General features: G+C 29.8%; 10 protein-coding genes, 1 long non-coding RNA gene and 2 pseudogenes across 12 annotated transcripts in view; 1 reads left to right on the plus strand and 12 right to left on the minus strand.

Annotated features, from left to right (window-relative positions):
• Positions 1–1,492, plus strand: part of LOC112701041 (uncharacterized) — a 1,531-nt gene extending 39 nt beyond the window's left edge. Inside the window, exons 1-2 of the mRNA XM_025751842.1 lie at positions 1–278; positions 397–1,492. The exon at positions 1–278 is cut by the window's left edge and continues 39 nt beyond it. Of these exons, the coding sequence (XP_025607627.1) occupies positions 1–278; positions 397–1,492 (1,374 nt within the window). The remainder of the gene's footprint in view (positions 279–396) is intronic.
• Positions 1,493–9,711: 8,219 nt separating this feature from the next.
• On the minus strand, positions 9,712–13,250 carry LOC112702223 (receptor-like protein 6; annotated as a pseudogene).
• Positions 13,251–35,596: 22,346 nt separating this feature from the next.
• LOC112702225 (uncharacterized) lies at positions 35,597–37,019 on the minus strand. Its single transcript, XR_011863603.1, has 2 exons — positions 36,727–37,019; positions 35,597–36,041 (listed from the first exon to the last, which is right to left on the minus strand). It is a non-coding gene; the product is annotated as an uncharacterized lncRNA (long non-coding RNA).
• A 3,537-nt stretch (positions 37,020–40,556) lies between these two features.
• Positions 40,557–43,956, minus strand: LOC112702226 (receptor-like protein 7). Its single transcript, XM_025753178.3, has one exon. The coding sequence runs from the start codon at positions 43,611–43,613 to the stop codon at positions 40,794–40,796; it is 2,820 nt and encodes a 939-aa protein (XP_025608963.1). The 5' UTR covers positions 43,614–43,956; the 3' UTR covers positions 40,557–40,793.
• A 618-nt stretch (positions 43,957–44,574) lies between these two features.
• Positions 44,575–48,388, minus strand: LOC112702227 (uncharacterized). 2 transcript variants are annotated; one of them, XM_025753179.3, is made up of 3 exons: positions 48,001–48,388; positions 45,317–46,621; positions 44,575–45,143 (listed from the first exon to the last, which is right to left on the minus strand). In XM_025753179.3, the coding sequence occupies exons 1-3, from the start codon at positions 48,181–48,183 to the stop codon at positions 44,916–44,918; spliced, it is 1,716 nt and encodes a 571-aa protein (XP_025608964.1). In that variant the 5' UTR covers positions 48,184–48,388; the 3' UTR covers positions 44,575–44,915. The 2 variants fall into 2 exon arrangements, with proteins under 2 accessions (XP_025608964.1, XP_072055119.1); XM_072199018.1 differs by having other exon boundaries at positions 45,317–47,688; positions 48,001–48,284.
• A 2,451-nt stretch (positions 48,389–50,839) lies between these two features.
• LOC112702228 (UPF0481 protein At3g47200-like) lies at positions 50,840–53,961 on the minus strand. Its single transcript, XM_025753180.2, has 3 exons — positions 53,219–53,961; positions 52,034–52,444; positions 50,840–51,469 (listed from the first exon to the last, which is right to left on the minus strand). The coding sequence occupies exons 1-3, from the start codon at positions 53,792–53,794 to the stop codon at positions 51,032–51,034; spliced, it is 1,425 nt and encodes a 474-aa protein (XP_025608965.1). The 5' UTR covers positions 53,795–53,961; the 3' UTR covers positions 50,840–51,031.
• A 1,494-nt stretch (positions 53,962–55,455) lies between these two features.
• On the minus strand, positions 55,456–59,414 carry LOC112702229 (lysM domain receptor-like kinase 3). The gene is made up of 13 exons (XM_072199019.1): positions 58,694–59,414; positions 58,531–58,578; positions 58,190–58,223; positions 58,101–58,105; positions 57,829–57,984; positions 57,460–57,653; positions 57,254–57,343; positions 57,080–57,173; positions 56,795–56,946; positions 56,588–56,682; positions 56,317–56,458; positions 56,095–56,193; positions 55,456–55,771 (listed from the first exon to the last, which is right to left on the minus strand). Exons 1-13 carry the CDS (start codon positions 59,274–59,276, stop codon positions 55,577–55,579), a joined length of 1,887 nt encoding a protein of 628 aa, XP_072055120.1. The 5' UTR covers positions 59,277–59,414; the 3' UTR covers positions 55,456–55,576.
• Positions 59,415–60,693: 1,279 nt separating this feature from the next.
• On the minus strand, positions 60,694–64,220 carry LOC112702230 (chitin elicitor receptor kinase 1-like; annotated as a pseudogene).
• Positions 64,221–66,321: 2,101 nt separating this feature from the next.
• On the minus strand, positions 66,322–70,692 carry LOC112702231 (lysM domain receptor-like kinase 3). Its single transcript, XM_072199020.1, is given in 13 exon segments — positions 66,322–66,626; positions 66,771–66,869; positions 67,014–67,140; positions 67,263–67,357; positions 67,448–67,599; positions 67,701–67,794; positions 68,044–68,133; positions 68,296–68,450; positions 68,776–68,943; positions 68,946–69,005; positions 69,174–69,206; positions 69,813–70,169; positions 70,362–70,692. Coding segments are annotated over 13 exon segments (1,905 nt in total). The 5' UTR covers positions 70,672–70,692; the 3' UTR covers positions 66,322–66,461.
• A 13,768-nt stretch (positions 70,693–84,460) lies between these two features.
• On the minus strand, positions 84,461–86,549 carry LOC112701042 (chitin elicitor receptor kinase 1-like). Its single transcript, XM_072199022.1, has 9 exons — positions 86,369–86,549; positions 86,098–86,228; positions 85,930–86,019; positions 85,705–85,798; positions 85,479–85,630; positions 85,279–85,373; positions 85,063–85,189; positions 84,840–84,938; positions 84,461–84,761 (listed from the first exon to the last, which is right to left on the minus strand). Exons 1-9 carry the CDS (start codon positions 86,463–86,465, stop codon positions 84,633–84,635), a joined length of 1,014 nt encoding a protein of 337 aa, XP_072055123.1. The 5' UTR covers positions 86,466–86,549; the 3' UTR covers positions 84,461–84,632.
• Positions 86,550–86,678: 129 nt separating this feature from the next.
• LOC140173014 (lysM domain receptor-like kinase 3) lies at positions 86,679–87,646 on the minus strand. The gene is made up of 2 exons (XM_072199023.1): positions 86,972–87,646; positions 86,679–86,805 (listed from the first exon to the last, which is right to left on the minus strand). The coding sequence occupies exons 1-2, from the start codon at positions 87,630–87,632 to the stop codon at positions 86,753–86,755; spliced, it is 714 nt and encodes a 237-aa protein (XP_072055124.1). The 5' UTR covers positions 87,633–87,646; the 3' UTR covers positions 86,679–86,752.
• Positions 87,647–88,009: 363 nt separating this feature from the next.
• LOC112702233 (lysM domain receptor-like kinase 3) lies at positions 88,010–92,075 on the minus strand. The gene is made up of 12 exons (XM_072199021.1): positions 91,787–92,075; positions 91,350–91,706; positions 91,000–91,033; positions 90,597–90,754; positions 90,125–90,279; positions 89,871–89,960; positions 89,558–89,651; positions 89,297–89,448; positions 89,112–89,206; positions 88,865–88,991; positions 88,629–88,727; positions 88,010–88,322 (listed from the first exon to the last, which is right to left on the minus strand). The coding sequence occupies exons 1-12, from the start codon at positions 92,049–92,051 to the stop codon at positions 88,158–88,160; spliced, it is 1,791 nt and encodes a 596-aa protein (XP_072055122.1). The 5' UTR covers positions 92,052–92,075; the 3' UTR covers positions 88,010–88,157.
• Positions 92,076–94,567: 2,492 nt separating this feature from the next.
• LOC112702232 (lysM domain receptor-like kinase 3) lies at positions 94,568–98,587 on the minus strand. The gene is made up of 11 exons (XM_025753187.2): positions 97,763–98,587; positions 97,347–97,363; positions 96,957–97,152; positions 96,690–96,880; positions 96,369–96,458; positions 96,182–96,275; positions 95,934–96,085; positions 95,745–95,839; positions 95,351–95,489; positions 94,962–95,060; positions 94,568–94,854 (listed from the first exon to the last, which is right to left on the minus strand). The coding sequence occupies exons 1-11, from the start codon at positions 98,415–98,417 to the stop codon at positions 94,690–94,692; spliced, it is 1,893 nt and encodes a 630-aa protein (XP_025608972.1). The 5' UTR covers positions 98,418–98,587; the 3' UTR covers positions 94,568–94,689.
• Between the last annotated feature and the right edge of the window lie 33,822 nt (positions 98,588–132,409).

Genomic DNA, 132,409 nt, shown 5'->3' on the forward strand with positions numbered 1-132,409 from the left:
TACGTGCAAGAAGTTTTCATCAAATTTCACAATTTGAAACAAAAATCATTGACCGTGGAGGAATACACTATGGAGTTTGAAGAGCTTCTTATGAAGTGTGACATTCAAGAGCCTGAAGAACAAACTGTTGCTCGCTACCTCGGAGGGCTTAATGAGGACATTGCAAACATTGTCCAACTACAACCATTTTGGACGTTGGATGATGTTATAAGACTAGCGTTGAAGGTTGAAAGGCAAATAACACAGGAGAACAATCGCTTCTCAAAAGAGAGGGGGTGGTTAATCTTTTCCAAAGCAGAAGTGGACTCCTCAACAATCCTCTAAGGTGAGACATTTGAAAAGTTCACAAGCCAATAAGGAGCACAACTCTTCTTGCTCTACTGAATCCAACAAAAGGTGTTTCAAGTGCCAAGGATTTGGGCATATTGCTGCTGATTGCCCAAATCGAAGAGTTATCACTCTAATTGAAGAAGAAGACCATGAAGAGGCAAGTGAAGAGTTCAAGAAGGAGGATGATATTGACTATGATGCTGAAGAGGAGGTTCCCGCCGATTGTGGTGAAGCTTTGATGGTTTGCCGCATTTTGAACATTGCCATGCTAACTAAAGATGAAGGATGGATCCGCCATAACATTTTCCACACACGGTGCATTGCCCAAGGAAAAATATGCAAGGTCATCATTGACTCCAGAAGTTGTGAGAATGTTGTTGCGGCTTACATGGTGGAGAAGCTAAAGATTCCAACTGAGGAACATCCTAACCCTTATAAATTGCAGTGGCTGAAAAAAGGGAATGAAGTCAAAGTAACAAGGCGATGTTGCGTTCAATTCTCAATTGGGAGTAAATATACAGACGACGTATGGTGTGATGTCATCCCAATGCACGTATGTCACTTGTTGCTAGGACGTCCGTGGCAATATGATCGTTGTGCTATCCACGACGGATTCAAGAATACGTATTCCTTTTTCAAGGATGGAGTGAAGATTGTGTTGACTCCACTAAGACCTGATGAGTACGAGAAGAAAGTTGAGCCGTCCTTAATCACAAGGTCAGACCTTAACAAAACTCATCGAAAGTTCAACTTCATGTGTTTTTTACTGATTTGTGAGGAGAACAAAGAGACCTTGTCCGTGCATGAGGATGTCAAGCCTTTAATTGAAGAATTTTCTGATGTAGTCCCTGTGGAGATCCCTAACGGGTTACCACCAATGCGAGATATTCAACATGCCATTGATTTTGTCCCTGGTTCGGTGATCCCAAACAAGCCAGCATATCGTATGAGTCCTAAGGAGCATGGCGAGTTGCAACGCCAAGTAAAACATCTCCTAGACAAAGGCCTAGTCAGAAAAAGCTCTAGTCTTTGCGCTGTTCCTGCTCTGCTAGTTCCAAAGAAAGATGGTTCGTGGCGTATGTGCATTGACAGTCGTGCTGTGAACAAGATCACCATCAAGTATAGGTTCCCTATTCCCCAACTTGATGATCTGCTAGATTAATTACATGGTGCTGTTATCTTCTCTAAAATTGACTTAAGGAGTGGCTATCATCAAATCCGTATGAGGCATGGTGATGAATGGAAGACAGCTTTCAAGAAACGAGATAGATTGTACGAATGGACTGTTATGCCATTTGGCCTCTCTAATGCACCAAGCACCTTCATGCGCTTGATGAACCAAGTATTCCGACCTTTTATTGGAAAATTTGTTGTTGTTTACTTTGATGACATCTTAATATATAGTAAGGATCATGATGAACACCTAGTCCACCTAAGTCAAGTATTTGTAGTACTTCGAGAGCAAAAACTATATACTAATCTCAAGAAGTGTGACTTCTTGACGAATAGAGTCATAATTCTGGGATATGTTGTGAAAAGTTAAGGCATTGAGGTGGATCATAGCAAAATTGATGCTATTGTTAATTGGCCTACTCCAAAGACGTTGCATGATATAAGGAGCTTCCATGGATTAGCCTCATTCTATCGGTAATTCATCAAGAATTTTAGCTCCATTGCTGCTCCACTTATTGAATGTCTTAAGCATGATACCTTTACATGGAGTACTAAGGCACAACATAGTTTTGAGGCATTGAAGGAAAAGATTTCTACTGCTCCTGTACTTGCACTTCCAAACTTTGATTCCATGTTTGAGGTCGATTGTGACGCTTCAAATGTTAGTATCGGTGCTGTACTTTCTCAAGAAGGCCGACCAATTGCTTTCTTCAGTGTAAAGCTTAATGACACTAAGATGAAGTATTCCACTTATGACAAGGAGTTTTATGCGATCGTACGAGCATTAAGCCACTGGAGCCATTATCTATTGCCTAAGGAGTTCATCTTGTATACTGATCACGAGGCTCTTAAACATATTAACTCCCAACAAAAATTGAATCGACGCCATGCAACCTGGAGTGAGTTTCTACAATCTTTTCCATTTCTCCTTAAGCACAAATCTGGGACTCAAAATAAGGTTGCCGATGCCTTAAGCCGACAAGACACTTTCCTTGCCACTCTACAAATTAATGTTGTTGGCTTTGAGGTTGTAAGGGAGTTATATGAGAGAGATCAAGATTTCAGAGAAATCTGGACGTGCTGCTTGCAACAACCCTATCAACAATTCTTCATTCAAGAAAATTATCTTTTTAAGGGCAATCAGTTGTGCATTTTCCGTTGTTCACTACGCCAATCAATTATCTGGGAGACCCATAATGGAGGATTAGCAGGACACTTTGGAAGAGACAAAACGTTGGCTCTCATAAAAGAGAAATTTATTGGCCAAAACTTGAGCGGGATGTCATTCGACACATTCAGAGATGCCACATTTGTCACATTGCTAAAGGTAGGAATCAAAACACTGGTTTGTACAAGCTGTTGCCTGTTCCGAAGGCCCCATGGGAAGATGTTAGCATGGACTTCGTTGTGGGATTGCCTAGGACGCAGAGGCAAAGGGATTCTGTTATGGTGGTTGTTGACCAATTCTCGAAGATGGCTCATTTTACACCTTGTCATAAGATAGATGATGCCTCCTACATAGCAGATTTGTACTTTAAAGAAGTTGTGTGCTTGCATGGTATTCCTCAAATAGTAACTTCAGATCGAGACGTGAAGTTCATGAGTCACTTCTGGAGGACTTTATGGAGAAAAATAGGGACACACCTACAGTTTAGCTCTGCTAGTCATCCGCAAACGGGTGGTCAAACAGAAGTGGTCAACAGAAACCTGAGAAAATTGCTACGAAGTTTTGTGGGCAAACACCCTCGCCAGTGGGATCTTGTTTTGCCACAAGCCGATTCTCCTACAACAATTCCATTAGTCAAACAACAGGAAAGTGTACGTTCGAGGTGGTATATGGCAAGCAACCCATGAGTCCTTTAGACCTTCCGCCGCTACCAACTCCTCGAGAGTATAGTGCAAATGCCGATGAACGTGCTGAACAAATCAAGAAGCTCCACGAGGAGGTACGACAGAAGATATTGCGTGAGACTGCTCGATATGAAGCCCAAGCCAACAAACATAGGAGGCCAAATATTTTCAATGTCGAATATTTGGTATGGATTCATTTGAGAAAGGAACGATTTCCTAAGTCTCGTGGGAAATTATCTCCTCGAGCGGATGAACCATTCAGAGTCTTGGAGTGCATTAATGATAATGCTTACAAGATTGAGCTTCTAGGAGACTATGGAGTAACTGACACTTTTAACGTGGCTTATCTGTCACCTTACTATGATGAAGATGCAGAATCAATAGAAGATAAGACCGAGCCTCTTCCAACCCACAGAGAATGATGCCGGAGCATCTATTAGGTTATTAGAAATATTAATTAAGGTAGTCTAGTTTAGCATATATTATTATATTGTGTTATGAGTTAATCCCACATCGTCCGAGTAATGAAGGCTCTCCCTCCCCTATTAGTATAAATATGCGTATGTACCCCTTTTATTTATCAGAGTTGAATTGATTGAGTATATATTTAAATAAGCTGTGTGCTTATTTTCCTCTAAACTCTTTGAGAGTAAGAGGTGCATCTTTGGCTTAACCAATCAAGGTGGGTTCTTGGCTACTTTCACCATAATGAGGTTGTTAACCTTACTAAAATTGGTGGCCCAAGCGGACATCCCAGCGTCAAAGTTGGTATCGACTTTTATATATTATAAATAGAAAATAGATTTGGAGAGTGAGCAACAATTATCAGATAATGAAAACAAAATAAACTATAAACAACAATTGAATAAAAGTTTGAACAACATAAATATTCTTATTATAACAATAATAGAATGGTATAAATAATAATCTATGAAACACGGACACGTTGCTGAATTGTCGTGTTTGCGTGTCGGACACATTTTGGACATGATATCGTTCGATACGCGCGTTTGCTATGTCCAACCGTGTCTTAATAAAAAATTAAAAAAAAAAATTCCAGACACGCCTTGACACACTTAAATACCATCACGTGTCAGCGTGTCCAGTCTTATTCTTATCATATATTCTTAAAATAAATTTAGATATAGTATATACTATTATTTATTAAAACAAAAAATATTTTAAATATTTGATATAATTAAAATAAGATATTAAAAATAATAAAAAATTTCATTTATATTTTAATATCAATAAAATATCAAAATATCATTACAATTTATCTAAAAAATATTTTATATTTTATATTTTATATGTATGCGTGTCCTCGTGTCATGTAAAATTTTAAAATTCGTGTGTCATCGTATCCCATATCGTATCGTGTCCATGTCCATATCAGTGCCCGTGTATCATAGATGATAATTGAAACTTTTTTCTCCTTATCCTTTTAATCATAGACTGGCCTAACTATTTTCTTTATCACCTTATGCAATGTATGTACGTAGTATTTGATTTATGTGATCTGTTGTATTCTGCCATGTCCATATCTAACTACTTTATGAAGTTTGTATCCTCACGTTCTAATTATGTCAACAAGTATTAAAATCTTGATCCTTAAATTACTGCAGAAAGGATTCCTTCATATTTATTTATTTATTTATTTTTTAAGCTCACACCTTTTATTGGTCATCATCCTTCACTTTTCACATAAAACACTTATGGCAAGGTTGTCAAGATCAAGATCCTATTTAGGATCAAGTAGGAGGATAGACACAAAATGTGAGATGGTGAATTTGCATTCACAGCATGATAATCTCACAAACCCACGCATGCATGGAATTATTTTTATTTTTATGTTATAACAATAAAGAGAAAGAATATCAAGTATTTGGAATCATTCTCTAAAAGAAAATGAAAATAAAAAGGAAAAACAGATTCTCCTAAGATGAAACAATTAAAGAAGATTAAGAGACTTTGAGTTGAAATTAAAACATTTGTATTATTTTGATTCAAAGCACAATCAATCATGTAGTTAATCTTATGGTTAAAAATACTGACTTAAATGCAGAGAAATATGTGAATTGATTTTAGTCTTAGAATAAGCTTCAAAATTTCATATGTTTAAATAGAAACTAAGACAATTAATTTGACTTTTCTGTTTCTCTTTTTCTTCTGTTTCTTTTTCTTTTCGTAAACACCAAAAAAAATTAGTAAAATAAAAAAAATAAAAATTCCATTACCTTTGAATCAAAATACTATAATTCACACATTGTAAAAATTATAAAATTAATAATTATTAATCTTTTACTCTATCATTGTATTAATCCTCCTACTTTAGAAGTTTTTTTCATTCTTTCAATAGTGAAATTCAACATTTTGAATCCGTTTACAATCTCACATTAACAAAGGAAAAAAGGGGTTATAGAAATCATAATTATAAAAGTATATGAAAGATTCACACACATACATCTCACTTGTTTATTAACAATTTGTTTTTTATGGATAAGAATCATAACTACTACAAAGTTAACCAGAAAATATCTTGTTATCATCATCATAAAAGTTGGATATGAATGAAGTATGTTCTAGAGTTGCTATAGCCGTTCAAGATTTGTCTGACCAAAAAGAAAGTTGCCTAAAGATCTGGTATTTAATTTGGAGGGTAAAAGACTAAAGTGCAAGAAATAAATATTTTTCTAAGCATTATGCCATATGACATATGCCACAGACCCCAATACTCTTCACACGCCTATCATTTCAATTTGGACCAACAAAATAAAGTGATTAAAATCCGAAATATACTCATAACTCATAAGCACTTTCAACAATCATGTAAACAAAGTTGTTCGGACACTAGAAATTTAACACATCACCACCTTACTTATTTTGCTTTCCAAATTTATTATAATTCATCAATATATATATATGATTATTGTATACGTGTGGGTGGTTCATTCATACATGTTGTTGGACCATAATATTTGACTGTGATACCATTTTCAAATTTATAATTTTGATTATGCTATAGAGCAAGATGAAGATTTAACTTTGTTAACAAAAGACAAAAACATTGAGCATAATAAAGATTCTTTAACTCTGACTATGGAGGAGTAGCATATTTTAGAAGTATTTATACTTTTTTTTTCATTTATTTATATTCTTAGAAATTAGAATTGAAGTTGAAGCACTTTCTTTTTCATTTTTATCTTATGCATATTATTATTATTGGTCATTGGAGAATTTTGTTCTGCTGATTTAGAACTTGAATTATTAATATATAATTACTAATTGTTATTGAATTTTTTTTCCTCTCAGATTTACTAATTTAGAGTGTAAAGTTCTTTTCTTTATGTCATTATCATACTTTTTTTTAGTCATAATTTATGAATTTGATAATAACAAGGGAAAAAAAAAGGAAAGAGTAGATATATCTATCTCACCCCACCAACACTGTTCCATCACCAAACAGGACCTTCGATCTCTGTTCTCCAAGGTTACTGGGCACTTGAAAGAGTTTTATGAATTCAAGCTCCTCAATTAATCTGTAACTTTAAATGAGTTACATATGTATAGTTTAAACAAGCAACCGCTGACAACATAGCAGTAGTACATTGCAATATTGATTATTAGGCATCCCAATGCCGATAAAAATCAGAAAATCAGTAGTCAGATGGTTTGAAATGGCTTATACTATATTATTTTATGGCATTAATAATGTAACTCAAAATTCACATAATTTGAATACAAACTACTAGTGTTTTACTCAAATTTTGTTCTATGTTTATCAGAAAATGTAAGTATCTCAATGTCTCAATTGTTGTTTATAGGTCAAATATTCTTGTGATACCGCGTGTTAGATATTACGGATCTAATACTAGGAATTTGGAATACAAATAAAAATATTTCTGGAGTTCATGATTAGCATGTATGTGTGTCAATCGGTTGGAAGATAATATTTGTGTAAGGGTCAATCATAATAAGTTGACAATATGATGTTCTTCTTTAAGAATTTGCACAAGAAACATAATAGATCAACGTTCAAAGATCCATAATTTTATACGAGTAAAGCTGGTCCCATGTTGTTTGTTTTATGTAAATGTGTAGTTTTGTAATCAACGTAGTTAAAAATTCAATCTAACTCTTAATTTTTTTTTATATTACAATCTTAATAGATCGGCGGTTTCTAAAAATTTATATATAGATCGAATTAAAGAAGTTCACATTACAGAAAACTAAAAGGAGAAATAAAAGCAAAACATGAATCTAAAACCCAGCATATTCTTCTATGATTTGCATGGCTACATAGAAATCTTGTTGTGGCCAATGATTTTCCACAAAGCGCGTTGAATAACAAGTTAGTGTCATAGCCAGGTAAGTTGCATGACATGGACTATGGATAATGAGAAGAAGCAACAAGCTAATTAAGAGTGATAATCTCATAATCAATACACAAAATATTTTTATTTTTAATTTTCTTCAATTTCTTTTAATTTTCCTATCACACTTATCTTAATCAAACTAAAGTGACCAATCATTTTCGTTGTTGCTTAAATGAGGAGAGTTGGACTACTAAATAACATGCTAAATATGATAAGGTCTTCCACTTGGTGCTGCCAAGAGTTGAAGAAGTCTGAAGGCCGACTCTTCCTCACCATCTAATTAAAATTTAAAACATATTTTCTCTGATTAAAATTCTTACCATAAGAGAGGAGGAGAATCTTACTGTGTTTTTCATATCAAGTTTTGTAATTTATAATTATCAATTAGTCATTATTAGTATTTTTAATAATGTAAGATTAGATCTAATAATATAAGATTGCTTATTTTTTTTGCTAATTAAGTATTAGCCAAATTTTAATAAAACTGTTGGCTCAATAGATTTTCTCAAAATTATATATATCATATCAATTGAGAATTAGTTCTATATTTTCACAATCTAATATATATATATATATATATACACCAACTATAATAAGATGTAGACGAATATCTTTTTTCGAAGTATTTCGATTATTTTAGGTTAATTTTAAATTCAAAATATATTAAATAAAAACTTAAATTAGTTAACCATAATAACAGTTGAGAATATAATGTTTTTTATTAAGAATTTTCACATAAAACATAATATAATATGCGAGTAAAGTTTAAAGATCTATAATTTTGTGCAAGAAAAAATAGTCTTAAATTATATATGTTTTACATAAATTTGTAGTCTTATAATCAACATAGTTAAAATTTTAATTTAACTATTACATTTTTTTGATATTATAAATAGGGATAAATCGGTTGATTTTGAAGATTGATATTAGATCATATGATCTTATGATTTAAATTTTTTATTATTTTATATTTTACATATTTAATTAATGTTTTAGGTTTTATGTCAAATCTGAATTTTTAGTGTGTTTGTATAAAAAAAGGGAATTAAGTTATTTCTTGTACCATCTACATAAAATGAGCTTAATCGAAAACAACATTTTAGCTCATTTGGCAAATTTAAAATTCGTAAAAGGATCCTGTGTTGTACATTTTGGTATGATTGACATTTGAATATATGAGTATATATTCTCTAATACATTAGTAAGCTATATAAGAACTCAAGCAAGCTATGACAAATTATTTCAAATCAAAACAAAGCAACAGATCAATACATAATAATTTTCTTATCTTTAATTCATGAGAAGCTGAAATAATATATAGATGACTCATGTATAGTCTATTCATTAATAGAGATGGCATATTTTGGATGAGGGATCTTGCATTAGAATATTAGATAGTGCATGCTAAAAACATTTTTATAAAAAGCACACAAAATGAGTTATAAAAATTAAGCTGGCAATATATATGATGTATTCTATTAAGAATTTGGACATGAAAAATGATTTGGAACAGATTCTCCATAACCATAGAGTGCACATAATTTTATATATCCAAACTTCAGAGACCGTGAACACCATAGAAATGAATTAGCCGTTTTGATGAACAGCAATCTGTCTATAATTTTTTGTTTAAAAATTGAAATTACTTCAATTATAACTTTTTAAGGAATCATAAAAGATGGCATGATTTTTTTATATTAGAAAAAAAAAAATAAAAGCATCTGCAATGCACTTCACAATTTAACTCTAATATCTACATTTCACTCAATTCCACTGTTCATGAAGGAAATTTTCTTAGTTTTCATAGTCTTATTTTAGATTGATTTATAGTTTAAAGTATATTAATAAAAGCACAGAATGAGTTAATCATGAAAAACACTTTTATAAGTTAATTATCTTCAATATCAATATCACTCACATAAACCACTCATATAACATAATTATATATTTTTCTCTCACTCTCGGACACGGAGGAATTGAGTTTCTTTACTAAATAACTCAATGCATTTCATTCTTGGCATTCATACAAGACTTTTCATTTCATTGCAAGAGTGGTGGTACATCTTGATGAATCCACAATGATGTAAGCATGGATAAATTATAAGCTTGATATCCAACACACTTTATTCCACAAACAGAGAATTCACATGACAGCAAAAAAAAAAAAAAAGGAAAACACATGAAGCTTTGCATGGCCTCTAATCTCCTCTGGTTATTCTGTTAGGCATATCCACAAACAAGTCTCACAAGCCACAATGGTTTCCGAGTGAAGATAAACAACCTTCCAAGGAACATTCCAAATACCACTCCACATCCATATCCCACTGCTACTGCCTTCCACCCAAATAATGACTCTTTTGCCTCAGAAAATACTGAAGGTGGTTGTTCTTCATCATTGCTGCATGACTTTGACAGAGGGAATCCACAAAGCATTGGATTATCTTTGTAGGAATCATTTTGGAATGTATTGAATTGTTCTCCTGTTGGTATCATTCCCTCCAATTGATTTTTAGAAAGGTTCAAGACAGATAGAAAATTCAAATTTGTCAAAGCCATAGGAATCTCACCTTTCAATTGGTTCCATGAGAGGTCTAACCATTCCAAACTTGTCAAATTACCCAAAGTTTGTGGAATGATACCACTAATTTTGTTGTGTGAAAGATTAAGCCCTTTGAGAGAATTCAATTCTCCAAGAAGTTGTGCGATTTTTCCTTCAAACAAGTTATTTGACAAGTCTATGGTTGTGAAAATAGTTAATATCCTTGATATTTCTATCCTTTGACCTTTCATAATGATCACAACAGAGTCATTATATGGTACACTGGTCGTATTGGTACCCATATACTCCAAACCATCAATTTGAGTATTATCTTTCCGAGCCATCATTCCTTGAAACTCTTGAAAGTATTGCATTGGCAAAGGGCCACTAAACTTGTTATTAGACACATCAAAAATTCTCAACTTTGGAAATGGGTGCTTCGTACTCAAACAAGTGATGGTACCATGAAAATTGTTATTTCGTAAACTGAGTACCTGTAATTCCTGAAGAGCTTCTAGCCTATTGGGAAATACATCTTCTATGTTATTGTCACTCAGGTCTAGAACTTCCAGTTTTGTGCAATGAGCGAACGATTGTGGTACTGGTCCCTCTAATTGGTTGCCATTCAACTTTATAGTCTCAAAAGCATTCTTCTTGGAGAAGTTTCCAGGTATGCTTCCATAAAAGTTGTTGATTTGCAAATCCAAAACCAGGAGCCAAGGAAAGGATCCCAAACATTGTGGAATATTGCCGGTCAAATTGTTGTGAGACAGGATTAGCACATTGAGGGAGCTTGCATTGCATATTGTTGAAGAAATGCCTCCTGTGAAGTTGTTGTTTGAAACTGAAAAGTAATAGAAGCCATTTGGTGGAATTGGAAGATCTCCTTGCAGCTGGTTGAAACTGAGGTCAAGAAAGTCCATGATCTTCCATGTGTGCAAGAGATTATCACCAAACCAATTGGGAATCTTTCCATGGATTTAGAAAGATCTAAATTTATTAGATTTTGTAGTCTAGGTAGGAATGAAGGAAAAACAGTAACACTACAAAAAGATAAATCTAAATGTTTAAGTTTGGGTAAGGTATATTCAACACTACTATTACTATCAACAGAGAGAAGTATATTGTTAGAAAGATCAAGATAATTTAAACTTTCCAACTTTGAAAAATAAGAAAAGTCCACAAGACCACTCAAGTCATTTGATGACATATCTAAATCAGTGAGATTTTTTAGAAATTCAAAGATCGAATTTGGAAAATCACCTTGAAATTTGTTATGAGAGAGAAATAAATATTCCAATGAATAAGTGGAGAATTTGCTAATTGGCCCTGTGAGCTGATTCATGCTAAGATCTAGCATTATCAATGAATAAGTGGAGAATTTGCTAATTGGCCCTGTGAGCTGGTTCATGCTAAGATATAGCTCTTTCGATGAAGACAAAGAATAGCACCAGTCTGGGATTGTCCCATTTATATGGTTATTACGCAAATCTAGTGTTTCCAGTTTTGGAAGTGTGGCATTTTTGCTTGGAATTGGGCCGATTAATTGATTAGAAGACAGACTTAAGTCAGAAAGTTGAGTTAGATCAAGTAATGATGATGGCAGCTGACCTCCTAATTTATTATCTGACAAATCTAAAACAGAAAGTTGAGTTAGATCAAATAATGATGATGGCAGTTGGCCTCCTAGACGGTTAGAAGAAAGTCTCAAGGTATCTAATTTAGTGAAGTTGTTGAACACATCTGGGATGTTACCTCTGAATGTATTATAACTAAGATCTAAGTAGGTGAGATGTTTGAGGTTTGAAAACAAAGATGGAATCTCACCATGAAGTCTATTTCCTGAAAGGTCCAACTCTGTTAGTTGAGTGAGGTTCCACAAAGACACAGGAATTAATCCATCAAATTGGCAATCCTGTAGCCGTAGTTTGTTAAGAGACTTCAAATGGGAAATGGAATCAGTTATTATTTCTTCCGAGAAAGGTATCCCAGAGAGGTCCAAGATCCATAGAGGAGTGCTCCAATTGGACTTTGGAAGTTCAACCTTCAGCTCTTCATTGCCATACAAACTTAGTTCTTCAAGATTAATTAAACCAAGTATACGAGTTGGAAATTTTCCATGCAATCTAGTCTCATCAAGACTCAGGATCAACAAAGAGGATGAGAAATTCATGAGCAAAGACAATGAAGTTTCTCTGATAGAAGACATGTCTACGCCATCTAGAACCAGCTCTTCCAAGTTAGTGGTGTTACCAATGACTCTGCTCCATGTGGATTCATCAAGTCTCAGTTCAGGATAATAAGAGGACGAGAGATGAAGTGAGAGTAATTTAGACAAGTGTGAGATTGTGGACGGAATATGACTACCAAATGATGAGTATGATAGATTGAGATGGGTGAGACTCACAAGATTACCAATTCCTGGATATATTGGAGAGTTGGAGAAGTTATTGAAGGCAAGGTTGAGTTGTTGAAGATGCGTCACATGGAACAGTGTGCTGTTCGGATGAAACTCGCCTTCAAGCATGCTGCAACTGAGGTCAAGCCCAATCACGTGCCCTGATGTGGTGTCGCACGTGACCCCATCCCACTCGCAACAGTCAGTACCGTTTTTCCATGATGCTGTCTTGGAATAAGAGGAGCACGCCCAAACTCCGTTCAATGAGGTGTCAATGGCAAATGAGTTCTTGAATTGGAGCAGGTTTGAGTTGTCATGGTGGTTGCATAGTGGCAACACCGATGAACAAGTGGGAGATGAAGTATAAAGAGGAAGCAACAAGAGAGTATAACACCTCATCATCATGGCACAATGTATATGTGTGTGGTGCATGGCAAGTCATGAATGCAAATATATATATAGGTCATCCCGTGCGTCTCCAAACTCTGTTAATAGTGTGGTGTGTGCTACTATTTTTTCCACAACCTCACTGCATATTTGCATTATTGCATCTACTAATTAAAGTAACACGTCAACTTTATTGCTGTCATAATCGGCATTATTAGATACTTTTTAGATGGTTTCCTTATTTTTTTCAGCACTCAGTGCAAGTTGAATTTTATAAGATTGTAGTTAAATAATTATATGACTCTTCTAAACAAAATTTCCCTTCTTCCTCAAAGTTCAATATAATATTTTCTATCTTAATTATATATGCCTCTGTGTATAACTTAAGCTTAAATAAAAATAATAAGGTTAAACTATGTGTATTTATCTATGTATATACGATGATGTATACAAATAAAAAAGGTACCAGGTAGATAAACAATCTATCATTGTCAGTCTATCTTATTTTTGGGTATATGATTCTTATTTATCTATGTATTTATTAATTGTAAGGACTCAACTGATGTAACTTGGATCTTTAATGTACAGAATTCGGTTACTGTATATAGGTTGATAACTTTACATGGCCGAAATTGTAAATTTTGTTATGCATGATCTATGATGTATTTGTAAGCTAAAACACAGGTAATAATTATGACAAATTCCTTGAAATCAAAACGAAAGCAACTCTTTAATGAGTTTTATTATAAAATACTATGCTATATATTTATTTATTAAAATCAGTTATTAATATAAAATATATGTTAAAATATGAAATACACATGTATTTATATATAAGTATATGTGATGATTATCAGACTGATTTTAGTGACTAATTTTAGTATACAAATAATATTTTTGTTTATTATATTATACTATCTTCATGATAACTACTTGAAATAAATCACTGATCACTCACTCATATATATGCTGTTCGTTAACAAATTATATCATACACTTTTAGTCCATAAACAAAGAAGTTCACATTACAGAACATGAAGCTAATAAGTAATAAGTGATTATATTCTTCTATGATATGCATGGCTACATAGAAGTCTGGCAAGCCAGACCACAAGGGTTTCTTTAATTCCCAGTCAAGATAAGTCAAGATAATACTATGGTTTGAAATATTTGTTTGATTCGATAGTATATTATTCTGGGCACTGATTTTCCACAATGCGCGTTGAATAATAAGTTATGTCATAATCAGGGAAATAAAGTTGCATGATATGGACTACCGAGACTGAGAAGAAGCAACAATAAGCTAATTAAGAGAGATAACCAATGCAAAATAATATTTTTATTTTTAATTTTCTTCAATTCCTTTCAAATTTTCTATCACACTTGTCTTAATGAAAGTAACAAATCTTTTTCATGGATGCTCAACAAGTGAGAGTTGGACCACCAATAACATGCCAATTGAGCAAAGACTCTTCAGACTTAGTGCTAAGAAGAGTTGAACAAGTCCAACTCTTTCTCACCATCTAATTAAAATTTTTACATATTTTCTGTAACTAAAATTCTTACCACAAAGAAGAAGAATCATGCATATAGTGTCATATACAATAATCTTATGATGTTTTCAGTCAAAGTGTCATTCCTACTAAAAGTCTAAAATTATATATATATATATTGAGAATTAGTTCTATTTACAGTCCAATATCATTTCATATATATTACCAAATGCGATAAAATGTAGACGAATATCTTTCTTGGAAGTGCTCCGATTATTTTAGATTAATTTAAAATTCAAAATACATTAAATAAAAGCATAAACTTAGTTAACCATAATAAGTTGGCAACATGATACTTTTCATTAAGAATTTTCACACGAAACATGATATAACATGCTAGCAAAGTTTAAAGATCCATAATTTTTTGCGATTTGAATCGAAAATAACATAATATAATTTAAATTTAGTTTACATAAAATGAACCTAAGCTATGATAATTTCTTGAAAATTGAAAATAACATTCTAACCCATTTGGCACATTTTCTGGAAGTGCTTAGATTATTTTTGGATTCATTTAAATTTCAAAATAATATTAAATAGAAGCACAGAAATGTATTATAATAAGTTGACAATATATATGATGCATTCTATTAAGAATTTGCACATGAAAAATAATTGCACTACGCATGAAGTTCTGTAAAAGTGTCTTGTACAAGAATTTGGAACACATTCTCCATAACCATAGATATAGCTGAAATCATCATTCCGTACATTTGAGTGCAAACAATTTTATATATCCAGAGACCAAAGATTATGGCAACTAACCCATAGCAAAATAGAAAGTGATATGACAGTTATGAGTTATAGCTCGGCAGGCCTATTCATAACCGATGTATTAACGTCACCAATTTTATGGCATTAAACAATTTTGATCGGTTACAACAAAATAATCAATTCAGGAGAAAACGGTCGATCGTCTCCGAGTTATAAAAGAGAACAATCCGAGTTGAAAAGATAGATCATTGTTCCAAACTACAAAACTCTTCTGGTAATTCTCATTAACTGACTTGAGCGTCGGAGTACTTTTTGCAAGTGCTCCCCCTCTTGTTCCACTTGGTGGTCGAGACGCATCGTGATTCACTCACAAGGTCGTACAACTCCTTCTTCGGAACGAGGTGTAGCTCGGCCAACCCCTTCTCCGGGACGAAGTATAGCTCGGCCACAACCAGGCAGGAACAGAAAGTTTCCGAGTCACAATCTGAGTTACTGTTTCTTTCCATTTCTATTTAGATAATCCAAGTATGGCAGTTGGAAAATTCCCCTGCAACTCAGTCCCTTCAAGACTGAATTAAGGAGACCAGAGAGGATGACAAATTCATCAGCAAAGACAATGAGGTGTTAAGCCCAATCACGTGCCCTGATGTGATGTCGCACGTGACACCATCCCCGTTCTTTGGACAATAATGAAGTCTTGATGGCAAGTGAGTTCTTGAATTGGAGCAAGTTTGAGTTGTCATGGTGGTTGCACAGTGGCAACACCGATGAGCAACTGGAAGATGGATTATGAACAAGAAGAAGAAGCAACAAGAGACTAAAACAAAGCACAAAAAAACTCATCATCATCATGTTACACTGTTTAGATTTTTTATTTATTTGAAGTTGGGAATGAATTTATGCATGTGTGTGGTGCATGGCATCCAAAACTAAGTGATGAATGCAAATTCATAGAGAATATCCCATGGAATAATAATATGCTTCATTTTTCAACAAATTCATACACTTTGTTCCGTTGAGAATGAAAAGGCCTTAGTTTGATTTGAATGTTATTGTAGCTTCTGTAAACTGGCACAAACTAGATTTTCTACAAAGCGCATTGCATAACACGTTAATAATGATTGAGTAATGTCAGAAAATTAATTTTTTTAATCCATATCAATCAATTTTTTTAAAATGATTTTATTTATTTTAAATTTTAAATTATAATTTTTTAATTTTAAATTTTAAATTATAAACTTAAATTAAATTTTAAATTTGACAAATATTCACTAAATAAAAATTGGTTTCTTATGTTTTTGTAGTGGATATTATGATTTATGACACTAATGGAGTATTGGATATAATTAATTAAGTATCAGCAATAAAGAGGCAACAAGAATAAACAAATGCACTTATGCACCGTTTGATTAACAATGTTAATTTATAAAGACAATAAACTGTGACAACCCTTTTTGAATTTTACAAGGTTAATTTTTTTTTTTTTTTTGATATATTTATAATGAAAATATTTAGTAATAAAAAAATTACTTAAAAATAGTTAGAATTTGTCCTTTTTTGTTTTTAGTATATTTATAACAAAAATAGTTGAGTTTGAAAAATTAATCCTTAATTAAAATGATGAACAAATATTATTAGATAATTATCAATTATTTGTGTAATTTATTTGGTTTAGTGTGTAGAAAAATAAGTTAAACAAAAATTGTCCAAGAAACTTGAAATGCAATCCAAATCCAGCTTGGTCCATGGATGCACACAATATAACTCACACATTGATCATCCATTAAGCAAGCCTATATTAATACTCCAAATCTTGATACAAAATGAGAAAGGCTAAACCGAGAAAAACAAAAGAAGCCACATGTTATGCGTAAAAAATCAAACTTAGTCCAAATTACTCCAAGTAAAAAATCAAACTTGGTCCAAATTACTCCAAGCCTATTCGATGATCCCAAAGTCAAATCCTCGTAAATCACTAGGTCACCGACAGAGTAAACAAAATTCAGATTTATTTGATTTCATTTTCAATTTCACCGAGTACACTCTTTCTCTTCTCTCTCTGCTTTTTCTTCCTTTTATATCAAAAGTTCAGAATCAAGAAAGAAGAAAATGGAAAGTGCCAAAGCTAAGTTATGGTGAAAAACAAAAAGGTTTGTTTATAAACTCAAGCAAGAAAAAGAGTTACAACGAAAAAATTATTTTTATTTGGCTAAAATACATCAAAAAGCTTCTTTCTTCATTTGTGCTACACCTAAGAACTGCGAAGAAGTTCATTGAGCTACAAGCACCAATCTAGTAACAATGGAGAAAGTAAAGTCAAATAAGATCTATAACAAATTCATGATCCAAATCCAAACTTGGAGCTAAAGAAATTATATACGGTCAAAAGTGAAGCTAAGGAGCTTGATGAAAAAAGATGAGAGAGAACGGGTGAGCAATAGAATCGAAATCCTCTCTCTCTTCTGACCACTCTACTGTGATCTCTGATGTTGGAGAAAAAGATAGCAAAGGGGTTAAACTTGTTTCAACCTTGAAAGCTTCACTCTTCATAATAAGGGTGAACAGCCAAAGGTTGAAGTAAGAGAGAAAGAACAGAGCACTAAGTTCAGTTCTCATAGCTACCTAAATTATTTTAAGTTCTTCTCCTTCATGATTTTCATGTTGTATTTCTTTTTTTCAGTTTAGTCTGTCTAAGTCTCATTAAAAAAGGCAAACATGGTGATGCTTGTAAGAAAAAGTCTATGAAAGGTAAAAGACAGTGAGTTAAACTTGGAGAAAAAGTCATAAGATATCTCAGATTTTTTTTTGTACATCTTTCTGTTTTGTATCATGATCCTGTAAAAATTTCCTTACAAGTTGGGTTAGTACTTGGCTGTTGAAGGCTAGATTGAAGTTCTAATCAAATTTAGATTGGGTTAGAATATGGATTTGTCCCAGATAGGATTCGGTATATTTTAGGGATTGGAGAATTGGTGATTGTAATCCATTGAAAGATAATGAAATTCTGTCACAATTGTTATGGAGACTAGATGTAGACTACATTGTACTGAGTAACTGAACTAGGATATATTTGTGTGTAATTCTCTATTCTCTACTCTATCTCTATTTCTGTAATTTAAGAGACAAAAAGAAAGTAGTGTCTCGTATCTTGTTAGGAGACAAAAACAAATCCTCAAGTTCTCTTAGTGAAGCTAAATTAAAAGTCAGCAGAAAAAAGAGGTCAAGATTCCACTCTCTATTCTCTTAGTTACTGATAACCATTAGAAATATTTAACAACAAAAAAAAATTAGTAAGAAAAACTAAAATTTATCTTATTTAACATTTATTAATTATTATAACAATTAACAAATGTTAAATAAAGGAAGTTCTGACTTTTTTTTGTTTTCTTAGTATTATCGAAATTTATTTTACCAATCAAAATATATGGGATAAAAAAATAGTAAGAATTTATCTTGATGCAGTGGCTAAGAGAAGGGGGGTTGAATTTTAGCCCCCTTTTTGTTTGCTAACACTTGCTGGACTTAGAGTAGACTTTTCTGTTTTTAGCTCATCCCTAGCCACGAGACATTTTCATTTTGTCTCGTCACTTGGCACGAGACATTTTTGATTTTGCATCTGAATAGTAAAAAACTGAAGTGAAGTAGGAGAGAGAGAAGATTGCACTAAGATATATCTTGGTTCAGCTGCTAAGTGCAGTGCAGCCTACGTCCAGTCTCTACCACAACAATGATGGAATTTCACTGTAATCATCCAGATTACAAATTGTAAAGTGCTAACCCAACTTACAAGGGGATTCCCACAGAATCATGAAACACAACACAGATGCACAAAGGAACTCTAAGGACATCTATGGCTTTTTCTTTTAATTTTGCACTCTCTGCCTTTTTCCGCTCTATGGCTTTTTCATACAAACCTCACTGTTTGCCTTTTTTCCATGAGACTTAAGACATGACAAAATTAAACAGAAAAATTACAAAATAGAATACATTGAAGGAGAAGAGAAATCTGTTAGCTCAGGTAGCTCTGAGAACTCTGTGCCTTGCACTCTCAAATTTTCTCCTTGTTTCAAACCATGATTGTTCACCTCTTTTATAGAGAAGTGAAGCCTTCACAGTTTGAAAAACACACACACCCGAGCTTAGCTTCCTTTCCTTTAAAACAGAACCGGTTCGGCCACAGAGAGAGAAGAGGTAACTCATGCAAATACTTCTAGTCCTTCTTTGATCATCACTCTTCATCAATCCGAGCGCTCCATCCTTGGCTTCCTCTCCAAGATGGATTTCTGGCCCTTGATGCTTCATGATGATGATGGCTTCATCTGCTCCAATCTCTGCCTCTTCCATCACTTCGCCACTCTAGCTACTTCCTGTGGTGGTTGAGCAGAATCAGAGACAAGCCATGCCTCCAAGAATCTCACCTTGCTGGCCGAATCTTCTTCCTTCTTTTTGAGTATGAAGGATCCGAGATTACCTCACCAAATCTTACCACATTTGGTGATTATCTCAGCCACAACATACTTTTGGTTTTCTTTTTCTTGCCATCATTAACTTGATGGCCTTGATGCATGCAGCTTCTTCTTTTTCCTTTTGGTAGCTTAGTGTAGCTTCCATGGTTGTTGTGACATGACCGAAGAGAAGAGAGAAAGAGATGAGAGAGAATGTGAAGTTAAAGTAAAAGTAATTAAATGAAATGAAGCATATGATGGATAGCTTTTACTCCCTTTGCTTTGAGCAGCGTATAGCATTAATCATAATGATTCCCATCAAATCAAAGTCAAGTTCTCTCTCATGTTTCCAATGCTAGCATATTAAGTTTTAAAATCCAATCTTAGCAAGCAATGGAATCCGTTGGAAAGCATGAAGCCTATATGCTTTCTTGGTTTCGGACCAGGCTTGGAAGCATTAAAAAATTACTGTTGGGCTTGTTAATCACAACATTAAATCTGGCCCAATTAGTAACATTTGCTTTCCTAGTGAATTTTGGTTTCGGATCAAGCATAGGAGGCTTTCATCAAAATCAAATATGGGCTTAGTTGCAACAACATTGAGCTTGGCCCTTAATACAACAATTCAGCCACATGAAAGGAAACATGTAACAAGGCTGATTATTGGTTTTAATTTGGGCTAGCAACATTTTATTTTCCGGCCCAATTAAAAACCTGCATCACAAAATTATTAATTAACATATGTTTAATGAAGATTGAATTAATAATTTTGCAATTAAATATTTTAATAATGTTTGCTCATCACAAATATTAATTTGGAGTTTTCCAAACTCATCAATATCCCCCTTGATGACAAACATTATTGAAAATTGAAATGGAAAGAAATTAAAAGATTGAGTAAAGAATACTCCCTTTGAATTTGAATTTCTCCCCCTTTCTAAATGTCACATGGCTCCCCCTTAATGTATGCTATTTTACCAAGGGAGGCATAAACCTGTAACATTTTAATCAAGCCTCTAAATATCAATGTTATTTAGCATATTTATTCATGATGCCAAATGCTTGATTTATGAGCAAATTTTTGAGTGATAAACAAAACTCGTTTGTTATCAGTAATCTGATTTTCTACTCAATACTTTATACACATTAACTGAGCACCAAACAATGTTGTTCAAAAGTTATTTTCCAGTCAAAATATCAGAGTCATATCATTCAAGTAAGGAAAATATTTTTGAATCACCCATAATCAAAACATGGCGGCTGTTAGATATCACAGTTTAAAGGAACTGCCAAAAATAAATTTTTCAAACCAACATGTTTATCAAGATAAATCAACAACCAGACATTCATATTTTCAAACATCATCAATGCCATATACGTGATCAACAGCAGTAACCATAGTAAACAAATGCACTATCATAACCATAGTAAACAAATGCACTATCAACATGCATTTTCTAAACAAGGGTGATCATAAATTTTCAATTGAAAATTTCATCCCCTGTTTCATTAGTTTCAATTTCAATTTTGGAAACTAATTTTCCTCCCCCTTTTGTCATCAAGGGAAACCTGCACAAAATATGAGAAATACACCAAAATATCCATAAAGTAGCAAGATTGTATCAAGGTATCACAGAGCAGTGAGTATCAAGTCATGCTCATACAAAAAACAGATTGAGTCTAAAAGAGCCAATATCAAATAAAGGAAAAGAAACAGTCATTAATTATCAGAAAGATTGAACTATGAACCAGAATCATCTTCGCAATCCCCTGTTCCCATTTCATCATCAAAGCTCTTAATCATGAAGCCAACTCTGTCGTGACATTTCTTCCAAGCCCTTTCCTGTTCATATTCCAATTTTCGGGCAGTCTTGTGGGATTTGAACATCAACTTGGACATGTTGCGCAGTAACATTTGAGGGTTCAGGATGGCTCTCCAGATCACTGAGAGATGGTTCAGAGGGAACAGATTTCTTGCCTTTCTTGCCCAAAACTCCTCCTCCTTTAATCATTGAAACCTTGTTCTCAACAGATTCATTAGTCAAATCAACCTTAAAATACTCAAATATACATGTGAGGAACATGCCATATGGAAGATTAGCCTTTTTGGTACTTTTCACTGCTTCCCACATATGACGTATCATAATATAAGCAAATGAAATTTGGGAAGAAGTAAGAAGAGCAAATAAAATGATAGAATCAGAAACTGTTACTCTGTGGTGAGAGCCGCCTTGTGGAGTGAGAATGTGAGTGATGATACGGTGCTACAGAGAGTTCTCAGGGCTAAGTGCTCGATGAGTTGGGATTAGTCCATCCAAACCAGAGAGATTTGCACAGATGTGTTGCAAGACTGTTTGTTGTGCAATGCCAACTTGATCATCCCACTTATCAACCATGTAAACTTTTGGCCCTTCATCTTCATACCCAAGGGCAGCGCCTATGGTTTGAGGATTGAGAGTCATGTAAACACGCTTGACGTAGGAGTGGATTGAGCCATCAATCAATCGCATGTTTGCATAGAATTCCCGGACCAGCCCCGGGTAAACAAATTTCTGAATGTGAATCAGTGGAGTCCACTTCAGAGCATCAAACATGGAAGTAAAGTTGATTCCTTTGGTGACCAGTTTTTCAAGATTTACCAAGTAAGAGAGACAGAGAGGACGTTTCAGCAGAACCTCTTTATGAAATTCATAGAAAGCACATGAGTAGAACCGAGAGGGATCAAAATGGGAGTGAGTTTTGTGAAATTTGTTCTTGAAATCGAGTGACTCCAAATTTGCAGGTTCTCTTGTATCATGCAGTACAAAGCTTTTTGGCTTTTTCTAAGAGCTTTTTGTATGTGGAGTACTTCCAATACTAATGTAAAAAGGTATAGACTTAAGGATGATCCTTGGTGTAATCCTATACTAATAAGAAATTCTTCTGTCACACCACCTTGAGTCTTCACACTAGTTGTGACCCTATCATACATGTCTTTAATTGCACGAATATATGTGATCCTTACCATCCTCTTTTCTAAAACCTTCCATAAGACCTCCCTTGGTACCCTATCATACGCTTTTTCCAAATCAATAAACACCATATATAGATCCCTTTTATTACTACGATACCTCTCTATCATCCTTCTTAAAAGGTATACCGCTTCAGTGGTAGATCTGCCTGACATGAATCCAAATTGGTTCTCTGATACTTGTGCCTCTTTTCTCAACCTCCGTTCTATCACCATTTCTCATAACTTCATGGTATGACTAATAAGTTTGATCCCTCTATAGTTTTCGCAACTTTGTATATCCCCCTTATTCTTGTAGATGGGTACCAAGGTGCTTTTTCTCCACTCATCAGACATCTTCTTTGACCGTAAAATCTCATTAAAAAGCTTGGTTAACCAATTGATACCTTTTTCTTCAAGACCCTTCCAAACCTCAATCGGGATATTATCAGGTCCTACTGCCCTGCCATTTTTCATCTGCTTTAGAGCATCTTTTACCTCGAAGTCTTGAATTCTTCGATAATAGTCAAAGTTTTGATCTTCTTCCCTTGTGCATAATCGACCAAGGCTCGGAAGAGTCTTCTGTCCCTCATTAAATAACTCGTAGAAGTAGCTCTTCCACCGTTCCTTAATCTTCTCCTCTTGAGGCAACACCTCTCCATCCTTATCCTTTATATACTTAACCTGATCCAAATCTCTCGTTCTTCTTTCACGGCTCTTTGTGATTCTATATATACCTTTTTCTCTTTCTTTTCTACCCAAAGACTGGTAGAGACCCTCATATGCTCTAGTTCTTGCTTCACTTACTGCCACTTTTGTCTCTTTTTTAGCCGTCTTATATTTTTCTCAGTTATCTGCGTTGCGGCATAAAGACCACTCTTTAAAGCACTCTCTTTTTATCTTTATCTTTTCTTATACACTGGCATTCCACCACCAGGACTCCTTGTCTCTTGGTCCTATTTCTTTAGATTCACCAAAGCTTTCTTTTGCTGTTCTTCTAATAACTTCTGCCATTTCCCTCCACATCTCTTCCGCACTTCCATTTCCATCCCACTTTGCCTCTTCTCCTACCCATCTTAGGAAGCTTCTTTATTCCTCACCTTTCATCTGCCACAACCTCGTCCTTGGGTTCTTCGTATAATGTCTTTTCCTCAACTTTTGCTCAACGCGGAAATCCATGACGAGCATCCTATGTTGTGTTGTCAAACTCTCTCCCGGGATAATTTTACAATTAATGCAAAATTTCCGATCAACTCTCCTCAACAGGAAGAAGTCGATTTGAGAGCTTGTCATGCCACTCTTATAGGTTATAATATGTTTATCTCTCTTTTTAAAACATGTATTTGCGATGAAAAGATCAAAGGTTGAGGAAAAGTCCAAAATAGTTTTACCCTCGGCGTTGATCACCCTGAAACCATGACCTCCGTGAATACTTTCATATCCAGTCACTTCTCTACTAACATGGCCATTTAAATCTCCTCATAAGAAAATCTTATCTCCCAAAGGTATGTCTTAAACCAAACTCTTTAGGTCCTCCCAAAATCTTATCTTGTGTTGTTCATCTGAACCCACTTGCGGTGCATAGGCACTAATCACATGGAAAGCACTCCCTCCACCACAAGTTTGATAGAGATGATCCGATCTCCCACCCTCTTGACATCCACTACGTTCTTCTTCCACTACTTATCCACAATTATTCCAACATCATTCCTATTATTCACCTTTCCTGTATACCAAAGTTTGAAACCAGAAGTATCCAACTCTCTAGCCTTCGTACCAACCCATTTTGTTTCTTGTAAGCACATAATGTTAATCTTCCTCCTTGTCATGGTGTCCACTACCTCCATGGACTTTCCTGTTAGAGTGCCTATGTTCCATGTCCCAAATCTCAACCTTCTGTCGCTCCGACCTTTACCTTTTACTTTGTGAACTAGCTTATTTACCCTCGTCTGTTCACGAAAACGCGAGAATCCTTGCTCATTTAACACTACATCTGGACACCGATGCAGCGGCTCTTCCTCATTTGACACCGTACTCGAGCCATACAGCGCGTTACTTCCGGGCAACGACCTAGCTTTAGTGCAATAATGTCTTTAATTCATGTCATGGGGTTCGACTATATTTTTATGTTGATTGTCGAAGGCCTAATACAACCCTCCTCCTTTATCCAGATTTGGGACCGGCTATGTACCACAAGTGTAACATAGGTAGAGTTATCTTATTTAACAATAATAATTAATAAATATTAAATAAGATAAATTTTATGTATTTTTTGTTAATTTATTTTGAATACCACATATTTTCGTAAGATTAAATCATATCTCTCTATAATTATTGTGCTAAGTTTAATTTATCAGTCAAAACTTTTCAATAAAATTTCACCTCTTTTATATTCACTTTCTAAATTTAGATTTATGCCCACCATTTTCCTTTCTTCTTTATGCTTTAGAATTTAACTGGAACGTTTTTATACAGGGTGATAACCATAGCTAGAATTTAATTTTTATACAAAGGATTACTTATCCTTTCATAAATAAAACTTCAGTTATCTTTTACGACATATTTAATTGTTATTGAAGGAATTACATTAAGTAAGAAAAACTAAATGATTTAACTATGATAAAACCATTTCAGAAAATTATAATAATTTTTGAAAACTTTAAATTTTACAATTTGTTCTATTTTTTAATTCTCCAAATTTTTTAATCCATTCAGTCAAAGAATACAACATAAAAAATTGAAAACAAATGATAAAAAAAAAAGACGTGGTATGATCTTATCAGAAGAAAATTATGTCAGTAGAAAATTAAATATTTTGGTTCAAGTATTAAATTTCTATTATATAATTTTACAAAGAATTAATATTTTTTTGTCTTTCTTCTGTAATAATTAATTTAGGGTGATGTGTATATCCAAGCTAGGAAAGTTGAATATAGTCATTCATTTTTCACCTTTCATATGAAGTCACCGGAATGAGAAATTAGAATTTTTGTTTTCACTCTTGAATTGTTTGGACATTTTTTTAACACTTATTTTTTTTTGGAAATAGTAGATTTAGGAATGAGGTGGCACTACAATAATATAAATTATTTTTTAGGATTATAATATATAAAAGAAAATTAAAATTTGTCAACAAAACAAATTTTAATACTATTTTAACTATGAAAATATATTAATAAAAATTTTGTCAAAAATAGTATTTTTAACATATAAGTGATTGTGAAAAAAATTTAAATCTTATTTTGATAAATATTGGCTGTCAAAAATAATTTATTAAAAAATTTTGAGAATATATTTTCTGTGATACTTATTAATTGTCAAAAATACTATTTATTTTGACACTTATAGACTATAAAATATTCTCAACAAAAAATTTTAACAAAGAATGAGATGAGATCTTGAAACTAAAGAATAAATTGAGATTTTGAAGATAAAGAATGAGTAGTATAATCCTAAATTGAGAGTAGTGTGATGTCAAAATTAACAGAGCCCAAAGAAGAAGAAAAATAGTGGAATAAATTGAAAATAAACGAGTCTCAAAATTGAGGAGTAATTTTCTATGGTCAAATTATTTATCAAAAAACATAGAAAATTTGGCATTTATGATATTTGTCAAAAATATATATTAATTTTGACATTTAATTATGGTGTTAAAAAATAAAATGTTAAAATAACTCTATTTTTTGTAGTGTGATTTGGAAAAATAAAAAAAAATTCAAAATAGAATTGTTTTTAAAATTCTTGTAATTAATTCGTAAAAATAGTTTTAGCATTGCAATTAACTTATTTGTTTTTTTAAATTAAAGTTAAAGAAATAGTTAATATTAACTACAATGACTTAATGTAATTCTCCGATAATAATCAAACATGTCATAGAAGATAACTAATTTTTTATTTATGAAAGAATTGGCTAGAAAATTGCACCCGATTTTTTGAAATACTTATAAAAATAATATTCATTTTTTATAACGACAAAAATATTATAAACATGATAAAAATAATAAAAAAATACTTTTTATAAGTAGTAAACAATTTTTGGATTTGATAAATTATTTATGCATGTATTTAATTTAAAATTTTGTAAGAATATTTAGATAAATATCTAAAAAGTATATACAAAACTAAATAAAAATTCGATTTCTGATCTAAAATTTTTTAATTTTTTAAAAGTATTATTTGTCATTAATAAAAAAACAGTCTTCTTAGCGTAAAATTATTAATTTTTAAGAATAAAATTGTCTTATTTTTTTAATTGTACTTGTAAAAAAATTGTATTAAAATTTTATTTTTAAAATATTTTTTAAAATTATTTAGATATTTTTTCGTATTTTTAATATTTAAAAAAATTATAATTAGGATTATTTTTATCCGCGTTTCAAAAATTTATGCATTTTTTGTCGTTTGTCTTACACATTTTTGAGATCTAGAAAAGAAATGATATAATTTAAAAAAAAATTTAGGTGCAATTATTTTTATGTGAAGTTAGTAATTGAGAGCTGTTAAAGGATAATTTAGTCAAACTTGTCAAATTATTTAATAACTCTTAACTATCAACTTCACATGAAGTTAATTAGACTTGAGATTTCACCTATAATTTATTAGATGAAAAAGTCTAAGAGGTAGCACTTTTATTAAAATCTAGTTAGCATTTAAATGTATAATCTTATACCATTAAATATAATTTCGAAAAAAGGATAAATAGGTCCCTGACCTTTTGTTCTGCAGACATTTTCGTTCTTGACCATTAAAAAATATTTTTAAGTCCCTGACCTTCACAAAACTTGGACGGATCAGTCCCTCCGTCCAAATGCCTCCGTCACTGATCCGTCCAAATGCCTCCGTCAGGGACTAGTTCATCCAAATTTTGTGAATGTCAGAAACTTAAAAATATTTTTCAATGGTCAAAAACGAAAATGTCCGTAAGACAAAAGGTCAGAGACCTATTTGTTCTTTTTTCTATAATTTCACTTCATTTAAAATTAGTGGATTTCTCTTTCTCCTTTTTTATGTGACTAGAATCTGCTCCTAATAATAATTCATAGTATATCAAAAATTGTTGGATTTTGATTTTCTAAAATTTGAATTTTACTTTAAAGAGTAAAATGTAATCTCTTACAATTTATTTTATAGGTGAGACTAAGAATAAATATAAGAGAAATATCATTCAAAAATAAAAAATCGTATTTTATCTTCTAAAATACAAATTTAAAATGTAGAAGATCCAAATTCAAAATTTTCGTACGTCAAGAGGCTCGTATATACATGCAATGCAAGTAATAGCCAGTTAACCATAGTCATATCAGTAGAGCATGCATATACACGCTGGATTTATATTTTCATCGGGAACATATACATAACATTTTAAACGTCCTACCTACCTAGCTAGTTAGTTAGATAAAATTAGTAATCAACAAGCACTACTAGAAACACGGGTATTACTAACAGAAAGATATCCACGAATAAAAAATAGTGACAAATTATATGATCGTGATAATCACTTGCAACGTCTTGTATCTCCATGACTAAATTTTGTGAATTTTTTCGATAGTTTTGTTTGTTCGTGGCCAACTTGAGATGATTTTTCTCATTTACCATAGACCTAATGATCACCGTGGCGAATTCAAACGATTTTCACTTCAAAATTTCGCCCTTAATTTAGCGTTTTCCTCCATCCCTTTTAAAATATTTTTATGCGGTTTATATTTTTTTCCAATTTTTATGCAGGCTTCTCCAATTTCCCAATTGTTAATTTTTTTCCCTTCTTCTTTTCTAGTGCTGCCGCTGAAAAATTATACTCTACCATATTTTCGATTTTTTTTTACTTACTACTAATTATGCACTGATTTGGTTAATTTTTCTTTCTTGATTTAAAAGTAATTTTTTTGTGTGGTTGTGTTGTTCATTACTTTATAAAAATCATATTGTAATATAATAAAAAAAGACTAATTCATATACATACAATTTTATTATTTATATTTTTTAGTTGTCACTTTTTTTTATTCGTATTCTTTCTGGCTAAATACAGTTTCAGTGTTCAATTCCACAATATACATTAATTTAGAGACTTTAGTAATGAAATAAAATGATTCAATTAAAAATGAATGTTAAAATTATAAAAAGAGTACCAAAAGAGTTAAAAAAATATATTTATCTTTAACAAAATAACTCTAACTAATTCTAAAGAATAAAAAATAAAAAATACTAACTATGATTGATTGGAATAATAACTAATTTAATTACCCATTATTAATTTACGGCAATATTAATGAACAAAGTTCTAACTCTTAAAATTCAGAATATTAATTTTATATCTACATTTTATTATTCTATCTATTTATTAACATTTTATTAATTTAATAAAAAAATAAAATAAAATAAACTTTATGGAAGTTCATTTTTTAATTATGTACAAAATTTTTATTTTTTTTTAATCCAAAAGTATCAAATCCTTAAGTTTTAAGTTTATTTATTTTAATTTTTATTGATGCTTTTTTTTAATTCAACGGGTCAAAATTCTAAATTTTAATTTGTATGTAAAATTTTTGAAATATAATTTAAAGTTATAAAATTTACAATTTAATATTTTTTATTAAAATTAAATTTTATTTTAAATTAAAAATAATAGCTACTTCACTAAATAAAATTCAAATTAACATTTATAACAAGATAAATGAAATTTTTAGCGGTAATGTTAAATGTAACTTTTATTTAGTAGTCCACTCACCCAGTTTTTACGATAACTCTCTCACATTATTCTTTTTTCCCAAATTCTCTATTTATTAGCTCCTGCAATTGATTCAAGTTTGATAACATGCAGCCAACCCCTCTCGCTAATAACATTCTCTTCAGTTTCTCCAAATCTGTCATTTCTTAACTCCTGCACTCAGGTCAAGCTAACTAACCTTCAAAGTAAATCCGTTTTTCTCAATCCATTCATATTTAAGTTCTAAGTACGATCGCATTAGACATTTTGTGGAAGAGAAGGGACCATGATTTGCAGTTCGAGTGCCGTCAGTTCAAGTCGCGAAGAAGTAAGCAAAATCGGCGGAATCCGATTCTACGGCAAATCGCGAAAAAGACTTGAAGGAACCCTAGGTTACTTCATTACACCTCCTTCACCGTCACTCTTTCTGGAGGTGGTGCTCTAAATCTTGCCTCTCTAAAACATTGGTCGATTTAAATTTTCTCTTCTTGTTGTTGGTGGAGATGAGTGCACTGTCTTGGGTTTTCATGTTTTATTCATTTATCCTTTTGATGGTATAGAGAATAAACTCTTGGTATAAAGTATAATTTAAATGCATAAATATAATTATCTACTTAGTAGTACGTACTAATGTGATTAATTATATTCCTAATTAACTTTAGTTCTCTTTTATATGCTGAAATTTCTAAAATCAACATTATTTTGGTAATGCTCATAGCCATAGCAAGGTAGTAAACAAGAGTTATTATTTACATTCCTTATCATTTTTTATGTTTTTTAGTTTTGAGTCTAACTTTATGTATTTAGTTCTGTATATTCTAAACCACTTCAGAAGAAGAAGTTTTACCATTTAAATTACTATGGTAGCATCCATTCTTCAAACATGTAATTTTCTATATACTTAACTTTTTTAAGAGCCTAGTCTTTGTGAATATTTCTTTTTACATGAGTGTTATTTTGTGATCATAATAATGTTAGTCAATGTAGATCAAACTATCTCAATGAGAGATTTTAGTTTGATGTATGAAGAAGAATGAAGTTTCAAAAAGGGTAAGAAGCATTCTATATATTGATTAATAGAAATGAGGTGGCAGTAAAAAAAACTTCTTAAAAAATTGTAAGGATACTTTATTTGATTTGCTTCTTTTAACCTTTCTTTCATTATAACACTAAATAGAAGTTGAGACTATTGATTCTGTCAATTATTAAAGTGAAGTTGCTGTTGTGTGATTGAAATTTGAAATTATTTAATAGAAAACAAGAAAAGAGAATTCATAATTGAAGTGGAGGTTATAGGTCATGTTAGACATAAACATCTTATGTGCTTGCTTGGAGGGAGTTAACAGATATTTGTTTTTAGCAAAGCAAATCATTTTAAGTTATTATCTATGCTCTCACAACTCCTGAGTACATAGTATCTATTTCTTTGTATTATCAATAGCATTTTTGTTTGTGTTTGTTTCAATATTTAAGCTACTAATGGATGAATATGTGAACAATGGTAACTTAGAGTAATGGATGCATATTGCCATGGAACAATGGACACTTACTTGGGAGATCCGCATGCTCAATATGCTCGATAGTTACCTAGTAAGTTCAATTTTCTACTCTAAAATATTAATCTTGGTAATTACTAACACATTTCTATTTTTACTTTTAAATTCTGTCTCTAAATAATTTTGATTGCAATCTGATATCTTATTTACTTATATGAAGCAATTGAATTGAAAGTTGTTTATCAGGATATAAGTCTAGCAATATATAATATATTGATTAATGAGATATTTTATGTTGTGAAAATGAAAACTCAGCCTTATTGGGTATGCATTCTTACTTTTTTTATATTAAACTATTATTTTAAATAATGTCTTTGAACATTTTTTTTCATGAATTAAGAGATAACTCAATCTTATTTAAATGTTTTCGCAGGTACTCCAATGAAGATGTTAGAGATCTAATAATGATGCATTCTGATACTTGATTTTGTAATAGTTTAAACTCATTTAGTTCAGGATATTTGCTTTTCAACATTATTACTTAATTTTGTACGATATAATTTTGTACTAAGTAGCATCTTTATTATATATATATATATATATATATATATATATATATATATATATATATATATTTTCAATTTATCTTTTATGATTAGTCACGGAAAAAACCATGGTTAAATAACCCACTAACATTAGCCACGGAAAAAAACCCAGCCCGCCAATATTAGCCACGAAAAAAATTGTGGCAAAATTATATTTGTTGATTATATTGTTGTCATTTAGCCACGGTTTAGAACGTGGCTAAAATAGTAAAAACCGTGGCTATTCAAATGTCTCCACGGGTCCCAAAATCATAGCTAACAGACCAAAAATCGTGGCTAACTGAAAATGCGTCGCCCTTGTTAACTACAGATACCCATTCGTTGCTAACGCTTCATCGCCACGGTTTTTTTTATTTTAGCCACAGTTTTTTCCGTGGCTAATCACCGTATTTCTGGTAGTGAAAATACATATATAAGCCAATTGATATAATGCTTCTTTTTATTCGATAAACATTACAAAACTTGCATCAATTTCTATTTGAAATTGCTGAAACTCAGAAATAATACATTATTGAAAATAAGAGACCAAATTTATTCATTAATTAATCATAATAATCAAGGCTAGGCTCTTTCCCTCCATCCATGGAACCCTATTATTATTAAGGTTACTATTTAATGTATTGAAAACTTCAACAAGTGGCTTAATTAGTTTCTCGTGGGAGCTTAATTATTGTGTGGTGGCCTGGCCGGAGATCAAGGTTTGTTTAAGGGTTCAAATTAAAGTATCACATCCAATATTGTACGTACTTAGCATTTATACCTACGCTTATTAATTAACAACGCTTCTTCCACTCACACCTGCATATAATACATACTTAGCATATATATCATATATATCATAATATTTTTTTTTTAATTTTCACATCAAATAAAGAAATATTAGTTAAAGTATTTATTTAAAAAACTAAGATATTATTAGATAACTATATATAAGTAATTATACATCTAATAGAAACTCTTACGCTGATTGTGTGCTAGTATTCGAGTAGCTAGAGTTGAAGAAGGAAGGAAGATTAGGGAAGCCAAAAGCAAAAGTGCAACAAAAAAGGGCTTCATCATCTTATGATTATTAGGAATATAATTAATCAGTGAATGATAATACAATATAATAGAACAGTATTAGTGTCATAATATTATTTTTTTTTTAAAAATTGATAAAAAATATATAAATAGTTATATTTCAAACAATTAAAAAATACTTAAAGAATACACTTTTATCTTGGACTGCTAGCAGTTCACGGGTTGCTAGAGTTGAAGAGGGTAGGACTCTAGCAGAGGGTAGGAAGGTCATGGAAGCCAAAAGTAAGAATGAAGTGAAAATGGCCTTCACGGTGATTAATGGAAACTACTATTGTAGTGTATTTTTTTTTGTGACTACTACTATTGTAGTGTATATGTTGTCATTTATATTCTCTATTCAATTTCTTTTTGTATAAATAGGGTGAACGCGCATTGATATCGAATTGGATACGATTAAAATTTCGTTTTGATCCGCACTAAAATTATTAGATTGCGTTAAATGGGATCTAATATTCACAATTTTTTAACTTGAATTTGCAGATTGCAATCGAATTGAATATCGGATATATCTACAAAATATATAAATATTTTAAAAAGTTTATTTTTGTTAAAAATTAACAAAATACTGTTCTTCTATTCTTTTAAATATGTTTACTCTTAAAATATTATTAAATATATTTTTTAAATAACAAAAATAAAATAAAATAATATATATAATAATTATTAGTTGAAATAAAATATAAAAAAATATTTATTTATTTATTTATTTATGTGAATTCACAAATATGCAAATACTTACATAAAATTTATAATTCAATTCTATTCGTGTGCAGATTAAATTTAATTCGATAATTTTATAGATAAAATTAATATCCATAATTTTCAAATCGAATTTAAATACTGCAGATATACGAATTGGATCAATTAAAAAACACTCATGTTGATGGCTATACATGCAATGCTGTTGTGTATTTATATTGTCCGAAAACCGTGTATGAAGAGGGAAGGGAAGAGATTCAGTTATCCAGCCATGTAGATGTTAAAGTCTAAATAAACATAATAAATAAAGAAAAAGTATAAATAAATAATTTTTAATTAGTTAATATCAAATAATTATAATTAATAATTATTTATTTTGTAATTTAAAAAAAAAATTAAATAATTATTAATTAATAACAATTTAAAAAATTAGAATTATTAATTGTTGATAAATTAAGGCTCTATTTGGTTGATGTATATGATGAGACATAGACATAAAGACACAGACGTTAAAAATATTGACATAAAATATTTGTGTCTATATATTGAGTTTGGCAAAAATTAAGGAACAAGACACACATATTTAAAAAAAAAACTGAGTTATCCTTTATTTAACGACAAATTTTACTACCATTACTGTATATCTATTATTCCAATTCCAAACACTACATATCGTTACCATTAATTGAATTTTTATTTCTTCTAATATTTTTTATTTTTTTTAATATCATCTTAAATTATCATTCAAAAATTAAATATATAATTTTTTTAAAAAAATAAAAAATTAAAACTCAGAATTTATCAAAGATTGATCAAAATTAAAATAAATAAAAAATTAAATGTACAATGTTTTTTTAAAAAATAAAAAGATAAATTTGATTGTAGAATCTAAAAGAAGAAGAGAAAAAAGAAAGGTTTGGAAAGATAAGAGGACAAATTTTAAAAATTTAATAAAAATAAAAGAATAAAAAATTAATATCTCACAAATTGTGTCTCAGTATCTCACAAAATTAAAAGTACATAAATTTAATGTCTTCTGTGTCTCACCAAATCAAACAGACATATGTCATCGTATCTATATCTCTTCAACCAAACACTACCTGACTGATAATTAAATGATTGGGTATTGATTATCTAACTTGAATTCATAAATAAATTAGAACTTAGAAGACTTGTTCAGTAACATACGTGATAGTAGTGAATGATGACATTTTAAGGATAGTGTAGGCTTGGGATTGGACGAAATTTAAACTATATTAATTATTTGAATAATTTTAGAGACATTCACATTATTATTGCTTGCCAACACTGAAATTCTTATACTAATAATCAAACTTTTTCTTTCCATTCAGAAATTGAAGTTTCTCTTATTTCCTAGTGATGGTTAAATGGCTGTGATTATTCTCCGGAGTTTTATACTGTACAATAATAATCATTTCTTATTTTTGTGAATCACCATATACGAAACAAAATGATGAGTCGCTTTTATAGAAAAAAATATTATTTATATATTAAAAATAACCACTAAAATTAGTTACTAATATATTTTTATATAAATATATATAATTTAATTTATTTTTAATATTTATTTATATTACAACATATATATATTTTATACAAATAGTTAATTTTAATGTATACATAATATAGTTGTTTATAAAAACATGATATTCCATGATTTACTTTAATTTTCACCAGATCTGGGTGATTTAATATTTTCGTAATACTAATAACTAAATCACACTACTCACATAATTTTATTATGTTAGGGTGCGACAGAACTATATATATATAATTGAAACTCAGTGAAAGTCTTTTTTTAATATTATATTATTTTATATTTATACCGTGTGGAATTTGAAGGTATGATACATATCTGTTACGACAATATTTTATATTTATATTAAAAAGTATATTGACATTGAAATATATATATATATATATATATATATATATATATATATATATATATATGCTATTTTTAGTAATTTCATATATAGAAGAAGAAAGAATTATTGCAATAATGTAAATGGGACTACCCGGACTAGCTAGCATCAATTTTCTACGACAATTATTCCTTTTTAAGTGATCATCATTTAAGAATTGAAATCTAGCTAGCTAGTTGCAGAAAGTAATGCTCTTGGTTTTACGTACCAATTTAAAAGTAAAATTTTGGAACAAATGTAATTTTATTTTATGAATATTTGATGATGACGTAGTTATATATGCTCCAAAGAAAAAAGGAAATCTAATATAAGTAGCAGAAAGTAGCGGTTTTATTTCACAAGCCCTGAAAATTGAAGCAGGCCAATATATGGTTTTATTTCATAAGCACTATTACAACAAACTCAAAGCTGAACGCATATATCAGCACTCTTCCACAGAAATAAAAAACGTACATTGAGTTCGATTATTCTACTGGCTAGTAAAACAAAAACATATGCTTCTTCTTTGACCTCAATTAATTAATGAAGTGTTAGATAATGCTTAATTATTTGGTGGCTGGGGGGCGGCAAGGTTCACCCTGGTATGGATTATTAGCGCTGCATCGTTTATAGGAAGGAACAGGAGTAGGGTTTACAAAAGGACTAGAATGTCCTCCTCCACCTCCTCTTCCCATTCCTTCTGGATAAGCATGTCCTCTTCCATTTGGATTAAGAGCTGTTCTTCCTCCTATTCTATATGCTTCTTTCTCATCACCACCTGCATATTATATATAAGTAATTAACAAAAATTATAAGCGATTAACAATTTTTTTCTCTTTTTTTTTATTTTTTTTATAATAGAAGCGTTCATTCTCTAGTATTTTCTAATAACATCATTAATAATTTTTGTTTCGGGCATATTAAGTTTTAATAAAATAAATTAATAAATTGATTTTTGGTTATTTTAGAATATTAGATAAATTATTTTTATTTGTTAAAATTTTATTTGTTACTTTTTAAAAAATGTTAAAAATTAATTTAAGCATATAATACATACTTAGCATATCATATATATATATATATATATATATAATCATAAGCATTTTTTAGATTTTCACATCAAATAAAAACGTATTAATTAAATTATTTATTTACAAATTTAAGATAGAAAAAAAGAAAAATAGATCTCTGACATCTTGTTCTGCGAACATTTTCGTCTCTGACCATTGAAAAATACTTTTAAGTCCCTAACCTTCACAAAACTTGGACAAATCAGTTCCTCCGTCCAAATGCCTCCGTCAGGGACTGATCCGTCCAAATTTTATGAAAGTCAGAAACTTAAAAGTATTTTTCAATGGTTAGAGACGAAAATGTCCGCGGAGCAAAATGTCAGGGACCTATTTGTCCTTTTTTCCTTAAGATATATATATATATATAATTGTACATCTAATAGAAACTCTTACGCTGATTGTGTGCTAGTATTCGAGCAGCTAAAGTTGAAGAAGGAAGGAAGATTAGGGAAGCCAAAAGCAAAAATGCAACAAAAATGGGCTTCATCATCTTATGATTATTAGGAATATAATCAGTGAATGAGAGTATAATATGATAGAACAGTTTTGGTTTTGCATAGAGCCACACAATAATCATGTATTTATAGTCACAAAGGTTTGAAGAGTCAAGTAAGACGCCTAGCAAATTAAAAGAAAAAGGTTTTCAAGATATGGGTTGGAAAAGTAGATAATGTCCCTAAGAAACTAAAGCAGCAGCACATGCGTCCTACTCAAATTATTGTATCTTTTGATGAAATTATTAAGTGGCAAGTTGACTTGACTAAAGACATACTTTAGTTAATTTATTTACCTTTTAGTATAATTGGACTCTCCAATTGGGATATTAATAGAGTGACCACAATAACTAACAGAATATTATAAAATTGTTTTTAACTCTTTTTTTTAATTTACAGTTCAAAATTAGAATTTAAAATTTAGAAAATGAGTTTAGAATTTAAAATAAAAATAATTTACTGAATTTACAAAACATTTAATTTCTTAGTTTAACTCTTGCCCTTAGTTATTTAGGAACGAATAGAGGAAATTATTATTTCCGTCCAAATGAAATTTTAATCCCAAATTGTTAGATAAAATCATTAATTAAGGATATTTGATTTTTGTCCTGTATTGGCTTGTGATTGAATGATATCATTTGAAGAATTTTCTTAGCTGCTTCTTATGTCATTTTTCTACTTGTGGAATGTTTTTAGCAAGATTTTAAGATAATAATTTTTGATAAAGTAATAATAATATTTTTTAATAAAAATAATATTTTTAAATTATATTATATATAAAAAATTTAATATATAATAAGTTATTTAATAGACAAAATTAAATATCTATATTTAAAAATATTTTAAATGTCTTTATCTAAGTCACGTAATTTAATTTATACCAAATTTAGATAATTTAATTTTTGTAATACTAATAACTAAGTCACACTACTCACAGAATTTTATTATGTTAGAGTGCGACAAGGTAATACAACACAACACTATAAATTAAAATTCAATGAAAGATTTTTTAATCTTATATTATTTTATATTTATACCTTGTGGAATTTGATGGTACGATACAAATATGTTACGACAAAGTGGTCAAATTTGATGGCAAAATGTAGCAGGACTACTATCAATATCAAAGCATAGACTCGTATGTATATAGAAGACTTGATAAAGTACAGCAACATTTATATTAAAAAGTGTATTAACAAATACCAATTAATATAACTAAATTAAATTAATTTAATAATTAATTTATTAGTCTGTTTAAATAAATATAAAAAATTTAAATTATTTTAGTATACTGTATATGAAATGAAAAAAATGAATATTACAAAAGGAATATGACAAAAAAAAAAAAAACAAAACAGAAAGAAAGAAAGAAAAGAAAAACAAGGGAAACGACAAGACTGTGTTCTCATTGATCGGCCATTGGCTTATAAATAAAATGCCAAAGGCGAAGGCTTGAAATAAGACCACTAATTATTTGCTTTAGCTATTATATTATGAATTTTTTTTTTACTTTAAATGAAATTCACGTGTCATCTCTTGCTAAAACATAAAATCCAAAAGGAAATTCATTGACTCATTATTTAAAGAATTTTCTTCTTCTTATGTCATTTTTCTGCTATATTTTGAAATCTGACATACACTGACAGCAAAATACATTAGTCAATAAGACACAGATAAACTGTGTAACATGAACATTTAATTAAACTCATCGTCAAGAGAGTTTTATTATTGACATATTACTATATAAATTAATAATGAAAGCTGCTTCATCACTCCGATCCACCACGAGTGATAAAAGCCAATTTATTTGTCTTCATAGATATGTGTACGTAGTAAATACTCATGTAGAGATACTTTTATGTAAAATTAATAATTGTTAAACGATAATTTAATTAAATTTGTTAAATTATTTAATAATTTTTATTATCAATTTTATATTAAAACAACTCCACGTGAATAATCATTTTATATCAAATGACAACCATATCTTCAAATTAAATGTCACAGCACAATTATGTTGATTAATTCAACAAAAAGAACTTCTTAAGTGCTTCGAGATCAAAATAAATTATAATGCGTGACATCATTTATAAGACATATTTTCTGTTATAATTCATGAGTTACATCTTAATCAGAATTACTGTTAATTTTCTTATTAAAATGAGCTTAATCGAAAATAACATTCTAGCTCATTTGGCAAATTTAAAATTCGTAAAAGGATCCTGTGTGTACATTCTATCAACTTCAGTTTCGATTTCTTTTTAAAATTGTAAATTTTGGTATGAAATTGCTGGTGAGGGTAATGAAATCATCTGTCAGGCGAGCTAATGGAGTCCTCAATTAGTTAGGAGCTCTTTCTTTTTTTCTCCATGTCGTCGTTGGGAGGCAAAACAAAAAGAAAGAAAGAGAAGGATGGAATTTTTTTACTTTTGGCATAATACCCCATAGGCTGAGGAGCAAAAGGAGGAATCCGCCGGAGGAAGGGCTCGCGTCTGATTAGCTAGTTGGTGAGGCAATAGTTTACCAAGACAATGATCAATTGTTGGAATGGCCTTACCTTACTATTTTCTTAAAAAATAAACAATTTTCGTAAATAGTAGATATTTCTAAATAAAAAAAATATGTCTTAAGATTTAACTTTTAATCCGCATATTTTTATCCTTTGTAATTCTTCCTCAGCCAGGTGACATTTGAATATATGAGTATATATTATCTAATACATTAATAAGCTATATAATAACTCAAGCAAGCAATGACAAATTATTTTAAATCAAACAAAAGCAACAAATCAATATATAATAGGTTTTCTTATATTTAATTCACAAGAAGTTGAAATAATAGATGACTCATGCATAGTCTATTCATTAATAGAGATGGCACATTTTTGGATGAGGGATCTTGCATTAGATAGTGCATGCTAAAAACATATTTCTATAAAAAGCACACAAAATGAGTTATAAAAATTAACATGATAATATGTGTGAACAAAAGCACGCAAAATGAGTTATAAAAATCAAGTTGATAATATATATGATGCATTCTATTAAGAATTTGCACATGAAAAATAATTTGGAACAGAAAACAGTTTCTCCATAACCATAGGGATAACTCAAATCATCATTCCGTACATATTTTATATATCCAGAGTCCAAACTCCAGAGACCAAAGATCATGGCAACCGTAGCAAAACAGAAAGTTTATGATTCACAATCTGAATTACTATTTCTTTGCATTTTTATTTTGTCACTCCTATGAAATTCCTCTCAAATTCAAATTCACCATGAACACCATGAAAATGAATGAGCCGTTTTGATGAACAACAATCTGTATATAAAAATTGAGATTACTTTAATGATAATTAATGTTATGGTGCATAACACCTTTTAACTAAGAATAAAGAATGTGTATGATTTTTGTACAATAGATTCGACAATATAAAATACATGTTAGAATATAAATATACATCGAAAATAAACTAAACCACACATGTATTTATATCGAAATACATTGGTAGCTGATTTTAGTGTATAAATTACATTTTTGTAGAAAAAAATAATAGCATCTGCAATGCACTTCACAAATTTAACTATAATATTTACATTTCATGAATCATGAAAAACACACTTTCATGAGTTAATTATCTTCAATATCAATATCACTCGCATATAACATAATTATACATTTTTCTCTCACTCTCAGGACACTCGCTACAAAAACAGAGAAATAGAGTTTCTTTAGTAAATAACTCAATTCATTTCATTCTTGGCATTCATTTCATTGCAAGAGTGGTGGTACATTTAATTCTTGGCATTGATGAAGCTATAATGATGTAAGCATGGATAAATCACAAAGTTTTGATATCTAACACATTTTATTTCACAAACAGAAAAATTCACATGATAGAAAAAAAAAAGAAGGAAAAAACATGATGCTTTGCATGGCCTCTGATCTTCTGTGCATGTTTTGTTAAGTATAGCCACAAATAAGTCTGGCAAGCCACAATGGTTTCGCAGTCTTGATAAACAAGCTTCCAAGGAAGATCCCAAACACCACTCCACATGCATATCCCACTACTACTGACTTCCACCCAAATAATGAATCTTTGGCTTCAGGAAATACTGAAGGTGGTTGTTCTTCATCATTACCGCATGACTTTGACAAAGGGAATCCACAAAGCATTGGGTTTCCTCTGTAGGAATCATTTTGAAATGTATTGAACTGTTTTCCTCTAGGTATCACTCCCTCCAACTGGTTTTTCGAAAGGTTCAAGACAGATAGAAAATTCAAATTTGTCAAAGACAGAGGTATTTCACCTTTCAGTTGGTTCCATGAGAGGTCTAACCATTCTAAACTCGTCAAATTACCTAAAGTTTGTGGAATGTTACCACTGATTTTATTGTGAGAAAGGTTAAGCCCTTTGAGAAAATTCAATTCTCCTAGAATTTGTGGAATTTTTCCTTCAAACAAGTTATTTGACAAGTCTATAGTTGTGAAAATAGTTAATATCCTTGACATTTCTCTCTCTTGACCTTTCATAATGATCACAACAGAGTCATTATATGGTACACTGGTCGCATTAGCATGCGCGCTCATATACTCCAAACTATCAGCTTGAGTATTTTCATTCAGAGTCGTCATCATTCCTTGAAACTCTTGAAAGTATTGCATTGGCAAAGGGCCACTAAATTTGTTATTAGACACATCAAAAATTTTCAACTTTGGAAATGGATGCTTCATACTCAAACTAGTGATGGTACCATGAAATTTGTTATTTCGCAAACTGAGTACCTGTAGTTCCTGAAGAGCTTCTAGCTGACTGGGAAATACATCTTCTATGTTATTGTCACCAAGGTCTAGAACTTGCAGTTTTGTGCAATGAGCCAACGATTGTGGTACTGGTCCCTCTAATTGGTTGCCATTCAACTTTATAGTCTCAAAAGCATTATTCTTGGAGAAGTTTCCAGGTATGCTTCCATAAAAGTTGTTGATTTGCAAATCCAAAACCAGGAGTGAAGGAAAGGATCCCAAACATTGTGGAATATTGACAGTCAAATTGTTGCGAGACAGGATTAGCATATTGAGGAAGCTTGCATTGCATATTGTTGAGGAAATGCCTCCTGTGAAGTTGTTCTTTGAGACTGAAAAATAATAGGTGCCATATGATGGAATTGGAATATTTCCTTGCAGCCTGTTGAGACTGAGATCAATGAACTGCATGTTCTTCCATTTGTACAAGAGCTTGTCATTAAACCATTTGGGAATCACCCCTTCAATTTGGTTATCAGAAAGGTCTAGTACATATAGATCTTCAATGCTTTCTAGGAACTTAGGAAATTTTGTAATCTTACACGAAGATAAACCTACTACAGTAAGGTTAGGTAAAAGATAGTCAACATTGTCTTCTAGGTTAATAGAGAGAAAAGCATTGTGAGATAGATCAAGAAAATTTAAAGATTTGAGCTTTGAAAATTGGTGAAAATCTATATGACCACTCAAATTAGCTGAAGATAAATCTAAAGTGGTAAGATTTATAAAATTAAATATTGAATTTGGAAAACTACCTTGAAATTTATTATTCGACAAAACCAAATAATTCATAGAATAAGTCGAGAATTCTCCTATCGGTCCTACTAGGTGGTTGTGCCCAAGATCTAGAAATATCAATGAAGGCAAAGAATAACACCAATTTGGAATTGTCCCATTTAATGAATTATTATACAAAATCAGGGACGTTATTTCTGAGAGTTTTGTATCCTTACTTGGAATTGGGCCTTCTAAGCTATTCAATGACAAATCTAGAACATTAAGTTGGGATAGACGAAAAAGTGATGGTGGCAATTGGCCTCCTAGATTGTTAGAAGAAAGTTGCAAGGTATCTAATTTAGTGAAGTTGTCGAACACGTCTGGGATGTGACCACTGAAACTATTAGAACTAAGATCTAAGTAGGTGAGATGTTTGAGGTTTGAAAGCAAAGATGGAATTTCACCATGAAGTCTGTTTCCTAAAAGTTCCAAATGAGTTAGTTGAGTGAGATTCCAAAAAGACACGGGAATTAATCCATCAATTTGGCAATTCCGTAGCCGTAGTTGGTTAAGAGAATTCAAGTGGCCTATGGAATCTGGTATTTTTCTGATAGAAGACATATCTACGCCATCTAGAACCAGCACTTCCAAGTTAGTGGTGTTACCCATGAGTTTACTCCATGTTGATTCATCAAGTCTCAGTTCATGATTACACGACGAGAGATCAAGTGAGAGTAATTTAGACAAGCGAGAGATCGTGGAGGGAATATGATTGCCAAATGATGAACATGATAGATTGAGATGCGTGAGACTCACAAGATCACCAATTCCGGGATATATTGGAGAGTCGGAGAAGTCATTGGCGGCAAGGTTGAGTTGTTGAAGATGCGTGAGTTGGAACAGAGTGTTGTTGGGATGAAACTCGCCTTGGAGCATGCTGCAACTGAGGTCAAGGCCAATCACGTGCCCTGACGTGGTGTCGCATGTGACACCATCCCACTCGCAACAATCCGTACCATTGTTCCACGACGCTATCTTGTTGTAACAAGAGGAAAGCGCCGGCCAATCTTTGTACAATGAAGTGTTAATGGAAAATGAGTTCTTGAATTGGAGCAAGTTTGAGTTGTCATGGTGGTTACACAGTGGCAACACCGATGAGCAACTGGAAGATGGATTATGAACAAGAAGAAGAAGCAACAAGAGAGTATAACGCCTCATCATTATGTTTAGAAAACTATATTTGTGTATATGTGTGTGGCGCATGGCATTCAATGCAACTCATGAATGCAAATTTATATACATCAGCCAGCGCGTGGAATATTCTTCAAACTTAGTTTCTAGTGTAGTGTGTGATGCTTACTAGGTACTCGCAGTGTGAAGACACAAGATTTTTCCACAAAGCGCGTTGAATAACTTTTGTCATAATGGGGAAAAGTTGCATGATATGGACTAAGGAGAATGAAGACCCAACAAGCTAATAATTAAGGTGGCTATTCTAATAAAGATATTATTATATAAAAATATTTTATTTTGATCATGATGAATTGTAAGATTTAATTTTTATATGTGATAAAAGTATTATTTTTATTTAAAGTGTAGACAAACAAATAAGTTACACTTTTTAAACAAAGATTATCATAAAAAAATATTTTTAACATCTTCATTTTAATAGTTGTCAATAATTAAAAGTCATAATCAATGCAAAAAAATGTTTTTATTTTCAGTTTTCTTCAATTCTTTTCAAATTTTCTATCACACTTATCTTAATTAATCAAAGTAACAAATCTTTTTCGTGGATGCTCAACAAGTGAGAGTTGGACCACCAATAACATGCCAATTGAAAAAAGATTCTTCAGATTTAGTGCTAAGAAGTGTTAACACTTGAACAACTCCAACTCTTTCTCACCATCTAATTAAAATTTTAAAACATATTTTCTGTAACTAAAATTCTTACCACAAAGAACTAAAGAAGAAGAATCATGCATATAGTGTCATATACAATAATCTTACGATGTTTTCAGTCAAAGTGTCATTTCTACTAGAAGTCTAAAATTATATATATATCATATCAACTGAGAATATTTTTTCATAGGCCAATTCAATTTCATAATATTTCTTTATCAAATGAAATAAGATATAGACTAACATTTTTTTCTGGAAGTGCTTAGATTATTTTTTCATTCATTTAAATTTCAAAACAATATTTAATAAAAGCACAGAAATGTATTATAATAAGTTGACAATATATATGATGCATTCTATTAAGAATTTGCACATGAAAAATAATTGCACTACGCATGAGGTTCTGTAAAAGTGTCTTGTACAAGAATTTGGAACACATTCTCCATAACCATAGATATAGCTGAAATCATCATTTCGTACATATTGAGTGCAAACAATTTTATATATCCAGAGACCAAAAATTATGGCAACCCAAAGGCAAAATAGAAAGTTTGTGGGTCACAATCTGAGTTACTGTTTCTTTCCATTTCTATTTTGCCACTCAAATGATATCCCTCCCATGTTCAAATACAGTATCAGGACTCTGAACAACACAAGAATGAATTAGCCTTTTTGATGAACAGCAATCTGGTGTATGTCCATGTCCTTCAGCATCACTGCACGCCCACACGAGTCACAAGGGGCTGTCCTCGACCCACAAACACTCTCATGCTCAGACAATCCTCTTAATCTATCACGCGCATCAATGGCAGAACTTCCAGCTTGTACCATATCACCACAAAACCGACATGAAATTAACCGCAAGGGGCAAACTGAAGCTTGGTGCTCAACCTAACAAGAATGTAAAAACATATTTATCAGATAAATTTAAATAAGATGAAGGAATTTGTGATTTGGCACTGCTTTTATAAATAAACATCATATCTAAGCCAACTACAATAGTAATACATTCGTAAGGGCATCAAAAGAGAGCAATAAAAGAATGAAGATGGGAATTAACTTACCATTTGCTGTTTCTCAAGGATTATTCCACAAGGGCAGTGAAGTGGCTCATGAAAAACTTTCATGTGTTTTTCCAATTCTACCTGCTGGAAAGCTTGACCACACCTATCACAGTGAATATGGTTCTTGGACTCTTCCATTCTAAGAACAACTCCACAGCCTGCATGCTGACAGACAACATTGTGCCTGCTACAGTATGCTTCATGCAGCGCGATAGTTCTAGAAGGTATGTAATGTTTGCAATTCCTACATTGTTCGGTATCCGTCCCAGCAGATGACATGGAAGATGATGATGCTTGCTGACCCACTTTTTGATTGAAGTCGTCCTGAATTGTGACTGATATATTATACTTAGTCATCTCCTTAAAGCCATAAATACCGATGCTGTAACTCCCTGCTCCTAACTTTTTATCTTTTGAAGTAAGAATCAACGTTTTGGAACCAATATCATGGGAAGACCACTCATGTTGATGCCGTGTAGGGAATATGAGAGGATGTCTAGAAATGAATAGATCAGTATCTCCTCCATCTATTTCTGATTCCAATTTTATCTCTACACTAGAATTCCCACTAGAGATTTTCTCCCAGGTGCCATTGTCGATTGAGAATTTGTAATAGACAAACTTTCCTTCATCTACAGTTCCACTTTGTGATGACCCAATCGCAAGTGGCAGCAGAACATGCTGATCTATGTTGTCTGAGGTTGTAAAAGGATCAACTATGTCAACTTCAATATCTGTTTCTAACACAGATACACTTTTGGAAGGTTTCAACTCAAGCACCCTTAATGTGTATACAAGTTCTCCATAGTTAACGGTTAAAATGTCGCCTTGGGAAAGAGTTGCATGCTGCCGAAGACTCGTTTCAAGGATAGCCTTATGATTTGGCAAATCTGAAAATCCAACTCTTTCAGGTTGAAGTTTCGCATAAGTCCCTTTCGGAAGCCAAACATAGCGAACTTCAACTAATGGAGATTTTACCATGCCTTCAGAAAACAAATTACTCCATACATGAGGAGGAAGACCCACTGAACCTTCTTCTGCAGTGAACTCCAAAACTCCGGAATGGGTTGTCCCTTGCTTCTCTTTATTGATATCTTCAATGCTTGAAGAGTCTTCAGTGTGAACTAATGACAACTGGAAGTACATGGGCCCCTTGTCCAGAGCACCCTGATCAGACAATTCTGTGAAGCAAGACGGAGGCAGTTTTATCTTATCTCCATTACCTTGACAAGGCACAGCTTCCAGCAAACGGTAAAACACAATTCCCCTCCCAGCAATAAGGCTTTCTTGCATCTGTTGATCAGCCTGAATTAAGAAACACAAATGAAGAGAAATCACATATTCAGTATTTGATTACAGACGTAAAATAAACAGATATAAAAATAGCAACTGCAGGAAAAGAAAATATTGCACAAGGCATGGTAAACATTCCTATATCATAAGCTCATAACTTCTTAATGAACATAACTACATTATAACAATGAAATGTGAAATTGAATGTACACGAAAAGAAGTACAGAAGTAAAAAAGCACGGAACATTAAATTACATAGACATCGAAAAACAAACAATGAGGTTCCTTCACCACCAGTTTGTTCAGTCAGATAATATCATACTAGCGCAAGATCCAACATCCCCTGATCCTAGCAAAAGGGCGAGAAGAATAAACTTGAAAAGGCAACCACAAAAAAGAAACACTACGATCAAATTTCCATCATAGAGTTGAACCAAATTGTCACTAGTAACTAACTATTAAATATACTGGTACATTGCACTTCATGAATCATGATAACTCCATTCCTTGTAAAAAATAACACACAAAAGATAACACCCATCTCCAATGTCCTAAAGCCTAATTCTCCCATAACAGACCTGACCTGACCCGTCCGTCCGTTGGCTATAACTCGACTTAGGTAAAACTATTAATCGAAATCTGGTTAAAACTAAATACACACGTGCTATATCAGGAGTACGTGGAGAGCACGTGTTTTGCTCTCCTAACGGACTTATCCTATAAAAGCAAATAACTACGTGCCAACCCAAATGGGCACAGGAATCTCTCCGCAAATCTCTCTAAACAAGGTCACTAAAACACAATCACGATTAGCTAAAGCTCCGCAGAGCAGTTTTGGAAATTCTTGTAACTGTCCTAAATACAACTTTATAAATACAAGTGACTCGCTAGATCACAGGTACATTATTCATTAGGAGTAATTTGATATTTATCTTCTAATCATACTGAGCAATGGAGTGCCTTTGCAGGTGCCCACCGCCATAGTTCTTAGAAGAACCCACGTATATCTCACCCAATCCAAAGAGAAACGAGTCCAAGCATTGGGCACCACAAACTATACCTTGGAGTGGGCCACTCACCTAAAAACAAGACCCAAACTCGAAAACTTTAGCTCACCAAGGTGAGTGCAAAAGGGATACATAACATTAATTTCAAGATTCAATCAATCCATACAAGCCAGTATCTACCTTAAAAAAAAATAGCCTTTCTAGGGAACAACAAAAAATCATAAATCTCTAATCTTCAACTAGGCTATTCATTCTCAAGGTCAAGGGCACAATTATTGAAATTTAACTAAATTACAAAACTAAAGATAAAATTAAGCAACAACATAATTGGATACCAAAAGAAAATTAAAGGGAAAAAAAGGGGTTTTGGGGGAAAAGAGGTACCTTGAGTTGAGCTTCAGCTGCATCGATACGACGAGATCGCTGAGCGGCTTCGATGGCTTCCCTCTGCTTCTGTGCTTCTTCTTTGGCTTTCTTTTCCCTGAGAAGCTTCAACCTGGCTCTCTCTTTCCTCTCCTTCTGCTCTTTCTCGAGCTTCTCTCTGGCTCTTCGCAGCTCAAAATCCATCTCTGTGTTTCTAGTTGTTCTTGGTGAATGATGAATCCGTGTAGATGAAGAAACGAAGGAGCTTTTGGTGGTTTTTGTGAATCTAAGAATTTGTCATGCACGATCACGAAGCTGTGTTGTCTCTCCTTTATAGTGTTGTTGGTTTCGTTCAAAGTATTTGGGTGGTTTTTTTATTTATTTATTTTTATGTTATTATTTTTGCAGTGGTCGGTTGGTTGAATGGGTGGGTTTAATAAGAAGGGGGCTTGTATTCTAGAAGGATCTGGGCCTTTCACATGAGCCCAAGCCCACTGCTACTTTTGCTATAAGAGTTAAATTGTGATTTTGCTTCAGAGTTCACACCAAATAATTTCTTTTTCTTTTTCCTTTTTTTGAATGAATTTTGAGTGCTGGTTAATTTCTTGAATTCATTTTGCTGTTAAATAGGTAAACTTGTATATACTCAGAAAATATGATTAAGCGGGTAAGATTTAGATTATCTAAATTTTAAATTTTATTTTAGAAGGTAAAACATAATCTCTTACCATTTATTTTATAGGTGAGACTAATTAATAAGAAAAAATATGAAAGAAAAATAATTTAAATTATGTAAAAGATCATACTTTATCCTTTAAAATAAAAATTCAACAAACGGATAATAGTAAAACTCATCCTTCTTTAATTTAATCAAGTTCATTTTTATGTATGGTCTATAAAAGAATTAAAATTTTTAAAATAAAAAATTAAATATTTTATTATTATACTCTTAGTTAACATGTACGTGTCTTTAAAATACTTTTTAACTAAATACATATCTTAATCATGGAAAAAAATAGATTAAGTTGATTAAGCCGCTAGATGTGAACAATAAGTGATGATAATATATAGTTAGGGTAGTGCTAAGTAGCCAAAGAGTAATTATAATATAGAAATGTTACGAAAAAATTCTCATTCTCTTGATAAGCAAGTGATATACATTTTTTTATCACTCACGCTTTTTATCATTCACATTTATTCTACGTGGTTAGAGTCATTAATGTTCTTTCTAAAATTAGTTTCAGTTTCTCTCAAATCAAATCCCTAACATCCCTCAATCACATTATTACTCGTTAAAATATAATTTCTCTGTAGAAATTATGGAAATTAAATTAACAAATTTTAACAACTTTTACTATACAACTCATATTTTACATATAGACTATTAGAAAATAAAAAATAAAATATAAAATATAAACAAAAATTAAAAAATAAATTTTTAGAAATAATTATTAACTTGTTATATTAAAATCAATAAATAAGCATACATATGAATATTAAATAAAAAATATTAATAATTAAAATTATGACTTATTAGTGCACATGAGATAATTTGCAGAATAAAATAAGACACATAGTTTAAAATTTGGTAATATTAATTATAAAAATTTATTAATTATAGACATCATAAGTATGAAATTATGAATATTATGTGCACAAAATTATGGATGTTATGTGTATAAATTTATGGATGTTATGAGTAAATTTATCAATTAAATAAATTAATTTAAGAATTTGACATTTTTTAAATGTAATTATGATAAAATTTAAACATTTTGTAGTAATTTGATAGTTACTTATGCAATAACTAAAAAATGATGTGTATGGATGTAATGTCTAATAAACATGAATTTAATTGCCAATGAGTAATAGCTCAAATGGCATAATCTCTCCATACTCAATTAAGAGGTAGCGGGTTTGAGTCTCCTATCTTTGGTAAAAAAAAAACATAAATTTAATTTTTAGATGTTAGTTGTATGTAATTATAGATGTTATGTATATGAACTTATGAATGCTATGTGTATGAACTTATTTAGTATAGTATAATTATAAATGCACATAAAAAATTATTCTTTAGTTCCTTGTGACATAAGTACCGTGTTAAGGTCGATTATTTCAAATGTCATACTATTTGCAATGATAAAAGCAATTTTTTGTAAATTTCCTTGACCTATCCCAATTATGCTTGTAATTGAACTAGAATTATGTTTGTTAACTTCTAACCTATACGACCTACAATTCATGATCCTTATAACAATGATAAAGGTATTAAACAAGGCTTTTACGTTTTCTAATTCCTGAAATGGTAATAAATAAATTAAAAGAAATAAAAATTAAAGTCAATTGCAATTATTTAATGTAATTGATATTATAATTACCGTTCTTAAATATAATTATTATTAATTTTTATTATATTTTTATATATAAAAATCAAATTATAAAAAAGAATATTAAGTATTGATTATAATAGTGCCTAATAAAAAAGATATGATTTTATAATTAATATCATTAATAAGTAGATTTGATAAGAATGGTGATAAGTAGAATGATTAGAGAGTGAAATAAAAAATAAAATTGTTATTAAGTGATATAAATAAAGTAAAATATAAAAAGTTTTGGCTAATTATGGCTAAAAAATTTTGGTTATTTTTCCATATAGTTAATATGAGATTTTAAACTCAAATTTTTGGGGGAAATAATATTATTATTTATCTTTTAAGAAATCTTCTTAAACCATTAAATGTTTTTCTTAGGTAAGAAGTGGGTTTTATACTACTTCAAGATATTATTGTAAGTATCTGTTTATTTTATTTCATTTAATGAGATTAAGTAAATAAATTTTGAGATATACAAAATTATATACAATATAAACTTCCTTCCTTTCCTGTTCTTATTATTATTCCAAAAGAATAATGTTCATTAAAATAAAGTGCTCTACATGCATGACTACATTAATTAATGAAACAATATCACACAAGTAATAATAAGGAGAAAACATGAAAAAATAAAATAAAAAACAAGATGATTTACATTAATTAATGGAGAACATTCACTAGGGAGTAAAGTAGTAGTCTGGTGGATAAGAGCTTAGCCTTGGTAGCCTAGGCGGCTTAGTAGCTGGGGGGGAGCCATCACCATTGTTACTTTGGTAAAAATCAAGAATAGCATACACTGTTTGAACAATGGTGAGTGCAAATAGGAGCATGGCGGCAACAAGTGAGATCATAGCCCAGGGGTTTCGGAAGTAGGTGTGGATGAGATTGGCGCGCCATTTGTTCCATGGCTTCTTGCAGTAGTTGCTCAAGCTCATCTGCACCACGTCCAGAACCCCTTGGCGGTCCGCAGTGATGTCCTTGGACAGCGAGTTGAAGAGCTTGGCCACGTCCTTGTGACACCCTAAGGCATTCACTAGGATCCCTCTCCTGTGGAGCAAGGCAACGTCTATCTCATCGTCAATTATAGTGTCAATGAAGAACACATATGATGTTACCTGATGAATTTTAATATATAATTCAACCGTTAGATTCAGACATTTTATTACAAAATATCTAAAATATCTAAATGTACACTTATTTTTTTTAAAATTCAGATGAAGTCATTTACGTAAAATTGATAGTGGATAGTTATTAGATGAAAATTTAATCAAATCATTCAAATCATTTAACGACTCTTATCTATCAACTTCACGTGAAGTTGATTACACCTAAGTTTTTATTATTTTATTTAAGATCAAAATAAACTACTCTTTAATTATTAAAGAATATTTTCATCAAATAAATTAAAAAATAACTTATTTTAATCCTATAAAAAAATACTAAATAATAGGCAGATTATTAAAAATAATTTTTAGAATAATTGTCCTTAAAAAATCACATTTTTTAAATAAAAAAGAGAAAAAGTGTGATTTAAATATTCTTAAGGATAAAAAAGTGAGTTTTTTTATATATATCGCTCAATTATACAAAATTTAATTACTAATAAAAATTAATTTTATATTTAAATTTTAGGGTTTAATATAACTTGAAAATTTTAAAATAAATATAAAATATATTACCTCGTTGCCTGCTCCAACATGGAGTCGCTCGAACGCCATGAGATTAAGGAACATGGGTTCGGTGGTGTCGTCGACCACCATGGTCGGCAGTCGAAGTATGCCGCGGTCGAAAGAGACGTCTTGAAGGCTGTGACTGCTTGATTTCCTAAACCAAATGCCGGCTTCATGGAGCTCGGTGGCAGAGCGGATGATCTCATCGGTGGTGCTGTACTCGGAGTCCGCCGTGAACCACCTGTAGCAGCAGTTTCTATGGGTTGTGGATTTTACAATACGTGTTGGGTGGGTTGGTCCTTGCATGACAAGGCCCTTTCTGTATACGTCCAATGCATGCATGCATTTTCCCATTTTACCCCTTATAGTTGTCGTTGGAGACAGGAATCTTAGCATTTGCTTGTTCAATAATTCATCATCCTGTCACATGCATTATATATTATCAATGCTACCTAGTTAATTTAACTTATCATCAACTTTCTTGCAGAGAAGAAAAGGGATCATTCCTTTGGATATATTATATCATAATTTTTTTAACTTCATTTTTTAATTTAATTTTTATATATTATTATATTAAAAAAATTTAAAGTTATTACTTACAAAGTTATTTAAATGTATGAATCATGTAAAATTTTTTAACTATTAATATATCAAAATTAACTTTTTATTTTATTTAAAAAATGAAATTTAAAAGCATGCATGATTGTAAAAAATTACTTTTCTAATATTTCATTTATTTATTACTTAAGAATTATTACCGAAGCTAAAGAGATAGAAAATCAGCTTGAACAGCTACTTGATACTTTTCACGTGAATTACCAAAAAATAACCTTTGGTAAAAGTTTAATTTTTTTTATTTTTGTTGGGAGTAAAAATTAATTAATACGCCTATATAAGGTGGAAACTCAGATGCAGTCGACTTCACGTGAAGTTGATAGTTAAAAACTGTTAAATAATTTGACTGATTTAACTAAATTTTTATTTAACGGTTTTTACCCCTATATAATATACATAAAGAATAGTAATTCATTTGAGTTATACATGGCAAAAAGCAGAATCTAAATAAATTGAGAATTATATATATATATATATATATATATATATATATATATATATATATATATATATATATATATATATATATATATATATATATATATATATATATATATATATATGCTAAATATCAATTACCTGGGGTTGGCCATCACTCTCAATCTCAATCAAGGTATGAAGAACCAACATAGGCAATTGATTCTCAAGCATAAGCATGTCACGCTTGATATATGGCATGACATACAATTTCCCATGTCCACTAAACACAGGATCATTCTCAGCATAATCACTTGGAACACAATCACTAGCTCTAAGAATTTCCAACAAGAAACACCCATCAACAATCATCAATTGAAGGAACATGTTCTTGTCTTGATCCCATATTGGATCAAGTGGCCTATAAGAATCCTTCAACTCTTGCACAACTTGGTCCATTCTTTGGAACACCAATTCAATGGACTTGTTGCATCTCTTGAGGTAATGGATTAGGGCACGGTGCTTGTGGTCTTCCATGGCATGCAAATGATCCTTACCTTTGTGGTAAGGACCAAATGACACTGCTTGTGGCTCATAGGCCTTCTTGTTAAGCTCGGTTACACTTTGTGGAATTTTGTAAATTGATGGCCTCTTCCATTGTTCCTTCTCATCACATATTGAAGGACCATTGCCTTTGAGTTCTTCATTGATTTGCACCACCCATTTTGTTTCTTCCATGTTGGTGTGTATGTTTGTTAGATATGACAATAGAGGAACTAATGAATGACATATATACGTGATCTTATAATGATATTAAAGTGTACGTTGAATTATATATTTCGAAAAATATTGAAAGTGGAAAATTTACATGTATCAAATAAAGATCCAGAGGATATATTAATGGCGTTTTTTCTTAGAATAATTTGCTTAATAAAAAGAAGTTGTAGTTTATTAAATTATATTCCTTCCTTATTACAAGCTTCTTGTAAGTAGTTTACAAATCTACACTTCTCTATGGGAAGAAAAGAATATCAAAGCTTGTATCATCACTTGCCCCCTAAAGGTATGTAGTTGAGGTTATTAAAGTATTAATAATATTATTACTGAATTAGAAGAACAGTAATCATGGTTGCGACATTGATATAAAAGGAACATGGTTTTAGTACTGACGAAGTAAAGGGGCTTGAATGGTCACATGGTGAAACTTTCATAATGTGGTGCCCGTTGGATTCCGTTAATTGACACATGCATGTGACGTAAAAATTAAACAGAATTAAGGTAAAAACTTATAAAGTTGATAATTGACAATCGTTAGATAAAAATTTAATCAAATTATTCAAATCATTTAACGATCAATTATCAATTTTATGTGAAGTTGACTATACTTGAATTTTCACCCAAAATTAATTAGTTATTGAAACCTAAAAAGACTATTAGCAAAACCTAAAAGCAAATAACTTTGATGAGGGTTAAAAATATATATACAACTAGGTTTGGATTTTTAGCAATTTTTATACGTGGTATTATTATAGAAGACTACTTCGATAAAGACACTAAAAATATCTTTTTTAAAAAAAATATTTATGTGTCATAATATTATTGGATATCGATCTTTATTAAACTGGTTAATAATTTATTTTTTAATAAATCAAAACAAAATCGATTTATTATAGCAACAATAATAAACGTAATTATCTGTACTATAATTATTAGACGCGATTTGATCCGATCGATTTACACAATTTAAATCGAATCATATTTAAATTTTTTGATAAAAAGATAAATATATCTCTGATTTTTTTTTAAATGATGATCTAATAAATTATGTAAATTGGTCACAATTAAGTTTATTGTTATTGTTATAAAAAAATCGATTCTATTTTAATTTATTAAAAAATTTAAAAATAACCGATTCATTAATACGTTTAATAATAATATGACACATAAGTATTTTTACAAAAAGATATTTTGTGTGTCTTTACGAGAGCATCCTCCATTATTGTATTGGATTTACATTCATTTGTTGAAAACAAAATCAAATACGAATTATTTGCTAAATGGGGAATATATCATGGGATTTTTGTTTTTATTAATTTTAAAATGTTATTAATTAGGGATGTAATAATTTACATGCTTCGATCTACATTAATTGAGTTTGGGATTAAAAAATGTAACATCTTCAACTTACTTAATTATTGTTAGGACCTACCACTATATGGGCCTATTTTTTGTTTAAACTTATTGATTAATTACTTAGTAGAACGGTAAAAGTTTTCAGATTTATTTAAGATACTTAATACCATGATTTATTTAAAGCATGTGGCATTAATCAACCGAAGTATTTGTTTCAGTAAATTAGTAAACAAAAGTAGGCAATATAATTTAGGTACAAAACTCTAAAACAAATAGTTAATTAATTAAGAAATAAAAACGAAAAAGGTTTCTTCATCATTCTCATACACAAATCTTAGTTTTCTCCGAGTCCGCATACAACTCTAACTGTACACACCAAATCATGATTCATCTGACTGACAATTGATCTATGAGAGTTCGATTTTCATAGGAATTATCATCATCATCATCATCATCATTATCATCACAATCCTCAATGGATGTTGATGATGCGAGTAGTGTCATAAGAGCCACAACCACAGATCTCATACTAGGGCGTAGTAGTGGATTATCTCTTGTGCATGCTCTCCCAAGTTCCGCAACCTGCATGCAAATCAAACTCTCACTTAAACTCAACTTTCTATAATGTATTAGTCCTAACATTTGAATTAAAAATTAATTTTATCTTTAAAAACATCTTATTTTTAGTCTAAATATTTTACTTCGTCATATTAAATTTTAACCAAAATGTTAGGAACTAAAATAATATTTTATTTTTAAAAAAATAATTAACTTAATATTTAATTTCCATAAATAGTAACATTATACTTGTAGTAATAATTTCTCATGGACATGTAACTTAGGCAAAACTATTTAATTTTTAATATAGAAATTATTGTGTGAGAGAGAGAGAAGTGGTTCCACACCTTGAGAACTGAGTCAATTGGATAGTTCTCACCAAGCCTAGGATCCACCAATTTTCGAATGGCTTTTGAAGGATCATTCTTATTAAGTGCTTCCTCAAACTGCAAAAGGTAGTAACTTGGTTTAAGAGTATAGTTTAATTGCATTCTATACTTGCTTTGCTATAAAGTATGAACAAGTTTCAATTAAGGAGTATATGTATCTATTATATATTCTAAACTTACCAAAGTTACAAGGCCCTTTGATGATTCAGCAACGGTTTCACCTGTCTTCAGAACAGCATTCTTGGCTGAAATCAGTTCATAAAGTACAACTCCAAAAGCATATACATCTACTTTTGGAGAAACATCTCCATATTGTGCATATCTGTGAGAAAAGATGATATTTGAAAATTCTTAGATGATTTGACTAAATTACTTAATATAATACAATACATATTTGTATTTTCTAATATTTACTGTTATGTTCTAAGACAATTAACAAACAAGTTCTTACTCTGGAGGCATGTATCCAAATGTTCCCACAAGACGAGTATGAAGTGATAAAGAGCTTCCAACTTCCCTAAGTTTAGTTAGCCCAAAATCTGCAACCTAGTGAATTTCCAAAACCTTATTAGACAGTTTTAAAATATTAGTCTCATCAGAAGAAAGAAAAAAAATTGCAAAATAATGATTATTGCCAAGAATATTACAATAAACTAACCTTTCCACGAAAGTCTTTATCTATTAATATGTTAGCAGGTTTCACATCACGGTGAATATAAACAGGAACAGTGTGTTCATGTATATATTCAAGTCCTCTTGCTGAATCCAGAGCAATTTGCACCCTTGTTAACCATGCCAAAGGTTCTCTCCCTGAAATCATGTTACCAAAACATTGTCACTAGTATGATAACAAAGATTAAATGTTGAATTTGGATCATAAACATGCTTAACTTTGGTACATAATGTAATGTGTTATGACATGAAAATATGAATGTGATCTCACCTGTACCATGCAAATATTGGCCTAAGTTTCCGTTTTCAATGTATTCATACACAAGGAAAAGAGATCCCTCGACGCAATATCCAATCAAACGCACCTAAATTGTTCATAGAGTCAAGTTGAGATTCACTGAATGCCATGGAAAGTTGAACTTTTGATGTAGAAGAAAGTAGTTACCAGATTCAAGTGATGAACATGTGTTAAGACCTTCAACTCTGAAAGAAACTCTGTTGATGCTTGAACATCCATCTTCTTAATTGCTGCTTTCTGCATAGAATAAAATTATGCAGATAAAGAACTAAATGGTTAAAGATAATTTATTTTTCCTTTTAATTCTGGAAGATTATATAACATTGTTAAAGATATAATTGGCTTGTTCTTACTTGGCCTCTCAATTCTGCAAAATAGACAGCTCCGAATCCACCCTGACCAATTTTGTTATCAGAGCTGAAGTTATTTGTAGCCTTGGCTAGTTCTTGATAAGAGAATTCCATTGATTTTGCCGCCATAATCGCCGGAAGGCCAGAAGCACTAGCAGCTGTGGATCCTGAAGTTTCATATTCACCACTGCTAGATGCTTTACAAGGATAAGGAAGAAAGAAACAAAAAGTGTTATTATTATGAATTCATGATCACAACATAATTAATTCATTGAACATTTTAACATTGTGTCATAGTTAATATAACTTAATCAACTAGAAAGAAACAAATAGTAGATTAAGAAGCCTAGAATTTCAATAAAATGTAGTTACCATCTTGGGTTGAACTTGATATAAAATCTTCTGTTGGTAATTTAATTTTTTCTTCTTCCTTCTTCTGGAAATATCTAACACAAACACAAATTAATAATAGCAGAACCCCACTTGTTCCAGCTATAGATATTCCAACAGCAACATCCTTAGCTAGACCTGTTTATATATAAAAATGATAAAAAAAAAATTAATAATTTAAGCTCAGTGGCAATGATTTCTTCTGTTATAGTCATCAATATAGCCAACTTTCTTTGAAGTTCAGAGAGCTAGACCTGTTCTGCAAGAAGAAAAAGAAAAATGAGAGTTAAAAAGGATAGAATCCAAACATGAAGCAAGCAATTCAATGCTATAAGGCACCAACCTAGGATACAAGGGAACATAGACTCCATTTTGATCTGCAAAGTTGAGGAAGAATAAAATTTTAGGCAAATGAAATGCACACAAATTCATACCAACTACTTTAAATAAAATTAAGCAACTAATGAAAATAATCATTTTTATTTGAAGCACACAAAACATAAAGGATCCCCGATCCCCTATAAGAGGCACCATGATCCAAAATGTTAAGCCTATCGAATCGTCAAACTGACACAAATCAAATAAAACCAACATGTAGCATCTTAATTAAAACCTTACATAATTCAGTAATCCTTCAATTTCATCATAATTCACCAAATACTTTGAACTATATAAATAGCATACCTCTTCCTGGAATGAAAACTATCCCTCTAGTTTGGTTGAAGTTGACACCTGTGTTTGAAACAAAGAAATGGAAAGGCATATGAAACAAATGCAGATAAATTACAACTATGTGATTTCCCTAAATACATATTCTAATCACCAAGACTACAAGATTTATAGCTACCTGGATTATAACTCTGGAGCAACTTAGGATCAAGTTTAGTCTGATTTGCAATTTGCAGCAAAGTATTACCTTCACTAAGAGGGAATGTAACAAACAAACCATAATCCTTTGAAACATGGCTGTTCCCACAAGAACAATTGACTGTGACATTAACCTTAGCATTAACAGGTACATGATTAGGATCATAGTTGTTGAACCTTTGCAAAATTTCAACTGTGGTAAGATCAGAATATCTCATGTTTGCAATGAGATAATAGGTGTCACCTTCAATAGCTGAGTACTCAAACACATGCCCCAAGAACTCACCATTGATGCAATCACAAGGGAATGGAATATTGATTGTGGTGAAGGATACTGGTAGATTATTGGGCATTTTGTCCTTATTGTAGCTAATGATAACATTAGAATTTGGCACAACATTTGAATGCATAAAGGATGCAATGCTACCAAGCTTAACTCTAGGGTATACAAAGTATGAAGCTATAGCTAAATCACAACCCTTTAAACACTTTGATTCTAAATTGATGAAACAAGAACACTCCAATAACAAAAAGAACAAAAGAAAACTTTTCTTTAGCTTCATTTTGTTAAGGAGATTGATACCAATATAGAAAGAAAATAAAAAGTGTTGGATGATTCTTATAATTGGAAATCACAATTTGTTCAATTTTAGTTATTTCATTTCCTCTATTTGAAGAAAGTGATGTTACATTTTATTTTTCACTCCTAAGTTATAGCCAGTAGAATTTTATGCAGAGAGATACTCAAAAGTCAAACACATATTGGCTCTTAGGTGCATGCAAAAAGTATACTATTAATTCATAATTGGATTTTGTAGTTGAATACTTGAATTGCATATCCTTTATTGAGGCCATGTTTGGTAATATTGGAATAATTAGAAGAAGAGTGTATAGAACAAATTCTACTATGGAATCATGTAGATTGCAAATGTTGGATTATTCAAATGAAATGATCTGCATCCAAGATGCCAAACTTGTCGGGTAATGTGAAACTTCTTAGCATAATGTGTCCTTTCGTGGTTCTAACAAAAACCTACTTTAATTTTTGAGGCACACCTGTACTAATAATTAATGGCCTGGTGCTACTATATTTCATTGACTTCACCCTCTCATTATTATTATCAAAATAAATAAATAAAAATCTATGATATTTGGACATTTTAGTTTATTTCATTATTGACTTTAAATTATTTTATATACCTGATGAGTTTGATTGAATAAGCATGCTTAGAAGTTAGAAGACCAAAACTAAGTAAATAGAGATAAAAAAAAATGGCCCATGAATGGTGGTCTATGTCTCATGGAGATTTGATTTGGTAGCTTTATTGGGATCACAGTACAGTTGGCTGCTCATTGCTTTCAACTCTCATGTCTCAATCTAAAAGGGTAAAAACTCAGGTGCAGTTAATTTCACGTGAAGTTGATAGCTGAGAGTCGTTAGATGACAATTTAGTCAAACCTATTAAATCATTTCTTAGCTATCAACTTCACATGAAGTCAACTACACGTGAGTTTCCACAAACACAAACTTTTCAAATAATCTTTAAAATTTACTTTTCAAGTAATCATTAACTTATGAAGGTATTGATTGTGATTGCCACGATCAAATAATCCATTTTACAAATAAAACTAGCAATCATCTCTCTGCCAAGATGGAGCGACGATAAAATAATATAGCCAAAGTTTTCTTGCTAAATTATTTGTTGCATGATCAACTAAATTGATAGAAAATTGCAAATGAAATGTATGTATTAAGATTAGTTATTTGATTACTTTCTAACTTTTCATTTAATTTGACTAATTATTATTGAAGGATACTTTTGTAAAATGAAATAAAAAGTACCTTATTTTAATCTGGTAAAAAAAGGAAGTGTAGGTCATCTAAGTATCTCTTAAGATGAGCAATGTCTTTCAAAGTTGTGAGGAAAATAAAAAAGACTATCTGTTTATAAGTGTCATATCAAATTACCAAATGCAATATTTGAGAAGCTAACCATAGATGATGTATATAACTCTGTTTTGTGACATGGATTGTTTGTTCAACAAGACCATGAATAAATGAGACAATAATTGATAGATATATGAGAAATGCAACAGTTTGAGTGAATCTTCCCAAATTAGAATCTCTTTTGCAACAGAAAGAATCACAAACATCTTGCTAGATTCACAAATCACAAGAGCTGGATTTTCATAGAAGGAAATCCCAATTCTCAATAGCTGAACCTGAACTTAGTGTCCCAAGAGCAAGCACAACAGATCTCATCTTCGGACGCTGCTGCGGATCTGTCTCGGTACATGCCTTGGCAAGTTGTGCCAACTGGAAGCAGAACAATAGTCATAGCTGTTGAAATCAGAAACAGAATTAAAAAAAAAAGCGATGCTATAGCCATAACTAGTACCTTGAAAACTGAATCCATTGAGTAATTATCTCCAAGCCTAGGTTCCACCAGCTTTTTAAGACCTTCTGTTGGATCTGGCTGCTTAAAAACTTCATCAAACTGCAACACAAGTAATCAAAGAAATTAGAAAACAAGGAAACTATAGTTTGAATTGGTTATGTAAAATCACTAGGCTACCATTGGTAAATAATGAACAAAAGGGTGAGAAAAGAAATCACCAATGCCACAAGGCCTTTAATTTCATCACCATCCTTGATCACAGCTTCTTTTGCAGAAATAAGCTCATAAAGAACAACTCCAAAAGCATAGACATCTACTTTAGGAGAAACTTTGCCAAATATGTACCTGCGAAAAAGGAGAACGGTATAACTGAATTTAACTCCACAAAAGTAAGTTCATGTTCTGTTCGAACATGTATTGTGTGAATTTAGAGAGACCAAAATATGATTCATCATACTCCGGTGGCATGTAACCAAATGTGCCTGCCATTTTATCAGTGGGAACTGATGAACCTCCTACATCAATCAGCTTTGCTAGTCCAAAATCTGCCACCTGAAAACAAAGCAATACAGGATAGATCTCACAGAATTATTCCAGAGAAGATAAGACCAACAATTAAGCTAGCATAAGGTGAGCAAAAAAGTTTATTAATTCTTACCTTTCCATGGAAGTATTTGTCTATTAAAATATTTGCTGATTTGATGTCGCGATGGATATATACAGGCGTTGTATGTTCATGAATATATTCAATTCCCCTGGCAGAATCCAGGGCTATTTGAATCCGGTTAGACCATGACAAAGGTTTTCTATCTGGAGACAGTTTGATCTTATCATTAACTAATTAAGTTCTTATAAATTTCTATCTGAATATGTACTTATATCACCTGAATCTTGTAGATGTTGGCTCAAGTTTCCATTGTCAATGTATTCATAAACAAGGAAAAGAGAACCCTTAATGCAATATCCAATCAACCGCACCTACATAAGAAAATAAGAAGATGACATGAGAAAATACTGAAAACAAACCATGAAATATGGCAACTGTGATTCAGATATGTTCCTTATTTTATTCAAACTTACAAACACAAGGAATTAAGTGAGAAGCATTACCAGGTTTAAGTGATGAACACGGGTCATCACTTTCAGTTCTGCAAGAAACTCTTTTGATGCTTTCTTGTCCATCTTTTTTATTGCAGTTCTCTGTGTTATCAAAGAAAACTTCAGCCAAAGTGGAAAAAGAGAAACCAGTAACAAGTAACAAGTAACAAGTGCAAAGTTATCCAAACAGAATCATGAAGTAAAGTCTAAGAACATGGATTGCAAACCTCGCCATTCAGCTCTGCATAATATATTCCCCCAAAACCACCTTGACCAATTTTGTTTGCCAAATTGAAATTATTTGTGGCATTGGCTAGTTCTTGATAGGAAAACTCAGTTGATTTCTCTACACTGTAACCTATGATGCTACCATAGGCTGCATGAAATTGAATTGAATGAAACAAATCTTTAAGCAAAAGAGTAAATGACAGAATCAAACTCTTTTCTTCTTTCATATACCTTTCATAACCCGAACAGTTTTCCGACTTGTATGTTCTACTGGTAATTTTTTTTCCCACACCTTCTTCCTTCTGCAATATCTAACATAAGCACAAAATGCAAATAACAGAAGTGCTGCTACAACTCCTGCAGATATTCCGGCAATAACCCCGCCTCGCAGACCTGCTTGAAGATTAAAGATCAATATATCCTTACCCTGGATCTGGGTTGGTATCAAGCTCAAGTGTAATCACTATCAAATCTCAAAATAGTACTACTTTCTGCTTGGAGAAAATGGCATACCTCTAGTGCTGAAAAGTAAAAACAAAAACACACTCATCAAGATTGGTACTAGCAGATTATTAGAGATGAAAAAAAGTTATTCATCTTCCTGTTCAAATAGCATAGACAGCTAAGTTAAATAAATAAATAAATAAAATACCTTAGGTGAAAAGGCACATAGTTACCATTTACATCTGGAAAGTGAAAGGGAAAAAAATTATGAGATTCATTTCAAGGATTAAAGTTCTTCATAAACCAATTTGAAAGATACCATTATGAGCATGCAAACGATAAATTAAGGAGTGATACCCCAAATCAGTTCCTGTAGAGGCTAACAGAGCTCGCCTACATGAGGAACTGATCTGAGAATTTTTTAATCAACGATGGGACTGATATAATGAAACTCGTTAGCAGACTTAATTTGTGTATTACACTAAATTAAGCATACTCTAGAATGCATAATTCATTTCTTTGTACTGATGAAGATGCTAATAAAACAATAAACCAACACTAATTAAGTACCCTAGTACCCTTTAATCCATTAAACATCATGAATAAGAACTGATACCTTTCCCAGGAATATAGACCAAGCCACTCCCTTGGCTGAAATCGACACCAGGATTGAATCTCAGCAGCAACAAAGGATCAAGTTTTGTCCGGTTTGCAATTGACTCCAAAGAATCCTCAGGCCTAAGAGGGTATGTGATGAACAAACCATAATCCTTGCTAACATTAATATCCCCACAGGAACAGTTAACTGGGACGCTAACCTTTTCGTTATTATTAGGATAATATTCATCTGTAGGATAATATTCATCTGTAGGATCGACGAAGTTGATGGACATCAACCACTCAGCAGTGACCAAGTTGCTATAGTACACGGCAATGGATTCATAGGTGTCATAATTGGAAACTGAATATTGGAATGTGTAGCCAAGAAAGTCACCATTGATGCATTCACAAGGGAATGGAACATTCACCCTTGTGTAGTCTTTGCTATTTTTGTTGTAGTTAGCAATATCTTGTGGCCCTGTAACAAACCGTGATTTAAAAAGTGTTGCAATATATGTGAGGTTAGAACCTGGCCAAATATAGTAGGAAGCTAAAGCTAAGCCACAACTCTTTCTACACATTGATTCTGCATTGAATGGTATACAAGCCACCAACAACAAGAAGAGTGATAATAATAATAATCTGAATCTGGGTTCCATATTCAAATCAAACATGGAAAAGTATATTAACATGGTTTTGGTACAAAGTGTCTGTTTGTTAGATAAAAAAAAGTGTGTCTGTTTGTTTAACTTTCTAATCTTTAGAAGTTGACTTAGATACACTTCCAGCCTCACATATGATTGTCGTTGACCCGTGTCATTGGCTTCAATTAATTTTGACATGCACAACAAAACTTCAATCCACTTAGGTAGCGTTTGGTGGAGAGACAGAGACGGACTGAGACTAAGAGACAAAGATTGAAATAAATCTCAGTATTTTGTTTGATATAAAATGGGTGACAGAAATTAAAATAAAAATGAAACTCTAATTTAATTTGCACAAAGGAGAAAATTAGAATTAATTGATTGAAATGATGGTATAAAATGTTATTAAAGTTTCAGTCTCCATCTCTAAAAATTTTAGTTCTCTTTGTCTCTACTTTTTGGAGGTACTGAAATACTGAAATTTGAGAGACAGAGACAAAAATTTTAGTACCCATCTCTGAACCAACAAACATGACTGAGTCTCAGTCTCTCCGTCTCTGTCTTAGTACCTCAAAACAAACGCTAATTAATACATATTATTACTCAATCGAATTAAAAGTAATGTCTAAATATGCCAAGTAGTTATAGCTCAAATGACATAATTTTCCTATATTCACTTAGAGGTATTGGATTCGAGTTTCGTTTCTAACTTTGAAAAACAAAAGTAACATCTAAATAATTAAGATTTACATTAAAATTATAATAATAATAATTTTTAAGTATAAATATTCAAAATATATACTATTTAATGTACTTAAACATGTTCGATAGCACTCTTCCTACTATTACTCCATCTGATATTCTCTCAAATGAATTGCTCAAAACAATTCAACCATTACTATATATAAATTCCAATATATCAAGATTAATTAAGTTCATTTATAATTTTATATTGCATTTTTTTGTGTTTCCATTCTCAAGTTAGTATTTGAAAAAGATGCCAACTTGCAAATTTTGTTGTTATATATTTTTTCTTGGTAATTTTTTAAATAATTATATTGAATCATATATAAATTACTGAATGAATGTCTTGTACAAAGAAACCTTTAAATTTAATATTAATTTACATATTATTAACTAGTTCCTAAATAATATAGCACTTTTAAATTTATACTATGTGGTGCGAGTCTTATTTTAGTTAATATAATAAAAGATAAGGGTTTGGGGTAAGGAAGAGGAGGTAGCAGTCAGACGCCGCCATCTTGGGCCAACTGCTCCAACAGACACTCAGTAGCCGAGGCTAACTGTGGCCAACCCCAGCATTCGCGGCCAACATTCAGCATCCTCGGCCGACCGCGATTATTGATGGTGATGAAAAATTGTGCGGTAAATAAAGGGTAAAAATATAGAAACCAAATCATTATATCAATTTTAAATCAGATCAATTCATATTTTATATCTCCAAACACAATAATTCATTTCTAATTCAATTCATTTCAAACCAAATCAAATCAACTTCAAAAATATTTTGTTCCTAAACACACCCTTAACGTTTAATTAATTGACTCGTTTTCTCCATAAAGAATTGAATATTCCAATATGCACAAAGTGTTTGTTAATAAACCACAAAGAACCATGGAAGCTATATCTTGAGAGCATTGATTGTTTATCAATGCCATAATAAGTTGATAGACATTTCAAATGCATCAATAGAGTGGTTCTTCCCAAACTAGTTTTTGTTTTGCCAAAAAAGAAGACTAAATCCTCGTTTTGGTCCCTGAGATTCATGCGATTACTCATTTTGGTCCCCGAAATTCAAAATTACCTATACTGGTCCTCCAGATTTAAGTTTAGGCACCAATATGGTCCCTCAACTCTTTCCGGTGATGATTAAGCAAATGGAGTGCTGATATGACACCCTTCCTGTCACGTTGGACGCTGTAACGATTAGTTGATGTGGCAAGGATTGTATTTGTATCCAATTTAGTCCCCTTTTATTGAAACTTTGTTATTATAACTCAGATAAATAATAAGATAATTAGGGTTTCATGGACTAAATTGGATACAAATACAACCCTTGCCACATTAACTAGTCGTTACAGCGTCCAACGTGATAGGAAGGGTGTCATCTCAGCGTTCCATTTGCCTAATCATCACCGAAAAGAGTTGAGGGACCATATTGGTGCCAAAACTTAAATCTGGAGGACCAGTATAGGTAATTTTAAATTTCAGGGACCAAAATGAGCAATCGCGTGAATTTGAGGGACCAAAATGGGGATTTAGTCCAAAAAGAACTACAATGTAACATTTGTATCCCCCTCGTGCATGGTTACTTCTATCTACCAGATACTAGATTCACAAGAGCTGGATTTTCATAGAAGGAAGCAATGTCCCAATTCTCAGTGCTTGAACCAAGTGTCATAAGAGCAACCACCACCGATCTCATCTTTGGACGCCGCTTCGGATCTGCCTCTGTACATGCATTGGCAAGTTGTGCCATCTGCAACCAGAACAAAAAAATATCGACCAAAGCTGTTGAAATCACAAGCATAAAAATGCTTAAAATGCTTTATACATTACTAGTGGATATTAACATGCCTATATCCTATTTATATTTGGTAGATTTATATATAGTAGATAGTACCTTGAAAACTGAACCAATTGAGTAATTATCTCCAAGCCTAGGATCCACCAGTTCTTTAAGACCTTCTTTAGGGTCTGGTTGATCAAAAACTTCATGAAACTGCCTCAAAAATAACCAGAAAAATTGGAAAAGAAGGAACATAAATATAATCTGAATTACTTATGTAAAGCCACTAGGCCCTCTAATGTTATCAGTTATCACACACACAAAAGAAGTAATGCATAGTAGGGTATCAAAATTCACCAAAGCTACAAGACCCTTGATTTCAGCACCACCATTGATCACAGCTTCTTTAGCAGAAATAAGCTCATAAAGGACAACCCCAAAAGCAAAGACATCTAATTTAGGAGAAACTCTGCCATATACATACCTGCAAATAAGAGAACAAAATGATTCAATTGTATAATTGCATTTGATCCCTTAAACTAAGTCCATGTTCTGATATGCAATGTGAATGTGTCAATTTAAAGAGATAAACATGATTCATCATACTCTGGTGGCATGTAACCAAATGTGCCTGCCATATTAGCAGTGGGAGCTGAGGAACTTCCAGTATCAATCAGCTTTGCTAGTCCGAAATCTGCAACCTGCAGATTAACTAATACACAGTATCTCACAGAATTATAGCACAAAGAAAAGAGTAACAAGCTCACATAAGTCATCAAAATGTTTCATACCTTTCCATGGAAGGATTTGTCTAATAATATGTTTGCCGACTTTATATCGCGATGGATATATACAGGCTTTGTATGTTCATGAATATATTCAAGTCCCCTGGCTGAATCTAGAGCTATTTGAATCCGGGTAGACCACTGCAAAGGTTCTCTATCTGTAAAAATTCTTTCATTAACTAAGTCCTTACAAAGTACAATCACATTAATGCATCAGCATAAACATGGATATTTGTCTTTTGTCATGTACTCATATCACCTGAATTTCGTAGATGTTCGCTTAAGTTTCCATTGTCAATGTATTCATAAACAAGGAAAAGGAAGTCCTTAACACAATATCCAATCAAATGGACCTACAGGATACCAATAAGTAGAAACAGCATAAGAAAAATAACAAGGTAATATTGAGAAAAAATAAAATGTTGGAAGCAGTCTACACAATATGGGAACTGCGTCTGAAATTCTGTTTGGGTAGATTGACAAACAACAAATACTGACAGAACTGGTGAAGTTCAAATTTGTCCCCCGAAAAGTTCAATGCTTATTTTATATGAACTTGCAAGGAGAGAAAAGAAAACATGCATTAATATTTGAAAGATTACCAGGTTTAAGTGCTGAACATGTGTCAAAACTTTCAGTTCTGCGAGAAATTCTTTTGATGCTTTCATGTCCATCTTCTTTATTGCAACTTTCTGTGTTATTGGAGAGAATTTCAGTGAAAGTATAAAAGATGGAAAGAGTAACCAGTGACAATCTATCCTAATCCTTACAGGTTTATAGCAAATACATCTACAAAAAATATGTGACTTTTCTGTCAAATCTTGTAATAAAATATAATAACATAGATTATAAACCTTGCCATTGAGCTCTGCATAATAGATTTCTCCAAAACCACCTTGACCAATTTTGTTAGCCAAATTGAAGTTATTTGTGGCATGGGCCAGTTCTTCATATGAAAACTCTGCTGATTTTTCTGCACTTATGTTTGCGAAGCTATTAGAGGCTTTATCTGAAAGAGGGATGATAAGTAAGAGTTACACGAGTGTTCATGTTCACCATTCTTCTCTTGCATGATATGCAACATAAATTATACCGAAGCCATCAAGAAACTGGAAAGGGAACTTTCTCTAAGCAAAAGAGTTGTCAAATCATTCTTTTAATATTTTTGTTTCAGATGTAAAAACTAAGTATTTGACTCTCATTTCATATGGTAGCATCATTAAAAAGCAACCAAGTCATTAAAAATCTTAACTACCTCCCCATATTCAAATTAAAGGGTTCTGAGGGGTTTCAAACTTCAAACAAGTTGTATGAAATATGTCCAAAATCCATACCTTCCCTAGCTCGAGCAGTTTTCCAACCGGAATATTCTGCTCGCACTTTTTTCTTCCATACCTTCAAACACTTCATATAAACACAAAATGCTGATAACATAATTACTGCTACAACTCCAACAGATATTCCAGCAACAACCCTACCTGGTAGACCTGTTATACAAGAGCAAAATATGAGCAGAAAGTACTATTACATTTGTCTTTTAGGATATCCTTACCCTGGATTTGCTAGTGATGTTAAATTCAATTGCAAACAATTATCAATAAGACTACTTTCTTCTGAGTGAGAATTGACAAACCTCCAGAGCTGAAAAGGAAAATGAATGTATTCATAAATGTTAGCAGGTTATTAGAGAATAGCAGGAAACAATAAGGTTTAAACTTTAAAGAACAATACCTTTGGTGAAGAGGCGGATAGTTACCGTTTTCATCTGGAAAGCGAAATGAAAAGAAAATGTGAGGAATTTATCTCAAGTTTACAGTTCCTGATAAACTAATTTGAAATATACATTCATAAGCATGATGCTAATTTATTAGTTATACTCCTGAATGCATTTCTTACCAATGTAAAGATGCCTGTCAAGCAAGGCGAAAATTGATAGACTGTTGGACTGTTTATCATAGCTTTGGAATGACCTTGGTAAGATATATAAAGATTGCCAAATGCAAAATCACCTTGTTTCCGACTGATTAAGATTATACACTTTCAAAGTCCTACTAAATGTCTCGTAACAAACCATTAATCTATGGTCCCATGCCTATCATGGATTCATGGTGGCTTAAAGGGAAGCTATTTTTTCTTTTTTAAGTCTATGGAGGGCCTCTGCAAACTAAGCAATTTAAGGTTCAAGTTCAACTGCAAAAAGCCAAACTTCTTAGGAATTAACACAGATATTAGGGACTACTCTACTTTCAGTTCTATCTATAAATGCACCATATACAAAAGACTACTGTCGCAAATCATAACATGTACATAATCCTCATGAATATACATACATAAGAAGACCTAAGCATGGCATCGAAATCAGAAAGCGAACCTCTGCCGGGAATATAAACCAGACCACTCCCTTTGCTGAAATTTACACCGGGGTTGTATTTCATCAACAACTCAGGATCAAGCTTTGTCTGGGTTGCAATTGACTGCAAAGAATCCTCAGTCCTAAGAGGGTATGTGATGAACAGTCCATAATCTTTGCTAACATTACTGTCTCCACAAGAACAGTTAACGGTCACATTAACCGTTCCTCCAGCAAGAATAGCACCTTTTGGATAATTGTTAGTGTTCTGAAGCCACTCTGTAGTTACTAAGTTGGAAAAGCTCCCACTGGCAATGGCTGAGTAGTTGTCACCTAGAGGAACTGAGTACTGGAATGTGTGGCCCAGAAACTCTCCATCTATATTGCAAATGTTAGAATTGTCTATGTTAGAACTTCCAAAGTTAGGGTTTTATTAATAAAATTATAAAATCTTTGAATCAGTGGAAGCTCAAACACAAAATTCAAATAATATAGCAGACATTCAAAGATGGCAGATATATGCTGAAAAATCAAAGTTTTAATTTGTAAGAAGAGTGTGTGATAGCTCACCATTGATGCAATCACAAGGAATTGGAACGTTTATTCTGGTTTGTGATGGATATGAGTATGAGTATATGCCTTCGTTGTATCTAACAATATCTTCAACTTTGTAAAGAAATTTGGATTGCATGATGTATGAAATATATAGCAGGCTGGAATCATTGTTCCAAAGATAGTAAGAAGCTAAAGCCGAGTCACAGCTCTTGCTACACTTTGATTCTGCACTCAAAGGTAAAGTAATCAGCAACAACAACAACAATGAAAGCATGAAATTGTGTTCCATTGTTAGTGGAACCAAGCTTGTGCAAAGTATGCACATCACACATGCAAAGAGAAATAATAGTAATAATTTAAAACAAAAGGATTTGTACTCTACGATGTTGGGTCAACGCTGCCCTTGTTGATCTGGTCAAACCCCATCAACATCTATCATTGCTGTTACTGCGAAATCCTCATTTTATTTCAAAACTTCTTTATGGGAGTTGAAATTGAATATAAACTATTATTATTATTATTACAGCAAAGACTGTTAAATACAGTACAAAATTCTAAACTCGGATTAACATACAAATGGTTAAGATGCGAGTAACTTGTTGTAAAGGGTCATTTAGTAATCATTACACATCCAAATATTTTTAGCAACCAAGTTTAATCAAGTTGGCTAAAATCCAACAAAAACTGTTTTTATCATAAGTAGCGTGTACTACACACGCTTCATTAACGCAAACAAATCTCGCTTCACTTTGCGTTTGTTCTTGGTGTGCCTCCTCCTTCTCCTTTGTTTTTGTTTCTTTTTCTCCTCTTTTTTTCATGATATTGCAGTCATTTATTCTTTTTTTTTTTCTGTTTGATATTTTATTCTCTTTTTTTATTTTATTCCTCTCAATAGAGCAAATCAAGAAGAATTTTGAGAAAACGAAATAAAGAAGAAAAGATGAAGGAAAAAAATGAAAAAGAAGACGACGAAGTAAAAGTTCAGCAAATTCAAGCGAAACGAAACCAAATGAATCTCAATTAAATTAAGATATGAACCAAAATTATTTGAAGAATAAAAAATTTGGTCAATTCTTAGCAATAGCATCAAATGAATCTCAGTTAGTTAGTTCAGATTTAAACAAATAGTCAAAAAGACTCGATCATCAACAAAAAGTCAAAAACACATCGAATGTATATAGTTGACAAATATCATATAACTAACTAAACAAGCACATATGAACAAGTTCAGTAAATTCAAAAGAAACGAAACCAAATGAACCTAAATTAAACTAAGACATGAACCGAAATTTCTTAAGCAATAAAAAATTTGGTCAATACTTAACAGTAGCATCAAGTAAACCTTAATTAATTCACAAATGAATCGAAGTTAGTTTAAATTTGAACAAGCAATAAAAAAGGCTCAATTATCAACAAAAACACATCGAATGCATACAACTAACAAATATCAGAGTTATAACTAACTAAACAAGCACACATGAATAAGTTCAACTAAATTCAAGCGAAACGAAAACATACAAATGAATCTCAATTAAATTAAGAAATAAACCAAAATTTCTTAAGAAATAAAAAATTTGGTCAATACTTAACAATAACATCAAGTGAACTTCGGTTAATTCACAAATAAAACAAAATTAGTTCAGATTTAAAAAAGTAGTAAAAAAAAGACTCAATTATTATTAACAAAAACACATCGAGAAAAAAAAGAATGATAAAAAGAAATTCAAATGCAAAAAGAAGGAGAGGGAGGAGGAGGATGAGGTGGTGGTGGTGTTGGTGACAACGATAACGAAAGAGAAAAATAAAGAAAAAGGAAAATAAAAAGAAGAACCTGCATGCGTAAATTTGAAAGAAGAAGAAGAATGAAAAAGCAATAGCAGCAACGGTAAAATGTGCGCACATAAATACTTGGTTGAACTTAGTTAGGATTATAACTTGGATGTAGAGCTTTATTCTTTAGTAACGTAGTTGTAATAATATAAAAGGAAGTAAAAAAGGCCAACTTTTTTTGCCAATATTAATTAATTTTTTTAAAATTATTTTATTTATCTTAAATTATAAACTTTAAATTTTCCAATCCTCCAATCAATGAGAATTTGAAAAATAAAAAAAATCGACTAATTTTAACTAACTAAAAGTTTATTCGTTATACTTTCTTTTAATATAATTAACAAACATGCTACCCCTAGAGTATAGAGGCCATAATATAAAGTTTATCGTTTTTAAAGTTGCGTTTGTTTATATGTATAGAGAATACTAAAACAGAAAGACAAAAACATAAAATTATGTGTAAGATATTTTTTCTCTACCTATAAATAATAAGAATAAGTTCTGAAGCTTCAATGCATCAATCAAACACAAAACAAGAGAGAAGCAATGAAGCATTTCCTCAATGTTTTGTGTGTAATTTGTTTTGTATGTTAGTTTTCTTAAAAGATAATGAGTATAATAGTATAGTGTGCGTGATAAAATTATGAGTGATATGAATGATACATATTACAATTTAATTATATTTTTTAATACTCATTAGATAGTAGATACTACAGAGTGTAGTATAAGAATGTCTCACTGTTATACATTATATTGTAATTATCTTTAAATATAGAATATTTTTTTGGAGTGTTGGTGGTAGTTTTTTTCGTTCATCAAAAAAAAAAATTTACATTAAAATATTAGTGTTACTTTCTCTTTTTCTTAACATATTTTATTGATATATTAATTCTGTCACTCTTCACATAAATTATTTAGCTCACTTTCGTTCCAACTTTATCTTATTTCTAACAATTTTGACATCAATTGTACGGTGTTCATCAAAGCCATGCAAAAGAAAACCGTCACTTTATAAGTGTCCTAACTCCTATCCCAATTACTACTTACTAGCGGCTCAACAGGCACTAACGTGCCTGTTCAGCCGCTTTTCTATTATTTTTAAGAAATTAATTTTATTTTTTTATTAATATATTATTTACTTTTTAAATTTATTAGATTTTTTTATTTTAATATTGACGTGATCTTATTTATATTATATTTTGTTGAAACTAAAATTACTATAAGACACTTTAAAATATTAAATTATAAAACCACACAACAGAGAGGTAATATAAAATGGTCATAGTTTAAAATTCTAGGTAATATATGAGGTGAAATATTCGATAGAATAAATTTTTATTCTCAACTATTCTAAAATATACAAAAAGTATTTTCAGAATGATAATGCTTCTATTGTATTTCTTTAAAAGTTTTGAATGTCGTCTATTAATTTATAATATTTTTAACTTAATTTTTTAAATTTATTATAACAAAATAACGATATGATGAGGATTTTGTCTGCTAAAATTGCGAAAATATTTTTAAAAAATAGTTTATTCATCGTACTTTATTTTGTTTTTTTTTTTTTTTTGTGTTTATGTTATATTCCATACATTATTAAATTTCAATTTGATAAGTTTTTTTATAATCAAGGTCTTACTATTTAGTTACTGTAATTTAATTAAGATTTATTTTTTATCACTAAATGATGTTATGTGTATTACAGTTATTGCCATTAAATAATATTTGTAGTAGCATTTTTTTTAGTTTGTACTTAAATTAGTTATTTAATAAAAATTTGTCCGGTAACTCATAAAAATACATAGAATGTTATCTATGTTTTTAATTTGAGAATTTTTAATTTAGTTACCTATTGACTTGTAATATTTAATATAGTATTTTGATATTTTTTAAAAAATTAGAACATATTTTGCCATGACCAAATTTTGCTATCTATTAAATTTTTAGTTGGATAAAAATTCTATAATAAAAAGGATCCATATAATTTGTACAATACATTAATAAATACATGAGATAAAATAAGACATATTTTTGTACTATTTTTTAATAGTTCTTGTTTTGTGTTTAAGATAGATCTTTTCTAATTTTACTATTTAATTTTAAAAGATATATGTTGTTACCAAAATTTTATTACAAAGTTACTGTTATTATTAGTCTTATGAATATATTGCCTATTTAAAATTTATAGTATTTGTTAATTATTTGTTTTAATTTTTTTATTATAGAATTCATAATTTTGTTTGACATTAGGCATTTTATACAGTAGTGTACAATATCAAACCTCTTAATTTATTCAATACAAAAAATATTTTAAATGAATATTATGCAATGAAGATAAAATATTAAAAATATAAGTAAAGTAAGTGAGTACTAACTATTCATATTTGCATGACTTTTAGCATTGTTTGTAAATGGTTCATTATAAGAGATTGATTGAGACATTGAATTAGTATATTAAGATTATCTTGACCTACACTGATACAAAAAAAATACAAACTTAATATGTCGTAGATTATCTTAAAAGATTGTTAATCTTTTATATTAAGATTTAATGTGTTTATATGTTAACATTTCACATTAGAAATTTATTATATATTTGATATTATTAAATTAATATATTTTTTAATAATAAATAATGTTACGTGTCTCATGATTATTATCATTAGCTGATATAATAGCATTTTTTTATAATTGATATTTAAAATAGTTATTCAATAAAAAATGATTCAGTAACTCATATAAATATGTAAAGCATTATCTATATTTTTAATTTTAGAATTTGAAAATTATTTATTCAATCACTGTTTGTAATATTTAATATAGTATTTAGATTTTTTATAAAATTATGACCCATTTTACCGTGATCAAATTTTGGCATTTGTTAAATTTTTAAATGGACAATAATTTTATAGTAAGAAAGATTAATTTTTATTTATGCCATGCATTTAAATACATGAGATGAAATATCAATATTTTTGTATTCTTCTTCTATTATTATGTTTGTATTTAGGTCAGATTTTTTCTGGTTTTATTTTAAAATTATAAAAATATATATTATTACCAAATTTTAAAATATGAAAATGTAAATTAAAATAAAAACTAAAAAAATTAAATTAAAGTACATTAAAAATCATTATGTTACATTAATTTAACACAATATATAAATACTATTTTGATAATAAAATTATTATGTTTGACAACTTTTTGTAACTATCTTATAAGTAGTATTTTTATATACTAGCGGCTCAACAGGCCTGTTCAGCCGCTTTTTTATTATTTTTAAGAAATTAATTTTATTTTTTATTAATATATTATTTACTTTTTAAATTTATTAGATTTTTTTATTTTAATATTGACGTGATCTTATTTATATTATATTTTGTTGAAACTAAAATTACTATAAGACACTTTAAAATGTTAAATTATAAAACCACACAACAGAGAGGTAATATAAAATGGTCATAGTTTAAAATTCTAGGTAATATATGAGGTGAAATATTCGATAGAATAAATTTTTATTCTCAACTATTCTAAAATATACAAAAAGTATTTTCAGAATGATAATGCTTCTATTGTATTTCTTTAAAAGTTTTGAATGTCGTCTATTAATTTATAATATTTTTAACTTAATTTTTTAAATTTATTATAACAAAATAACGATATGATGAGGATTTTGTCTGCTAAAATTGCAAAAATATTTTTAAAAAATAGTTTATTCATCGTACTTTATTTTGTTTTTTTTTTTTGGTGTTTATGTTATATTCCATACATTATTAAATTTCAATTTGATAAGTTTTTTTATAATCAAGGTCTTACTATTTAGTTACTGTAATTTAATTAAGATTTATTTTTCATCACTAAATGATGTTATGTGTATTACAGTTATTGCCATTAAATAATATTTGTAGTAGCATTTTTTTTAGTTTGTACTTAAATTAGTTATTTAATAAAAATTTGTCCGGTAACTCATAAAAATACATAGAATGTTATCTATGTTTTTAATTTGAGAATTTTTAATTTAGTTACCTATTGACTTGTAATATTTAATATAGTATTTTGATATTTTTTAAAAAATTAGAACATATTTTGCCATGACCAAATTTTGCTATCTATTAAATTTTTAGTTGGATAAAAATTCTATAATAAAAAGGATCCATATAATTTGTACAATACATTAATAAATACATGAGATAAAATAAGACATATTTTTGTACTATTTTTTAATAGTTCTTGTTTTGTGTTTAAGATAGATCTTTTCTAATTTTACTATTTAATTTTAAAAGATATATGTTGTTACCAAAATTTTATTACAAAGTTACTGTTATTATTAGTCTTATGAATATATTGCCTATTTAAAATTTATAGTATTTGTTAATTATTTGTTTTAATTTTTTTATTATAGAATTCATAATTTTGTTTGACATTAGGCATTTTATATAGTAGTGTACAATATCAAACCTCTTAATTTATTCAATACAAAAAATATTTTAAATGAATATTATGCAATGAAGATAAAATATTAAAAATATAAGTAAAGTAAGTGAGTACTAACTATTCATATTTGCATGACTTTTAGCATTGTTTGTAAATGGTTCATTATAAGAGATTGATTGAGACATTGAATTAGTATATTAAGATTATCTTGACCTACACTGATACAAAAAAAAATACAAACTTAATATGTCGTAGATTATCTTAAAAGATTGTTAATCTTTTATATTAAGATTTAATGTGTTTATATGTTAACATTTCACATTAGAAATTTATTATATATTTAATATTATTAAATTAATATATTTTTTAATAATAAATAATGTTACGTGTCTCATGATTATTATCATTGGCTGATATAATAGCATTTTTTTATAATTGATATTTAAAATAGTTATTCAATAAAAAATGATTCAGTAACTCATATAAATATGTAAAGCATTATCTATATTTTTAATTTTAGAATTTGAAAATTATTTATTCAATCACTGTTTGTAATATTTAATATAGTATTTAGATTTTTTATAAAATTATGACCCATTTTACCGTGATCAAATTTTGGCATTTGTTAAATTTTTAAATGGACAATAATTTTATAGTAAGAAAGATTAATTTTTATTTATGCCATGCATTTAAATACATGAGATGAAATATCAATATTTTTGTATTCTTCTTCTATTATTATGTTTGTATTTAGGTCAGATTTTTCCTGGTTTTATTTTAAAATTATAAAAATATATATTATTACCCAATTTTTAAAATATGAAAATGTAAATTAAAATAAAAACTAAAAAAATTAAATTAAAGTATATTAAAAATCATTATGTTACATTAATTTAACACAATATATAAATACTATTTTGATAATAGAATTATTATGTTTGACAACTTTTTGTAACTATCTTATAAGTAGTATTTTTATATACTAGCGGCTCAACAGGCCTGTTCAGCCGCTTTTCTATTATTTTTAAGAAATTAATTTTATTTTTTTATTAATATATTATTTATTTTTTAAATTTATTAGATTTTTTTATTTTAATATTGACGTGATCTTATTTATATTATATTTTGTTGAAACTAAAATTACTATAAGACACTTTAAAATGTTAAATTATAAAACCACACAACAGAGAGGTAATATAAAATGGTCATAGTTTAAAATTCTAGGTAATATATGAGGTGAAATATTCGATAGAATAAATTTTTATTCTCAACTATTCTAAAATATACAAAAAGTATTTTCAGAATGATAATGCTTCTATTGTATTTCTTTAAAAGTTTTGAATGTCGTCTATTAATTTATAATATTTTTAACTTAATTTTTTAAATTTATTATAACAAAATAACGATATGATGAGGATTTTGTCTGCTAAAATTGCGAAAATATTTTTAAAAAATAGTTTATTCATCGTACTTTATTTTGTTTTTTTTTTGGTGTTTATGTTATATTCCATACATTATTAAATTTCAATTTGATAAGTTTTTTTATAATCAAGGTCTTACTATTTAGTTACTGTAATTTAATTAAGATTTATTTTTCATCACTAAATGATGTTATGTGTATTACAGTTATTGCCATTAAATAATATTTGTAGTAGCATTTTTTTTAGTTTGTACTTAAATTAGTTATTTAATAAAAATTTGTCCGGTAACTCATAAAAATACATAGAATGTTATCTATGTTTTTAATTTGAGAATTTTTAATTTAGTTACCTATTGACTTGTAATATTTAATATAGTATTTTGATATTTTTTAAAAAATTAGAACATATTTTGCCATGACCAAATTTTGCTATCTATTAAATTTTTAGTTGGATAAAAATTCTATAATAAAAAGGATCCATATAATTTGTACAATACATTAATAAATACATGAGATAAAATAAGACATATTTTTGTACTATTTTTTAATAGTTCTTGTTTTGTGTTTAAGATAGATCTTTTCTAATTTTACTATTTAATTTTAAAAGATATATGTTGTTACCAAAATTTTATTACAAAGTTACTGTTATTATTAGTCTTATGAATATATTGCCTATTTAAAATTTATAGTATTTGTTAATTATTTGTTTTAATTTTTTTATTATAGAATTCATAATTTTGTTTGACATTAGGCATTTTATATAGTAGTGTACAATATCAAACCTCTTAATTTATTCAATACAAAAAATATTTTAAATGAATATTATGCAATGAAGATAAAATATTAAAAATATAAGTAAAGTAAATGAGTACTAACTATTCATATTTGCATGACTTTTAGCATTGTTTGTAAATGGTTCATTATAAGAGATTGATTGAGACATTGAATTAGTATATTAAGATTATCTTGACCTACACTGATACAAAAAAAATACAAACTTAATATGTCGTAGATTATCTTAAAAGATTGTTAATCTTTTATATTAAGATTTAATGTGTTTATATGTTAACATTTCACATTAGAAATTTATTATATATTTAATATTATTAAATTAATATATTTTTTAATAATAAATAATGTTACGTGTCTCATGATTATTATCATTGGCTGATATAATAGCATTTTTTTATAATTGATATTTAAAATAGTTATTCAATAATCATATAAATATGTAAAATAAATATATTTTATATACTATCAGTTATTGTACTATAATGATATATTGATCACTTATATACTATTGTATTATGGACTATTATGTATAAAAAATACTTATTAAAAAAATATAAATAAAAAATCATAAATAATTAATATTTTGTTGACGTAATTTATTTATTTATATTATTATTATGATTGTAGTATAATGTTATTTATATGAATTATTTATTTTTTAATAATTTTTAAAAATTATCATGAATAATTATAGATAAAAATACATTTAATAAATTTAATTTCAAAATATTATGTCTTTTGAGTACGTGGTGTCAGTTTCATCCATTAGAAATAGTTCAGTTTTTAAGTTTTGTCATGAGTCAACTCATTTTGGTTTAAAAAAGAAACAGGGGCAAAATAGGAAGAAAGATTTGGATACCAAACTTCCATATCCCCGTTATATATTGGTATAGATAAAATGACTTCATTTTTTTTAATATAAGAATACAAATGCATATTTTTTTTATTTTTAATATTTTATCTCAAGCATCTACATTAATTTGAAACATAAATATATTTTTTTAATAAATTTTTATAATAAAAGTTTTAGTTAAAGAGTACTTGATACTTCCTTTTATAATTTAGAACATTAAATTTATTTTCATTTTAGAGTTATTACTTTGTAAAATATATTTAATCATTCAAATTTAAAAATATACATGATAAAAAATAAGCAATATGTTAATTTTTTTTCTCTTTATTCTATTTGTTATTATTAGTTTTATGACTACATTGTTTATTTTAATTTTTTAATCATTTATATATTATATGATAAAGATGAAATATTAAAAAAATTATTATTTTGTCCATTAAATTTATTTTATGAAATAGATTATGTAAGGATATATGAAGTCTAAAAAATATTGGACACTAAATTCCAGTAATTTTTTGTATTTTTTAATTAAGGAGTGCTTTGTAATATGTAATTTTTTTAAGTTAAATAATAAGCATAAGAGTGTATATTAATTTAATTAATTTTGTTATAGAATACCAATTAATTATGTTAGTATGACGTCTGTTATTTTATTATTGAAAATGAATCGGTATTTAAATTGAGTACGTATTAATAGTTTTTTTATTGAAAGTAAATAAAATAAAAAAAAGTTGAGTACGTAGTAACAGTTTTTTTTATTGAAATTAGTTTTTACGTTCTGTCGTGTCGTGGGATAAAGCCAGTTTCTAATAAAGAGAGAACAGGAGTAAAATAGGAAGAAAGAATTGGATACCAAAATTCCGTATCCCTATTATATATTGGTATAGATATAAATTTTATTTTTTATTATAAAATCATTATCAAAAACTTTAATATAAAAGTACTTTTTGTCGTTAGTCTTACATGACATCATTTTTTTTATTTTTTTAATACAAATATATAAAAATTATATATTACGTTATATATTATATTGGACGACGGGGATGAAATATATTAAAGAAATATTATTATTAGTTACTGACCATTAATTTTTGAAATTTTTTTTTATAGATGAATGATGTCTAAAAAATTTGGAATGTTAACTTTTACCTTCATATATGATTAATATGTTATTTGATTAAGAAAGATATTGCTTGGATGGTAAACCATGTATAGTAATATTAATTTAATTAATTTTGTTACAAAATATTAATGATAAAATAGCAACCAATTATGTTATTTTTATTTCTGTACCTGTGGCAGTTCTATTGCCATGCGCTTCCATTCCTGCATTTTTAAAAAGTAAAATATAATTATTAAGAACTAATTCAATTTATAATAAAGAAATTTAAATTATGTTATCGTGTTACCTGTAACAGATTGATGATAAGTAGTAGTTCTGGCCATTTGTCTAATTGTAGTCAATCTGGCTACCCCTATGTTTGTAGTTAATCGGCACCTCCACCGATGTTTGGCATTGAAGTTGTATCAGTTGATATGGCAACTTGTTTTCCTTGTCAAATCATCTCCCGATAACTTGCACGTCTTCTAGCCAGGTATTGTTGTCTCTGTTCTTCGGTCATGTTCTGTCTTCTTCGCCTAGCATAATCTGTCCAACTGGGTCGACGTTGATGCTGTGGATTTCGTGAAGTTTCTATTTTTATTTGTCAGAAAGATAGGAATAATATGCAGAGAAAAAACGTTTGTGAGAGCACGATTGAAAAGTTGAAAGTGAGTTAGTTTTTAAAGCGAGTACGTAGTAGTAGCAGTTTTTTACAGTTTTAAAATATATCGTGGGTTGATGGGAATCAGTTTGTCATTCTATCGTGGAGTAAATTCTTTCCTTGATAAAAAATAAGAAATATAGAGGACGTAGTAACAATTTTTTATATATTGAATTCAGTGTCTAAATAAAAAAATAAACAGGGGTAAAATAGTAAGAAAAAAATTGGGTACCAAATTTTTTTATTCCCATTATATGTTGGTACAGTCTTGTATATATTGGTATAAATTTAATTAATGAGTACACTTTTATCTGTAAATTTTGTTTAAAAAATAAATATTGAACATAAAAAAATATGTAAACCATGTGTTAGATTTAATTATTTCGATACTTTAAATACTATTATCCCATTGAAATAACTATTAATAAAATAAATATATTTTATATACTATCAGTTATTGTACTATAATGATATATTGATCACTTATATATTATTGTATTATGAACTATTATGTATAAAAAATACTTATTAAAAAAATATAAATAAAAAATCATAAATAATTAATATTTTGTTGACGTAATTTATTTATTTATATTATTATTATGATTGTAGTATAATGTTATTTATATGAATTATTTATTTTTTAATAATTTTTAAAAATTATCATGAATAATTATAGATAAAAATACATTTAATAAATTTAATTTCAAAATATTATGTCTTTTGAGTACGTGGTGTCAGTTTCATCCATTAGAAATAGTTCAGTTTTTAAGTTTTGTCATGAGTCAACTCATTTTGGTTTAAAAAAGAAACAGGGGCAAAATAGGAAGAAAGATTTGGATACCAAACTTCCATATCCCCGTTATATATTGGTATAGATATATTCTTTTCTTTTCTTTTTATTTATTTATTTATTAGTTTCTTACTTTGGAGCAACAAAATATTTATCAATTAGTAATTATATTTTTTTTTATAAATAGTCAAATTCATCTCTAAAAGATTATTTATTTTTTAAATTAGTCTACAAATTTTTTTTAAATCAAATTCGTCTTTTAAAGATTTAATGTTAGTTATTTTATTATTCCGCTACTTCTATTGCTAACAACGTCAAAATTTGTTAATACAACAAACATCTAATAGTCCTAATTGGCGGTTAGTATTATAAGTTTATAAAATTAGCTCAAATCAACCTCAAATTGAGAGACTCTAATACCTCAAGTTATCCACTTAATTAGATTTTAATTTGATATAATCTCATAAACCTGTCATGCTAAAAGATAGTATCTATGTGCATTATAGTATCACTTAACACTAGAATGAGACCTGCATCAGCGCGGGACAGGATGGTAAATTAATGATAGTATATAATAAATATTAAAAATTGTTATATTTGATATAATTAAATTAAATATGTATAAACTAAAGTTAAATTTAAAAGGTGTTTTATTTAAAATAATTTGTAGTACAAAAGATTTGGATGTTGGAGTTGTACAAAATGATATTTTTATTTGGTGGTTTGATTTTTGCATTTGTTTTAGTTGATGGACTTAGTCTTTTTATGTGGCGCTCATCCTCTTTTTTTATTGGTTGTTGTTAGAGTTGTTGCTTTCTTTTTTTATTAGTCCTAGGCTTTTGGAAAGACATGTTCTTTATAAATTATTGAGTTATATGCACTTTCTATGTTGTTTGTTCTATCTTTGCATGTATGTTCTTCTTCGGAAGATGTGTCTTGAATTTGTATGATTTTCTTTCTCCTTAATCTCTTTATGGGTATTTGATCTTCGTCTGATGATATTAGTGTTGGCGAAGTTGGTTCCTATAATTAATGAATAATTTAAATTAGAAATAAAAATGATGTCTCGAATAAATGAATTTTTTTTATTATTATCTGTTTTATTTGTTAATCAGTATTTTTTGTTGGAACAAATATTTTGATAACAGTGTATTGTTAACAATATTTTTTGAGATTAAAATCATTTACTTTGACTTCAAATATAAGTATAAGGTTGCACAAATTTTTCAATTGGGGTGGTGCTTCAATGTCATTACTTTTCTGAAGTGTCATTAGATTTGAAGCGGCTGTGCCTAACAATTTTTTTTCTTCGCCATCAAATAGTACAAAAAGTGTTGTAGCACTTTGATATGAAATAACAAATAAGTATTGGGTTAGTAACTAATAATTTGATAGATGGGATTATGAAAAGTATATAGAGTTACCTTATGTGCCACAAATGTAGTTGTCTCCTTTTTATCTAATATAATCATTTCTAAGCAAAGAGGTTCCTCTTCATTTGTGGTTGTTAATGTTTTTCATATACGAACCATGCAAACTTTGATAAACCAATTGTCTATTTGTTTGATAATATTGTCCAAAGAACGATGTTCCATTGAAATTTTTTGTAATTCCAAAATAATTTTTTTGTGCTAAATTTGATGTTATTTGAAGGAATAAGAGACTTATATAAGTAGGACAAATAGTATGGAATTTGAATATTTATAACGTAAAATTTATTATGATTAATAATATTATTATGACATTTGTAATATGGATATTTATTACATTTAATGAGTTATTTATAGAAATTAATTATTGGGAATTATAAACTTATTGTATTGTTTATAACGGTAAGATATAATAAATATAGGGATTTTTTGTATATTTTATTTTTTTTACTGATTTGAAAATAATAGGTGATTTGACAAAAATTGAGTGGTTGATTCTAAAATTTTGTCAAGTAAACGACGTTAACACGGCATTAATAGGAGAAGAAACATGCCTTAAAAGTAATGTAGGTAAATATATGCATCTACTTTTATATATTAAAAATAGATAGATAGATAGATGCTATATTAATAAATTTTGGGGCCATCAACAAAGAAAACGACAAAACACTAACACCATTAATTTAAAATTTTTGAAAAAAGAATTTGATTAAAAAAAGTTTTAAAAACTATTTTGAAAAACGAATGATAGGCGAATTTGACCTTCTACCCTATCTTTTTACTTTGGAGACCATCAAAATTATTTTCCTGATTAACCATTACATTGATTGTTCAACAGAACATGGATAAATAAATGACACAATAATTGATAGATCTGTGACAGATGCAACAATTTGAGTGAATCTTCCCAAATTAGAATCTCTTTTGCAACAGAAAGAATCACAAATTCACAAATCACAAGAGCTGGATTTTCATAGAAGGAAATCCCAATTCTCAATAGCTGAACCTGAACTTAGTGTCCCAAGAGCAAGCACAACAGATCTCATCTTCGGACGCTGCTGCGGATCTGTCTCGGTACATGCCTTGGCAAGTTGTGCCATCTGGAACCACAACAACAGTCATAGCTGTTGAAATCAGAAACACCAAAAAAGCTTAAATTCTATAATCATTACTAGTACCTTAAAAACTGAATCAACTGAGTAATTATCTCCAAGCCTAGGATCCACCAGATTTTTAAGACCTTCTTTTGGATCTGGCTGCTCAAAAACTTCATCAAACTGCAACACAAGTAATCAAAGAAATTAGAAAACAAGGAAACTATTTCCTAGTTTGAATTGGTTATGCAAAATCACTAGGCTACCATTGGTAAATAATGAACAAAAGGGTGAGAAAAGAAATCACCAATGCCACAAGGCCTTTAATTTCATCACCATCCTTCATCACAGCTTTTTTAGCAGAAATAAGCTCATAAAGAACAACTCCAAAAGCATATACATCTACTTTAGGAGAAACTTTGCCATATACGTACCTGCGAAAAAGAGAATGTTATTACTGGATTTAATCCCTCAAAACAAGTTCAGTGTGAATTTAGAGAGATCAAAATATGATTCATCCTACTCTGGTGGCATGTAACCAAATGTGCCTGCCATTTTATCAGTGGGAACTGATGAACTTCCTGCATCAATCAACTTTGCTAGTCCGAAATCTGCCACCTGAAAACAAAGTAATACAGGATAGATCTTGCAGCATTCTCCGGAGAAGAAAAGAGTAACAATTAAGCTAGCATAAGGCTAGTAAAAAAGTTTATTAACTCTGACCTTTCCATGGAAGCATTCGTCTATTAAAATATTCGCTGATTTTATGTCGCGATGTATATATAGAGGCCTTGTATGTTCATGAATATATTCAAGTCCTCTGGCTGAATCCAGGGCTATTTGAATCCGGTTAGACCATGACAAAGGTTTTCTATCTGAAGACAATTTGATTCTATCATTAATTAATTAAGTTCTCATAAATTTCTATCTGAACATGTACTTATATCACCTGAATCTTGTAGATGTTGGCTCAAGTTTCCATTGTCAATGTATTCATACACAAGGAAAAGAGAACCCTTGACACAATATCCAATCAACCGTACCTACATAAGAAAATAAGAAGATAACATGAGCAAAGGTTGAAACAAACTATGAAGTATGGCAACTGTGCCTCAAATATGTTGTTTATTTTATTCAAACTTAGGAAGAAAAGGAATCAAGTGAGAAGGATTACCAGGTTTAAGTGATAAACATGAGTCAACACTTTCAGTTCTGCAAGAAACTCTTTTGATGCTTTCTTGTCCATCTTTTTTATTGCAGCTTTCTGTTATCAGTGGAAAACAATTGCAAAGTTATCCAAACAGAATTATTGAAGTAAACTCTATAAACACAGATCACGAACCTCGCCATTCAGCTCTGCATAATATACTGTGGCAAAACCACCTTGTCCAATTTTGTTTGCCAAACTGAAGTTATCTGTGGCATTGGCTAGTTCTTTATATGAGAACTCTGCTGTTTTCTCTACACTGTAATCTATGATGTTAATAGGCTTCAATCATATTTTCAGTAAGACTAACAAACAATACTGATGCAGCATGAAATTGAATGGAACAAATACTTAAGCAAAAGAGTTAAATAATGACAGAATCAAACTCTTTTCTTCTTCCAGATACCTTCCATAACTCGAGTGGTTTTCCGAATTGTATGTTCTACTGGCAATTTTTTCTTCCTCCTGCAATATCTAACATAAACGCAACATGCTAATAACATAACTGATCCTACAATTCCTGCCAGATATTCCGGCAATGAGCGCGCCTCGCAGACCTGCTGTCAAGATTGAAGAACAATATATCTCTTGTATTGTTATCAAGCTCAAGTGTAATGAATTCTCAAAATAGTACTACTTTCTGCTCACAGAAAAGGTCATACCTCTAGTTCTGAAAAATGAAACAAAAACACACTCATCAAGATTAGATTTAGAAGGTAATTAGAGATTGAAAAACTGTTATTCATCTTCATATTCAAAATTCAAATAGCACAGACAGAGTTGGATTAAATTAAAGTAAAATGAAATACCTTAGGTGGAAAGGCACATAGTTACCATTAACATCTGGAAAAAATGAAAGGTAAAAAATCATTATATATGAGATATTAATTTGAAGACTAATTAGGGAAAAATCAACACTAATTATGCACCTTAGTACCTAGTACCCTTTAAGCCATAATCAAACCAATCATATAACATGCACAAAAACATCATGAATAAGAACTGATACCTTTCCCAGGAATATAGACCAAGCCACTCCCTTGGCTGAAATCGACACCAGGATTGAATATCAGCAGCAACAAAGGATCAAGTTTTGTCTGGTTTGCAATTGACTCCAAAGAATCCTCAGGCCTAAGAGGGTATGTGATGAACAAACCATAATCCTTGCTGACTTTTCTGTCCCCACAAGAACAGTTAACTGTGACATTATATATTCCGTTAACAGGCATTATATCCAGTGGATAGCTGTTGAAGGATCTCAACCACTCAGCAGTGGACAAGTTGGAAAATCTCCACTCAGCAATGGATTCATAGGTGTCATCAATGGAAACCCGATATTGGAATGTGTAGCCAAGAAACTCACCATTGATACATTCACAAGGGAATGGAACATTCACCCTTGTGTAAGCTGTGATTTCTATGGTGGTGTTTGTTGTTACATTTTTGTTGTAGTTAGCAATATCTTGTGGCCCTGTAACAAACCGTGATTTAAGAAGTGTTGCAATATATGTGAGGTTAGAACCTGGCCAAATATAGTAGGAAGCTAACGCTAAGCCACAACTATTTCTACACATTGATTCTGCATTGAATGGTATACAAGCCACCAACAACAACAAGAAGAGTGATAATAATAATAATCTGAATCTGGGTTCCATTTTCAAACCAAACATATTAGCATGATTTTAGTACCTAGTGTGCTTGTTTGTTTAACTTTCTAATCTTGTTACCTATTAATAATCTCTAAACTTTTAGAAGTTGACTTGATACACTTTCAATCTTACATATGATTGACGTTGATCCATGTAATTGGCTTCAATTAATTAATTAATTACTCAAAAATTTTATACTTTCACAAAAAAATTTTTGTTGCCTTGTGCTTAACTGCTTATATGCATGGTAGTATTAATTAATTGAAACGTGTAGAGACCGCGTAAACTCCATCATTATACCGTTTAATCAAATTTTATATCCCCAGAGAGAAATTTTATAACTTTCATTTTTTAACTTATCATGGATGTATATCCATATTGTCCTATTCCATATTGTATTTTTAAAAAACTGTTGATGTTTAATTTAGTCGTTTTCTCCATAAAGAATTGAATGTTCCAATGTGCACAAAGTGTTTGTTAATAAACCACAAAGAACCATGGCAGCTATATCTTGTGAACATTGCATGTTCATCAATGTCATAACTTCTATCTACCAGACATTAGATTCACAAGAGCTGGATTTTCATAGAAGGAAGCAATGTCCCAATTCTCAGTGCCTGAACCAAGTGTCATAAGAGCAACCACCACCGATCTCATCTTCGGACGCAGCTTCGGATCCCTCTCTGTACATGCATTGGCTAGTTGAGCCATCTGCAACCAAAAAAAAAAAAAAAAAAATCAACCAAAGCTGTTGAAATCACAAGCATAAAAATGCTTATATTGCTTTATACATGACTAGTGTACTAGTGGATATTAGAATGCCTATAATCCACCATTTTTTTAAATTCAATCTGTGTAAAAATAATAAATATTGAATTAGCTAATTAAGATGATAAGTATTTTACTCTTAGTAACATGTCTTGGGTTGAAGTCTTAGGAATAGCAAAATGCTTTTTACAAATATATCAGAAGGATATTTTAGGGGGGAAAAAATGGACACCAACTTGTAGATAATACCTTGAAAACTGAATCAATTGAGTAATTTTCTCCAAGCCTAGGATCCACCAGTTCTTTAAGACCTTCTTTAGGGTCTGGTTGATCAAAAACTTCATGAAACTGCCACAAAAATCACCAGAAAAATTAGAAAAGAAGGAACATAAATATAATCTGAATTACTTATGTAAAGCCACTAGGCCCTCTAATGTTAGCACACACACAAAAGAAGTAATGCATAGTAGGGTATCAAAATTCACCAAAGCTACAAGGCCCTTGATTTCAGCACCACCATTGATCACAGCTTCTTTAGCAGAAATAAGCTCATAAAGGACAACCCCAAAAGCAAAGACATCTAATTTAGGAGAAACTCTGCCATATACATACCTGCAAATAAGAGAATATAATGTTTCAATGGTATATTTGAATTTGATCCCTTAAATTAAGTCCATGTTCTGTTTTGCAATGTGAATGCATCAATTTAAAAACAAACATGATTCATCATACTCTGGTGGCATGTAACCAAATGTGCCTGCCATATTAGCAGTGGGAGCTGATGAACTTCCAGTATCAATCAGCTTTGCTAGTCCGAAATCCGCAACCTACAGATTAACTAATGCACAGTATCTCACAGAATTATAGCACAAAGGAAAGAGTAACAAGATCACATAAGTCATCAAAATGTTTCATACCTTTCCATGGAAGGATTTGTCTAATAATATATTGGAAGACTTTATATCGCGATGGATATATACAGGCTTTGTATGTTCATGAATATATTCAAGTCCCCTGGCTGAATCCAGAGCTATTTGAATCCGAGTAGACCATGGCAAAGGTTCTCTATCTGGAAAAATTCTCATTAACTAAGTCCTTACAAAATACAATCACATATTCACATCAATGCATCAGCATTGAACATGGATATTTGTCTTTTTTCAATGTACTAATATCACCTGAATTTCGTAGATGTTCACTTAGGTTTCCATTGTCAATATATTCATACACAAGGAAAAGGAAGTCCTTAACACAATATCCAATCAAATGGACCTACATGGATAACAAGGTAATATTGAGAAAAAAGAAAAGAAAAATGAAAGCAGTCTACATAATAGGGAAACTGTGTCCGAAATTCTGTTTGGCTAAAACAACAAATACTGGCATAACTGATTAACTTCAAACTTGTCCCTCGAGAAGTCGAATGCATATTTACTTTATATGAACATGAAATGAGAAAAAAGAAACATGCATTAGAATTTGAAAGATTACCAGGTTTAAGTGCTGAACATGTGTCAACACTTTCAGTTCTGCAAGAAATTCTTTTGATGCTTTCATGTCCATCTTCTTTATTGCAGCTTTCTGTGTTATTGGAGAGAATTTCAGTGAAAGTAGAAAAGATGGAAAGAAAAACAACTACAAATCTATCCTAATCCTTACAGGTTTATAGCATATACAACTACAAAAAATATGTAACTTTTCTGACAAATCAAGTAATCGAATCTAACAACATAGAGATTACAAACCTTGTCATTCAGCTCTGCATAATAGATTTCTCCAAAACCACCTTGACCAATTTTGTTAGCCAAACTGAAGTTATTTGTGGCATGGGCCAGTTCTTCATATGAAAACTCTGCTGATTTTCCCACACTTGTGCTTACAAAGCTATCAGACGCTTTATCTGAAACAGGGATGATATGTAAGAGTTACTAGACTGTTCATGTTCACCATTCTTGCATGATACGCAACATAAATTATACTGAAGCCAAACTATCTCGAAGAAAAACAGTTGTCAAACCATTCTTTTAACATTTGTTTTTTCAGATGTACAAATTAAGTATTTGACTCTCATTTTATATGGTAGCATCATATTTTTGGAAGTTGTCAAACCAATCAAATCCTTAAAAAGTTTTAACTACTTCCCCATGTTCAAATTAAAGGGCTATTTGAGGGAGTTTCAAACTTTGAACAAGTATGAAATATGTGCAAAATCCATACCTTCCCTAGCTCGAGTAGTGTTCTGACCGAAATATTCTGTTCTCAGTTTTTTCTTCTTCCTTCCGCAACATTTAATACAAACACAAAATGCTAATAACAGAACTACTGCTACAACTCCAACAGATATTCCAGCAACAACCTTACCTGGTAGACCTGTTCTACAAGAACAAAATATGGGCAGAAAGTAATACTATTACATTTGTCTTTTAGGATATCCTAACCTTGGATCGGGTATTGATATCAAATTCGAGTGTAAACAATTATCAATAAGACTACTTTCTTCTGATTGAGAATGGACAAACCTCCAGAGCTGAAAATGAAAATGACAATACATTCATAAAGATTAGCAGGTTATCAGAGAATTGCATGAACACAATAAGGTTTGAACTTTAATGAACAATACCTTGGGCGAAGAGGCGCATAGTTGCCGTTTTCATCTGGAAAGTGAAAGCAAAAGAAAATATGAGGAATTTCTCTCAAGGTTTATAGTTCCTGATAAACTAATTTGAAATATACATTCATAAGCATGATGCTAATTTTATTAATTATTATACCCTTGAATGCATTTAAGTTCAACTGCAAAAAGACAAACTGCTTAGGAATTAGCATGGATATGAGGGACTACTCTACTTTTAGTTCTATCTATAAAAGCACCAGATGCAAAAAACCAATGTCAAAAATCTTAACATGTACATAATCCTCATCAATTTATATAAGTAGACCTAAACATGGCATCGAAATCAGAAAGCGAACCTCTGCCAGGAATATAAACTAGACCACTCCCTTTGCTGAAATTTACACCGGGGTTGTATTTCATCAACAACTCAGGATCAAGCTTTGTCTGGTTTGCAATTGACTGCAAAGAATCCTCAGGCCTAAGAGGGTATGTGATGAACAATCCATAATCTTTGCTAATATTACTGTCTCCACAAGAACAGTTAACTGTCACATTAACCTTTCCACCGGCCGGAATAGCAGCTTGTGAATAGCTGTTAATGTTCTGCAGCCACTCTGCTGTGACCAAGTTGGAAAAAGTCCCATTGGCAATGGTTAAGTAGTCGTCGCCTCGAGTAACTGAGTACTGGAATGTGTGGCCCAGAAACTCTCCATCTATAATGCAAATGTTAGAATTGTGTGTTAGAATCAAAGTTTTAACTTAAAATAAGATTGTGTGAATTGTGATAGCTCACCATTGATGCAATCACAAGGGATTGGAACATTAACTCTGGTATGTGATGGATATGAGGTGTGTTTGTTGTATCTAACAATATCTTCAACTTTGTTAAGAAGATTGGATTGCATGATGTGTGAAATATATAGCAGGCTGGAATCATTGTTCCAAAGATAGTAAGAAGCTAAAGCTAAGTCACAGCTCTTGCTACACTTTGATTCTGCACTCAAAGGTAAAGTAATCAGCAACAACAACAACAATGAAAACATGAAATTGTGTTCCATTGTTAGTGGAATCAAGCTTGTGCAAAGCATGCACATGACACATGCAAAGATAAATAATAATAGTGATAATAATTTAAAACAGTAACAACCTGGAATTGGTAAAAGTGACAAGGATTTGAATTTAGCTTTCTTACGTAAATTTTGAGTATATATCCAAATTAGTCCTTAGCGAATTTCAGGTTTAGACACTTTGATTCCTAATAAAATTTTTAATATGTATATTAGATAAATAAATCTCTAACAAATTTTATTATAAGATAAATTAATCTTTTTTAGGAAGAGATCAATCCGTATTTAAAACTCTAAAATAATAAAAAAATTTGGAGAACAAAATGTACTATTTAAAATTTATTGTTTACTCTAATTCTTAATAAACTTACAAGTTGGGCTGCTAAATTACTTCATGAACTCTACGATGTTGGATCTGGTCAAACCCCGCCAACTTCTTTATAGTTGAATATAAACTCTTTTTATTATTAGTTATTATTACAGCCAAAGACTGTTAAATACAATACAAAATTCTAAACTTGGATGAACATACAAACGGCTAAGATGTGATTTCATCTACAAATATAAAATTACGGGATGGCATGTAAGAAGATTATTAATAACATATTTATTGGGTACACCAATCATTCCCGGTTAAAAATATTGGTGTTGAAATGGTGTCTACTGTATGCATAGCAAAATTGTAATAATATAATAATGTATAGACTATAGAGTGTAGAGACTATACTATAAAGTCCATTATTCTTAGATGCAAACTCAATTTATCCAGTTTGTCATTGTAAGACTGAGTATTATATTTCTAACTAAGGGTTAATAGTCAAAATACTTATTAAAGATCAAGTGTGTATTAATTTATTTCTCAAAAGTCAAAATTGAATATCTCAAATTAGATTCTGAAAAATACAATTGGGATGCTAATTTAACTTATTATTATATTTGTTAAGAATTAATTTCAGACATTTGATCTTTTGAAATTACATTGACTATCATATTATTTTCATGGACTATTTTTACTATTAATCTTTTCGGAGAATCCCTTTATGGAGACCAAGGAATCTTTCATCTTCCTTTTCTTACGGACTCAGGAATTTTCATCTATGAACAGAGAATTAAGCACAAGCGATACTCTTTTTTTTTATATTATTGTTAAGAGTTATGTTGGTAACTAATGATTTTTTTGAACAACATGATTAACGAATCTTAAAATTGATCAAATTCAAGTAAAACACACTACATTCTTAAATTACTCACTTAAATCTTAATATTAGAATAATCATTCGCATACCTAATGAATTAAATATATGATATATTCATTATTCATATTGTTTAATATTTTTATTGTTATACTTTTTCTATTGTTAAAGTAGGTGTTATTAGGCTCAATTTTCGTCCAAAGATAAGAAATACTTTTCCTTTCTACTTATTATTTTAATTTTATTTAATAAATATTCTCTTTTCTAATAGATTAACACAACTGGCTCTTATTATGTCAAATTTAGTGTGGATAGAAGACGCACTTGAGGAAGTGTGCAACTTGGCCTAATTGGACATCATGGTCCCTCTTATTAATTGATAAATATCCACATTTTCTTCAAAAGAGGAATCATGTATGAATGAATACGTTTAATTTTCATGTATATTTAATTATTTATATATTGATTTACGTATTTTTTCAATTAAATAATCTACTATCAAAATAATCAAATTTAAAAATAATAGAATAATCAAGTATAAATAGATGATTAATCAAATTTATTATAATAAAAAATTCTGAGATAGCAATATATATTTCTGTATGCAGTGATGGGTGATTGGTAGCTCATCTTTTGGTATACTTGTTTTGATAGCAATAATATTATTGAAATATTATTGTATTCTTATATATTTTATGTTAGAGATTAAACAACTTATATATCATATTTGTATATGTTTTTGAATTTTTAATATGAAATTATAAGTTGTAAAGTCAATTGATATTAAACGATATAAAAAAATTGTTGCGAAAATATTTAGATTTATTTTAATTCTTCATAATTTATTTTTTTAGATGATTGTAGAATTTTATTCAGCAATAAAAAGTATTTCCAGCGAAACAAAAATTATGAGTTAAACATTGTTTGAATATCAATAAATATATCACTTTTGTACTTACTCGTCACTTATTAATTTAAATATAACTCATTTATCAAAATAAGAATTTTTTTTGTACTTTATCACAAATTCTACTTAAGCAATTACTTTAATATATATAAGTATAAATCAACAAAAATACTATTATTATTGTAAATTATACTATAGAATTTAGTATGATATAATTCTTTATTTTAAAAATAAAAAAATCAACTTAAACAAATAGTCAAATACTTCAATATATAACATTGATAGAATTAATTTTTATTGTATTATTATCATTGTATTATATTATAGAATTTATTATGAAATAATTCTTAGTTTTAAGAGTTAAATTATTTTGTAACTAAATTTATTAGTTTTTCACACATTGGGCAAATTTAAATCTAGTTTTATATACATTTGAAATTCAGCAATATGAGTGTTTATTTCCAAATTAATTTTAGCTTTTTGCAACAAAAATAATTAAAATGTTACATTTCTGTCCTGCATGTTACTCCTATCTACCAGACATAAGATTTACAAGAGCTGGATTTTCATAAAAGGAAGCAATGTCCCAATTCTCAGTGGTTGAACTTAGTGTCATAAGAGCAACCACCACCGATCTCATCTTCGGCCGCCGCTGCGGATCTCCCTCTGTACATGCCTTGGCAAGTTGTGCCATCTGCAACCAGAACAAAGTTAGCCAAAGCTATTGAAGTCTGAAACATTAAAAAATAAAGAAAGAAATAAAAGATATAGAGTTTAAAAATGTTATATGAAAATGTATACCTTATAAACTGATTCAATTGAATAGTTATCTCCAAGCCTAGGATCCACCATTTGTTTAAGACCTTCTTTGGGGTCTGGCTGGTTAAAAACTTCCTCAAACTGCCACATAAATTGCCAAAAATTGAATTAGAAAACAAGGAAGGAAAACATTACAATGCGCTTGGTTTGCGTTTTCGTTTTTCTGTTTTTATTTTTAGTGTTTTCTCATATTTTCAGGATTTTGTGAAGAAACAATGAAAACAATAAAATCGTTTTCTTCCTCATGTTTTTCTCTTTTTTCTTCACAAAATTCTAAAAACAGAAAATAAAAACACAAACCAATCGCGCCCATGATTACATTACTAAGTCAACATTTCAAAACAATGCACAGAAGGGTCATTAATAATCACCAAAGCCACAAGGCCCTTCAATTCAGCACCAGATGCACCACCACTCCTCATCAGAGCTTCTTTTGCAGAAATAAGCTCATAAAGAACAACTCCGAAAGCATATACATCTATTTTGGGAGAAACACTTCCATATACATATCTGCAAATAAGAGAATCCTACTATTAAATCTAAAAAGATCACTTTCCCTTCTAGAATGTGAATGTGTGAAGTTAATACTGAAAAACTTCTACTTTTAGTGCTTCTAATTGGAAACAAGGAGATGAAGATCAAGGAATACTCTTTCAACATTCCTAAACTCATAACTATGTACTAAGTATTAGTTAGCATACTCTAATCCTTAGAAAGCAAAAAACAAAAAAAAATTGAATACAGAGAAAACACAGTTCATCATACTCTGGTGGCATGTAGCCGAATGTGCCGGCCATATTAGCAGTTGGAGCTGATGAATTTCCAACATCAATCAGCTTGGTCAGTCCAAAATCCGCAACCTGCAAAACAATGCAATGCAGTATCTCACAGAATTATACAACAAAACAAAAAAAAAAGTAACAAGTTCATTGAATTTATTGAGATGTATCTTACCTTTCCACGGAAGTTTCTGTCTAATAAAATATTTTCCGACTTTACATCGCGATGGATATATACAGGCATCGTATGCTCATGAATGTATTCAAGTCCTCTGGCCGAGTCCAGAGCAATTTGAACCCGGGTAGACCATGGCAAAGGCTCACTATCTGGTAAATGATAACAGTTTATCATTAACCAAAGTCATTATGAATAAGCACTGAATTCTGAACATAGATATGTATCATATCATGTGCTTATATTACCTGAATTTCGCAGATGTTGGCTTAAGTTTCCATTTTCAATATATTCATACACAAGGAAAAGAGAGCCCTCGACACAATATCCAATCAAGCGTACCTATATTGTTATCGAAACATTGTGAAACATTGAAACAGAAAGATCATATGAACATAGTTGAAAACAATCTATGGAATATGTGAGAAAGATTACCAAGTTTAAGTGATGAACACGCGTCAACACTTTCAGTTCCGCGAGAAATTCTTTTGATGCTTTCATGTCCATCTTCTTAATTGCAGCTCTCTGTGTTATCAGAGAAAACTTCAGCCAAAGTGGAAAGATAGAAGAAAGTAACAATTGAAATGTTAGTTATCCTAAGTCCTAACAGTATTATCATACATAAAAGTTGACTATGCTTGCAGCATCTATTCAACTAAAAGAACTGCAATTTAGTTTCTCATTAACTAAAAAATATATGCAACTTTTCTTTCAAATACTTGTAAGCAAAACTAGTAAGACAGAGAAATTATGAACCTCGCCATTGAGCTCTCCATAATAGACTTCACCAAAACCACCTTGACCAATCTTTTTAGCCAAACTGAAGTTATTTGTGGCATTGGCTAGTTCTTCATACGAAAACTCTGCTGATTTTTCTACCTTGACACCTATAATACTAGTATCATCAGAAGCTGAAGTTCTGTTTTCAGCATTATGAGAGGTTTCGCCTGAAAGAGGGACAATGTATAAGAGTTACTAATCCAAGCATGCTATTAGTTAAAATATAAGTCAAAATCCATATACCTTGGCGAACAAAGTTCTCGCTGGAATCTTTAGCTACCAATTTTTTGTTCCACATCTTCTTTCTTCTGTAACATTTAACATAAACACAAAATACCAATAACAGAAGTGCTGCTACTATTCCAACAGATATTCCACCAATAACGCCACCGGATAGACCCTTCCCTGCAGAAACAATAGAACAGCAGAAAGTCCTTACCTTCACTGTCTTGATATCAAACTCAAATGAAAAGAATTATCAATGATAGAAAAGCTGTGCGAGATAGTCAAACCTCCATGGCTGAAAAGGAAAATGAAAACATGGTCATTAAGTTTAGGAGATCACTGAAAAATGAAATTTAAATAGCTTGGACAGTGAGGTTAAGAGAAAAGTTACCTTAGTTTAAAGGGCACATAGTTGCCATTTTCGTCTGTAAAAAAGCAAAATGAAAGGAGAATGTGAGATATTATTCACTTCAAAATTTTGAAGCTCCTCAGAAATCCAACTATAAGAATGATGCTAATAAGTTAAAGCATACTCTTGACAGTATTAGAGAGGAAGAACAATATGGACATGTTATAGGGATTTCATGAGTGACTTCAAATTTTCATCACTACTGTCACAGTTAACAATTTTTTTTTCTCCTTTAATTCAACATTACTAACACTAACTATATGATTTCATAACTACGATACTATTCTCTCTATAAGAAGTCATACTTAACAAACACACCCTAATAAAACCAACCACATAACATGCACACAAAAAAAAAATCATGAATTCATATCAGAAACACACAAAAACATTGCATCAAAACAAGAATTCACACCTTTCCCAGGAATATAAACCAGACCACTCCCTTTGCTGAAATTCACACCAGGGTTATATCCCTGCAGCAACTTAGCATCAATCTTTGTCTTGTTTGCAATTGACTCCAAAGAATCCTCATGCCTAAGAGGGTAAGTGATGAACAACCCATAATCCTTGCTAACATCACCATTCCCACAGGAACAGTTAACAGTGACATTAACAGTTGCAGGATAAGGAATATTATTTGGTGAATAAGTATTAGTATTCTGCAACCACTCAGCAGTGACCAAGTTTGAATAGCTCCAATTTGCAATGGTATCGTAGGTGTCACTGCTCAAAACTGAGTATTGAAATACATGGCCAAGAAACTCACCATTGATGCATTCACAAGGGAATGGAACATTGATTCTGGTGGAGGATGTGACTGAGTCTTTGCTTTTTATGGTGCCATTGTTGTAGCTCACAATATCTTCACCTTGTGACCTTGTAACATACTCTGATTTCATAACAGTTGCAATATATGTGAGGTTAGAATTATCCCAAAGATAGTAGGAAGCTAAAGCTAAGCCACAACTCTCACTACACTTTGACTCTGCATTGATGGGTAGAATTACAAAATCTACCACCACCAAGAGGAAGAAAAATGATGAAAATATGAATCTGGGTTGTTTCATTTTGGTGGTGGAGAAAAGAAAATATTCTGTAAATTATTCAGATGACAACATGGGTATGCTAAATAATCAAAAGGGTGGTGAAAAATCAAAGAAAGTCTGAAACTTGGTGGGATTTATACAATGAATTGTGTTATGATGTTGGAGGACGAAAAAATTGAACTTGTTTTCTAGTGTGTGAGTGCAAATTAGATAACTTTAGATTAATTAATCTTATTAACTTATTATCGAATTGGGCAGTGCTATGGAGCCAATGGCCTAAGCATCGAATCCTTGACTTTTCGATCTAAAACTCTAATACTATGTTATGAACCCACTCATCCCAAAAACATAATCTGACAGAACAATGTAATACTAATGGTCATGTTTCTAATACTTCCTAAATCTCTATTGTACACATTGTACGCTTAAGACATTGGCTCCCTATACTTTCTCTATCGAATTTTGTTAGGTAGAGAATGAATTTTATAAATAATATAAATAATAAGATTTAGAATTAAATTAATAAAATAATAAATATAATTATATATTTATTAAATTAAATATCTAATATATTTATTATTATTTAATATTCTCGTTGTTTATTTATATTTTTCGTTATTAAAATTAGTCGGCAAAAGATATCTATTGAATGAGAGATAGTTCATAGTTCCCACTTCAATTCATGGAAATTCATTCATAAATCATAACTCAACTCATAACTTAGGTTGTGGCGTGTTTAGTTGTGTTTTGTTCAGCCGCCACATATCAAATGAACTAAGTTTGACTTTGACTTTATAAATCACATTCATATGCCCCATTGGACAAGTTGGTTTTTTTTTACTGTGTTTCGTATCATTGAATTTATTTTTATATTAAATTTTCTTCAGAAATAATTTTCTCAGTCTAGAGTCAGATCAAATTTATTATATATATATATACACACAAATTATTTGTTATTATCAATAGCAAAATCTAAAATTTATTCCCAAATTATAATAAAATAGAGACGTAAGACTTAATAAATGAGTTAATAACAGTATTGAAAGAAAAAATATAAGAAACTAATATATTAGTCATTTTTTATTTTAAAATTATTCTCTTAATTTTTTTTAAATTTAAGATTAGTATTAGAATTTAGGATATAAAATTTATAACTAGAATTTAGAATTAAAAAATATTAGTTGATGTTAGCTGTAAAAAATTAACTCCTTAATTAAACTCATATTAAAAATGTATTACATGATATATTTTATTATTACAACAATAAATATATATTGATTAGGCTTAAACAACGTTATCAACCGAGATATCTTAATAATAATATATTAAATTAGATAATATATTTAGAAAAATTTAACAAATATTACATGACCCACACGACAATGCAAGTTGAGGAGCACCGTTATTCCTCATGACAATGACATGTCTATCTTCATCAACAAAATTTAAACAAACAAAGCACCCTTGTTTGATGGCTATATCATATGCTAATTTACTAATTAAAAGCTAAGGTAATACGTTAATCTAATATTAAATTACATGAACTAGAATAATTTATCCTGCAACAATAATGCAACGTGTGGAGACCATTATAAAAAATTCCATCATTCTAGCGTGCACGTTCCGCCTAGTTTTTTATTTGAAATAATTTTAATGTTAATTTAATTCTAACACGTTGAACTTTAACATCAATTCTAAAATTTGGATGAATTTATTTGTAGTTATTTTTTAATTATATTTCATCTTAATTAGTTCGTTGTAACTTTATATAGTGTAATATTATGTATTTGTCTTTCTAACTGAAAAATAAAGATATACTTTATATTTTATTAACTTAAAATAAAATTATTGATAATAAGAATGGATATTACTAACATATTTCAACAATGAAAAAAATTGATGTGAAAAATTAAAATATTAGAACTAAACTGATGTCTGACTTTTTTTAGGACCCAACTGATGTCAAGTTATCAAGCGTCAACTATAGTACTATATTATTTGTGTTTTTTGGTCTGAAACTTCAAATTTCAAAATGCTAAGACTATTAAGCTGTAACGACTAACGACTAACGACTAACGACTAACGACTAACGACCAACGACGTTCATTTTTTTCCTTTCTTTGTTTTATTTGTTGCCCCAGTAATTTTAATACGATAAGTTAATGACTAATTAATCGCAGATTTAAACTCTATTTAAACGTTAACCGTTGGCTAATAGATTGTTGCATACAAAAGACGGGATTCGAACTCCCGACACTTATTTAAACAACGAATGAGTTGACTACTGGACCAATCCAAGTTGGTCCCCGTCCTTCTACTTATTAAGCGAATGAGTGAGTTGATCACTCAACCAATCCAAGTTAGTTCATATCCTTCCACTTATTACCGCAATAGCCATTACTCTCGATAGTTTTCAATTTATTATTTTTGAACAGGTGAAAACTCAAGTACAGTCAACTTCACGTGAAGTTGATTACTGAAATTGGTTAAATAATTTTACTAATTTGACTAAATTTTTATATAATCACTTTTAATTATTAACTTTACATCAACTACTCTTATTTCCTAAATAGTCCTCAATATTTTTGTGTTTTTTTTTTTTTAGAAAAGTCCTCAATTATTTTGGGATAGTGATTATCACTTCAGCCTGGTTTCTTGCCTTTTATCGAAATGGGTCAAGGCCCAACATTCGACCCCTTTATTTTAATTCATTAGCCCAAAGAAAGTATTATTTTCACGCCAGAACCAAAAATCAAACACTTTTATTCAATATTCAAAAATTAAAAAAAAAAAGAAAAAAACAAAACAAAAACTTTAACAGTGATCAAGTGGTTAATTTATTGTCTATGAATTTAGATTTCAGTCTTAGAAATTAAGACCTTATTCTGTTCAATCAGGTTAATCAGATTCTTAATAATAAAGTTCAAATAATGTTGAATTGGTCCAAATAATATATTCTAATTAAAATTGAAAGAAAGAGAATCAGATAAGCGATGAGTTCCAAATGGCAACGAGACGTTTAGGTTAAGAAATTAAATCAATCAACAAGAAGAAAAAAGAAGAAAGAAAATAAGTTATATATATTGTGGAGAATTGGAGATAGAAATATTTTGATTTTCACTGTTTTTCAAATATATATTGTGGAGACTGGAATGCAGTGTCAAAATTTGATAAGTGAAACAATTTATAGGTTTTTGTTGTGCAGTGCTTTTAGATTGAATTTTAACTAGATATTAATTCGATCTAAATTATATATAAAAAAATGTTTTTTTTTGGAAATAATAAGCTAATAAAGTAGTGAATGAAAAAAAAAATCTTAAAAAAAAAACTATTTAGTTTATTAACATCTAATTTTTAAACCAAAATTAATAATTTTTCTATCTTTTAACTGATTTTCGTTGTCCACTCAATTTTGTTAATGGAAATGGTAAATGGCTACCACCATATATAGCTAATAGCTATTTTTGGTATTTGGAGAATATAAGAACGTGGCATGCATTTAGTTTTTTGGGTAATGAAAGTGCAATCCATATTATTATCATACACTCATGAAACCATGGAAATTCATTCATTCATTCATTTTTACCTTTTTGCCTAACCGACAATTAACTACCACCAACAACTTCCTATATGTAAAAATAATGAGAAATGTGAATTAACCGTGCACTTAATTAATTAATTACATTGTTTAAAATGTACTATGTAGTTCGACAACTACTTTGAAATCCTCTAATTAAATTATGTTTTAGGGTTTAAAGAATTCCAACTAAACTAATCGACATATAGTTTTATTATATTTGCATTTTTATCACCAACTTTTTTCTCTCTTTAGTCTTTTTTTTATTATAAGATAACTTAATTAGTAATAAATTAATAATAAAAAAATTTAATTTTAATATATTTTTAATATAAAATAATTTTATACGTACATCCAATTACGTAATATCAAAATATATAAATATATATAACAAGGTCATACGAATTTTGAACATGCCAAAATATCCTTATCCTTATCGTTTCAGCTCTAATATAATGGATGACTTGATACCACACCTAAAAGTTACTACTTACTACACAGTACACACCAACCATAGATCTTCGTTCTTTATGCCGCTATTAATTTATGGAAAATGTTATCTATTCTTTAAAATATTATTTTTAAATGATCTTTAAATTTAATTATTTAATTATAATAATTTTTTAATTACTAATTTTTTTATTTTCTAAAAAATCGTATCCAATGAGATTTAATTTAATTTTTATATTTTTATGTTTTTATTTTTTAAATTTTTATATTATTAAATTTTTATTAATTATTTTATCTTGAAATATTAAAAATATTTAAAAAAAATACCCTAAATTAACTAAAGACATACTACTATCCTTTTATATGCACTTAGTTTTATAAAAAAATTTTCGTTAAGTATTGTTAGATTTACTTACATTAATTTTAATAGTCAACAAACTTAAAAGGCAAAGATAAGTAAGAAAATAAAATAAAAAATGAGAAAATAGACAATTAATTCTATCACTGTCACATTTATTATTTAACGATGTTTGTTTTAAAAATAAATATTTATTTATAATTTTTAATGATGTCTTTCAAAATTTTAATTTGATTTACGGTATAATTTTTTAACTATATTCAAAATACACCTAAAATAAATAATAATAAATAAAATATTATTAAAATATATCTGAAAATACATATAATATATTTTTTTAGTAAAATTAAGTAAACAAATCTAAAATAACAAATAACAAATTAAATATTTTATTAAAACATATAAAATTATCAAAAATCATAAAAAGATGATACTATCAAGTATAAAGATAACAGTTATTATATTTATTTAGCTATGGCAGCTTTAAAATTATTCTTTAAGAATGAAATTTTCTCCCTCAACTACAAACAAAAACATAAATTTAAAAAAGATGGAATCTTTTACTACAAGAGGTCAAAAAGTGTTATTTATAATTTTTTAGTGGTGTCTTAAGAAAAAAGTAATTTGATTTATGATATAATTTTTAATTATATTCAGGACACATCCAAAATAATAAATAATTAAAAAATATTTTTAAAACACATCTGAAAATACGTATAAATTTCTTTGATAAAATTAAGTAAACACATCTAATAAAATAATAAATAACAAACTAAATATTTTATAAATACATTTAAAATTATCAACAATCATAAAAAGATGGATGTGAAGATAGCAGTTACAGTCATTCTTATAAAAATGAAGCTTTCTCCCTTTAAATAAAAAAATATATATTAGAAAGATAGAATCTTTTACTAAAGGAGGCGGTAACGAACACGTTATACATCCAAATTCTAGCAGAGAATCGGAGCGCGGTAAAAATGGGAGAAGCACAGGACGAAAAAATTAAAGAGCGCGGTGCAAGGAGCACAGCTTGAGGGAGGAGCACGGCGAGAGAAGAGCACGGGGCGGGTGAGGAGAGCTGGGTGGGGAAGGAGCGCGGCAACAGAGAAGGAGTGTGAGGCGCTGCAGATCTAGATTTTATGAGTGGGTAAAAAGTTTAATGTAGTGAAACTTGCATTTTGAAACATTTAAGGGGTGTTTTGGAATGTGATAGGGCTTTGGATATGTTTATTTTAATTTTTTTAAACTAGTGTAATAAAAGGACAATTAAAGGTTAAATTTAACAATAATGCTCTATATCAAAGTGATTACTTTAACCAAGTCCATCCAAGTGGTTTAAATTGGTCGCTTCTTAATTCACACATGCACGTTCTTCTTCTCCTCTTTCTCCTCCTCCTCTTCTCCCTCCTTCCTTGATGTTACGTTTTCTTCTTCTTCTTTTCCTTTTTCATTATCTTTTTCTTTCGTTATCATCATCTTCTACAATTTTGAATAAAATAGAATAGAATAGAATCTAATGTAATTGAATAAAGTGATAATGAATAATTTCATTCTTTTTTGCTAAAATCAGTATTGTTTATGAATTTGAATTTAGATAAAATGCAGGAGTTTTTAAATTTATAGAATGTACGATTTTTAGTTCATTTGTTATTACATAATGGTGTTATTATTATGATAATATTTCGGGTAAAAAATGCATATAAGCCAAGGACAGATTTTAATTACGCAATTCAGCCAAACCAGATTCTCATTCATCAATCAACCAAAACACACTATAATGTAATTCGAAGCAACAAAATTCGAATTAGATTTGTTCATAATTCGAATCGACTTAGCTCGAATTATGACTAACCATTGCGCACAAATAGTTCGAATCAAGTTGCCACGAATTACACAACCATAGTTCGAATTTAATCAATTCGAATTACATGCATTTCGTGACATAGGAGAAGTTCGAATAGTATAAATTCGAATTACTCTTTTTTGCATGTGTGCCACTGGCAGAGGAGAGAGAGACTTAAAAGTGTTGAAGATGAAGGACCGAGAAGCTGATGACAAAACAGCGTTCTGCCTCTCAACCATTGTTCTGTATTCTATCATAAAAGCAATTAAGAGTTAACTGCGAGAATAATTACGTATTAATTAGAATTTTTATTTAACTCTTGTTATTAAAAAAATTTAAATATTTTTATTTAATACATATAAATAAATATATTCAAAATTTAAATATTTTATATTTTTAATAAAAAATTTAAATTTATAAATTTAATATGTACTCTTAAAGCACAAAATAGATAAATCCTAAAATTTATGCTAAATTTAACAATTTAACCAGTTTAAATTTTATTATAATTTTATATTTTATGTACTTAATTTATATTTTAATTTTTTATAAAATCCAAATTTTTTCTACTCTAATAATATTTCATTAGATTCATTACTCCATGTTACGTTAGGTTAGCATTATTTTTCACATTCTTACTTGGATAGTTGGATATTTATCTTATAGTTGATACAAAAGATATTTATTGTATAATTTTATTTTTCTAAAAATATTATATATTAAAAAAATTTAAATTTATAAATTTAATATGTACTCTTAAAGCACAAAATAGATAAATCCTAAAATTTATGCTAAATTTAACAATTTAACCAGTTTAAATTTTATTATAATTTTATATTTTATGTACTTAATTTATATTTTAATTTTTTATAAAATCCAAATTTTTTCTACTCTAGTAATATTTCATTAGATTCATTACTCCATGTTACGTTAGGTTAGCATTATTTTTCACATTCTTACTTGGATAGTTGGATATTTATCTTATAGTTGATACAAAAGATATTTATTGTATAATTTTATTTTTCTAAAAATATTATATATATATATATTTTGATGATTACACAATTTTAGAAATATTTAAAAAGTATTATTAAAATTAAAATTATATTTTTTATTATTTGACAATAAAATTAAAAATTAAAAATTAGAGATTAATATTGCTAGGTAGCCAATAGTTGTGGTGGTAAATTTGTACCCTAACAAAAATATTAGGAATTAATATTGCTAAATAGACAAAAAAAACAGTCAAAACTTATCTTATTTAGTATTAATTATATAAATTTGATTACAAAATATTTTATTAACAAAATTAACTATTAGGAGTTAAATAAAAATTTGATATAAAAACTTTTAAGAGGCCAGTCTTTTTTCTCAAAATGGAGTAATGAATCTAATAAAATATTACTAGAGAAAAAAAAAATTGGAATTTTATAAAAAATTAAAATATAAATTAAGTACATAAAATATAAAATTATAATAAAATTTAAAATGGTTAAATTGTTAAATTTAACATAAATTTTAGAATTTATCTATTTTGTATTTTAAGAGTACATATTAAATTTATAAATTTAAATTTTTTTATTAAAAGTATAAAATATTTAAATTTTGAATGTATTTATTTATATGTATTAAATAAAAATATTTAAATTTCTTTTAATAATAAAAGTTAAATAAAAATTCTAATTAATACGTAATTACTCTCGCAGTTAACTCTTAATTGCTTTTATGATAGAACACAGAATATTGGGTGAGAGGCAGAGCGCTGCTTTGTCATCAGCTCTTGAGTCCTTCATCTTCAACACTTTTAAGTCTCTCTCTCTTCTGTCAGTAGCACATATGCAAAAAAGAGTAATTCGAATTGATACTATTCGAACTTTCTCTATGTCACGAAATACATGTAATTCGAATTGACTAAATTCGAACTATAATTGTGTAATTCGTGGCAACTTGATTCGATCTACTTGTGCGCAATGATTGGTCATAATTCGAGCTAAGTCGATTCGAATTATGAACAAATCTAATTTGAATTTTATTGCTTCGAATTACATTATAGTGTGTTTTGGTTGATTGATGAATGAGAATCTGGTTTGGCTGAATTGCGTAATTAAAATTTGTCCTCGGTTTATATGCATTTTTTACCCTAATATTTCGGTTCATTCTTTAATAATTTTGAATTTAATGAAATGAAATGCAATTGAATAAAGTGATAATGAATAATTTTATTATTTTATATTAAAATTAATATTATTTATAAATTTAAATTTGGATAAAATATAAGAGTTTATAAATTTATAAAATACATAATTTTTAATTTATTTGTTATTATAAAATAGTATTGTTATAATAATATTTTGGTTTATTTATTAATATGAAATATGTCCTGCTACCGTTAACTTAAAGAATGTGCAGTTACTTCCTGGAGATTAAAACGGTCTCCTTCAACCTTCATAGTCCTTGTCAATTACATATGATATGTCATGTCATATGTCAAAGTTGATTGTATTTAATTATAAGATGAATAGATAAACCATATTTTAAGCTGCAATTAAGGAAGGACGTGGCAGCAATGAGGTTGTATGTATGTGTCGTTGCATTATAAAAGATTCAAGAATGGTGCGAATGTGAATGTGAATTTGATCAATATTTATCAGTAGTGTTAAGTAAATTTTAATTAACACATAAATAAATTGAAATTAGTTTAAATTTGAATAAATAGTTAAAAAAATTAAATTATCAACAAAAATATATCAAATTTCTAGATTCAAATGAACATCAATTAAACTAAGAAATGAATTAAAATTATTTAAAAAATAAAAAATTTGGTCAATATTTATCAGCAGCATCAAGTGAACCTCAATTAACACATAAATGAATCGAAATTAGTTCAGATTTGAACAACCAGTAAAAAAGACTCAATTATCAACAAAAACACATCGAATTTATTTTTGGATCCAAATGAAACGTGATAGTTATCAGTGGCTAAGAGAAGGGGGATTGAATTTTAACTTCTTTTTCTATTGAATATAACTTTTGGTTTTTCAAAAAAACTTATTAGGAGATATTTTTACTTTTGTCTCGTAACGAGTTGAGAGACATTTTTATTTTATCTCCTGAGTAACAGAGACAGAAGTGAAGTAAAGAAGAAGGAGTAACACCCATATATATCCTGGTTCAGCTACTTAGTGCAATATAGCCTACATTCAGTCTCCATCACAATAGTAACAGAATTTCACTATCTTTCAACAAGATTAAATTCACCAATTCTCCCTAGGATTTACCCCAATTCTATTTGGAACAAATCTAGATTCTAACCCAATCTGAACTTGACTGGGACTCTCTCTAGTTTTCAACAGCAAAGTGCTAACTCAACTTGTAACGGAATCCCCTCAAGATCATGACAATAAAACAGAAATACATACAAAGAATTTCTGAGATAACTATGGCTTTTTCTTTAACTCTTTGTCTTTGTTCACTCGTTGGCTTTTTCTTACAAAACCTCACATTTTGCCTTTTTACCAATGGAACACAAACAAACTAAATTGAGAAAAAAAATATTCAATGATAGTTATGAAGGAGAAGAATAAAAAGCTCAAAAAGCTATGAGAACCCAAACGTGTGCTCTCACTCCTTACTCCAATCCTTGGCCGTTCACCCCTATTATAGAGGAGTGAAGCTTCCAGGGCTTGAAACCTTCTTCAGTACATGTTAGTTCTCTTCTCCCAATACACAGACGAAGCAGCGACGTTCATAGAGGAAAGAGAGAGGGTAGAAGCAGTGACATGCAACCATATCTTCAATCTTCTCTTTCAATCTTTTTCTTCAAGAATCTTGAATTTAAGCCGTGCGTTCTTACTTTGGCCCCAAGTTTATTTCTTAATCGTAGATTTCAAGTAGAGAACCATTGACTTCACCTTCTTCATATTTTTCAGAACGGTGTTTGTGACCTTGTGGCTTTCTTCTTGGTTTTTCGGTGTAGCACAAATGAAGGAAAGAAACTTTTGATGTGCTTTAACCTAGAGAGACTAACTACTTAGTTGTAGCCCTTTTTCTTTGATTTGATTTGGCATTTTTTTTTTGTCTTTCAGAACTCTATAGCCTCTGTACTTTCTTTTTTTTTTTCTTTCTTTTTTAGAAGAGTGAGTGACGTGACCGAAGTAAGAGAGAGAAGAGAGAAGTGATGACTTTGGTGGAAGTTTCAAGGAACTTAATTGAATTGAATTTGAAGTTCTAGTTACCAAAAGAGAGAGAACTGTATGAAGCTTGTGGTCACTTGAGTTCCTTTCATCATACTTGCCTTATGGGATTGTGATTGAGCTTGGCTTTTCTTTTGTCAAATTTCAGCCACTTAATTTTGGATCAAGTTGGTGTAATAGCTGAAATGGGCTTGCTCAATTGTTTATTGGGCCAATATGAATTAATTAATTTCTTGCACACAAACACAATAAAATCATACAAACACATGACCTAATAATGTTTAGTCATCATCTTAATCATAATTTAGTTCTCTAAACTCAACAAAACAAAATTATTTAATGATAACACTAGAGAAAATTAGAACCAATAAAGATGTTAGCAAAATATTGGTGTTAGTAAGAAGAAGAAGGAGGAGGGTTTTTCATATTAGAGTGCGAAGAATAACGTTTGTTTGGAAAATTTTGAGCGCGTGTACATGCTCTTTTAATTAGAGTAGTTTTTATTGGTGTCAGGCCTGTTTAGTTGGATTTGGATAGTAATAAAACTTGAATTTGTAATATATATGTAAATTTAAAGGATACTTAATCATATTGTTACTTTATATGTATATAATTTTAATTTAAAAAATTTTCAAAAATATCCAAAATACCGGTACTTCAATAATTTTAACCGTTAATTTTAATTATATATTTTTTTATAATTAAGATCAACGATTAAACTTATTAAAATATCAGTGTACCTAATACACATAAAATTCTTCTTTTTGACACTCCGTTTAAACCTTAAAATGATACATATACAGTCAAAATAATATACTAATTTTGAATATTTTCCCTTGTGTTTTTTTTTTTTTTTTGCCCTTTCTTTGGAAAAATTTATTAATTTACTGAACTCCATATACACTACAAATCTACAACCGATATATATTTGATTTAAGCTGCAGTTCGGTAAAAACTGCCGCTAAAACATGAGATTTCGCTACAACGTAAAAGCGTCTCTATATATAACCGCTGCAATCCTCCTATAAATATGTGATTTCACATATAATGATTAATTAATCTTTTACATCATCATGTTCACCAAAGAACACTTTTGATTATATATATTGTTCTACGACTAGACTTATGTGGCTTATATAGAAATAGTATATAATTATTAGTCTTAATTATCAGTTTTAATTAGTAAATTAAACTTCAATTCGACAGGAGACTTGCATTGTCTCTGATCTGTTTGTAAGTCTTATTCATGTGTAATTTGCAAAGTAGTCAAGGAAATGGACGTGGAATAATCATTAATGAGAGAAAAATATAATTAATAGGTAAAAAAGATAGTATTTAACAAAATTTGTAGGGACATGGAATGATAACATATTTTATTTAATCAAATAAATAAAGTTGCTTAGTGTGATCACTTTAAAATGGTGCCCATATATGATTATATGAATAAGAATTTGAGGCTTCAATGTGGGTTGGAAGATCATGTCCAATCTTTTCTTAGTCAATTCATTAAAAGTGTGAGGAAAATTTTTTTGGACACCACTTTAATAAAAACACTAAAAATATATTTTTTAAAGACGTTTATATGTGTCATGTTATTATTGAACATTTTTATTAAATTGGTTAATAATTTATTTTTTAATAAACCAGAACAAAATCAGTTTATTATAGCAATAATAATAAACTCAATTATTTGCATTATAATTATTAGACTCAATTTGATCCGATCGAATTACACAATCTAAACCGAATATCTTTAAATATTTTGATAAAAAGACAAATATATCCTTGATTTTTTGTTTTGTAGATATTTAAATCCCTAAAAATTTAAAAATACAATTAAATCTCTAAAAAATAGGTTTATTGTTATTGTTATTAAAAAAATCGATTTTATTCTAATTTGTTAAGAAATTTAAAATAAATCGGTTCATTAATAAGTTCAATAATAATACGAAACATAAGCGTCTTTGTACAAAGATGTTTTAAGCGTCTTTATGGGAGTATTCTCCAATTTTCTTTTCTTCTAAAAAATAAAATATGAAAATATTATTCAAAATTGATTAACTAAAATTAATACAGTTCTATAAATTCGTCAAATTGTGTTTTTTAATAGAAATTAAATAAAAATAATTAAAATTTTAAAAATTAAATTAAAATTTGAGTACAAATTTAAAGACCAAATTAAATATTATCTTATTTTCAAAACGTGCTCAAGACGGTCAACATATATATACCATTAAAATCAATAGTAGTTGTGTGTGTTATGTGTGTAGATAGTTATTTGCTTAGAATAAATTAAATAATAATGGGATCCATTCTTCGCTTAGCTAAACTCAATATATATCTGGCGTTACTAGTTTCATAACTTGCTACTATATATGTATGAAAGCTACCAAGATATATTTTGATAAATGCTATTGATAAAAATATCAAATACTTTCATACTTTAATAATCTTCATGTGTATAGTTTGGCCTAAAGTATGGCAGCAAGCATTTTATATTCTCATTGCCCCCACATCATCAATAATATAAATTAAAATGTAGGAGTTATATTATATATAATAATAATATAATATAATATTACTTGTAGGATGGTTTAATATCCCATACACACCATAAATCCAAACCCTACCTCAAAATTTTTCTATTTGGATGTCAGAGTTCTTAGCTTTGCAAATACCAACCCCATTAATCTAAGAAGCAACTGCCATCATCACCATCAATATTTGTTCCTAGGTTCGCCCCAATCTAATCTTCGGTCCACTACGTAACTCCCTGAAATTTTGGTTTGGTTGAATGTGATTAAGCACCAATTTAATACTAGAAATAGCCTGAATTTATAGCATAACTACTTCAATATCAATTAGGTGAAGCATGTAATTATACAGGTTAGTAGGTCACATATTTATCGAGATAAAATCAATTTGGATTAGTCAAATAGTCAGTTTAGCCGCTTAAATAAATATGGAGTTTTTCAAATTCTGTCTTATACATGTAATAATTTATTAACCAACGATAAATTTTTAAATAATATTTAAATCCATAATGAATTAATCTTTTATTATCTGTCGAACTAAAAAAATACCGTGAGCAACTAAAAAATATTTATCCAAACAAAAATATTTAAAAAATAATAAAAATCAATTCATATCAATTTAAAATTAACCCTTCTTATTACTTTTATTAATTACTTCTAAAACGAATACATAATTTTAAGTATAATAAATATATTTTTAAATATTATATACATAAAATTATAAATATTAAATTAAATAAAATAATTTTAGATTATTATTGTTTCCGAAACATTACTCTTATCCAAAACGCGGACTTTCAATTCCTGCAATTAATTAAAGTTTGATGCTAAGTAGGACTTGACGAAGCTAGCATGTGATCCAAGAATATAAAACCATCTTCGCATTTAGATGGTTATTTAATTAACTATTGTAATTTAATGATGATAGATCAGATTTATAAATAAATGACACACAAATAAATCTTCAATAATTGAGTAGAGAGATCATTAATTCACAATATGTATGTTTTATAAATGTATAATTGCGTAATTTACTTGATCTCTTGACGGTGAAGCCCTAGAGGAGGAGACATAAGTTTAATTATAAAGCATTATAGTCAATGATACATTTGATGGTTATTATTAAGATATTAATATAGATTGATGAAGTCGTCTCAACGTGACAGCAATTTAATAATTAATGCAAAGTACTAATATTTTGAACGCGCATGAGACCACTCATTAGATGCAAGATATAGTCATAAATAGCTCTTACATAAGAATATATTATATTTAAGCAGAAAAATGTTCAATGAGGTCGGAATTTATATAGTTATATCATATTGATTATTAATTGATGGTAGGGATACTCCAATTGAAAACTCGCCTCGTCATATTATTTAGAAATACAGACAATTAATTTTAATTAGTTAATATTTTTTTTATTTTTTAAAAATTTAAGATTTATAATTTATAATTTAATCTTTAATATTTAGAATAAAAAATAATTTAAAAAATATTGATTGATATTTATTCATGTAATTTACAATAATACTTATTTATTAGCTGGGTGAAGTATATATTTTTCCCTAAGTAACCATAAAAGAGAAGTCAGTAATTTTGGTTTAATTAGTTAAGTGATCATGCATGGGAGGATAAAAAGAAAAAGGAGATCCACATTAACTAATTAAATTTAATAGATTAAGCAAAGAAATAAAAGATGAACTATACTTTAAATCTTATATAAGATTTTAAAACAATAAATTATGTTTTTAATTTTAGGTATATTATTATGATAATCATTCAACAAAATTAATGAATATATATATTAGTTCCTGTTTTTTTTATATTGTCTATCATCTTTGTTAAATATACAATTATTAAGAAACTTGCATTCAAGTTATTAATAAGAGTAATCTAAAAGTAATACTCATTACTAAACAATCATTAATTATGGATTAAAAAGAAACATATTAGAATAATTTTCAATGCATTTATGGATTAGCCATATAATTAATAATTCAATAATAAATATATATAAAGTAACAAATTATTACCCCTCTAACTAATTAATAACTATGGATAACATAAAGTAGTATCAATAATGTTTGGAAAACAAAAATATTAAAATTTATCTTATAATAAAAATATCATAAAAAACTTTTTAGTGTGTCACGCGTACGCGTGACGTACATGTGACAAGCATTACAGGAGTTACGTCAGATTTTTTTGTTGGATCTAACAGAGGCATTTAGATGGAAGGACTAATCTATCCAACTTTTAAGGACGTCAGGAACTTAAAATAATTTTTCAATAGTCAGGAACAAAAATATCTATAAAAAAAAGTCAGAAACCTATTTGTTTTCTCTATTAAATAAGACAAATTTTTGTATTTTTTGTTTTCTTAACGTTACCGAAATAATATATTGTAATTTTTCTAGAAAAAATTGCACGTTCAGCCATGAACACTTGTTTGAAAGTTAATTTGCTTTTGTGGGCAAACCACGGAATTTGAGCATTATTTCATCCTCAAATTCTTAACTTGGTTGGATTAGAAAAGCGATAGCTTTGAACCGTACACACTCTACTTGATTAAAAGTGCCCTATCTCTCTTTAATCCCTTTCATTATTCCTTTTGAATTTCATAAGCACAAAATATGACTTTGTTGGTTACATATTAGGGTTATTATTATATGATATAATGAAAAAGTTACTAAAACGTAACATAGAAGGCTTTTAATTTTGTTTGTTAGATGTTAAAATAATTCTTTTAATTAATTAGTAACTTTCCGCCAAGGAGTTTTCACTTTTCAGCTTCAATCCTTTTCTTTAAGCTTTACTAATTGTCTTACTTGTTCATTATATTTTTATTTCTTTTTATTTTTTTTAAATTTAATTTGACCATTGACCATCTCAAATCAAAGGTTTAAATTTTGATGTAACTACCACCTAACTGACTCAACTATATTGCATTATATGTAATGTAACGCTTTCTAAGAATGTTAGTGGTTGAGAGTAAAAAAATAGCAAATGCCATAAAGCATATAAAATTACTACCACCATAATAATAATGCATACCAAAAGTTGTGTACATAATTATACTAAGATAAATAAAACATTTTTTTTACATGTAAATTAAAGAATACGCTTAAGGAAGAATCTATTTTTGGCCTTTCTTAAATTTCCATATCCGTGCAAAAAAATTACAACATTCACTTAGATTTGTCATTGACTATTGGTGGTTCCTTTTTTTATAATAATCATGCCCCTTTTTTCTTTGTTTTGTCTAATATATTATAGTACTAATTAATTACACATTTATGTGACACACGACATAATGATTTAAAATAAGACTAGTCACATTAATCCATTATTTAATTGGATCGTTGAGTATGAAGAGATTTCCATTGGTGTGATCGCTTAACAAAGTTTTCTAATTAAAGCCTTCATTTTATTGGGGAACTATGATTCATGAGAAATCGACCAATATTCAAAATCCACGTCTTTGTTTAGACCCACCCAACCCGGATCTACTTAACCTACTACCACATTGTTTTCTGTGCATATTTTTTTTTATCAAAAATAGAAGAGATTCAAATTTTATCTTAAATAAATATAAAAAAATTATATCATTTAAGTTATAATTTATTGACTATGTATACATATTCTTAATATTAAAAATATTAACTCTTTTATTATATTATATATTTACTTATTAATTGCAACTAGGAAAAAAGAAAGGATAATAAACAATTTAAGATGATTTATATATACAATTAGTTAAAAATATATTTATATTGTAGTGTTATTAGTCAAAATAATTTTAGAAAGATTACAAACATATCATTTTAATTAGTTCGTAGAAAAATAAATATCTTATATTAATTTCTAAAAATATATATATAAGTCAATTTGATTTTTTATTAGATATAAAATAATACATTACATAAATTATTTTGTGATATATCATGCATCAATTAACCGACGAAATGATAAATTCGAGACGTTAAATTTTTCAATAATCAAATTATTACGTATATATATATATATATATGATTTTTTTTCATTTGGATTATTTTAACCATTAATTCTTATATTGTATGAAGACATGAGTATAATTTTTTTGCAGATATAAATTTTGATTAATAAATATATTAAGTTGCTGAAAATTGAATATATATTCTCGTATGAATTTAATTTTGATGCATTAACAATATAAAATTTTGTATATAGTCGTATAATTATATTCATTTTTTTATATATATAATCATTTACGTAATCAATATAAAAATAGTTATTTTTATTAAAGTAATGTTACGTAATTAAATATACGTATGAAATTATTTTTTATTAAAAGTATATCAAAATTAAATTTATTCTCATATATGATAAGATCTTTGATATTAAATTTACCTAAATCTTTTTGTTTTTGCCAAAAAGACTTTAGAGCTAGTGAGGTAGCAAGCTAGCTAGCACTACATATAGTATTACTACTACTACAAGACCACATGGCCCTCATTGTTTATTACTGTTTGTTCAAGGGCAATTGATAAGTAGTGGGTCGGCAATGTTTGACTTTTTAATGACGAAAATGCCCCTAGTGTTGCTTTGTATGTTTTGACTATTATGGGGTAGACAAATAGGGGAGGGGTAGTTTGGTCCAGGCAAGAAATGAATTGATCCAAGAAGTGATGAGTGTGAGTGCCCCTTAATCCCTTATCTTTGCTTTGAAGGTTTTCACATACATACAATATTATATGTTCCTACACGCCTACAAGAGTCCGTGTTCTATTTTCTTTGTCACTATCTCTCATTCAATATTGTCATCCCCACACAACCGTCATCTTAGGACCCATGATCCCATGCCTACACCCTATACATTACAATATATTTCTTATTTTTTAAATAAATTTAATTTTAATATACTGATCATATAAAATATTTTATACAGTTATATAAATATATTTATTTTTTTAAATAATTATTCATATAATTAATATAAAAAATAATTATTTTTATTTATGTGACATTATGTGCATGTATCAATTTTTTTTTAAATTAACTTTAAAAATATTTAAAAAATATATTTATTAATTTATCTTATGTAAAAATTATTTTTTGAATAATAAAAATTAATTTTTAGATTTTTTATCATAAAAATTTTGATATTATATTACGAAATTATTTATTTTAAAAATTTAAACTTTTAAAAAATATATATGAATAATTATATATAAAAAATATTTTAATACATCAATTTCTCAACATGTAAAAAAAAACAAATAATTTGAAAAAGAAAAAGAATTTAGTAAATATATTGAGACAAAAATTGAAAATATAAACATTAAAATAGAAATAAGATAAAACAATAAAGAACATTTGATTTTACTTTTGTATCATTCTAAATCTTTTTAGTGGATAATTTTTTCACATAAAAATATACAAATTTTTCTTGTTTATGTAATTATCTCATTTTTATAATATAACAATAATATGTGTTATTCAATTTTTTTTTTATATTTCTATATTATATTGAGAGAGATATTGAAAGAGACAAGAAAGGAGGGATAGAAACTCATCATTGACCGTTGGATGAAGATCACACGGCAACTAGGCTATGACCCTCCACCATTTGAGTGTTTCATAAATATCACCACATTTAGTATGAAGCTGTTGAACCAAACCATGTCCATATAAATACATAACAACATAACAAAGTAAGCCTTAAACCTTATACACCAAAAATTTTCACATATTTTTTTTATATATATTTTATTTCTCTTTTTCTATTTTCCAAAACATCCTTTTCTCTGTTTTAAGCTAAGTAAGCTTCTATATGATGAAGAAGAACATGAAGAAGAAGCACTTTCATTTTCATTTGTTCCTCTTCATCACTCTTCTTCTGTTCCTTACACCAAGAATTCATGCCATTAGAAGAAACAAGTTCTCAACACCTTCAACTTCTTCTTCTTCTTCTAGACAACAAGGTTTTCATCCATGGAAGAACAACAATAATTCTCCTACAGAGTTTGATTCTGAAAAGAGAAGGGTTCCAACAGGATCTAACCCTTTACACAACAAGAAGAGATAGCTAAGAAATCAAGGCTTGATCTTCTTCTTCTTCATCATCATCAGGTTTTGGTTGGAAGAACCCCATTATTATATATTGTTCAGATATATGGTTGATTTAATTTGACTAATTTATTTATTATGTTATATACAGGAAATTAAAATACAAATTAAATATATATAAATATCTATTAGTATTATAATTATATTATATATATATATATATATATATATATATATATATATATATATGTGCTATATTATATGGTAGCAGAGGTATTGAGTGAAGTTGCATTTGTATTATTATTATTTATGTGAAATTAGAAAATAGTACTTAATTAATTTGTTTAGCTAGCTAGCTTAGCTGGATTATATATTAATTATTGGTAGAGAAATTGTTGTACAGAAGAGACGATTTTGAGTTTTTACAAGTATGAATAAATAATGGAATTATTTATAGACTTTGCGTGTTTAATTTTATTTAACCTTTATTTAATTGACTTCAATTTCTTTGCCTTGACGAAAGTTTCCTCTTTCTTTTTCTTTTTTCGTTAATAAACTTTCCTGTTTCATTGCAAATGAAGCCAAAATTTCAAAAGGGCTCAATTATATGCTTTATTTTATTACTATAATTATTATTGTTATAGCATCTTCCTTCCATGGTTCAAATCCAAATAAGGGTACCTCAATAATTCACTATACTATGTCCATTTGTAACAAGTTCTGGTTTCATGCATTCATAGTCATGCCATTTTCTTTGTTATTTCTCAGAATTTAGACTTTTAAGTTTACATTTTTTGTTCATCTTTCTTTTTTTTTTCCCTAAGTAAAAAAAAATTAGAATTTTGTTTAGTCCATCCTTGAAAATTGGAATCCACAACTTAGATATATCAGTAAATAAATAAATATTAACAAAAGGATATAATTCCCATTTTTACTATTATTATTCATCTCCTCTAAATATATAATGGAAACAACTAGTCTATCTATGTGTTGAGAAGAACAACAATGATTACAAAATAGTTGACTAATAGTTTTTTTTTTTTTTGGCTCACATATATTTCATTTGGTTTTATTTGATAACATTTATGTTCTACCAAACTAGCTACCCTTTGTTTGTTTCTTCTTCTTCTTTTTAGGAGGGGGGGACCTTATTGTACGATTTGAGAGAGTTCAAAAAAATATATGAAAATGATATAGCAAGAAGTTAATTGCTGATCAAGTGATGAAACTTGGAACAGTTTCAATACTCATCATTATTATTCCTTCTATGGAGTCCTAGGCCCCAAAACCTTCAATGCACTGTTTTCAATTCCCATTACTACACACAACAACCATTCGCATAAATTATTTTAAAAAAAAAGTTCTAAGTTCTAACTCCTCCTTGTGTGTGTTCAAGAATATTTAGATGATGATACATAGAGACCTCACATGCATACTACTCACCCAACCTACATAACATTAAGGTCCCATAACCTCTCTATATATATAAAATTCGGTAGTAAGAATATGTTTGAAAAGTTTCAAAAGTTACATTTTTTAGTTTTTGACTTATGAAAAATTATATTAATGGTATTTAGTACGATTTTTTAGATATACTTTTAACTCTTTGAAAAGTTAAAAAATTTAATTTCTTTCATGCTCAAAAAGCTATTTTATCATTTCTATTATTACACAACTTTAAAATAAGTATTTTTATAATAATTTTTTAAATACAAAATAACTTATTTATAAGCTGTTTTTAATATAAGTCCTTATGTTTTAAATTCAATTTTAAAAGAACTTAATTAAGTCCCTAAATAATCTTTTAATTTTGTTTCTTTCTAATTTAATTTTCTTGTAGACAAAAATTTAAAACCAACAATTTTAATTTATATTGGTCAATATTTTTAACTAACAACTCAATACTTTTTGAAATTAATAAAAGTCAAACATAAATTTTTAGGTTATAAAAATTTTAGTAACATATTATAAAATTTAGGGTTTTAAAAGATTAAATTAATATAATGTAGCTAGCAAATAGCGAGATTACTAGTTACATATGTAGAGTACAAAAAGTAATATTGGGATGATAATTAGAGTGTTACGGACCACACTATAGAGAGACCAAAAAATGGGTAGGGTAGTTACAAATACAATAAAAGAGAAAGGTACAAGTTTGTGCAGTGTGTAGAATGAATCTCTCTCATTTCTTCAATTCCTTCTATTGCATGCACACCCAAATACAGAGGGCAGAGGGAACTATGAGTTAATATTTTGGTTATTTATGTGACTCTAAATTGTAATCTGTGTGGGGCTCTTCTGCTATTGTGGTCCACACAAGTGGTGGAATAAATAATTAAGTGCATATAAATATAAATAATAAATAATAAATAATAATACTAATTTTGGGTACACATTATCCACCAAGAGCACCACCTTGTCAAAACTATAGGCTTTTTTGTTGTGCGCGTGTTTAACTTTGAACCTCATTCAATTCATTGTTGAGTGAAATTATTGTGTACTTTGAAAGAAAATGAAAAGTTGTAACACTAGTAGATACAAATGTCTATGATGCACTATATCAGAGATAATGCACCAATAAAGTTTGACACAATTCATTAAAAAAAAAGGTTGAGTCTCTTAGAGGTTTTTTTTTTTGGCAAATTATTATTTAAGAAATTATATGCGTTTGGTTTTTATTTTTGTTTACAGTTTGTGTTTTTAATTTCATGATTTTGTTAAAAAAATAAAAAATGATATTTTATTATTTTCATTATTTTTCCATAAAATTTTAAGGCTAAATCTTCATTTTTGTCCCTAAAATTCACGTGATTACTCATTTTGGTCCTTAAAATTTAAAATTACCTATGTTGATCTTCCAGATTTAAGTTCGAGCACCAATATGGTCCTCAATTCTTTTCAACAATGACTAGGCAAACGCTGGATAATGAGTAAACGATATCGTTTACCTTTGACGTCCAAATAAGTTAGAAATGAAGAATAGTAGAAGTAGAGAAGAAGACGAATACTTTATTTTGGATCTTCATCGTTTCTTCTCCCTTCATATACAAAACGACGACATTTCTGACTTGTTTGGGTGCCAAAGATAAACGACGTCGTTTACCCATCATCCAACGTGGTAGGAAGGGTGTCATTTGAGCACTCCATTTGCGTAGTCATCACCAGAAAAAGTCGAGGAACCACATTGGTGCATTAACTTGAATATGAATTACCAGTATATGTAATTTTGAATTTGAGGGACTAAAATAGATAATCGTGTGAATCTCTGGGATCAAAATGGGAATTTAAATAAAAATATTAAAAATAAAATACGCAAACTAAAAACACTCGAAGATTTATAATAATGTAAATTGTTAACCTATAAATTAATTTGAATATATGGGTTATCACTACTGTGTATGCTTCGTTCAAATATATAAAGTAATATTGTTGATGACCTAAATAACTCAATCTACTATCATTCATTATTTAGATAAATTATCCTATATATCACGCTTTTAAATTGGTCAAAGAAAATAATGCTTTATCTAAATGATATAATCTCTTTAATCATTTTGAAATCTTAACAAAGATTAGTCATTGATGCTAATAAATTAAATTATTGAACAAATGTTTAAGACACTTACTCCAATGAATGCCAAAAACAATTTTTATTTAAAAGTGTAATTTATTTAATTTGTTTAGTCATATTTTAAATAAAATTAATACTTTTATAACATATTAAAATTAAATTTACAATTTATTATTCAATAATTAAAATAAAATATCTTCACATAAAAATAATTTATAATCTTCATTATTTAGAATATTCACCAATATTTAATAAACTCATCATTTATTTATCAAGTGTAAATGTCAAACTAACTTTGTTGAAAAAGATATATTATTTATTTTAGTAATTTTTAAAGCCAATTGCAAAGCAAGCAATAATGCATCAAAGTTTGAACATGAGCCTAAACACTTGATATATATTAACCACTAAGCACGCATAAATTTTGATGATTACTCTTTGACCATCCATGCTTTACAGTAACAAATGGTTCATTTGGGTTAATGCGGCACCACTTTATTGGTATAACTTTATAACTCAAAATCTCAAACATTTGAAAATGCTATTATTTTGTATATATCAAAGTCAGATGTATGTTCCTGATCATCGAGAAGGTGGGGTGAAAAAAAAAAGGATCATAATATTGTCCATGTCACACAAATCATTAAGCAATCTTGTGATAATTAATAGACCTTGTTATAAAAAATTAATAATGTTATTTTATGATTTATACATGTGTCACATGCTGGGTACGGAATCTTGCATAGTCATCTCTCTCCTTTCTTTTTTTTTTTTTAAAAAATAGAGTTTAAATAATTATTTGTATTTAATTTTATTTTGTATTGGAAATTTAAATAAAATGATAAAAAAAATTGATTTGGAATTATGTGTCTGGCGCATTGATAACTCACGCGTAAAGATTACATGGTCACAAAATGGTTACCCATAATGTTAGACAAATAAAAAAAAAATCAATTCAAATAAATAATTTAAATTTATTTTATTTAATATTTATTTATTATAGAATACATTAAATAAAAATATAAGATAATAAATTTTGTTAATTTTTTATTAATATTTTTTTGTTATATATTAAATATTTTTGAATAATTACACATATGATGAATGAATGAGTAGCCTATTGTTTATATCTTGTGATATTTCTCATAAAGTCAAAATACCGAATTTCTTATTAGAAAACCATAGACTAAAATATCTTTGAAGGATAAATTTATTGGTGTTTTGATATTATATATTTTGAGAATCAAGTTGAATGTTTCTTTTCTCTAATAAAACAATTTCAAAAACAATTTAAATTAGATATGGTATAATTTTTTTTTTCACTTGCTTATATCAAAACCATATATATTGCCTCTTGCATTATATTATAAGAAAAGATATTTTGTGAGGAAGTGTTTAAAGTATCTAAAATTTTAGCATTACAAATTAAATAACATTTTTCTTATATTTTGTAGTATGACATAATTCAATATTTCAATCCATATTACTTATATAATCCTGTCGTTTTTGCTCAAGAACTACTCTGCGAGTAAGAAAAGAAACAATAATTGAGAGAGTCAAGCTTAGCTTGATTAATTATTTAACAACAAGCTATTATTAATCTTAAATCAAACCTTAATTATTGTAACTGAACACGCGTAAATATAAGAACCAAACGTTAAATTTTTTTGGTGACTAACTAAACGTTAAATTTTTGTTGGTAATTTAAATAAATTAAACAAAAAAAGAAATTATTTAAATAGAAAAACAGTCCATTTAAAATTACTTTTAAAATTTTTTTAAGGAGAAGAAAATTCCACATGATGAAGTTATAAACTCATCATCGCTATTTTTGCTATGGTGTCTGCCACCGTATTTGTATCTCTCATAATCAAACAAAAGTCAACACACCAATTCTAATGCATGATATCCTTATTTTGAGTACCAATTGATCAATAAACCCAAAATAATATTGGTGATTAGTAACAAAATTTAACGCTTCCACACAATCCGTCTCACAAATAACATCTCGTTGACCCATATCCCAAGCTAAGAGATATCCTCCCCAACTAGCAAATAATTTCCCTTGAAAAATACTATATTACTCCCAATCATTTCCAAACACCTCATTTGCCAACTCCAACTACAATCTCTAATAACGCAAGCAAAACCAACACTATCACCTGAACCAAGATAACTAGTATCACAATTAATCTTGAAAGTACCAATGGATAGAGGATTCTAAAAACCATTTAGAATAGAGGGAAGGAACATATATTGTAATTAAAAAATATTCTTAAGCTCTTTTTCTAAAGTTAATGCCAGACAAATCATTTTTTTCGGAAGTCAAGTTTTATGAGGATTAAAGATGTCATTATTCCTTACTTGCCATATCCACCAAAGTCCCGAAAAGAACCTGAACGGATGCTCTCTGCTATGATACAAGAACCAGTTCTTCAAATTTAGAGGATGACAAGAAATATCCAACCTATACCATACAAGCTGAGCTTTTGGACAATCACAAATACAATGTAAAACTGATTCCTGACTAGAAAGACATATTGGGCACCTATCAAATGACGTCATCGCTCTTCTGAAGCGAAAACTTGCCGTCGGAAGAGCCTCCTTAAGACACAGTCAAACCAAAAACTTATGTTTTTCCGGAACAAGTTGGTGCTAAAGTCAAAGTCAACTCTCCCACTCCTCCAAACTGCTTACACAACTACAAATAATTATTGCGTGAGTTATAAATTTTGACAGCAGACTCAGATTAATACCAATTCATTTCCGGATCAACTGACGAGATAAATTAATTAAAAATAACCAAAAAATTTTAATTATTTTCTTTGTCATCTTAATATTATCGATAATTTATAAAATTTTCAACAAATGAATAATACTAGCTAACCAGATAGTATAATAATTAATAAATATTAAATAAAATAAATTTTAATTATTTTCTTTGTCTTTTTAACGTTATGATAATTTATAAAATTTTCAACAAATGAATAATACTAGCTAACTAGCTAGCTAGAATATATATTTAGAAGGGAATTGGGACTCACAACAATGAAGCTAAGTGCCATAGATACACACATACTACTTAATGCATAACGAGTTTAATTTTTTCTTTTTGAAATTCATCATGTCACTATGCAGTTTAATTAGTGTAATAATAATCAGGGTGTAAGTTTAGAAGTGTTAGTTACAGAGTTAGAGCGATTATCATAATGTTAGTGCATACGACTATATATATAAAGCATTGCATCATTGTGTACCGTGAGATAGGGTAATTTGCAGTGAATAGTACCCCATAATTCATGCATAAACCATGTCTACAATATTAGAAGTATGTAAAAAGGATTCTACCATATTTTAAAGGTACAATTAATTATAGATTATTAGTTTTGAAGTCTACTGATTTTTGGTTAATTAGATTTTTAGATGTGAATTAGGATAGAAATTTAGATGATACAAAGTTAATTAAAAGCTTTTACATTTATTTTGGTTGTAATCTAATTTCATGAAAGAGCAATAAACAAATGAAGATGAGCAGAAATAGGACAAAAGCTGAATATCGTTCCATGTATGTTGCACAAATAGAGTTAAATGTTTATATAGAAGCTGCTTGAAGAACGGCACATTTATCAGGCTGGTTTATTTATAGGTACAAGATACTAAGATAAAGATACAAAAATATGAAATTATATTTAGCAGTTAAAATATGGATAAAGATATTATATTTGAAGATATTAAACTAATGTACTTTGGATTTATTTTGATTGGAATGATACAATTTATTTTTTATTTTTGTTTTATTGTTTTTGTTAATTTTTTATAATTATATTTATTATTATTATTTTTTAAATTTTTTAATAAAAATAAATAAAAATAAATTAAACTTTCATAATTTATTCTAGTTTATTACTAAACAAAATACAAAAATACTAATTTTTATGTCTCTATCCAATTTTTTGTATCTTATTTCCAGTATCTTATCCTATCCTATTTTCAAAATCAAACGCAGTCTCAATATCATGCTCTATCAATCTATTGTAACAACCAAAATATCTGTTTGTTGGTAGCAAATCCAGTGTTGCACAGTAAATGCAATAGCACTTAGAATTTGACTTGCACTCTTGAGAGACTTGGTAAATCAAAAGGCACTCTATGTTAGATTGCAGAGTCTTTAACCAAATCTTTTTTATTGCTTTTGTTTCAAAAGTATAGAACCAATCAAACTAAGACTTCCAGAGAACTCATGCCTCAGTTTGGAGGGGAAGGGTATTAAAGGTGTAACTTATTAACTACTCAAACTATATACAATGATTGATTAGACTCAACTCACTACAAAAAAAAAATATGAAATACTGTCGGATTTATCGTTGAATTTAATGACGCAGAATAGCAGTGGATTTACTGAGAAGAAAGATATGGAATTTATCAGGTTAAACTATTACTAAAAGATTTACGTTTCCAACGATAAATTCGTTGGTAATAATTAGAGAGAAACAAAAAAAGCGCATAAGTTAGTGTCGGATTTACAATTGGATAAATCCGTCGGTAAACTCATTTAGTGAAAATACTACGTTTCGGTGACTGGCAAAGGTTTATTGTTAGAAAAATTTGACGGTAATTTTGCCCTAAATTCGAAGCGCAAATGCTCTCCTCTTCATTTTGAATCTGACTCTCTCTACCCTTTTTTCTCCTACTCTCTCTAACCCTCTACCCCTTCTCTCTTTCTCTTTTCCTGTTTCTCCTCCTTCCTTGTCGCCGCTGGCCACCCTAAGCCACCGCAACTACCTTCTCTTTCTTTGCTTCTCTCTCTAACCCACTCTAGCTTGGCCCCTTGTCTCTCATTCTCATTCGCAGAGCAACAAGACAACCTCTATTCCTCGTTCCGACTAGCTTCCAACTCCGGCGACCATTCGTTTGCCACTTCTCCCATCGGCAACATCATAGTGTCGTTACAACTCCCTTCCTCTTCTTCGTTCTATTTTTTTCTGGCAATCCAGGTTACTACTTTGTTTTTAATTTCTGTTTCAGTTAATTATAGTTTCATTAATTTGATTTCTAGTTAGCTAGTTAGAATTAATTTTCTGTTAGTAGATTTTAAGTGGTTAGGATAGGTTAGAATAGGTTATTATGTTTTGAATTGATAAATTTTTTTAGATTATTGACTGAATTGCTGAATATTGCTATCGGAGTTATTTGAAATTGTCTGAATTATGTTGATTTACTGTGTACGGTTGGTTTTTGCTAAGATTTGATTGCCGGATTATTTGAATTATGCTTGGTTGTTACTGATTTTGAGTTATTTGTTGCTATTGTTGATTGTTGATTTGAAATTGGGGTTGTCAATTGCTATTTGATCTTGATTTTGCATCTTTGAAATTGCTGCATGCCAAGTGTTCGTCAATATGCCTCAGAGCTTTTAGTGCAATTTTTGGTCTAATTCTTGAAAATCAATGCTCGTGTGTATGTTATGATTGTTATTATTATTTGATAATGGAATTTGATTTATTTTTAGTTGATCAAAACTTTTGAATTTTTGAACGATTGAGGCATTTATTTAATAGTATAAGATTAATTAAGTTGGTTCTTTTTAACCCAATTATATCAACTTTGTATGTTTAATTGGTTTTGGGTTATATTATGAATACATTTCAAATGTTAAAATTAATCTTGTGGTATTAGTTATAAGAATTATATTGGTGTTTGAACTTATTGTTGATTATTTAGTTCTAAACTTAGGGTACTGAACTTCTTTAGTTTCAATTTTAATTAGAATATGTTCTGATTTCTGTTCTTTATTTAGTTTTAAACTTAGGGTACTGAACTAGTTTTGAATGTAGGGTTCTGAACTTGTTCTGATTCTAATTAAAACATGTTTTGATTATAGTCGATTTGTTCTGAACTAGTGATTATAATTTATAAGGTTGATTTGTTGTTATAAACTTCTGATTATTGTTGATTTGTGTTGATTATTGTTTATTTAGTTTTCTTTGTTTAATTGGTATGCTCTTTGCATACATCACGACAGATAGAGGTGTTGTGAATCAACCTAGTGGTTGTCGTAGAGGGAGTGTTTCTGTCGATATTCTTGGAAATTTTGGATCCTCTCCCTCTATTTTGACTACCCCGGTGACGTCACAGGTTGCGGGTACATCAAGTGAGTCGTTCATCATGGTCCCTAACCCCAACTATGTCCTTGCGTCTATGGCAACGATGTCGCCTCCATCTGCTCAGCAGCCCAATGTCTCAACGACGCTGTCTCAAGTGACAGACACCGCAACTCCAAAATCCTCTCATAAAAGTGACCCAGCTGATGTCCCTCCACTACCTCCCATTGTGCAATTGACGATTTGGTCTGATGACGGAATGCGTAAGTACTACTTTAAGTCTTCTATATGCTGAAAGAATTTGATTATTGATTCTAGTTTAGTTGATTTAGGGTTGTAGACTTGTAGGTTTGAACTGTTGAAGTGTTTGATATATCGTGATTAGTGATTTTTTATAGTTAATTCAAGTTATAGTGGATTTAGGGTTGTAGGTTTGAATTGCTGAAAGTGGTTGATATATCTTGTTTATTGATTCTTGATTATTAATTCTAGTTTAGTGGATTTATGGATTTTGCTTTTTGATTATTGACTATTGATAATTGGTGCTGTTTAAGTTAATTGTTGATTGATAGAGTTTGTGGCGCATTTCAGTTTTAGATGAAACTCTGCCAAAATTTCTAAAAAAATCTCTATATAGTATGGTTATTTGCTATTTAAGTTAGTTGTTGATAGGTTTGCGCTAAACAACAACGCATGTACTCAGGAGATGATCAACGTAATCAAGCTGATGTACGACCATCCATAACTGAGCTACAAAAAGATTCCTTCTAAGACTAGAGAGCGATGGTTTCAGAAGTGGGCGGTAAGAATTAATATGGTCAAACATTCTTAGTTAGTTTATATCTTCTATTTTGTTTAATACGATATATTTTGATTAACTCATTTTAAAGTTTCTTTATGCAGCTGAACTTTATATGGGACAAGGAGGACGATCCCATCATCAGGAAGATAAACGACCATGGTATGGGTAGGTGGTTGCAATAGATGCTAGAGAATGTACATGAGAAGTGCGACCACCTCATTTCCTAGCTCCGTCCGAAAATTAAGAAGGCTATGTACATTCACTGGGAGACCGATGAGGAGTTCAAGCATCGGCGTCTCAAAACTAGAGATAATAGGGCATCGGCCGGTCGTCCAAGTATACCAGCGGCTCTGCGATCTTCATGAAGACTAAGGCCAGACTGGTATATAGCTTATCTAATTTTGTTATTGACTTAGTTATATTTTGTTGACATATCATTAGTAGGCATCGTAACATATTATTTCAATGCAACATGTGTAGTCGAAGTCGTTGGATCGCGATGCGACTTCGTCGAAGACCTTCAAGTACACCCACGCTTTGAAGGAGAACAAAGAGAGTTTTGTCTGCGGATCATTATGTGAGTAAACATCTGTTCTTATGATATAACATTTTTAATTAACTGTACAACTGTTGTTCTAATCATAATAACATATGCTACATAAGAATTCTACACACAAAGACTAGAGGCCACAACTCAGTAATATCAATAAAGTAAAAAGGACGCCAATGACTCTGCTACTTCAGTTGTTGATTCCAATACAATTTGGCGTGAAACCACTTCAACGCCGTACAAAAACCGCCTCAACGTACATTCTTAGGTGTGTGTTGTATTACTCTTTCAATTCAATATTAGTTTACTTACTACTCAAGTAACGTTCTCTGTTTTCATTTCTTAAGATCAATTCTTCTGTTTTAGCTTTATTCTTTGCTTCTTGATTCATCGGGGTCTTCAAGACTCTTTTAAGATCAATACGATTTATAATAACTCATACATATACATGTACCCTTCTCTTTGTTCTTTTTTTTTTCATCAATGAGTAATTCTACATGGTACTAAGAGCATTCACTAGATCCATGACTGAATCATTAGACAATTTTCTGACTTGCATTATCATCATCATGCAACACTCACAATTTACGGACATGAATTGCAAAATAATCTAGATTCACAGAAGATTTTTTCATGATTTGCTTCTCCTAAAGATGAAATGACGAACACAGAATTAAAAGTTTACAAAGATTGACACAGTAATGACTACAATATCACTTATTGGTTATTCGTTTTCATGGATTCTTCATTCAAACATCATATCATCGATGACTGCACCATTGCACATGAAATTTCGGTATCTAATTCAAACTTATTTTGTCTCTTAAATAAAAGCAAGAATCAGAAAATTATAACTTCAACTTAAATCAGTTAAGAAAGAAGTTTCCACGGTTAATTATTTCTTGGAAAAAAAAATATAAATTGGTAGATTCACATATTTGTTGCTGTTGGAACTTCTCTAGTTTCTCTACATAGTTCCTAATTCGTCCGAACACTAGGGTGGCCGAGTTTAAGCACTTCCGAGCAAGTCGTCAACCGGGAGGAAGAGCTTTACGTCGGCCAAGGTCAAACACCGCGGCGGGAATACCTGCAAAAGATACTCCGACGCTCAAGTTAGTAATAATCTCAGAGAAGAGAGAGAGAGAGTGATTAAGTGAGAGTGAAATAAGTGAATATGAGAACTGATAGTGGAACCTGATCTTGACCGAGGATATTGGCTCGGTTTTATAGGAGTTGTTTTTACCCGTTAGTGGATAAGTCTTGGTTTATAGGTTGGTTATGATATTCTGTTTTGGTGCTATAAACTAGTTAAGCACGTTTCTTATTTTTGACGGGGTGATGCTATTTCAGTCCTGCTCTCGTGCCGAGCTTTTTGGACGGGTGATACGGGACCGAGCTTTATGATTCACGTGCCGAGATTATTGCACAACCGAGGATAAGGGTGACGTATCATAGCCCCCAAGCTTGCCTTGTGATATATCCCATTTTGAGGGTTTATCTTGTGTTGATTTCAGGGGTTTTATCAATAATTCCACACGCTTTCTATATGAAAATACAAGACTTTGTGTTCCTTTCCTAATTTTGCCTCATGGATGAAAACATGCTTATTTTGCACTAAATTAGATACATTTCTAATCTTCTCTTGGTGCCATTCGATGCCGTGACCTGTGTGTTAAGTGGTTTCAGAATATAGGGCAGGGATGGACCGGAAGAGAGAAGGAGGACGGGTGCAAAGAAAGGGAGCATGAGAATTGAACTTTGGAAATCTCACCATGGGCGCGTGCGCGCACTTGACGCGTCCGCGTGGATTGAGCAGTTAGAAGTCGAAGCCAAGAGCCAAGCCACGAGCCGGCTTGCGTAGCGGCTAGGCCATGATCTTCGTAGGCCCGCACGCGTACATTACGCCTCCGCGCACATTACGAGATGCCCCGGTGGCGCGCATGCGTACATTGCTCGTGCGCGCCGATGTTCGAATGTGATTTTTTTTAAAGAGCCATGTGACTTGGGCGTGGAGGCAGTTGGGAATCCCATTTTGGGGAAGTGCCCTGGCGGGAAAAGCTTAAGAAGATCAAAGGAACAAGGGTTAAGGGATTTTTTTTAGCTCATTTTCTAGATTCTAGATATTTTTTGGGGGAAGATAGTTTGTTACACTCTTGGAGAAGGAGAGAGATTCCAAGCTCTCATTAGGGTTCATCTTCATCCAATTTCTGAATTTTCATTCACTCTTTGGTGAGATCCATTGCAATTCTCAATTCATTTTGTTCATGTCATAGATCTTCTTCTCCAATCTCAATTAGTGTTTGTAACTGTTCAATTCTCATAGATCTTAGATTTAATTTTGTAGTTTTGGATTTAATCAATTCCTTTAAAATCTCAATTCCATTGTTGTTCTTTGTTAATTGTTGTTAGTTCCTTGTGTTGAAATACTTTTAACTCTACTTTCTTCTCAATTTTACTATGACTTTCACTCTTGCTCACCAAATGTTTGATAAAATGCCAACACTAGTTATGGAGTAAAAGTTTCTTACTTAGCATAGGGTTTGGGCCATTAGAAGAAGTTGAATAGTTGTGTCAATTGTTGATTTGGAATTAGGGATTGCTAATTGACTTGGAGTACACTAAAGCTATATTTCCATAAGGTAAGGCTAGGACTTGTGACTCAAGTTGATTACCCTCATTTGACTTTCCTCTATGCCTAGGGGTTAACTAAATGAAGCAAGGCCTAATTGTTGTCATCATTGAAGGAACTATAAGGATAGAATTTCTAATGCCAACCCTAAGTCAAGTCTTTTAAGGATTGATTGTTTGTTTTCTATTTTGCTAAAACCTTCAAAGAATCATAACAAGGCTTCCTAATCAATAAGATGCACACTCTAGCAATTCCAAGGGAGGACGACTCGGGAGACTAGTACTCTCGGTTATAGATTATAGGATTGTTTGGTGCGAAGTTTAAGTGTCGATTAGACTATACTCACGATCATATTCATCATTGAATTCTAAATCGACATGCTAAATCTCGTTTATCACCTTGGTACGGACAGGGCTAAGGCGAGCTTTTGGACCAAGAGTGCTGAATCCTCGGTTGCTGACTTTGTCTCGTATATGGTCCTCGTAGCCCCCAAGCTCGTCTTAGGGGTTTGTTGGTTTTGAAACGTTTTTTGTAGCATTAAATGCTTACTCTGTTTTTTCGCGCCCTCATGAATGATTGATTTGATTGTGCTGCGCATTCCAAGGAACCCCTGACCGTCTGATTTGCATAGTGCTGATCGTGGGTTTTTTGATGGTTTTGGTTAAAGGGTAACGCTTCATATCTAACTGCTTTTTGTTCTGTAATAAGCAAGGCTTTTTCTCTTAGTTTTTTGTGTTGGAAACTTCTGCATTTTGGAGAATAATGAGCCAAAAAGGTGAGTGTTGATTTCGAGTCTTTATTCTTTTCCTCCTGTCTTATTTTCAGTTTTTTCTGCCTTGTTCTATGGAAGAGGGAGATTCTGGTGTGGGTAAGGATGATGTGTATGGTTGGGTTGATTCAAGGGTTAAGGAATATGTGTCTCAATTTAGTGATAAAGGATCAGTTGACATATTAGGCTCTAATGTCTGGGTTAGGAGCGGTAGTGGGATAAAGATAGAAATACTTCCCTGTGATGCTAATGACCGGGCTTTCCATCGTCGCGATGATTGGGCTTATTTCTATATGTACAGTTGTCTGTTTACTGAGTTGGGGGTTAGGGTTCCATTCACTAATTTTGAGTGCAGCGTCCTTTACTGGTTAAACTATGCTCCTAGTCAACTTCACCCGAATTCTTGGGGGTTCGTGAGAGCTTTTGAAGTGTTGATGGATTTTCTTGAGCAGCCGCCCTCTCTTCGGTTGTTCTTTTCCTTATTTCAGGCAAAAGGGGTTGATCGGGGTGTCTGGGTTAACCTGAGTAGTTATCCACGTCGTGCGATTTTTGGCCTTTACAAGTCCTCCTTTAAAGACTTTA

Source organism: Arachis hypogaea, chromosome 7 (genome assembly GCF_003086295.3).
Source record: "Arachis hypogaea cultivar Tifrunner chromosome 7, arahy.Tifrunner.gnm2.J5K5, whole genome shotgun sequence".
In the NCBI taxonomy this organism is placed as follows: domain Eukaryota; kingdom Viridiplantae; phylum Streptophyta; class Magnoliopsida; order Fabales; family Fabaceae; genus Arachis; species Arachis hypogaea.

What these genes read in the sequence shown, in the direction of transcription:
- LOC112702226 (XM_025753178.3), bottom strand. Translation starts at nt 43,613, where the DNA reads ATGCGCCACACACATATACACAAATATAGTTTTCTAAACATAATGATG.
- LOC112702227 (XM_025753179.3), bottom strand. Translation starts at nt 48,183, where the DNA reads ATGGATTTTGAGCTGCGAAGAGCCAGAGAGAAGCTCGAGAAAGAGCAG. An exon ending in CAGCTGAAGCTCAACTCAAG is followed by an intron (nt 46,622 to 48,000) that starts GTACCTCTTTTC and finishes TTCTTAATTCAG; the next exon opens with GCTGATCAACAGATGCAAGA. An exon ending in TCCTTGAGAAACAGCAAATG is followed by an intron (nt 45,144 to 45,316) that starts GTAAGTTAATTC and finishes CATTCTTGTTAG; the next exon opens with GTTGAGCACCAAGCTTCAGT.
- LOC112702228 (XM_025753180.2), bottom strand. Translation starts at nt 53,794, where the DNA reads ATGGAAGAAACAAAATGGGTGGTGCAAATCAATGAAGAACTCAAAGGC. An exon ending in AGAGTGATGGCCAACCCCAG is followed by an intron (nt 52,445 to 53,218) that starts GTAATTGATATT and finishes TGCATGTGACAG; the next exon opens with GATGATGAATTATTGAACAA. An exon ending in ATGTTGGAGCAGGCAACGAG is followed by an intron (nt 51,470 to 52,033) that starts GTAATATATTTT and finishes AAAATTCATCAG; the next exon opens with GTAACATCATATGTGTTCTT.
- LOC112702229 (XM_072199019.1), bottom strand. Translation starts at nt 59,276, where the DNA reads ATGAAGCTAAAGAAAAGTTTTCTTTTGTTCTTTTTGTTATTGGAGTGT. An exon ending in ATAAAGACTTTCGTGGAAAG is followed by an intron (nt 56,683 to 56,794) that starts GTTAGTTTATTG and finishes GAAATTCACTAG; the next exon opens with GTTGCAGATTTTGGGCTAAC. An exon ending in TTTGGATACATGCCTCCAGA is followed by an intron (nt 56,459 to 56,587) that starts GTAAGAACTTGT and finishes CTTTTCTCACAG; the next exon opens with ATATGCACAATATGGAGATG.
- LOC112701042 (XM_072199022.1), bottom strand. Translation starts at nt 86,465, where the DNA reads ATGTTATTAGCATGTTGCGTTTATGTTAGATATTGCAGGAGGAAGAAA. An exon ending in ACGAATGCTTCCATGGAAAG is followed by an intron (nt 85,374 to 85,478) that starts GTCAGAGTTAAT and finishes CTTTGTTTTCAG; the next exon opens with GTGGCAGATTTCGGACTAGC. An exon ending in CAGTTGATTCAGTTTTTAAG is followed by an intron (nt 84,762 to 84,839) that starts GTACTAGTAATG and finishes TTGTGGTTCCAG; the next exon opens with ATGGCACAACTTGCCAAGGC.
- LOC140173014 (XM_072199023.1), bottom strand. Translation starts at nt 87,632, where the DNA reads ATGTTTGGTTTGAAAATGGAACCCAGATTCAGATTATTATTATTATCA. An exon ending in GGTCTATATTCCTGGGAAAG is followed by an intron (nt 86,806 to 86,971) that starts GTATCAGTTCTT and finishes CATTTTTTCCAG; the next exon opens with ATGTTAATGGTAACTATGTG.
- LOC112702233 (XM_072199021.1), bottom strand. Translation starts at nt 92,051, where the DNA reads ATGGAACACAATTTCATGTTTTCATTGTTGTTGTTGTTGCTGATTACT. An exon ending in TATGCGCCTCTTCGCCCAAG is followed by an intron (nt 90,755 to 90,999) that starts GTATTGTTCATT and finishes TTGTTCTTGTAG; the next exon opens with AACAGGTCTACCAGGTAAGG. An exon ending in TGAACATCTACGAAATTCAG is followed by an intron (nt 89,449 to 89,557) that starts GTGATATTAGTA and finishes GAATTTTTCCAG; the next exon opens with ATAGAGAACCTTTGCCATGG.
- LOC112702232 (XM_025753187.2), bottom strand. Translation starts at nt 98,417, where the DNA reads ATGAAACAACCCAGATTCATATTTTCATCATTTTTCTTCCTCTTGGTG. An exon ending in CGAGAACTTTGTTCGCCAAG is followed by an intron (nt 96,881 to 96,956) that starts GTATATGGATTT and finishes TCCCTCTTTCAG; the next exon opens with GCGAAACCTCTCATAATGCT. An exon ending in GTGTTCATCACTTAAACTTG is followed by an intron (nt 96,276 to 96,368) that starts GTAATCTTTCTC and finishes ATAACAATATAG; the next exon opens with GTACGCTTGATTGGATATTG.